Source organism: Carassius auratus, chromosome 28 (assembly GCF_003368295.1).
Source record: "Carassius auratus strain Wakin chromosome 28, ASM336829v1, whole genome shotgun sequence".
NCBI classification, from domain to species: Eukaryota; Metazoa; Chordata; class Actinopteri; order Cypriniformes; family Cyprinidae; genus Carassius; species Carassius auratus.
The window spans coordinates 11280031-11424209 of record NC_039270.1 but is presented as its reverse complement, the minus strand read 5'-3'; the positions used below and the strand labels follow the sequence as shown (position 1 = coordinate 11424209).

At 36.2% G+C, this 144179-nt stretch overlaps 4 protein-coding genes across 11 annotated transcripts in view; 2 read left to right on the top strand and 2 right to left on the bottom strand.

The window, feature by feature from the left end:
• Positions 1-21321, top strand: part of LOC113046785 (NACHT, LRR and PYD domains-containing protein 3-like) — a 33845-nt gene extending 12524 nt beyond the window's left edge. Inside the window, exons 1-8 of one of the 3 annotated variants that reach the window (XM_026207767.1) lie at positions 1206-1237; positions 1385-2069; positions 4340-4465; positions 7750-9681; positions 10874-11044; positions 15091-15240; positions 20057-20103; positions 20203-21321. In XM_026207767.1, coding sequence (XP_026063552.1) covers positions 1549-2069; positions 4340-4465; positions 7750-9681; positions 10874-11044; positions 15091-15240; positions 20057-20103; positions 20203-20747 — 3492 coding nt within the window. In that variant the 5' untranslated portion in view covers positions 1206-1237; positions 1385-1548 and the 3' untranslated portion in view covers positions 20748-21321. Of the gene's footprint in view, positions 1-1205; positions 1238-1384; positions 2070-4339; positions 4466-7749; positions 9682-10873; positions 11045-15090; positions 15241-20056; positions 20104-20202 lie in introns of those variants that run through there. The other 2 variants (XM_026207766.1, XM_026207769.1) reach the window with 2 other exon arrangements.
• A 4377-nt stretch (positions 21322-25698) lies between these two features.
• On the bottom strand, positions 25699-32756 carry LOC113046786 (SEC14-like protein 1). Its single transcript, XM_026207770.1, has 6 exons — positions 32541-32756; positions 32112-32246; positions 31543-31677; positions 26377-26628; positions 26082-26260; positions 25699-25948 (listed from the first exon to the last, which is right to left on the bottom strand). The coding sequence occupies exons 1-6, from the start codon at positions 32739-32741 to the stop codon at positions 25843-25845; spliced, it is 1008 nt and encodes a 335-aa protein (XP_026063555.1). The 5' UTR covers positions 32742-32756; the 3' UTR covers positions 25699-25842.
• An 11471-nt stretch (positions 32757-44227) lies between these two features.
• LOC113046784 (NACHT, LRR and PYD domains-containing protein 3-like) lies at positions 44228-104424 on the top strand. 5 transcript variants are annotated; one of them, XM_026207761.1, is made up of 10 exons: positions 44228-44320; positions 46943-47034; positions 66838-67524; positions 69804-69929; positions 73284-75215; positions 76410-76580; positions 78953-79123; positions 81453-81602; positions 103349-103392; positions 103476-104424. In XM_026207761.1, exons 3-10 carry the CDS (start codon positions 66923-66925, stop codon positions 104012-104014), a joined length of 3735 nt encoding a protein of 1244 aa, XP_026063546.1. In that variant the 5' UTR covers positions 44228-44320; positions 46943-47034; positions 66838-66922; the 3' UTR covers positions 104015-104424. The 5 variants fall into 5 exon arrangements, with proteins under 5 accessions (XP_026063546.1, XP_026063550.1, XP_026063547.1 ...); XM_026207765.1 differs by lacking the exon at positions 78953-79123; XM_026207762.1 differs by lacking the exon at positions 46943-47034 and having other exon boundaries at positions 44236-44320.
• A 3812-nt stretch (positions 104425-108236) lies between these two features.
• On the bottom strand, positions 108237-125354 carry sec14l1 (SEC14-like lipid binding 1). 2 transcript variants are annotated; one of them, XM_026207759.1, is made up of 16 exons: positions 125200-125354; positions 124702-124772; positions 119564-119713; positions 119186-119317; positions 118956-119084; positions 117237-117426; positions 116762-116871; positions 115600-115789; positions 115294-115382; positions 115061-115131; positions 113878-114049; positions 113457-113591; positions 112888-113022; positions 108991-109242; positions 108696-108874; positions 108237-108562 (listed from the first exon to the last, which is right to left on the bottom strand). In XM_026207759.1, exons 2-16 carry the CDS (start codon positions 124762-124764, stop codon positions 108457-108459), a joined length of 2103 nt encoding a protein of 700 aa, XP_026063544.1. In that variant the 5' UTR covers positions 124765-124772; positions 125200-125354; the 3' UTR covers positions 108237-108456. The 2 variants fall into 2 exon arrangements, with proteins under 2 accessions (XP_026063544.1, XP_026063545.1); XM_026207760.1 differs by having other exon boundaries at positions 124702-124766; positions 125200-125351.
• Between the last annotated feature and the right edge of the window lie 18825 nt (positions 125355-144179).

Below are 144179 nucleotides of genomic sequence, written 5' to 3'. Positions count from 1 at the left end.
GGGGGTATTACTGCCAATTTTCCACCACAAAAGCCAGTCGCTGTCATTGAACATTGGAAAAACATTAACATTGAAATCATTCGCACCAGACTATTCGCGTTTGGTGTGAACGCAGCATAAGAGGTCGCTTTCGACATCACTGGGTCTTATAGGCGCGTAAAATTGCTGGTATTTTCTGTCTAGCTTTCGCAAGGCATACTGCACTTTCGGAATTCTTTATTTTCTTTTTCTGCTTGTTTGTAAGTTGTGTTACATATATTTTTTAATTGTTTAATTATTTTAAAATTAACAGTGTACATATTTGGTTAAAATCGATTCCCAATTTTCATTTTCAAAACTTTTTTTGGTTGGTCCGATCGATTGTGCAATCGATTTTTGAACTAAAAGTGACAGCCCTAAAAGGGATGGACATGGTCAGAAACAATGCTCAGGTAGGCCGTGGCATTTAAACGATGCCCAATTGGCACTAAGGGGCCTAAAGTGTGCCAAGAAAACATCCCCCACACCATCACAACACCACCACCACCAGCAGCCTGCACAGTGGTAACAAGGCATGATTGATCCATGTTCTCATTCTGTTTATGCCAAATTCTGACTCTACCATCTGAATGTCTCAACAGAAATCGAGACTCATCAGACCAGGCAACATTTTTCCAGTCTTCAACTGCCCAATTTTGGTGAGCTCGTGCAAATTGTAGCCTCTTTTTCCTATTTGTAGAGAAGATGAGTGGTACCCGGTGGGGTCTTCTGCTGTTGTAGCCCATCTGCCTCAAGGTTGTGCGTGTTGTGGCTTCACAAATGCTTTGCTGCATACCTCGGTTGTAACGAGTGGTTATTTCAGTCAAAGTTGCTCTTCTATCAGCTTGAATCAGTCGCCCATTTTCCTCTGACCTCTAGCATCAACAAGGCATTTTTGCCCACAGGACTGCCGCATACTGGATGTTTTTCCCTTTTCACACCATTCTTTGTAAACCCTAGAAACGGTTGTGCGGGAAAATCCCAGTAACTGAGCAGATTGTGAAATACTCAAACTGGCCCGTCTGGCACCAACTACCATGCCACGCTCTAAATTGCTTAAATAACCTTTCTTTCCCATTCTTACATTCAGTTTGGAGTTCAGGAGATTGTCTTGACCAGGACCACACCCCTAATTGAATTAAAGCAACTGCCATGTGATTGGTTGATTAGATAATTGCATTAATGAGAAATTGAACAGGTGTTCCTAATAATCCTTTAGGTGAGTATATATGTGAGCTAGAAAAAAAAATCCTATAATCCTGAAAAAATGTTTAGATAAATGTTAATAAGTAAAACCCAAGACATTTTATTGTAACTTACTTTAGTGTATCCAAATTCATTGTATGTTATTTGACTCCACATACAGGCCTGAAATCAAGTCTCATCTAGCAGGAAAATAAACAGAAATTAGTGTGTATGAGGAGATAAAGGAGGAAAAACCTGTCTGTGAAATGAGTGTCTATGAGGAGAAAGAGCAGGAGTCTTCTGTTGACATTCAGAGAGCAGCATCTCTAGGATTCAGCTGTGTCTATGAAGAGTAATGATTCAATGCATCTGCCCCCTAAACTCAGTGATGTTGACACTCAGAGAGCAGGGTCTTCAGGATTCAGCTGTGTGTCTATGAAGAGTAATGATTCAATGCATCTGCCCCCTAAACTCTGTGATGTTGACGCTCAGAGAGCAGGGTCTCCAGGATTCAGCTGTGTGTCTATGAAGAGTAACGACTCCATGCGTCTGCCCCCTAAACTCAGAGATGTTGACGCTCAGAGAGCAGGGTCTCCAGGATTCAGCTGTGTGTCTATGAAGAGTAACGACTCCATGCGTCTGCCCCCTAAACTCAGAGATGTTGACGCTCAGAGAGCAGGGTCTCCAGGATTCAGCTGTGTGTCTATGAAGAGTAACGACTCCATGCGTCTGCCCCCTAAACTCTGTGATGTTGACGCTCAGAGAGCAGGGTCTCCAGGATTCAGCTGTGTGTCTATGAAGAGTAACGACTCCATGCGTCTGCCCCCTAAACTCAGTGATGGAGCTGCTGTGACCTCTGACCCTGGGTGAGTATCATGTAGTTCCTCAACTATCTTATCACTATGAGTTTTAAGAATATTAAAAACCTACATTTCTTACTTTTTAAGCAACCTAAAACATCCACAAGATTTAAATTTTAGCATTGAACAATAGGTTTGTGCCGATAGACAATAGTATCGTGTATCGACGAAAGTCAGAGATATCGAGGAAAGCAGATGTCTCTGTCGATAGTCAATATGATATTAGGCTCATTGTCCTATTAATGTATTAATAATAATAATAATAACTATTATTATTTAGATTTTTATTAGGTGGCCTATTGTAATTTGGGGTTCAAACTGCCCAGCTATTTCACTTCAGCACCACACACACGCGCAAAAAATGATTAGAGCCTGTAGTCGGTGGAAAAGTTGTAATGCTTTGACTCTGATAATTCGTTAAATCCATGAAATGAAAGAGAAAGAAAATGAGGAGTTGGCAATGGCTGGTACACGGCAACGCGCCCTTCTAATACATGAAAGATTAACTCTTTCTTGGCATTACAAATAAAGTAAAGACAAAATAATAACAAGGCGGCAGAGTGAACTTATCATCCATAGTGGTTCTAATGTATTCCTTCTCTTAAAGACTGATCACTTAATTTATAACACTCACTACGTGGTGATGACGCAGCAGGACTACGTGAGAACCACCATGGATGATAAGTCCGCTCTGCGGCCTTGTTATTATTTTCATGCACTTCGCACTATAATGTGATCCATGCAAAATGCATAGTTTTGGCCGTTACAGAGTCTCCATCCACAAACAGATGTACATCGTCTGCAGATGTAACATATTTCATTGCACTTTAACAAGTAATCTGAACGGCCTATATTTGTGCAATATTTCAAACAAGCCCTAACTAACTGAGTTTAATGCCACAGTAATGTTAGAAAGCATCTCATTCTTGTTTCTGTGACAGTGCGTCAGTCATGAGGCACGCGGTCCTGAGTGCTGTATGACTGATGGATCCGTTCAATTCAACTTTACTCCAAATATATGAACTTAGTTGTTTTAAATACTTAATATTTAACATGTTCGTTTATGTCCAGTATTCATGTTAAACTGTTGGACTCTACTATTGATTTTCACTGACTATATATGAACTAGTTGTTTTAAATACAGTATTTTTATATTTAATGTTAGTTTAGAAGTATGTTTGAAAGTATATTTTTTGATTAATGGTGATTCCATAGGCTCTCTCTCGCGCACCTGCTTGGTTTAAAACACCAAATAGTTCTGCTATGACAAGAACAAAGAGTCTCTCTTGCTCCACATATGCATGATAATGTTGTGTATCGTCGATCTCACGGGCTGACAATATGACGATTTAAAAATGACATATCGGCCAACACTATTGAACAAATACAATTATCTTTGAACTCCAGCTGTTCACTCAAAAAATAAATTTGTCATCATTTACTTACCCTCATGTTGTTCCAAACCCAAGACATGATCTTTAAAACACATACAGTATGAAGTTTTCTTAAAAGAAACTGACAGTTTTCTGTCCCTCCATTGAAAGTCCACTCAAACAAGACTTTACACATCTAAAAAGGTCAAAGGACTTTTGATGGAGGTGAACTGTCCTTTAAGGATTTGTGAGCAGCATTCACATAATGCACATATCATGAAGATCTTTAGAAGAGCCTGATGAGAACAGCATCTAAAAACTCACATACACCAGTAACATTTACAAGTTCTGCACTCAGACTGAGACTTGATAATGTACATTATTGTAAACCTTCATCTGTCTAGAAGTCTGAGCAGCTGTCATTATCTTTATGGCACTCAAAACAAACCGCTTTTGTCTGGAAATATAGCTCATCAATTTTAAGGTCAAACAGAACAATATCTAGCCTTTTTTGTGGATCCATTCAGTTTTTGAATGCTCATTGTTCAGCTTTCCACAAACAACACAATTATCTTCTCACATATGATTATATATTGATCAAACCCCTTACGTGTGCTGTAAATTTTACTCTAGGTCTACACACTTTCAAAGTGTACTACGGTAAAGAAAAATATGGTTAAGAAACAGATAAAGAATGACAATAATCTTAATATCCACTTCATTAATTAAACAGGTTTATAAAGGTTGAAGTGTGTATTATATTAAATAAATATTGTGTATATGACATTTGTTTTGTCTTTACAACTGTGTTATGCATATTCTAGTTTGACAAATGTTAATTTAATTTGAAAAGACAGATAAACTACAGAGAAGTAATCTGAAATATGTCTGTCTTTTTCTCAGTATCATCAACAGGAATAGAAAGAGGGACACATCTCCAGTATCCAGCTCTGTGTCTGTGAAGAGAAACAAATCCATTGGTCAGTCTCCTTATCTCAGTGATGAACCTGCTGTGACCTCTGACCCTGTGTGAGTATCATGTGTAACATGTTTTAGTCCCCAGAATTTAGTAATGACACAGTGACCTTTGACCCTGTCTGAGTATAATCATGTGAGGTGGGACATTTAACACCAAGAGTGTGCAAAAAAAAAGAGCAGTGTGTGCAAATAAATTAAAGAGAAATTATTAATTTTCATAAATATTCATCAGCTAATGTTCATTTATAACAAAAAGTGCATCAGAATAAATACAAATAATATAAATAAACTTTTAAAAAAGAATTGTGTTTTCTTTTTGTGCTTTATTTGCTTTTCTGGTTACACTTTATTTTGTCCTTGTTTCAGTGTAATTACACATTTAAGTACTGAGTAATGTTAATTAACTGCATGGACTATATGGATATGGTTGAGGATGAGGGTTTGGTTTAGGTTTGCATGTAAAAATTAAATACTTTATTGTTATTATGGGAGTAAGAACATGTAACGGGTAACAAGGACACCTTAAAATAAAGTGTTAACGATTTTCTCTATCAGATAACATTAATGTGTATAAATAAGTTGAGCCTCTATTTCACCTAACAGAGGATAAATCAGAGGTTTAGAGTTGAACAGACAAGGCTTTACATGTGTTTATTTGTAATTCACTACAACAGAGATTGATTGAATGTAAGTTATAATCACTTTAACTTCTAACACTTATCAATAAAATAATACTAATAAAAAAGTATTTAAGCAAAAAAAAAAAAAAAAAAAAAAAAAAGAATTATTACCATAATCCAGAAAAAAAAAAGTTACAAACATCATGTGCAAGGATATGAAATTTCAAATAAGTGGTTCTGTCGGTCCTCTGTGTGTATAGCAAAAGGTTAATTGATGGCATTCAATGTAGATGAGGAGCCTTGTTCTCTCTTTACCATATAAAACATATTGTTTTGCCATGTGTACAGTATTCAAATGTTCAGTAATAATTTGAATACAATGCAGGTCACTATCTGAACATATGAAACTCCATTTGTGATGTCAGAAAAAAAAAAAAAACTGGCCATAATAGACAGAAATTGTGTTACAATTACAAGGTGTCTATTAAATTAACACTCGTGATTAGAGATCGACCGATATGGGTTTTTCTATAGCCGATGCCGATGTTTAGAGGTCAGGGTCAGCCGATGGCCGATATGTGCTGCCGATTTTTAGGGCCGATATCTTGGAGTTTTCCCCTTGATTTGCATGCTAAAATGTCACACTAATAATAAGTGGATGCACAACACATTTTCTAAACCTATCATAATTTATTGAGCACTGACTTGAACCATCTCTTCATTCATCTGAATTTAGTGCACTGCACTGTATTAAAATAAAAAAAATGTATCCAAAGTTAACCAAAAAAAATAATAAACTGACCAAGTATTAAATATATAAAACAGGTAAAATATATATATGTATGTATATATGTGTGTGTGTGTGTGTGTGTGTGTCAATCATTTACATAAAAGTTTTAGAGCATTTACATGTATCAAGTAGAATTTTTCAAGTTTGTTGGAACATAAATGTAAACTTAAATATACATTTAAATACAATTTTAGAAATAAAAATCAATTAAACTGAAAAATATAAAAAAAAAAAAATATATAAAAAATAAATAACAGTAGTGCTGCAAAGACACTAGCAACCAGCAACATTTGTGTTTGGTATTAAATGACACAGAACATCTAAAGTGCATTCTAATTTCGAACTTACATCGCAGTCTGTTCATTATTAAAATAAAGTAGAGTCAACCAAACATTTAAAAGGTTACACTGGTCAGTTTAAATACACCGTATACCGGACCACTCTGCTGTTATGCCAAGGACGTTTTTGCTCATGTGAAGAGGATGATTTTTTCCGTCTAGTTTACATTAAAATAAATATTATAGTTTAACATTCAGATACCTTGCGAATATGGAAACATTTGGATATGTGCAGAACGAGACGTGAGCAATAACCTCCAAATACATCTAGTCAAACCCGCGCTCGCTCGTCCTCGTATGAACTTAGTGCACATGGCATAATATCTTCTTTTTAACATAATAATAAGGACTTCTCATCTCCCAGTCTGCTGTGATGAAGTGAGCAGTGATCGTCACATATCTCTCCGTCCCCCTGGACGTCCACCCGTCTGTCGTGAGCGCAACAGAGGATGCTCGGGATAGCTCATCCACAACTTTTTTCTTCTCCTGTTCATAAAGATCTGGCACCATCTTTTCACTCTAACCTCTTTCCTTCATCATTATATCTGACAGGGAAGCCAAAATGCGCGGGGCGTTCAAGCTCCTCCGCTCGGCATTATCACTGAGTGTGGACTGAACATGCGCAACTTTTTTTTTTTTTTTTTTTCATAAATCAATCCGCGGGTCAAGCGTATGCCGAACTGAAGATATTGATCTGAACGGATCACGGATCAATGATGATCCGTTGCACCACTACTATAGTGTCATTTGAAAACATTGCAGTTGCGTTTCAAAATACAACAACGAGCACCACGAAACAAGAGGCGCATTCAGCGGTCTCCTTGACAGAAAACATTCAGCAAAGTAAAATGATCTCAAAAGTATGGCGCGCTCTCTTCATTTTATCAAACGATCATAATCACATTTATTCATTTTACAGTCCTGCTACTAGCATTTTATTCATACTAAAACCCCTTTAATTCAGGTGAGAGCTTTTTTTCCATGTGGTTTTTGCACATAATAATAATACCGCTGCAGACGCATTTTGCAGCATTAAGGTTATTGATCGTTAATTTAAACGACGATCGATCATGGAAATTATCAAATATTGACATCCTTAAATACAAATGAATTGGATGGAAAACTGGTTATTGTCTGCATCAAACCATGCTTCCGAACACATGTGATTCACCGTTCTGGGCAGCTCCAGGACGTCTGTCTCTCCGAGCACGCTGCTGTCTGTGAGCGGGGGCGGAGTAACGGAGCCCTCAATCACGCTGCAGTGTTTGTGAGAGCTGACAACTTCTCCACCCCATTTACAGAGTGAAATTCTCTGACTACCTTTATCTCACAGGTCTGTTGTTGAATCTTCCAAAAGTTTTGGCTCGGGGTGCTTTACATGCAGTGGTAGTGCCTGACTTTAAATTGGCGCTACTAAACACGGATATCGGCCGATGCCGATATATTAAAAAATGACAAATATCGGCCGAGCAATATATCGGTCGACCTCTACTCGTGATATGTGGTTTTAAATAAGTTAAATTAATTTTGGATGCATTTAAATATTTTATACATTTTGAGTGTCTGTTCTTCTAATTTTCTTTCCAGTGCTGGGAGAGCTGACCCGAACAGATATGTGTTCTGTCAGACCTTCACATCCTCCTCCAGTCAGAACCACATCAGTCATCATGACACAGAAGCAGATCTGCAGCTCGATTCTCATCAACCAGAGCATGATGATCTTCAGAGAGTCAAAGACCAGCACAAAACCAGCATGAAGAACAAGTATGAGAGCTTATTTGAGGGAGTTAAACTACAAGAGAATCAAACCCTCCTGAACAGGATTTACACACAGCTGTACATCATAGAGGGAGAGACTGAAGGAGTGAATGAAGAACATGAAGTGCTACAGATGGAGAAAAGTTACAGGACACTCCAAGACACTCCAATCAACTGCAATGACATCTTTAATCCTTTACCTGAACCAGGAGATGAGGAGAAGAGAAGAGAGAAGAAAGACACAATAAAGACTGTTCTTACTAAAGGCATCGCTGGAATTGGAAAAACCGTCTCTGTGCAGAAGTTCATCCTGGACTGGGCCGAGGGAAAAGCCAATCAGGATGTAGATTTCATGTTTGTGCTTACATTTAGAGAAATGAACTTGATTAAAGATCATCAGTACAGTCTTCACAGACTTCTGCTTGACTTTCATCCTGAACTTCAAGATCTGGACTCAAAGATTTATGATGAATGTAAAGTTGTGTTCATCTTTGATGGTCTGGATGAAAGCAGGATTACACTGATGTTTTCAGACAGTCAGAAAGTTTCTGCTGTGACTGAGATTTCATCAGTGGGTGTGTTGATGTCAAACCTCCTGAGAGGAGATCTGCTTCCCTCTGCTCTCATCTGGATCACCACCAGACCAGCAGCAGCCAATCAGATCCCCTCCAACTACATCAACCGTGTGACAGAGATTCAGGGATTCAATGACCCTCAGAAGGAGGAATATTTCAGGAAGAGAATCAGTGACGAGCATCAAGCCAGCAGAATCATCTCACACATCAGAAGAGCAAGAAGCCTCCACATCATGTGTCACATACCCGTCTTCTGCTGGATCTCATCCACTGTGCTTCAAAACATCCTGAAACAAGATCTCAGTGCAGAAATCCCTCAAACTCTGACTGAAATGTACATCTACTTCCTGCTCATTCAAACAAAGATGAGGAACCAGAAGTATGAAGAGCGACATCCAGAGAAACTCCTGCAGTCCAACAGAGAAGTGATTGTGAAACTTGCTGAACTGGCTTTCAATCAGCTGATGAAGGGCAATGTGATGTTTTATGAGGAGGACCTGAGAGAGAGCGGTATAGACGTCACTGACGCCTCAGTGTATTCTGGGATCTGCACTGAGATCTTTAGAGAGGAATCTGTGATTTATCAGAGGAAGGTTTATAGTTTTGTACATCTGAGCTTTCAGGAGTTTTTCGCAGCACTGTATGTGTTTTTCTGCTATTTACACAAGAACAGTGAGGTTCTGAAGATGTTCCTGACAGGAAAGTCCAGAACTCAGAGTGTTTCTCTGGATGTGTTTCTGAAAGGAGCAATGAATAAAGCCTTAAAGAGTAAAACTGGACACCTGGATCTCTTCCTTCGGTTTCTTCATGGCGTCTCACTGGAGTCCAATCAGAGACTCTTACAGGATGTACTGATACACACAGAGAACAACCCAGAGAACATCAAGAAAATAACCCAAAACCTCAAACGAGGTCAGAAAAACAATGTCAGTCCTGAACGATGGATAAATCTGTCACACTGCTTGATTGAGATGAAGGATAACTCCGTTGTTGAAGAAATGCAGGCATTTTTAAATTCTGGAAATACAAGTAAAAGTCTTTCTCTTGCACAATGTTCAACTTTGGCAAACATAATCCTGATGTCAGAGGAGGCACTGGATGAGTTTGAGCTTAAAAAATTCACCACTAAATCAAAAGATGGGAGACAGAGACTGTTACCTGCTCTGAGGAACTGCAGAAAAGCTCTGTAAGTGTGAAAATACAAACATGCAGTAGTTATATTTGACAAAAATTGATGGTGGTGAATAGGATCTTCTGGGTTTGTTTACAAGCATACAATGTAAGTTATTGCAGTTAAGTGTTGTTTTTTATTCTTTACCTAATTAATACAATAAATATATTTTATAAATTATTTAAAAAAAAATGTTTTTTATAAAATATGTACATTTTGTAAACCTACAGGTAAAACTAATACTTATTGTTAGGCAGCTGTTAATGTGAATAAATAAATTATTATTTTTTTTTTTATAAACATTTATTACAGATTGGGGAGCACAATATTTTTGGCATATCATTTATGCAGATAAATGTCCAATATAAACATTTTGCTGCTATGTTTTGTCAGGAAGATGAAACAATTAATCAGTTTGCTGACAAAACTGCAGAGATGCTTATTTTTGTTTTATCCACCTGCTTTATGAGGATTAGACTATTGTCAGTTTTTTTCAGCAATACTCCATGGTTTCCTTTTTACAGTTTAAATTAGGTACATATGATATTGTTTATGAACTGATTTATTTAATATTCTGAAATCTGACAATAAGGTTGTCCAATAGCCAGACGAGTTTCAGTCCTTCCTCTCCAGCAACCTGTCACTCAAGAAAAATTCACATTAATCAGTAAATAACAATGATCCAGAATCAAATCAGTTCTCAAAGGAAAAAACCAAGTCCCACATTTTTCTCATTTAAGAAGCTGTTTAACTCTGGTGCGTCACAATAGTGAAGACAATAACAATTTGTGGTTCATGCAGACTTTGAAGTTAAAATTACAGTGTTTTTGGTCATTCTTTGTATCTTGGCCAAGTCAGCTCATTTGTTCTTTAAGTTTTTTTTTTTTCCCCAGCCTTGGCTTATTATTCTCTAAATATATATTTCAGCTGAAATTCTGAATTTCAGTGAACTTCTCAGTAAATATTTACTTTTGTTTAAAAAAAAAAATCTACCCAGTCTCTTCATTTAAAATATTAAAATAAGTAAAGACCCAGATTACGCAACTCCATAGAGAGCCAAAACAAGGGCACATTTGCACTGTCTGATGATATTATCTAAAATTGTATAACCATATAACATGTATTGACACATAAGGTTAGGTAAAATTATACAGTCTTGTGATCTCATGGATACACCTGTTCATCAGCACATCCTCTCTGTTTTCTGATTGACAGGCTGTGATCTCACTGATCAACACTGTGAAATTGTAGCTTCAGTTTTACAATCATCAAACTCTCTGAGAGAGCTGGACCTGAGTAACAATCATCTGCAGAATTCAGGAGTGAAGCTGCTCTGTGCTGGACTGAAGAGTCCAAACTGTCAACTCAACAAACTGAGGTTTGGATTTCACACTGATTCACATTTTAATAAAAAAATAATGTATGATTTATATAAATTTGAGTTTTATATATAGAGCTAGCATACTGGATGCTAACTATTATTCCCATATTGTTAAAGCTGAAATTTCCTGGCTTTTTCACGATAACTGAGGTCTAGGAACTATTTAACTTACATATACATTTCAAAACAGTCAGTCCACAGTAAAATGCACACAGCCTGCTTAAAGTAGCTGTGATTTTTCACGAACTCTTGTGACTTTTGTAAAAAGTTGACGTCAGATCTCCACAGTCACCTAACTTCAGTCAGAACCGCCCACCAACCCACTCTCCTTCTGTCAAACACTGAGACAACATCACCTCCATGCTATTGCTGAGCATTGAGCAATAACAGCACTGAAACATGTCAAAAATCGGCCGACCCTTACACTCTCACTCAAGGGATGGATGATCTGACAGGATTTTTACTAGGAGGTGGATCACATCTAACGTGTATAGTAAAGACAAACTCATTGTGTCTATCTAGCACATGTTGAAGATGTATGTACTTTTCAATTTCAGCAGGCAACTATTTTTATAGCTACATTATTGTTCCAGCCGCAATAAATTGCAACAATCGATATCCAATCATAAATGATTATATATAAATTTAAAAATTATAAGTTTGTTGTTTTACACACCTGCACAGATATTTTTTTCATACACGACATCGTGGGATGCAAGAAACATGGCTAGAAATCTGTAGACTCATCCAAAACATAAGACAATACTTTATTGAACCTTTTCAATAAGTGCATGCTGCAAACATGAGTATATTTGATGAACGTTTCTGTCCAGTCTGCTCATTTTATTGCTTTTAACCATAGCTGTCATCAGTTTGTTTGTCTGGCAGTGGCAGCAAATATGCGAACAAATTTCTCATTTGAGGATGTATTACATTGATTCATCGTTACACATGATACATCGAGGTGATGTATTACATCACCTCCTTAGGTAGCTGCCTCCAGTTTTCCCTTTGTTTTGCTGCCTCCAGCTAGCGCAGTGATGACACTCAGAAAACAACAGGCCAATCAGAAGAGGGGCTCATGAATATTAATTAGACAGGCTAATATCAACCTGTTCATTGCAGACCTCCAAAGAAAGGAGGTGAACCATGTGAAATTAAACGCAACAACTGCATAGTTCTACAGTCCAAACAACACACATTCAATAAGAAGTTTCTTAATCAGCATTCAGTATTTTAGTTTTTAAATTTGGTTTTAAATTAAAAAAAAGGTCTTTACCAGTGACAATAAATAAAAGTATGCTATATAAATACATTATTCCAAAATATTAAAATCAAATAATATTGATGCGAATAAAACAAAGATGCAAAGTGTTTCATTCATCCAATTAAAAATAAAAAAATAGCTTAATGATTCACATCTATATTTTTTTACTTGAGCCAATTAAAAATAAATAACTTATTGTCTCAAGTAAAAATATATACATGTGAATCATTACCCCTAAAAATGTTTTAATTGGATGAATGAAACACTTTTTTTTTTCAGTGTGCTACAGCAGGTGATTTTTAAGTCAAATTAAGTTATGTAATTTTAAGGTATAATAAAAATCATCTTAATGCAGAACTGACGTTTACTTCTGGCTTTTCAAACGTGTATGCAAGTTCTACTTTACAAAAAAAAAAAAAAAAAACTTTTCAGTTTTGTCACAGTTTAGTCCGTTTCGTTTCTCATCTGAAGTTGAACTGAACATCTCTTCACTGTCTACTCGTACAGTATACGCTCGTGCAGCTCTAGTGCGCGCAGGAAAGGGACTCTTATTTGTGCGCCAGTACACCAACTGATCGCTTCCTGTTATCTGTGCCTCAGATATGAAGCTCTGCACTTCCATTACTGATCGGCTGCCCATGTCCTGTGCATAGATTTCGAAATACTTCCACACAAGTATTTGACATAGCGTATGAGTTTGTTATCATTACTGTATAAGCTAACAGAGTATCACAGTGAGATGTAAACCTTTTACATTTATATATGCAGACAACTTATTATAAGAAACATGGGACATTATATTCTATTGTATATGTAATGAATTATTTAAACCGTTTAGATTGGCCAGCTGTAATCTCAGTGATGCATTAGTGAGATGCATTTAGGAATCTTTAAGATTACTTAAAACAGAACAGCAACACATTTTATAGACAACCATTTCGTGGAGAGGAGGTAATTCTGACTTTGCTACGACGATATCAGATGCTGAAAATATGGTTTGTTGTAAATTTAATTTAAATTTAGAGTAAAGAAAAATTTAAACAGACAAAAACAATCCAGAAAAATTCAAACGGAAATAAAAGGAATAAGAAAAAAAATAAACAGATTTTTTGGTAACTTCAACATTTACTATTATTACTACTTTTATTATTATTACTACTACTAGTATGATTCAGTATTGTATATATAAATATTAGTGGTGGGCTGTTATCGGCGTTAACGTGCTGTGCTAACATGAGACTCTTGTCTCTCTCTAATCGGGCAAAATATCCACCTTGGAAATGATGGTCGAAAAAACCCAGTTATTTATTAAGTTAAAGTAAACAGTTGAGGAAAAAATGGGATGTGTATTATATTGGGGTGGTGTTGGCGCAGTGGATAAGACGCACGCCATTGGTGTAAGAGACCCAGGTTCAAATCCACTGTGAGACACCAATGTGTCCCTGAGCAAGACACTTAACCCCTAGTTGCTCCAAAGGTGTGTGACCTCTGACATATATAGCAATTGTAAGTCGCTTTGGAAAAGCGTCAGCTAAATGTAAATGTAATATTGGATGCTTTCATCGTCTCTTAAAGCGACCGCGCCTAATTTAGCTACTGGCTGCTGTAATGTTAATCCAAGAAAATGAAAATGAAAATTACTCACTCACTTTGTAGTCTTAACAGTCAAACAAAAAATTATTCAGACACCAGATATAATTTTTGATATATATAGCAAAACTGTAATAATGTGTCTGAATAAATGTAGGTTTGATTGTATTTTTCATTTTTACATTGAAAACTATCCAGTGCTATTTTACATTTAATTATTTGGTTTCTGTACCTTGACACCTACAAACTTGAAAAAAATAAATAAACATTGTGTAAATAGCACAAATAAATAAAAACGAACGAACATACAAATTTATCAATTTCAAACAGGGCCCACTGGTACAAACCTTCACCGGGGCCCCGCTGACCCCAGCTACGGCCCTTCTCACGCCTGTTTCACACATACTCCATCTGCAGTGCGTATTCAGTCCGTGTGCGTTAGGTATGTGGTGCAGCACAGACTCGATGTGCTTTCACACAGGACGCGTTTGCAGTTTGCTACTTGGCACGTAAACGATCGCTGCACTGCTGCAGACGCAACACTCCAGGAAAGCAAATGGAATCCGTTAACATGGGTGCGTAAAAAAATATGCAGCGCATACGCACTGCAGACGGAGTATGTGTGAAACAGGCGTAAGGTTGTTTGCACCTTGTGCAATGTGGAATTAGTTTACAGCTTTTTCAAGCACTTTGTGATGCATTTTGGAAACAGGAGATGAGCCCCTTTTCTAATGCACCACCTAGCTTGATAAACCCCTTCTCAAAGACTTACTGTTTGTCAATTTTATTTGGGTAACACATATTCTGAATGCCTTCGGCAGAATTCGAATGAGCCATTTTAATCTAGATTAATCTAGAATAATTTCAAGATCACAGTGAGATTAATCTAGATTAAAATAAATCTATGCCCATCACCAATTTATATATATATATATATATATATATATATATATATATATATATATATATATATATATATATATATATATATATATATATATATAAAGCACTATTTTAGTTTTTGTTCAGTATCCATTTTAAAATCTATCGGTTAATTAATCTGTATCGGCCAGTGTGGTCCAACCTAGCTATCGGTTTCGGCAAAATCAACTATCTGCTGACCTCTATATTGTACTAAATTTCTTTGAGAAATGAAGCACACTAACATGAACACATTCTGTTGTAGGTTATCTCAGTGTTTGGTGACAGCAGAAGGATGTGCTGCTCTGGCATCAGCTCTGAGTTTAAACCCATCACACCTGAGAGAGCTGGATCTGAGCTACAATCACCCAGGAGAATCAGGAGTGAAGCTACTCAGCCACCTGGAAAAACTCAAGTAAGTTGAGCCGAAAAACAAACATCCTTTCTGCTGTGTGAGAGAGAATTATAAGCTGACGCGGAGGTATGTATAACTGCAATATAAAGTAATTTTGAGTATTATTGCTATTAGTATTCTTTTCTAAAATTAGGTACATGTAATATAAAAGTACATATGGCAACAGCTCCAAGTCTCATGCGCAGTGTAGGCTATACTGTCCGAATCCGTTCACTTATTTATTTGTTCACTCCTTCCTGATATAGTGAACTCAACTGCCATACACTATATAGGGATGAGTGAATGAGTGAGCGAATTCAGACACAGCAATAGTGTGACATGTGTTAACCAAAAGTGTAAACATAGATGACGTCACAGGTTTTTTTTAATTAAGGAAGATAGCCTTCGTTTGTATGTAGGCCTAGGAAATTTATATCTTTTTTTGCGAAATACTGTTTTTATTGCATTTTCTTAAACACTTACACAACAATGTACATCACATGTCTGTAACATCACATATAATGTACAAAAACAAAAAACAAAACAAAAAAAGACAAGCAAACAAACACTGGGGCTCATATTACTTGAAAAATGCAATAGCACAAACCAACATTGGATAAAGTATGTACTTTGGAAGACAGAGTTAACAGTACACTGCAATCAATAATAGCTACAGATAAGATAAATAAAATAAAATAGGATTAGTGCAAATTAAAATGTATTTTCAAATGAATATAATACTTAATCAAGCATTTTGTTCCTCCTCTATTATATTGTTCATATCCCCTTGCTCAATAAATAATAAAAAGGGACTCCAAAACCTCTTAAATTGGTCTTCTTTACCCTTAAGAATATATGTTATGCATGAAGATATTTCTCTTAACCATTGAGTTGTAGTAGGCCTTTCTATCTTTTTCCAATAAATGGCGATGAGCCGTTTAGCATGTAGAATACACATATCTATCAATACTTGAGTGTCCTTTTTAATTTTCCAGTTATCTGGATGAATACCAATAATGAAAAGCTCAGGATCCAGTGGCAATCTCACTGAGACTTTATGCCATATCATATTATTAATTTCTTTCCAAAACTCTGTGAACTTTGATCACATTCCACATACAATGAATCAACGTGCCTTTTGAAATGTATATATTTATAATACTTACTTAAATATAATTAATATTATTTTATTGCTTTTGTATTAGTTGTATGAAGAGTAAAAAAAAAATTGGTCGGTCTTAACGCAAATTTACAATCGGCAAGTCGGTCGGACTAAAAGCAGAAAAAAATAAAAAATTGAGTCAGTCCTAAATTGACAGGGTCGGTCGGGTTACGGCAAACAAGATTATTTTTAAGGATGGTCTTACAGTTTTCAAGTTCCTCTCTGAGCTCTATGTTTTCTTCCTGTAGCCCTTCTATTCTTCTTTGCATTTTTTGAATTTATTCATTTACAGGGACCTTGAAAAGATACATAAGCAACATAAACAAAACTTTTGTGTTATTTTGTTTAAAAAAAAAAGCAAAATATGAAAAACTCTGTTTCTGAAATTGATAGTGACAGTACAGTTTCATAGTATTTACAATTTTTCGCCTGTTTTCTTTTTGGCTTATGTTTAATTCGTTGCTTCGTTACATGCTGCCCAGCCTTTGTTTCTTTTCTTAATTCTTTTTTTTTTTTTTGCTGGCTTTAAAAAAAGTAATAATTAAAAAAGAAAGAAAAAAAAGAAAATACTTGCTGAGGCTGAGCTGACAGTCTTTGGAACCACATCATCTGAGCTTTTTTGGTTTTAAAATTCTTAAATTGCTGGGTACATCAGCACCACACTTCATCTTCCCAATTAATCTGTCTCTCTTTAAGCAGGTTTTCATCCAAGTGTGTGACTCTGTAATGTAAAAACATGTCAACAATAGAGTCATCAGATGATCGAACTTAGTGGCTGTGATTTTTTTTATTTATTTATTTTTTTTTTTTTTTTTTTTTTACACATTAATATCCTTTTAAATGTAAAACCAAAACAAAAGTTAACAGCCTTGAAGTTGGAACAAACGTAGATTTCTGCAGCAGAACTCTTTATTTGTTTTACTCACACAGAAACAGTATAAATAGTAAATATTGTATAACACCAAACTCAGTATAAATCTCATTAATCTATCATGAACACTGGCTATAGGCTGCTACTGTATATACTGATCCACCAATGTAAAGTTATCTTGGTTTAGTTCAAAGACCTGACACATTTGAGCTGGACCCATCTGGACAATTTCAGTGTCCAATTTATCAACAAATAACCCTTTATGAATCAATTTAAAACAAATAACCCTTTATGAACCAATTCATAAACAAATAACCCCTTATGAACCCACTGTATTAATGAAAAGCTGTATGTTATCTTTAGTGGTGTCCTCTAAATAAATCAAGTTTCATCTAAATGAACTATTAAACTGATATTAAACTGATATACAACAAACTTAGCAACATATGAACATTAAAAGTACTGCAGAAGCACTTAATAATCTTCTCACCAGCAAAGTACAAGATTCAGAGGATGCAACGTCTTCTCGCAGTGTTTGGGCCAGCTGATTAACTTACTTCGTCAGGAAACGTTAAATCCCATTCTCCATTATTTAATGTTTGGAAGTGAATGTGCATGTCTTCAATGTAACACGACAGACCTATTTTGACTATTATTATTATTTTTATTTTTTTTGTTAAAAAAATTCTAATAATCCGAAACGCAACATTGAAAATGTGTTATAGTTTAGATAAAACAGCTATAATATAATGATAACATCAATATTGTACACGCACGCACACAAACACACACACACACACACACACATATATAAATTATACTTAATTCATAAAACATATATTTTGTGGGAATGTACTATCTGTGAATATTAATTTATTGTTCATTTTCAATTCTGATTAAGTGAGACTGCTTGTTTATATTTTACAAATACTTAAGCAGTCGAACAAGCATTTTTATATATTAATTCAGATCGTAAAGTACCCTTTAAAAAATCACATTACTATTAGGGGTGGCGGAAAATTCGATTCTTAGATAAATCGCGATGCGGACGTGGACGATTCTGAATAGATTCACAAATGTCCAAAATCGATTTAAAAAAAAAAGTATATAGTTCTAATAACGTAATATTGACGGAACGCAAAAAACGGAACCCTGAAGCGCGGAAGTGCAGTGCCCGGACCGTCTGTGACGTGCACATAACAGAGAGAGACGCAACGGCTGAGCGCGATGTCCAAACACCCTTCTCGTTAAAAGCTGACGTGTGGAAATATTTTGGCTTCTGTGAAGTTGAAGGGCGAAAGGAGCTGTACAAGAGCCGCACTATTTGTAAGTTTTGTAGAGTAAAACTAAAATATTTTGGAAACACCACAAATATGAGAAGCCATATAATCCAGAGGAGGAAAAACACTCGGCTGTAACTGTTACCGGTCATTGCTGCTAAACAGAGGACATTGAGCAGACTATATTGTCGAAGCTTCCCCTCGGCTCGGAAAGGGCAAAGCGCATTACACAATCAATCTCAACTTTTATTGCGGATGATTTGCGTCCATATTACAACGTCCCATCTCTGAGATATTTCACAGACACAGCGATCCCCCCACACTACACAAGACCGAAATGATTGACATGGGAGTTTAAACGGTCACAGAATGCACGTAACTAAGCAACAGAGCATCCGTTAAAGAAGCAGCTACGTTTCCATGGCGACGCGTCAGGCTCGTCACGTGACACACCGCGGCCACAACACTGTGTGACACACAGATCGTGTTTATTACGTAAAATATTCACAAACTTGCTCATGTCCTGAACTATCTGATATTCTGATTCACAGATGTGTGTAAATGAGTGTGTTTTGTCGTTTAAAACCCTTTCTAAATGATCTTGATCGTGATCTGTAATGTGAGATGGGTGCCGTCGTGCTACACTGCAGCATTGCACTGCATCTGTCCGTGCTGACGTCCAAACTCAGGGTATTATATTACTGTTTCCATATAGAGCAAATATACATCTGAACTAATATTATATTGGACTAATCTGTTCACCTTCTTACTGATAACAGTGGAATATAGTTCCTCATAAAAAATGTCTTAAAACAAACAGCAGAAACATTTCATTTGCAGATGTTCCTCCAGTTTTCAGGTTGATGGTTATCAAAGTACTTTAAGTGATAACTTCTTTACACGGACAGGTTTTCTCACAGTAAAGTGAAGTATAGTGATACATCAAGACTTGATAATAACAAAAGTCAAGAAACTACACTTAACTGACTTAAAGCAGCTAGCACATTGACATTGTTTCCTAGTTTCAGTTTAAATCTAAAGTTTAAAAGAAGTGTTTGCTGGCCAAAATTAAAATTAGAAAAACAATCTCAGCGTGTTTCTGGATTGTACACCTGACTCTAGATGGACATTGATAAATGGGTGAATAAATCTTTCCTTTTCAACATTGCTGGGAGAAATATAAACTGATTATGTTATACATTTCTCATCTGATTATTTCTGAACATCAGGTTTAGCCGACTGTCCATCAAGCAATAGCCCGAGTGCATCTCAGTGTGTGTGTGTGTGTGTGTGTGTGTGTAAGCCTGTTGTCCACAGATGAACATCAGGTTTTGTAGCGTGCAGTGTTTTATTTTAGCGGCTAATGAAACCGAAGTTTAGAGACTCAGAAGTTACCGTGACAACATCCTGATAATATGATGCGCTTCCTGAAATATCATCTAAAGTGAAAACATTGTTTACTTCTCTCTAATAAATGATCTGTGTGTGTGTGTGTGTGTGTGTGTGTGTGTGTGTGTGTTCTAGTGTGGATCATGGAGGAGAGATCATGATCCCATCAAGACGCCACAAATGTAAGTCACACACAGAAACACAGTTTTGTTGTTTGTAGTTGAGTTGATAATGTGTGTGTTGTAAATGTGTGTGTTGTAATGTGTGTGTGTTGTGTTCAGACGCCTGTGATCTCACACTGGATCCAAACACAGCACACACTCAACTCGTTCTGTCTGAGGAGAACAGAAAGGTGACGTGGGTCTCTGAGGATCAGTCGTATCCTGATCATCCCGACAGATTTGATTATCATCCTCAGGTTGTGTGTTCAGAGAGACTGACTGGACGCTGTTACTGGGAGACTGAATGGAGCGGAGAAGGAGTTTATATATCAGTGTGTTATAAAGAAATCAAGAGGAAAGGATCGAGTCTTGACTGTGTGTTTGGACATAATGATATCTCCTGGAGTCTGTTCTGCTCTGATCAAGGATTCACTGCTCTTCACAATAATAACTCCACTGAGATCTCTGTTTCTCCAGACTCCTGTAAGAGAGTCGCAGTGTTTCTGGACGAGTCGAGCGGCTCTCTGTCCTTCTACAGCGTCTCTGACACACACACACTCACACACTTACACACATTCACACACACATTCACTCGACCTCTACTCGCTGGATTTTACCTTTATCATACAAACTCTTCAGTGTCTCTGTGTCTCATTAAACACTAAACACACACACACACTCACACTCACACACACACACACACGCACACACACACACACACTCACACACAGACTAGTACACACAGGTTGAGTGTGTAATGATGTGAAAGTGTGTGTTTTAATCTGAACTCCTGTGAATCTCATCTTCAGGAAGTTGAACATCAGTTTCCTGTTTCTGATCATCATGAAGATGTTTCAGTCACACACACAAACAGACAAATACACAAGTGTGTGTGTGGAATCAGCTCATATTTACACTGCTCTTTCATATTTCTCTGACTCTATTTTCACGAGTTCACATCATTGTAGTGTAATAGAGTTCAGAATAAAATTACTTTATCATCATCATTATTAATATTATTATTATTATCATGTGTCTGAAACCTACATTCAAAGAACTGCTGGAAAAAAGTGTTTATGCAGCTGTACATTAAAAACATTAATGTGAAGAATTTAACGCTCGGAGCCTCTTCATTTTTATCTCACACTTGATGCTTGAAATTTAAGTTTCCCTTTTTTTTTGTAAGAAAATTATTGTATACATTTTCTTATTCAGTAATATTTTTAGTTTTTTTTATCTTGAATTTTTAGGCGATTTTATGATAGTATGAAATATTGATACAGTTTTTATCATCTATTTATCTTCCATGAAAATAAATTAAACTCCTCCTTTTTTGGGTCACACTTGGTGCTTGAAATTAAGTGTTTTTTGTTGTTTGTTTGTTTGTTTTTAGGAAAATTAAAGTAATACATTTTTATTCAACAATATTTTTAGTTTTTTATTTTGAATTTTGAAGAGATTTTATAATGCTACGCAATATTTATACAGTTTTTATCATCTATTTTTCTTCCATGAAAATAAATTAAACTCCTCCTTTTTTGGGTCAATCTTGGAGCTTGAAATTAAGTGTTTTTTTTTTTTATTGTTTTTTTTTTTTTTTTTTTAGGAAAATTAAAGTAATACATTTTTATTCAATAATATATATATAATTTTTTTTTTAAGAAAATTATTGTATACATTTTCTCAATCAGTAATATTTTTAGTTTTTTTATCTTGAATTTTTAGGCGATTTTATGATAGTATGAAATATTTAAACAGTTTTTATCATCTATTTATCTTCAATGAAAATAAATTAAACTCCTTCATTTTTGGGTCACTCTTGGTGCTTGAAATTAAGTGTTTTTTTTTTTTTTTTTTAGGAAAATTAAAGTAATACACTTTTATTCAACAATATTTTTAGTTTTTTATTTTGAATTTTAAGGAGATTTTATAATTCTACTCAATATTTAAACAGTTTTTATCATCTATTTATCTTCAATGAAAATAAATTAAACTCCTTCATTTTTGGGTCACTCTTGGTGCTTGAAATTAAGTGTTTTTTGTTTTTTTAGGAAGATTAAAGTAATACACTTTTATTCAACAATATTTTTAGTTTTTTTATTTTGAATTTTGAGGAGATACTGTAATATTATGCTATATTTATACAGTTTTTATCACCTTTTTTCCATGAAAATAAATTAAACTCCTTCATTTTTGGGTCACTCTTGGTGCTTGAAATTAAGTGTTTTTTTGTTTTTTTTTAGGAAAATTAAAGTAATACACTTTTATTCAACAATATTTTTAGTTTTTTATTTTGAATTTTAAGGAGATTTTATAATTCTACTCAATATTTAAACAGTTTTTATCATCTATTTATCTTCAATGAAAATAAATTAAACTCCTCCTTTTTTGGGTCACTCTTGGTGCTTGAAATTAAGTGTTTTTTGTTTTTTTAGGAAGATTAAAGTAATACACTTTTATTCAACAATATTTTTAGTTTTTTTTATTTTGAATTTTGAGGAGATACTGTAATATTATGCTATATTTATACAGTTTTTATCACCTTTTTTCCATGAAAACAAATTTAACTAAACTTTTTGGGTCACTCTTGGTGCTTGAAATTAAGTGTTTTTTTTTGTTTTTTTAGGAAAATTAAAGTAATACATTTTTATTCAATAATATATATATATATTTTTTTTTTGAAAATTATTGTATACATTTTCTTATTCAGAAATATTTGTAGTTTTTTTTTATCTTGAATTTTTAGGCGATTTTATGATAGTATGAAATATTTATACAGTTTTTATCATCTATTTATCTTCAATGAAAATAAATTAAACTCCTTCATTTTTGGGTCACACTTGGTGCTTGAAATAAAGTGTTTTTTGTTTTTTTAGGAAGATTAAAGTAATACACTTTTATTCAACAATATTTTTAGTTTTTTTATTTTGAATTTTGAGGAGATACTGTAATATTATGCTATATTTATACAGTTTTTATCACCTTTTTTCCATGAAAACAAATTTAACTCTAAACTTTTTGGGTCACTCTTGGTGCTTGAAATAAAGTGGTTTTTTTTGTTGTTGTTTGTTTGTTTGTATTTTTTTAGGAAAATCAAAGTAATACATTTTTATTCAATAATATATATATATATATATATATATATATATATATATATATATATATATATATATATATATATATATATATATATATTTTTTTTTTTTTTTTTTTTTAGAAAATTATTGTATACATTTTCTTATTCAGAAATATTTTTAGTTTTTTATCTTGAATTTTTAGGTGAATTTATGATAGTATGAAATATTTATACAGTTTTTATCATCTATTTATCTTCAATGAAAATAAATTAAACTCCTCTTTTTTGGGTCACTCTTGGTGCTTGAAATTAAGTGTTTTTTGTTTTTTTAGGAAGATTAAAGTAATACACTTTTATTCAACAATATTTTTAGTTTTTTATTTTGAATTTTAAGGAGATTTTATAATTCTACTCAATATTTAAACAGTTTTTATCATCTATTTATCTTCAATGAAAATAAACTAAACTCTAAACTGCTTCATTTTTGGGTCACACTTGGTGCTTGAAAATTAAGTGTTTTTTATTTTTATCTATTTCCTATTTTCTTTCTTTTTAGGAAAATTAAAGTAATACATTTTTATTCAATAATATTTTTAGTTTTTTTTATTTTGAATTTTGAGGAGATTCTGTAATACTATGCTATATTTATACAGTTTTTATCACCTTTTTTTTTCCATGAAAACAAATTTAACTCTAATCTTTTTGGGTCACTCTTGGTGCTTGAAATTAAGTGTTTTTTTGTTTTTTTAGGAAAATTAAAGTAATACATTTTTATTCAACAATATTTTTAGTTTTTTTTATTTTGAATGTTAAGGAGATTTTATAATTCTACTCAATATTTATGCTGTTTTTATCATCTATTTTTCTTCCATGAAAATAAATTAAACTCCTCCATTTTTGGGTCACTCTTGGTGCTTGAAATTAAGTGTTTTTTGTTTTTTTAGGAAAATTAAAGTAATACATTTTTATTCAACAATATTTTTAGTTTTTTATTTTGAATTTTGAGGAGATTTTTATAATGCTACGCAATATTTTTACAGTTTTTATCATCTGTTTTTCTTCCATGAAAATAAACTAAACTCTAAACTCCTCCTTTTTTGGGTCACACTTGGTGCTTGAAATTAAGTGGTTTTTATTTTTATATATTTCTTATTTTCTTTCTTTTTATGAAAATTAATGTAATACATTTTTATTCAAAAATATTTTTAGGAGATTTTATAATTCTACACAATATTTAAACAGTTTTTATCACCTATTTTTCTTACATGAAAATAAATGAAACTCCTCCTTGTTTGGGTCACACTTGGTGCTTGAAATTAAGTGTTTTTTTGTTGTTGTTGTTGTTGTTGTTTGTTTGTATTGTTTTTTAGGAAAATTAAAGTAATAAATTTTTATTCAAAAATATTTTTCGGTTTTTTTTGTTAGAATTTTGAAGAGATTCCATTTTTTTTTAGAAAATTATTGTATACATTTTCTTATTCAGTAATATTTTTAGTTTTTATCTTGAATTTTTAGGCGATTTTATGATAGTATGAAATATTTATACCGTTTTAATCCGGTCACACTTGGTGCTTGAATTTAAGTTTTTTTGTTTGTTTGTTTTTTAGGAAAATTAAAGTAATACATTTTTATTCAACAATATTTTTAGTTTTTTATTTTGAATTTTGAGGAGATTTTATAATGCTACACAATATTTATACAGTTTTTATCATCTATTTTTCTTCCATGAAAATAAATTAAACTCTAAACTGCTTCATTTTTGGGTCACACTTGGTGCTTGAAATTAAGTGGTTTTTATTTTTATTTATGTATTATTTTCTTTCTTTTTATGAAAATTAATGTAATAAATTTTTATTCAAAAATATTTTTATTTTGAATTTTAAGGAGATTTTATAATTCTACGCAATATTTATGCAGTTTTTATCATCTATTTATCTTCCATGAAAATAAATGAAACTCCTTTTTTGGGTCACACTTGGTGCTTGAAATTAAGTGTTTTTTTCTTTTTTTTAGGAAGATTAAAGTAATACATTTTTATTCAGTATTTTATTTTAGTTTTTTATTTTGAATTTTGAGGAGATTTTATAATGCTACGCAATATTTAAACAGTTTTTATCATCTATTTTTCTCCCATGAAAATGAATTAAATTCCTTCATTTTTGTTTTTAGGAAGATTAAAGCAACACATTTTTATTCAATAATATTTTTAGTTTTTTTTTTTTTTTTTTTAATTTTGAGGAGATTCTGTAATACTATGCTATATTTATACAGTTGTTATCACCTTTTTTATCACCTGTGACTTTTGGGTCACACTTGATCCTTGAAAAGTACGTTTTTTTTTTTTTTTTTGTGGAAAATCAGTGTAAAACAGATTTTATGAAAATACACACTATTTACACAATACGACCTATTTTTATATAAAAATAATTTATTTCATTTTGTTTCACAATTGATGCTTGAAATGTAAGTTTTTAGTTTGTTTCTTTATTTGTTTTTTAACAACATTTACAAATGTATTTGTAACAATATACATAAACACACATAATTTCCATCAAGCCTGCAGTTTTTGATGCTAAAGATCAGCACTCATGCAGACGCTTGTTGTGTTTTGATGTTTCACTGCGTCACATGATCCTTCATCATTTCCTGCAGAGCTACAGTCACAGAAGCGTCTTGTTTTCCTGCTATCTTGAGACGCTTGACTCTGTCTGTGATTGGTTGGAGGAGCTGGTGGCGGCACTGAGCAGAGAGAAAGCGCTGTGACTCGACTCCAGGCTGCTCATGGAGCCCCTGATACAAACACACACACACACACACGCCTTTACAGAAAACATCCAGACGTCCAGATCATATTTTGAGAAGGTGTGCTATTTCAGTTAATGGTGTTTTAATGCTAAGCACTTTGCGGTGTAATGATACTGACCTGAAGTCAGTGGAGAGCAGCACCTCTGTGAAATACATGACTCTGCATTTGTGTGAGGAGACCTGCAGAGAGGCCAGAACATCATCTACACGCGGCCGACTGGAAGAAGTGCATGATGGACTGCTGTAAAGACGCCACTGCAGGATGTAGAAACCAGGCCAGCGCGTCACATGAGATCCCTGATGGGACAGAAGTGGATCAGAGCAGAAAGAAGTGTGTCTCATCTCCTGCAGTGTGTTTTGTAGTGAAATATGAGCCATGTTGATGTTGTGACAGGGTTCATGAGACTCCGCACCTGTACGCTCTCTCCCTCTCGGCAGCTCAGGGCCGTCTCCACCATGCTGTAGTCTTGTCCCAGCATCCAGGATCTGTCGATCAGCTGGACGTTGTTTCCGGCGGGACAGGCGAGGTTGTGTGCGCTCAGACCGTCTCTTTTAACTGGCTGAGGAGCTCTTCTGGAGTGATAGATGTTGAAGATCACGTCTCCTTTACACACATCAAAGTCCCACGTAATGACAGACGATACTTCTGTAATCTCGATCAGCACCTGGACACAAATTAAGTATGTTATTAAATCTGTTATTTCCTCCTCACACTGCTGATTTCCCCATTAACTCTTCACCTGAACAGTTTATGTTGCTGTGTATGCTCTCATTGTAATCATAGACCATCAAAACATACAGGTACACATCACCTTTCCTCTGATATCACGTTTGGTTCAGGAGATATGACCCAAAATTCATAATTTGGTTATGGCGGAATGTCAAATTGTCACCATGGCAACCACTAGCCGTTTTTGAGATGGCTCCATTTCTAACCTGTAATATTGGACCAAGTTTAATGCTTTTATTAAAAAGTGAACCTCACCTCAAATTTTGCATATATATCATTCAGTTACTGTTACCTACCTCTTAAAATACATTTTGTCGTTGTCTATCGACCCCTAGGACCACTAGGTAAATTTTTGGATGAATTAGATGTGTTGCTCTCAACCTTTCCTGAGGATGGTAATTCCTGAGTTATGCTTGGAGATTTCAACATCCACCTAGATAAACCTCTGTTGGCTGATTTCCACACTCTGCTTGCCTCTTTTGATCTCAACCGAGTGTCAACTACTGCTGCTCAACAATTAGGTAACTAACTGGACCTTATTTATACATGACACTTCTCCACTGATCATTTACTGGTTACTCCACTGCACACGTCGGATCACTTCCTCCTCACTCTTAACCTCAACGTGGTCCCTCACACATCACTTACCCCTCCACATGTCATCTTTCGACATAACCTACGCTCACTCTCACCCTCCCGGCTATCTGCAATGGTTTCAGCTTCACTTCCTTCCCATAAACATCTTTTGATGCTAACAGTGCGACAGATACTTTCTACTCCACTCTTACATCTTGTTTAGACACTGTTTGCCCCTTGTCTTCCAGGGCAGCCCGTAACACCCCTTCTGCCGCTTGGTCATATGATGTTATACGCGAACACCGTTCTAAGCTTAGAGCTGCCGAAAGCGTGTGGCGCAAATCCAAAAATACTACTGACCTTAATGTGCATCAGTCACTCCTCTATTCCTTCTCTGCTAATGTCTCCACTGCTAAAAGGACATACTACCATAACAACATTATCAATTTGTCTAACTGTTGCGTGCTTTTTAAAACATTTGATCTGTCAGTTGCTTTTGACACTGTTAACCACCAGAACATCCTGTCAACCCTACTGACAAAGAGCATCTCAAGAACCGCACTCCAGTGGTTTGAGTTTTCTTTATCAGATAGGTCCTTTAAAGTATCTTGGAGAAGTGAGGTGTCCAAGTCGCAACATCTAACTACTGGGGTGCCTCAGGGCTCAGTTCATGGACCCCTTCTCTTCTCTGTCTACATGGCATCATTAGGTTCTGTCATTCAGAAACATGGCTTTTCATATCACTGCTATGCTGTTGACACTCAACTCTACTTCCCATTCCATCCTGACGATCTGACGGTAGCTGCTCGCATCTCAGCTTGTCTAACAGACATTTCTTACTGGATGATCTGAAGGACCATCACCTTCAAGTCAATCTTGTACAGACAGAACTGCTTGTGGTTCTAGCAAATCCATAATTTCATCACAATTTCAACATCAAGTTAGGCACATCAACCCTGCAGATTTGCTTTATTCAACATTAAGAAGATCAAGCCCTTTCTTTCAGAACATGCTTCACAACTCCTTGTTCAAGCTCTTGTTCTGTCCAGGCTGGACTACTGCAATGCTCTCTTGGCAGGTCTTCCAGCCAATTCTATCAAACCTTTACAATTAATCCAGAACATGGCAGCAAGATTAATTTTTAATGAGCTGAAAAGAATACACGTCACACCTGTTTATCAATTTGCACAGGCAACCGATAGCTGCTCATATAAAATTCAAGGAATTGATGTTTGCCTACAAAACCACCACTGGCTCTGCACCCCTTCACCTAAATTCATTACTTCAGACTTATGTGCCCTCTAGAAGCTTGAGTTCTGCAAGTGAACGTCGCTTGATTGTGCCATCCCAAAGAAGCACAAAGTCACTTTGACGGACTCTTAAATTCAATTTTCAGTCCCTCCAGAAAAACGCAATTATGCGATAGCTTGATTTCATGCATAATCAGCCAAAGGCCGCATATTTATGCGGGGTCGCATTTTTTATAAATACGCAGCTCTTTTGCCGCATAAATTACCGATTTCAGAAAGCAAAATATGCAGGGCTAGCATGATTTCATAATCCCTGTATTTTCGTTGCAAAAAACTCACAAAAGTAAAGTGCCATTTTCCCCTATTGCCATGGGAACCTTATGAAGTGACGTAATTGAGTGACGTGAACATCATCTGCAAACCCCGCGGTGAAAATTGGCGGTATTAATTTTCTCCTCAATTGTAACTTTGATATTAATAAAATTCCCCTTAAGCTGTCTAACTTTCATAGACAAGCTCTATTATCTTGGTTGTTGGTGTACAAACACAATTTCTCTCCCCACAGGTGTTTGATTTGGAACAATAAAGATATTAAATATAAGAATAAGACACTTTTTTTCGATTATTGGATCAGAAATAATATAATATTGGTGACACAGTTGTTTCGTCCTGATGGTGTTTTACTTTCATATGGAGAATTTTTAAATAAGTTTAAACTTCCAATTTCTGCAAAGGATTATGCAGTGGTCTTTGATGCTATACCTTCTGGTCTTCTTCAGTTGATGCGAGATGCTGATGCTTTTGATTTGAACATAACTAATGACTTAAATGTAAAGTTAGATGGTATAAGTATTCTTGATAAAAAATGCAATAATAATTTTCTTAGACAGATTTGTCGGCCATTTAGAATACCCCCAGCTAAAAGTTTTTGGAATTTTCGCTTTAAGGACATTAATTGGGAGGAGGCTTTTATAATCTCCAGGAGATACTGTGTCATCAATAAGATTCGCGAGGTTTCATTTAAAATTATTCATTGTATTTATCCAGTAAATGAGGTTATTAAAAGATTTAAGAAGGATATTGATTTGAAATGTGTCTTTTGTATGAGTTTGAATGATGAAAGTATATGTCATCTTTTTTTTTTGATTGTATTTGTACTAAATTATTCTGGTATGATTTTAGGATCTTCTTTGAAGAGATTTCAGGAATTGACATTACTTTAGAAGAAAAGAATGTTTTATTTTATTATGATAAGCCTTTAGAGAATACATTCTATTTTGTTATTAATTTGTTTATTATATTAGCGAAATATCACATTCATAAATGTCGATGGTCAAAGAGTACACCTAATTTTTTACAATTTAAATTTGAGTTACGTCAGTATCTTAAAGTGATGGAATGTGTAAGGAACTCCAAAGCAAAAAAAGACTATAGATTGTTGTAAAGCCTTGAAACGTTATCCTTTTTAAGGACTTTTGTATACTTTTTTGTAGTTGGAAATATGGATTTGTTTTTAATACCCCTCTGTATATAGTTCTTATTTTTGTTTTTTGTTTGTTGATTTATTTAGTATTTACTTTTTCTTTTTTTCACAATTATTGTCAGGTTGAATATACAGTATTTATATTTTTGCTTTTATTGTTCATTTGTGTGTGAATTGTCACTAAATAAAGCATAAAAAAAAAAAAACCCTGCGGTGAAACCAGGGTGAAACTTGAAGCACGCAAATCATTCTTTGCCAACAAAAATAAGCGCAAAAGAACGCGTGAAGCAGTTTCCCGATTTGTTACATGACAGTGGAGCCAAATTATATTGCGAGAACTTGCGAAAACTGCGGTTTGATGAAATAGAGAAAAAAAGGTGATTCCCCCAACACCCCCTTCTCACTTTGCTACTAACACTGTTGTAGTTTCATTCAGAAGTTGATGCAACTTTACAGTTGTAAGATTGCACTTTTTTGTTACAGAACAGTACCAAAAATTTACAGTTGTAATTATATTAGTAGTATGTAAAATAATTTACGTTGCAGTAAGAGATTGCAACTTAAATATTCTGTGATTTAGTATGCTTGCTTATATTAGGAAGTAATAAGAAATTACTCTTTACATTAAGGTAGTAGCCTAGTGAGAAAAAGGTCTTTTTTCTCTTTTTCATCAAACTGCAGTTTTTACAAGTTCAGGCAATTTCATCGCATAAAATTGCAAAAATATCCTGCATATTCCATCGCATTTTTTAAGAAAACGTGCCGCAAAATCAAGGATTTTTGCCCGCAAAAATCACAAAAAAAATCTGTGTTTTTCTGGAGGGACTGTTAAATGTTCCCTCCTGGTGGAATGACCTCCCCAACTCAATCCGAGCAGCTGAGTCCTTAGCCATCTTCAAGAATTGGCTTAAAACACATCTCTTCCATCTTTATTTGACCCTCTAACTTTAACACTCACTATTTTAATTCTATTCTAATTCTACATAAAAAAGACCTCTCACACTATCTCGCTCTATCATTTTTCTATTTTGATTTTTTTTTTTTTATTGTATTATTTAAAATCCCTTGCTACGTGCACTGTGTTAACCTAACTGAGACTTGTTATAGCACTTATATATCATTGCTCTTTTGTTGTTTTTGATTGCTTCCATTGTCCTCCTTTGTAAGTGGCTTTGGATTAAAGCGTCTGCTAAATGACTAAATGTAAATGGGCATCTTACACTAAATGACAGATATGCTGGTTAGGTATGTTTTGACACTGGGATGCTGGTTCATGCTGGTCCTTTGCTGGTTAATGCTGGTCATGTACTGACAAAGGATCAGCATAAACCAGAATTAACCAACATCAAAAATACCTAACCTTTTTTTTTTTTTTTTTACAGGGCTAGACTAACAGTGTTTGACTTTCACGCTGCATGTCTTGTTATGACCCACAGATGGCGCCGGTCATCAAAATACAGTTTGTGTAATAAACTTCTCACAGCTGAAGTAAACAGCAGAAACTGTATATTGTTGAGTATCGTCTGTGGATGAGCTGTACCTCGTGTGGAGCTCCCTTCAACACACTCGCGCTCTTGTAGATGGTTTCGCTCCACAGTTTAAGATCCTCGTTTTCCTGCTCCTCAGCCGTACGATACAGAGACTTGGGAACCAGACCAGCCTCAGGAACATCACACTGAATTAAACAACAGAAACACAGTTAGATTCGAGTGACATCCGGTTGTTTTCATGCCTGTCTGAATAAACATACAGCTACACGTGTGCTGTAAGTGTATTCTTTTAAAATCTATAATTCAGTTCTCTTTTTAAAAGTATACAACAGTGTTGTTTTTTCACATGTGTTTAACACTGAAATGAATTAGATGAGTGTCTGTTTGACACAAACCTCTCATAATATGCACAAATAAAACAATATTTAAATATAATTATGCAAATAATTATTTGAGAATGACTTGCTGGTGTAAGAAGAGCGTGTGACGTGTCCTATCTCTTTTAAACAAATGATGCACAGATCTGTCTGACGCTCCAGTTCGGTGACCCCACTGTATCAGAAAGTGTCTCGACCGATCAGAGTTTAAACATGTCAGATCTCACCAGCAACAGACTCACCAGAGCGTCTCCTCCTAAGAAGTCAGGGATGAAGTCTCTGTTGATGTAGTCCACCAGACCTCCAGGCCCCTGGTAGTCATTCCCAGCATAGATGAGAAACTTCTTCCGTGTGTTTTCGTCGATGAATGGACTCACCTGAGCGCAGAACAGGGTGCAACAGAAATCAGCGGGTCATTTTTCATTAGCACTGCTAACAAAGGCCCAGGCAAGCATGACATTTACAGAAGCCTGGCAATTAAGAAAGACTCCATGCTAACATGACATTTTACTCTGAAGGGTCAGTGTGTAGACCGAACAATTAACAAACATTAAATAAAGACTGGGTATGTGCTTATCTCAGTCTTTCCCAGTATTGTCAACTATCTGTTAACATTCTTTCAATCTGCTAAGTGTGTCACAATGTGAAATCCTATGTTTGTGTGTGTTTACCAAAGTCCAGAGCACAGGAAACACTCTGGGTGCTCTCAGTATTAGGAGACGTCCCAGAGTCTCAGGGTAGTTGGCTCCTACAAGCTCTATCATCCTCAGCAAGGCTTTGATTCCTGGTCTCCACAGATGTCTCATATTTAACCCCTCCAGATCCACCAGACACGTCCAACAACTACACAACACAAACATAGAAGCAATCATTACTTATCAGGGTAGAGACATCACTTAAACACATAGTATGTGTGACAACCAAGAACTGATTCTGATTTCAGAGGAAATACGCAGTCTATTGGCCATTTACTGCAGACCACCTCCTAGTGGTCGGGAGCATTTCAATTTTTTTATGTCGTTGTGTGTTGTGCACTACTGGGCACTACTTCACTACATGGTGACCAGTGACTGAAATAGAAGAGCATTTTAATATGGAAGTGATTTATTCCTTTAAGATTTTGATGACAGGGATGTTCATATGTTTGGAGGTGATCGTGATTCTGCAGTGAACTGACTGGATCATTTATATCCAGAATGAAGTGATGGATAAACAAAGTGCTGCTGATATTTCCTGCTTTAAATGAAAGTGTCAAGATGCGCTTCCAGCCCAATTTCACCTTTTTCAGACTCAATTTATATTCCTCTCTCAAGTTAAATAAAGACCACCACTATTAGGTGAATACCATTTCTAATTGATGTGCTCTGTATGCAAATGCTATGGCTAATGCTTCGAGACACTGATTTTACATCGGATGCCAAGTGGCGACCCAATCCAGTACCATAACTGTTGTACAATAGTTAAAAAATGTCTTTGAAATCATTTGACACTATATGAATTTTTAGGGTGTAATTCTCCTGATAACCTGTAATTCACCATCCAAACAATGCAAAAAAACTAAATCAAATCAAATTTAGTTCATTCTCAAACTGATTTAGTTGTATTTTCCTCAGCCTTGCATAGTTTTGTTTGTAGTTTTAGACTATGAAGATATGTCAGTTTGTATATATGTTAGCATATGTCATGTTTGATTAACTATAGTCACAAATTAATTTCTGCCAAAATACCATTATGTTTTCTTGGACAAAACACCTTTCGTACAGTATGTCAATGAAAGACTGAAAGTGTTTTCTCCACCAATTTTGGGTCGTGACCCACCAGTTCTAATTTGAGACCATTTAATCGCATATAGCTGATCATTTTCTGTTTATTGACAGGATTTACAGAAATGGCTACATGATTCTAAAGTGTTTCTATTATAAGTTAATTTCAATGCTTCCCACATCTGAGTTTAATATGGCTTTAAAAGGAAATATTGAATCAGTATCCCTCCTCTGTATGTATAAATCACTGGCTTCTGATGTCAGACTTTACATTTGCTCTGCCATCATCCCCCAAATCCTAAAAATGTTTGGCTGGCTGTAAATGGGGTCAAATAAAAGGCCTTTACTCTGAATGACAACAAGCCACATAGAGTTACAGCCATTTGGTTAATGAACTCCCTTCAGAATGAGCTTCTGAGTCGATGATAGAGAGAAAGAAATCAGCCTCTTTCCTCTGAAACTTCCCATGTTTCAAGGGTGTGGAATGAAATGAGATTTTAATTGAAAAGAGGAAGAGTAGTAAATGTAAATTACTCATCCCTTGCTCTCCAAGTGCTTGTTAATATGGCTGTGAAGTGGTCGAATGATTGGAGTGACTCTTGTGACAGTTAAAGGGGGGGGGGGGGTGAAATGCTCGTTTTCACTCAATATCCTGTTAATCTTGAGTACCTATAGAGTAGTACTGCATCCTTCACAACTCCTAAAAGTCTTTAGTTTTATTATATTCATACGAGAAAATGGAAAACCCATCATTCAAAACAAACCATGGCTAACAGTCAGATTCAGTGTATATTTATGATCCAGAATCAAATCCAGAGGCTGAAACTGAACGAGAGCAGCAGCAGCAACGACTCGCTCCGAGCGGGGCTCGAACCCGGGTCTCCGGCATGGGAGACAGATGCACTAACAAGGAGGCAGAGATATTTTAAGCAGTTTTACTCACCGCATGCTGTTCCAACACACGATCGTGACCCTTTTTCGTTGGGATTGCATCATCCTTAAGAAATAAACAATGTGCAAATCCATCGTCAAACTGGGCCTTATTTGTAAAACAAGCATCTTCGAAATGCAGGGAACAAACAAAAACACTTGCACAACTCCGTTGATGCTCTGTAAAAATAAACTCCATCCACTGGTCCCTTAATGCTGTTTTTTTTTGGTAATCTGTGCAGGGTTGTCTTGCCCTGGCAACCAAAAACACACTTCTTTTGTGACATTTCGCGACGCTCTCGCTCTGATCAGTGAATGTCTGTTGTGCTCTCTCTGCTCTGCTATACGGGAATACGCGCTCTTCCAGCAGACGTGCCCTCAGGACCCATATAAGGAAATTCCGCTCCATCTAACGTCACACAGAGCCATACTCGAAAAAAAACTTTCCGAAACTTGTGACAAACCGGAAGGAGTATTTTGGGAACAAAAATACTCCTTCAAACGTACAACTTAATTTTTTAAACTTTGTCCATGTTTAGCATGGGAATCCAACTCTTTAACAGTGTAAAAAACTCAGTATTCATGAAATAGCATTTCACCCCCCCCCCACCCCACCCTTTAAGTGAAGCTGTAACATTTTATCACTTTCAAATTTATTTTGAGGTTTTTGCATCATCCCATATAAAGCCAAAATTAAGAATGACAGGAAATATATATACAGTACACACACACACACATACACACACACACATATATATATATATATATATATATATATATATATATATATATATATATATATATATATATATATATATAAACCATCATAAATAATGATTCATACGGGTGATGCACTATATTGCAAGTCTACTTACCATACACTAACTTGGAATAAAAATCAAGTTGATTATAGTTTGAAAGCATACTTTCTTGCACTTATCAGTGGTTGCTGTTTTTCATGTTTCATGAAAGCTCCCCCTTTAGACATCTTTATATGAAACATATTCTTCAGAATATTCTTCTTTTATGTTCACCTGAAGAGAGAAAAAATATGTTCTGAAATGACATGAAGTATACTCACACAATTTTCATTTTTGATCAGTAATTCCCTGATGGACAAGTCAGTTCAGTGTCCATCTTTATTTATTTATTTATTTTATTTTTTGTCCATCAATGTAAATGTTTACAGGATGTGGCTGTTGAATGCTGAATGCTGTTTGGTGGATAAATATTCTAATTATTTTTCAAGAAACACACAGCTAAAGGAGTTTCACACAGGTCTTGACCTAATTACAGTTCAAATATTTTTGTTATGTTAAAGATATTTACAGCCTAAATCAGCAATTGACCCAAAACCCAAAAAAAGATACTGAATGAGAAAACAAATCAAATCACTCAAGTGATTAGCTCAAAAAGTGTTACCAGATATTGGCACACTTTTTAGGGTTGTTTGCATGGAAATTATTTGTAATGGTAACAGCTAGCTCTCTCCAGATACTAGAGATCATCTCTGAAAGTGTTACTAAGGTTGTTTCAGGTCAGTGTTTTATTTCTCATTTTCTTCATCCAGTGCATGTCCCAAGACCCTTTAATCATTTCCACAAATAAATGGTGTAGATCAATCCCTGAAAGACTCAATAACACAAAAATGGTGTGCACATCCCAAACATCCAAATAGGATGCAGGTGCAAGACAACTGAGTAATATAATCAAATAAAGAAGTGAAGTCTGCACACTGAAAACTACTGCTCCAGAGGAATTTAAATAAGCTCAAGCAACGCTTCGACCTTCAGGTCTTCATCAGGCACAGTATCAATGTCAAGTGAAGTCGACTTTAAATAGACACAGGTGATCACCTTAATTAGGCACATCCAAGCAATCATGTGACAAATACAAATCATGTGACACATACAAGTCATGTCTATTATGTTACAAAAACATACAACAGATACAAGCTTCAAAGATATTTTGAATCTCTATAAAAATGGCTTAATATCAAAATCATCATTCAACCCTAAAGGTGACAATGTATTTAAAGTATAAATCCAGAATCTTTCCCTCTGTAATAATTTCTTTTCATAATCTCATCCTCTTAAGGGTTTTGTTACCTTTTCTATACGGATATACTGTAAAACGCTGATGTTATGGCCTGCTTGTCTAAAATGAGACGCTATAGAACTGCGCATATCTCCAGTTCGAATGTTACTGCGATGTTCACTAATACGAGTGTGTAATTGTCTGAATGTTTCACCCACGTATGCAAGACCAGAATGTCACGACCAGCGCGTGGATGACTAAACGATTCACATGTATGTGTAAAAGCACACTGGGAACACTTACCACATCTATAATTACCAGGAGGAAGAGAAGAAATACTTTGTTTGACACGTGAAGGATATTCAGATTTAACAAGTAAGTCACAAAGATTTCTGACCATTTTTGAAGACACCTGATAATTTAGGATCACTTGAAATAATATGCCAATGTTTGTTTAGGACTCTACGAAACAGAGTATTTTATCACGCACATGGGAGCATTATGATCTTGCGTTTTATTATTGTGTTTTGTTCGAAAACACTGCATTTCAGATGTCTCGTTGAATGTCTTTTTGGCATCTTCGATCCATTCTATACGATAACCACGATTCAAGAGTCTTTTAGTTAAATCATTGGCTTGATGAGTATAAGATTTATCCGTACTACAAACTCTGCGCACACGCTTAAATTGGCTGATATCTGTAGGTAAACTCTTAACTAAAGGTATAGGATGGAAACTATCGTCTCTTAAAATAGTATTGCGATCCGTTGGGATGTCGGTATATAAACTCTGAACATCAAAGGTAGCAAGAAGCACATCATCAACAGCATAGTAAATATTATAATGATTCAATAAAGTCCAGTCTTTTACATATGATGACAACATGGGTACAAATGGTTGAAGAAATATTCTCTGAGAGACTACCAATACCGCTCACAATAGGACGCCCTTTCAAAGGGGTATCTAGTCCTTTGTGAACCTTAGGCAAAGTGTATATAATAGATGTAATTGTAAAATCTGATCATGTTGGCCTGTGTGTTTATGTTTTCACCTGTCTGCACCAACATAAAAGTTCATTTAAGGACAGCAAAGCCATTTTCAGTGATGCAAGTATACTTACCCATGTAACTATCAGACAGGATTGTCTAACACATAACAAGTGCTAAACAGGATTAGAAGATCTGCACAGTTTAACGATCGCAGATCCATGGTCTTATCCTTCTCTTAGGGGCTAATGCTTGGGCCCATTTAGACAAACACTCTTACTGTTAATTGGCCGATCCATGACATTCTAAATAAAACGGTTTCACATCCAGAGCAACGTTTGTGGTTAGTGTGGTTCACCTTTAAAACACATTGACAGTGATTTATTCCCACTTGTCTGTATGTTACTATAGCAACCAATATTCAAAGGTTTTAAGAAAAGCCCATTCCCCTGCACTGTCACACAAGACCAGGGTTATGGATACCAGCTAATTTGGACAAAATAAAAGAGCTAGTCTAGCACCGTACAGAGATAATCATGTTATGATGTGTCCTTGACTTTCTGAGAATGTTTGGGTCCTATATGCAAATTAATAATGGAAGACTTAGATCATTCATGAAAAATGGATGGTGATTCTTTTTATTGGTCTCCATTAGATTCTGAATAGAAAATAAATAATAAGATAAGACAAACTATTTTCTTATTGTAAACTACTAAATTCACTGAACTGTCCATAAATGAAAATGTGCTGAATATTATTCACCTTCGGGCCTTCATCCAAGATGTAAATGAGTTCATCAGATTCTACAGATTTGGAGAAATGTAGCATTACATCACTTGGATCGTCACACATGGATCCTCTGCATTGAATGGGTGCCATAAGAATGAGTCCAAACAGCCGATAAATCATCACAATAGTCCTCAAGAAAGGAAAAAGAGTCACTCAGGTCCATGAATGAACATCTTATGAAGTGAAAAAAGCTGCATGTTTGTTACAAAACAAATCAAGCACTAAAGCATTTAACCATGTTCAGCTTTGCTTTTTTCACTAATGTTCAACTGTTTTTTTTAATAGACTTTTTTTGGATCATTAGTCATCAAAATTTGATAAACACTTCAGGAATCACAGAGATGCACCTTTATTTTAATAAAACTGACTGCTCACAAAAACCCCTCATGTTTTTAGTAATTTCAGGTTTGGATGTGATAGACATTAAATGCTTGTTTTCACTCAATCTCCTGTTAATCTTGAGTACCTATAGAGTAGTACTGCATCCTTCATAACTCCAAAAAGTCTTTAGTTTTATTATATTCATAAGAGAAAGATAGTCTGTACCGATTTTTGCCGGAAAAACACGACCGACTGGAGGCGTGACGTGTGGGCGGAGCTAAAGAATCACGAGCGCGAATAGGATTTTGAGTTGAGAGCGTGTGGAAGCTGTGACATTATCGTGAGTGAAAACCCATCATCCAAAATAAACCATGGCTAACAGTCAGATTCAGCCGTTTATTTATGATCCAGAATCAGATCCCGAGGCTGAAACTGAACGAGAGCAGCAACCGCAACAACTCGCTCCGAGCGGGGCTCGAACCCGGGTCTCGGCATAGGAGGGGACGCACTAACAAGGAGGCAGAGATATTTGAAGCAGTTTTACTCACCTCCTGCGGTTCCAACACACGATCGTGACCCTTTTTCGTTGGGATTGCATCATCCTTAAGAAATAAACGATACGCAAATCCGTCGTCAAACTGGGCCTTGTTTGTAAAACAAGCATCTTCGAAATGCAGGGAATAAACAAAAACACTTGCACAACTCCGTTGATGCTCTGTAAAAATAAACTCCATCCACTGGTCCCTTAATGCTGTTTTTTGTTTTTTTTTGTAATCTGTGCAGGGTTGTCTTTCCCTGGCAACCAAAAACACACTTCTTTTGTGACATTTCGCGACGCTCTCGCTCTGATCAGTGAATCGCTCTGATCAGTGAAATGTCTGTGCTGCTCAGCCTCGCTATACGGGAGCGCGCACTCTTCCAGCAGAAGTGTCCTTAGGACCCATATAAGGAAATTCCACTCCGTCACACAGAGCCATACTCGAAAAAAACTTTCCGAAACTTGTGACAAACCGGAAGGAGTATTTTTGGAACAGAAATACTCCTTCAAACGTACAACTTAATTTTGGAAACTTTGTCCATGTTTAGCATGGGAATCCAACTCTTTAACAGTGTAAAAAACTCAGTATGCATGAAATAGCATTTCACCCCCCCCCCCCCTTTAAGTGGTGATATCTAAGTGGGTGAGTTGTTTACTCACCTTTTAATAAGTCTTTCCATTTACATCGTTCATTAATTCAAACCAGTTTGTGATGTGGAATGTGCTCAAACATAAGAGGTGAGAATTATCACATGAACACTAATATGACAGTCATAGTACAATGAAGGCACGGCCTCATCTCACATAATTTCCCCTGTTCATTCTCAGTTACCTCCAAATAAAACCATTTCATGCTTTAGGGGGTCTGTTAAAAGTCAGTGGGCTCAGTGGAGGCTTCTACTTGAACTTCAACCACTGGTGTCACTTTAGCTTTAAAACAAGCATTTTATACACACTTTAATGTTGAAGGAGTGGATGCCGAGTTGCTATATCCTTCATATTGATATTAATTATATTATTACACAATTTCTTGTTTGACTTCTGCCATCTGATGTCCAGCATAAACGCATTCTTAGAAAGCACGGAAAGCCGTAAAGGGCAAAAGTGCAAGTGAAGCACCAAGGTAAAAGTGCATTTACGGCCAGGAGAGCCACAGGAGACAGAAAGGGTGTTTGTGTAAAGCTATAGGAAATACAGAGAAGAAAGTAAGACGCTAGACGGGGGCTCTAGTCGTAAATCACTCTTCCAACTCTCGACTACCCACCATTACTGACAGGGGTACCCCGAGCTTTAGTAAATAGGTCAGGTCAGTGGTTAGGGAACAGAAATCCCAAAAAGGAGAGTTAAAATAGATAGTGATAATCTACAGTACAGACCAAAAGTTTGGAAACATGACTATTTTTAATGTTTTTGAAAGAAGTTTCTTCTGCTCATCAAGCCTGCATTTATTTGAAAAACATTAAAAATAGTCATGTTTCCAAACTTTTGGTCTGTACTGTATATGCACATATACAGATAAATATATAAGTCAAGGGAAAGGATTGATTGATCTGGGATGCATCAGGAACAACCCTGAAAGAGCAAAGATTTTGTTTCATGACCCTATTTGGATTGGACCATATGGAAATTCTGGAATATACTTTGCAGTTTCATCACGCAGAAGTCTGGTGCTGTTGGTAAGATTGCCGCTTCAATATCTTTTTGGTTTATGATAGAAATATGACTGACAAATTAGGTAACTTGCTCAGCCCTGATAGAAATAATGAAACAGAAGAGAGCAAATGCTATAAACAGTTTGGCTCTGAAGTTCTGACTTTAAAAATATTCTCTGAATTAATTGAAAGAATGGTCGGTCTGAGCTTTGATTCTGATTGGAAAGTTAAAATAAATAAATAAATTGATTGGCATTAAACAAAGAAAGAACCAGAGATAAATAAATAAATGTATGTATGTGCCAGTTTGTTTAACCTGTTAAATGTAAATATAAATGTATATAAAAATAAAATGTGTATATATATATATATATATATATATATATATATATATATATATATATATATATATATATAGTATATATAAGTATATTCTGAAATGTATTTTGTTATCAACTGAGTACATATGAAACGCTCACCCTTCAACTTTACTGTCACAAACAGTCATGTGACCAAAATGAATAGAGGGTGGAATGTTCTTGGGTGCAGAACAGGAAAATAACAAAGAAAAAATGAAAAACAATTCAAATGAGGACTGCAGTAATATATAAACCGTATAATAATATGGATAATTCCAGTCCTCTGATTACTCCTCAAACATACACCTTTGTTTTATGTTTGTGTGTTGCTCGGCCACCACAACTGATTCTGAGGAACTACATTGTTTGGTGGAAGAATACAGTTTTTATTAATATCATTACATTTTATTCGCTTTGTTTTATTTTGTGAAATTACATACATGAAATAACCATTTTATAAAAGCAAAATGAGTGATCCTCTGCAGCCATCTTCTGGTTATAGCCATAACATCATGTGATATTCATTTTAAAAATGATTATTTATCACAAGGTGGCACAATCTTCCACTTAACCATGACACATTTTTCACAATTGTCTCCATGAACAAATAGAAAAATTTGGCTACACTTTATTTTAAGATGTCCTTGTCACAGTGTAATTATTCATTTAAGTACTCCATAATATTTATTAACATGCACTTACTATATTGTTAGGATTAGGGTTTGTCTTTTGCATGTAGTTATGTATAATTTACTGTTATTATAATAGTAAGTATATAATGTGTACCAAGGACAATAAAAATCCTGATCTTCTTTAGTGAATTTTACTCATAATGTTACTCTTTTATATACAGACATACAAAATGTGAATAATTTTGAGGCAAATAATAAATTTAAAATTTACAAATTTAAATGTATTTAAATGTAAAATGATGTTAAATGTCCCATTAAATGTATTCCAGTTTTTAACAGTATAGTAAAGGAACTTACCATTGACCAATGAACAGGTTTTTACTGTAGCATTGTCTGATACTGTTGAACATATGACATACTGTATAGTACAAACTTTAATATAATAAAATCATGATTTTACCCGCTTTTACTATTGCTAAGCTCTATAATCTTCAGCTGACAGTAATGGAGGTCTGCAGGTAACTGCTGCAAGCTTTGTGAACGGCTCAGTCCATGATTACAATTGAAACTTGGATAATTGAAATGTTTCTGAATAGCAGTTAGGGTAAAACTTATGCCCTCTTTGTTATTCAAGTGTCATGTCATGGGAATAATTTTCAATTAAACTCTGGATTGTGGCCAACAAACGGGACTTGAAGGATAACTACCGGCCTCACACCGGAGGGTGAGCCACTTCTAAAATAGTACCATAAGTCTGAGGAGGAAAGATTGATGGTGGCACTTTTAACATTTTAGAAGGGGCTCACCCTCTGTTAAAAGGAGGCACTGAGGGAAATGTCACCAAATGAAAGCAGTCAGTTTGGAAATCCTAAGTGGAAACACATCAACATCGATCCTACAAACTCAGGAAAACAATGGGCATAGTAAAGCCAAAGACAAACACAGGGGACCCTGCGTCTCTGGATTAAATCGAGGGTCAAATAATAATGCTTTTACAGCCTTAAACACAGAGCCATGAACAACATCACAGCTCTGATCCAAAACCCGCTATTGGGCAGATAATAGCCACAGTAACATACTTTCTGTCAAACTCCCTGTTCAGATACACAACAACACAAGCATCATTTAGCTGAAGAGTTTATGGAAATGACACTTGTACGTGTACATCTGCAGCTCTTATTGCTATATGAAGGGGAGAGACATGCAGAACAACACATTTGTGCACAAGTGAACTCACAGATGCCATAAGAGATGACTTCATTATCATAAACTATTACTTTTTCTTTGCACATAATTCACAGAGAGGGTAAACCAGAGTTGAAAAGAGGATATTTATAGATTCACTATAAGAAGATTACCTGAGAGATGTTTATATCTGCATCCACATTGTATATTCAGGAGGTAATTTGATTAGGTTTCATATATTTTCATGTGGCTTACAAAACTCTTGAAGCAGAAGCACAGTCCCAAGCTTTTGTGTTGAAATCTGCTGCACTCATCAGTGGTTTTATGGCTGAATTACTGACTTCTATAACTGAGCAACGTGACGATATCTAGTGAGAAACACAAATAAGAGCATTTCAGCAACTGAAGGACTAGTTTACACAAAACTGACCATTCTGCCATTATTTACACCATTGTGCTGTTACAAAACTACAATTATTATTATTAGTATTATTATTATTATCATTATTATTTATTTTTTACGTTTATGGAACACAAAACAAGAAATTGTGAAGAATCTGACGTGAAATCATCTTTGCTCTTCTCATAAGACAATGAAATCATTTAGAGATGTAAAGGGTTCGTAAAGGCCACAGTCATAGTGCATTTTACTGAGTACAATGTCTACATTTATGCATGTATATGTTTATTCATTTAGTACCAGTAGTACATGGTACAAAAATCACTGTCCAAACTGTAATTCAGAAATGTCCAATACTGTAATTTTTGGTTTCACAATGAGGATCTTCAACTTCAATTTCACTGGAGAATGATAAATAAGAAATAACCCTTCTGTCAGCAAACACAAAACAATTAACAACCATATGCCTAACAGATAAATCCTCAGCATTACTGCCAACAAAATAAATGCATATTTTTTACTGAGCTGAGTGTCACCCAGTGGTAAAGATTGCAATAACAATGCAGCCTCAAATTGATACATTAATACCTTTAAATGTGTTTCACTTCATTTTAATTATTTTCATCTCAGTTTTAAGCATCTGAAATTTTTTTTTCCTTCTCTCTCTCTCTCTCTCTCTCTCTCTCTGAATGCGTTCTCATGTTTCATACTCCAGTCCAAGTAGGAGGCAGTAATTCATCAGTTTGCTTGTAAACAGCACCAGAAGAAGAAGGTCAAAGTGAAAGTAAAAGTTTTCATATCGGAGGACCAGACGCCATCTCGCAGGATTCAAAACCAGAAAATACCTTCACACGTTACGGTAAGTTCGTTATAACGTTTCATACCTGCAATATATAATTTGCGCCTAAACAAATATGTCACATAAGGTACATGCAGAGGTAAATTAACACACAGGATTCAACGGCCTGAAGCCCAAGGGCCTACACTGAAGACGTACACGGAAATTATATTTTATATACATTTTATGTAAATTATCTTTTTAATTATACATTATTGTCGAATAATTATATGTGGGAGAGTGCATCAGTGACAGCAATATTCTACAAACACATAGTCGTAAATTTTCAGGACTCGCAATATTTTCTGCGACGCCCTGTTTTGTGAATGAAACCGGAAAACGAGTTTTCTGTAACATCATACAGTTTGAGTTCAGTAACTAACTGTACACATTCGTGGATTTCATAGAAATGTTTAAGTATAGGTATATCTATGGTACTAGGATAAGTAGCCTACCAGATATGGGTGTCATACCATAAAATATTTTTTATACGAATGACTGTGTTTTTAACTGGAATTTAATAAAAGCATTGTAACTTACTAATATAACACGTTTATTGTACAGAAAGAGGGCAAAATAACATTTACATTATCAAAGAACATTTTCATTTAGTCTTGCCAGAGTAAAAACATTCTCAAAAACTCAGATTATAATTACCTAAACTCTGTACAATGTTAAATGAATAGATATATTACTTGCATTCATAGCACACCTGTACTTTGTTGTTTCTGCTGAGAAAATTAATCAGAGAATTTAGTAAGCGAGCGTGCACAGTGACGAAACAGCAGCGTTTCAGCGATGACTCATCTGAACGCCTCTGATTGGCCATTGCATTCATAAACTCAATGGAAAAGAAACCAAATTAAATAACACAGTTGCAAATTTTGATTTTAACAATGTGTTATTAAATACTGGAATTATCTAAGATTAATTAATGTTTAGAATAATTTTTCATTGACAGTTTGTTAACTAATGAATTAACATAATGTCAAGTAATGAAGCCCTAATGTAAAGTGTGAACGAACAATAAAGAATCAAACACTGTCTAGGGTATGTTGTAGTCCAGATTAAAATGTGTGTATATATATATATATATATATATATATATATATATATATATATATATATATATATATATATATATATATAAAAAAAAGGTTACGGCCAATTAAGGCTAAATATTCAAGTACTTGCCACTGTGATTAACACCACTACAAACGCAAAAATCTGAATGGCTATTTAAACTTTTAACCTGTTAGCCAGCCCAACGATGCCCTCGTCCTGAATGCCTTTCAACTTGCACGTGTCAGTGTTTATGAATAGATTAAATTAAACGGGACAAATTTAATTTTGACAATCTATGGATCATTATAAAGATCTAAGCCTCAAGCATCGACGACAGATCACTGTTTTTCAATGGAAAGCTTATAAAGACTGTATTTGCTACATTTGTGTAAGCAGTACACATACAAACATGCTAAAAAAGCTAATGAAATTTATCAGCAACTTATTCTGTTAGTTGTGCAACCTTTCCTTTCAGAGGAGAAAACTCAGCCAGTGAGCTTTATTGAGCGTCATCTTTTTCTACCAGTCGTGGACCGCCGGCCACAGTATCACTTGTGCTCACACATGATGTGCGGGTCGGGTTTCTGTCCAACCCCAGGGTCCCGCTTTTATGAAATTATTTGGCCCGCCTCAGCCCGCAAATAAAGTCAAATTTCTTTACCCACCCCGACCTGCACATCGGGGACATCACGGAAAATACGTTGGTACTTAAACCTTCGTATTGTAACCTTACAATACTTCTATATTTCTAAATATTTCTCGTTCACTGAAGTTCCTCCCTCCACAGCAGCGCGTGAGCTTGGTGCTATTAGCAGCGCATGCTTAGCTCGTGAACAGCTCTATGAACTGTTTCATCCCGAGTTGCTCTGTCGGAGAGTGAATGTGCGCTTTATCCAGAGCATCTCTTACATGCTCGAGTGCGCATACAGCGCATCGAGTCTTTCACGCATACAGCGGTGTTGTGCATTGTCACCCGTTGATGGGAAAAATATTCCTACTATATATATATATATATATATATATATATATATATATATAATATATATAAATATGGGGGGGGGGTCCGAACCCCCCCATCTGAGGGTTGCCCCCCCCCCCTAAAATATAATTGAAATATGTGTATTGTAAATAATATAATGATATAAAGTTAAACTAATTGTGCAAGTAGTAAAACAATACAAATGCAAACGGAGCAACAACAACAACAAAAAAAAAAGTTTTAAACATCTCGAGTTCCCCCTGCTTTGACAAACATTGCTTTGGTCCACTGCACTGCCTGTATGATGGCAAATCAATGCCAACAATAACCGAGCATACAACTGATGCTTGCGTGCGCGGTAAATCACTTCCGCGAGAGGAAAACTAAATCGGGCGTGAGGAAATGTGGTGTATTTTGCCGGTTCTCCAAAGAATCGAACTCCGTCAGGGTTTTTTCTCTCAGAAGAAACAACACAAAGACGAGAGTTCCTTGCAAGGAGATCTCCCGAATGCTATTTGGTTTCTCATTATATACCCTATTCAGGGCGTTTCCAAATAGTCAGTCTTTTCCTTATGCTTGCAATTTTGATTCCTCGCTAGGGAGGAGAGGCCCCTACTTGTTTTGGTATGAAGAAAGGCCCTTTCTGTATGTCTGACCACATGTTTCTCATCAGTTCTGTACATTCCAGCACGTAAGCATATTCCTTTCTATCCATTACCTATAGGATTATAATGGAAAAACAACTAGCAACAAAAATGGCTAGCTTCACATTGATTCTATACTTGATTAATAAAAACCTTACTAATAAAAATCTTCCACATATTCTCCCCTTTGGGACTTAATAAGTCTCACATTTGATTATTCTTATCCAGAGTGCTACTCCATAATCCAGTCATATTAGTTACACTACCTAGTGACTAAATAAGTCACATTGTATTATCACCAGTGACTAGATTATGAGATTCCACTCTGAGGGATTACTGGACCAAACATCTCTCTCCTAATTTGACAAGGAGTGAGTAAAAGATCCAGTCTCCCTAACCCCTCTTTAATAGTAAACATTGTTAAAAGCATAAACATGCAATTGGCTTGGCATTTGCCTGGTTATCACAGTTATGTATAAAAGGCATACAACTACATACATCACACATTGAATATCACAAGATTATAAGAGTTGATCTTCAGCTTAGATACCGTATGTATCAATCTCCCATTATCTTGACATCTTTGAATTTAATTTGCTTAGCTGTGGCTTTGACTAGTGACCTCAATATAGGAAGTATACAGTATAAAAAATTGTAAATATCCTGTCAGTAATGCAATTCCTAAAAACATTCACAATTTAGTTATAAACTATGCTCCCCATGCTCCTAACTGTAAATCGAACCAGTCTTACATTTGATTATCTTTTCCTTTTGTTATCTTCTAAGCCTTTTCAATTTGATCATTACTTCATTAAATGCTCCCTTCTATAAATACAGCATTGTCCCCCAAACATAACACATACTTTTCCTTCTTCAATTCTCAAATCTCTAGCTTTTCTATTTTTTATCCTTTCATTCTATTTGTTGCATCCAATTGCTCTATTCTCCCTTAAATCTTCCTACATCCATATTTCCCTTCTCATAACCTTCAAATTCTTCATCTACCATTACTTAACATTCTCTTTCCACCTTTTCTTTTCTATTTGTTGGCTCATATCTGCACCCAAGTATTTTGATCTCATTAGCAGTCCCATCATTCTCTCATTCCATCTTCACCAGGGAGACTCTTTGTGAGTCGTTGCAATGGTCTTTCCATCGTTGGCAAGGGTGGGTCGTTACTAGCACGCCCTTCATCCCTCACTTCATGCTGTGTGGAGTTGTTGAAGCTGGTTGGCGTATTTTAAGGTTTAGAGATGTGAACTCAGGTGTCACTCTGTAACCGTTTTGCTGATTAATGCAAGGCTCTCTTGTGATCATATCTGCGCCCTCACTGGTTCTCTTTGATGGGGCGAAGCATTCCTTGGTCTTACTAGAACTGCTGTCACCTGTAAATGAAAAACTTCAGAGTTTTTTTGTTAGTGTTATCAAGCATGCTAATTTGTTCATCTTGCTAGTCGTCCTTCTTGGTGTGACCTGTGGAAATGTAATGTGGGTTGAGGGCTGTCTTGGCCCCTTTTTGAGATTTCTCAATTCCAGTGCTGTCTTTACTATTTTTTAATTCCTTTCAATTTTATTCTCAGCAATTTGCTTATTCAGTTATCTCTTTGTTGTGTAAACTGAGTTCCACTATATTAATGGATAATTTATCTAGGCCTATGTTGCTCACTAGCATAGGACTTTTGCCCTGGAAAACACTCAACCCACTGTATTTATTTTAACAGTCAGAAAGACAATATTTCATCCTTTTGACACAATCAGCTCCATCATGTTATGCTGAAAAGAAAGTTAAATGTGGGGTGGACAGAGCAAGCTTGCTTTGCTCTGCCTTCCCATGTTATACGCTGCGCATGTGTGGCACTGTTTTTCTTTCTGCCACAACAAAGACCTTGGTACTGACCAGGAAACTTAACCAAATTCATCCATGGTCATTATTTTACTGGGCATAAGTTTGCCCTGTGGGCCCACATTCATATTTGTATACAGCTGTTTGGGCAAATTGATTGAATTGCCTCAGTGTCTCGTCAGACACTCTCTTTCATGCCATACAACACCATCATTCATACTTTTTCACACACTTTCACTCCCCCTTTATTTGCCAAAAACTTTTCTTTCCTTCCTTCCTTTTTTTCAAAATCTCCTAGATTAATTTGTTTAGAATATTAGGCCTAGGCATTGGGCATTTGAGAGAGCCAATTATCATTTCTCAAATGTCATGTGTTTGTCTAATTTAAAGTTTAGTCAAATACTTTTTTGTTATTGCTCATGAGCAACTCTGAGAAGAGGATTGGAGATCTCTGTAAATCTAGGATCCATAACCATCAACATTTCCATATTGTTATCCCCAGTGATGACAGTATATGTGATTTCATGATTTTGGATCTTTGTAATAATCTTTTATTAATTATTATTTTATTCAGTTTTACCTTAGAAAATGACATAATGGAGTGACCAATATTTCTATTTTTTCAACCATATATATTTTTCCCATTGTGCATTTAGATACCCTTTTTTATTTATTTATTTATTCTCTTCTTTCCCAAAGCACTCAGCATTGTTGTCGAGTATTCAGTTGTGCTTTTCCCCTAGTTGTTTAATGAAACAGTCTTACTATTCAAAATCCAGCTCCATGTTTATCTGATTTGTGAGTCAAGTACTCACTTCTGTCTGTCAAAATAATTTTTTCTTTAAGACATAAGGCTGGTCTGGTACCTATTGAAAAGCAGATTGAGAGAGTTAGTTAAAACACAGAATTTAAAGAAATGCTGTGAGACCAGTGAATAATCAAGATTAAAACATAATAAATAAGATAATGAAATAAAATAATTAACATTTGAAGCAGTCTCTATAGTGTTCATTGAATCTGCAGGACCTGTGCACTGAAGGGATGGAAGTCCTTCTGGTGACATCATCAGCCTGGGCTGTTGTACTGGGTCGTCAGGCTGTGATGTCACTCAAAGACCTGATGTTGTGGTGTACGGTCTCCGTTGTTTCTCTGAATCTTCTCAGTCTGGCTTCTGGTTGCTTTCTGCCAGAGTTTTGCATTTCATAATGTTCTCTTCACCCTCAGAAAAAGTCTCAAATGAAAGATTCACCTTTTCCTGCTTTAATTTCATTCTTTCTCAATGCTGAAATGTGTTCTTCTCTTTCAGGAGGGGAGGGGAACATCCATCAGCCCCTCCCTTTCCTTCTCTCTGCAGCTGTGTTTGCTGCTTTGCCATTTCTCCAGTTCATTGCTTTCCTTTGTCAAGGCACTGTTCCAGAAGTCATCTGAAAGCTTAACACTCAGAGATTGCATAAATTCAAATGTACCTATGTAACTTCTGACCAAATTGTTTCTGAGCAGTCAGCTCTTTTTCTAATTTTCACTTTTCAACCTCTTCTTTCAGTGGTCCCTTAATAAAAACAAAATCATCTGGTTGAAAACAGCAGTTCTCTTATTCTTTGTTAGTAAAGCAAGTTCTTCATTGCAGGAAAATAGCAAGCATTTTTTCTTCTTTGCAAAATGCAGAAATCAGCTACCTTTATTTTCTAAGTATACTGCAATAAAACAAAATAAACCTTCCTTTTATAACAGCATGACATGTGTATGGTAAAATAAAGACTTCAATTATAATTGTTCTTCTATATTTGCATACATGATTCAGAATAATCTGGTATTGATGAATTAATGTTTCCTAACCAACATAAAATAATTCCTATTATTGTAAATAAAATAATTAAATTAAATTCTTTAAGCATCTAGTTCCCTTCCTATTATAAAATGCCTATGGCTTTTAAATCAAAATGTTTATTAACTTGGTCACCCAATCTTGCTTTCATTCCACATGGCACAAGTTATGTATTTTATTTTTTACATTTACACAAGCCCAATCTCTGAAACTCTGTAATGGATTAACTTTCATACTGTGTCCCAGGGATAACAAGATACAAATTTTAGATGTCTTCACTGGTTAGATATAAAGTTTTAAGCACATTCATCTTTTAAATTCATCTATTAAGACTAGTTATTAAATAATAAATGCGTATCTTATTTTAATTAATTTATTATTATTTCTATATTCCACCATATCTGCCATCTCTATATTAGTCCATTTCTTGGAACATTTGTATTTATTTTCTCTAAAACAACCTTTATACAGTTAACTTTATTGTTTTAGGGCTCCTACACTTATCCTTTCTGGGTTGCCTCTGTGTTTTCACAGCTGGCTTCTCTTCCTCATTCATCTTTATCTGCCCTTCTAACTCTAGTTCTCCCCCACAGTTCCCTTGAGTATTGGGAGATCTCCTTCTACGGCAAATAGGGGGAGGCTCTGAAAATAACTTTTCTTTTCTCATGTTATCTTTCTCTGCCCCCTTCAGGACTTTCCTAGCCTGTTTTATACTCTTCAACCTATCCTCACCTTCTTTTTAAACAGAGCAATTACTTCTTTCTCTTTTCATACTGATGCTTTTAGTTTTATAGTTTTTTATCAGAGTTTCCATTTCCTCACACAATGCTACATCAAATGTCCCTTCCTTTGGCCATGTTGTCGTCATATTTTTTGTTCTCTTCTGCCATTTTTTTTTTTGAGATTTTGTTTATTTGCTCTTTACACAGTGGATATTTTAATCCAATTATTTCCACTGGTGTGGCTGCCATATCTTTATTTATATTATTACCACCAAAAATCAACTTTTTAGTTTTATAGTCACTTGGTTACAATCTCTTCTTTTCCTTTCACTTAATTTAACAATTTTTACCCATTTCACCCTACTTTTTATTCTTTACTATGTGTCATACACTGAAAAAAATGATTATGGCCCCAATTAAATAAATCGTAATTCAATTTTGCTAGTTTAATCCATTTAAATTTAGTTTTTGATTTTAATTAATAATTATTAGTTGGTTTTAAACGAATTATGATTATGATGGTATGATTCATTGAATTTACTAAAAAAATTATGATAAGTGGTTGCAATCAATTTATTTTAGCTATATTTAATTAAATGTTTTAGTAAATTCAATGAATAATTTTTTTTTCAGTGTATTTCCCATCATGCACTGGGGCATGAATAATTAAGTTTTTGAGTTGTATTTACACAGTTTTATGGTTGCTTTTAATGTTACTTTTAGTGACATTCATTTTTGTGACACCTGAAGTTCATTTTCTACTCAAAATGACCCATTTATACTCAAACACTATTCACTGATTGTTACCATCATTGTGTGTGGTGTACCATGTATTGAGGTCTGGTGAATACTGAGTAACATACAGGCACTCTTGTTTGGGAGAGCAACAATCTCTTAGCAAAATAAAGTTAGAGTTAAAAATATTGGGTTTGCTTTATTTGTCTGAATATTAATGAAAGATACAATAGACAAAAAAAAATATTGGATTAAAATTAATTTTAATATGTAGAAATTAAACGATTAAATTGATCTGGTTGCACAATTAATTTGAGTATATTCTACTCAAAATAGTTTAGCTAAAATTATGAATATAATTAATCTGAAACTACTAAAGAGGTTAATAAACGTATAAAATATAAGTACAACCAATTTATAAAATTTAAGTAAACTCAACTTATAAAATATAAGTTCACTCAACTTAAAAAAATATATCTGGATTTAGATAAATTTATTTTGTGCAACCCCTTGACGTAATAAAATTAAGTAAATTCAACATAACATTTTTTTCAGTGGACCTTTTTGAATTTAGTTTTTTATTTTGTCTCATGCATTCATATTTTATTTATTTATATTATTTTTTGACTGTCTATTTTATTTACTCTATTTTATTATCACTTTTGTAATACAACTTTAATGTGGAAACTTCCTCCCTTGCTCTCACTCCCACTGCGCTGGGCTCACAAAATTTTCTCCCCTTTCACACAGACATCCAAAATGCAAAAATCTATTATAGATCTTGGTTCAAACATTATTGATACTATTTTCCTAACCTCATTCACACTTTCTGCACTCTTTATTGAGCCAGAGTGCTTATTCTTGCATACTTTTCCCTTTATCTAAGGGATAATCAGTCATTAATTGTCCTTTTATTATCAAGGCTCATCGTACATTCATCCCTCTCAAGTGGATACCAGCTGCGTCCAACTCCACCCAGCCACCCTGAAGTGACGGTCCAAGAATGGTGTGCAACTTTTACCCACCCAACACGGAATTTATTTGTTCACACATTCATTCGTCCGGACACAGATACATCCACACAACAAAACACAGCTCTACCTAGAGCTCGCTCTTCCTAGAGCGTCCTTAAGGGCCCACCTATTTTGACCTTCGAGAATTTTCACTTATACTTTCTCAAAGCGGTATCCGTGAGACTTTTCCTCGCAATTCCTTAACTAATCTGCTTATCCGTTTATCACTGTCCTTACCTGGCACAGCTATCCAATAAACACAGACCATTGCATACAATGTCTTTATGCCTACACCATATTTGTCTTAAATCAAGATTGCCTTCCAAGGCTTTCCTATTAATAAACCAAATATGTGCATGCAGTTATTTCTTCTGGAGTAAAACCCCTTTTTCAATTTAGATATCCTATTATTTTTCTAAATTTGGAAGAGCAGATTTTAAGTGTCCTTACCACTCAGAACTGACCAGTCAACAACACACACTAATTATATAAGCAAAAATGCTTCCCTTACTCTATGGTTGCCACCACTGTGTGTGTGTTGCTCATCAGTCAGCTCAAAAGCAGTCGTCCACTCTGCTCCTTTCCAGTCCCATCTGGGGTGCCAAATCTGTGGTGTATTTTGCCGGTTCTCCAAAGAATCGAACTCCATCAGGGATTTTTCTCTCAGAAGAAACGACACAAAGACGAGAGTTCCTTGCAAGGAGATCTCCCGAATGCTATTTGGTTTCTCATTATATACCCTATTCAGGGCGTTTCCAAATAGTCAGTCTTTTCCTTATGCTTGCAATTTTGATTCCTCCCTAGGGAGGAGAGGCCCCTACTTGTTTTGGTATGAAGAAAGGCCCTTTCTGTATGTCTGACCACATGTTTCTCATCAGTTCTGTACATTCCAGCACGTAAGCATATTCCTTTCTATCCATTACCTATAGGATTATAATGGAAAAACAACTAGCAACAGAAATGGCTAGCTTCACATTGATTATATACTTGATTAATAAAAACCTTACTAATAAAAATCTTCCACAGAAACAGGGGAGCCAGTGAGCTCATTTCAAACCAAGCCCTCGCCTGCGCATGGTCATTCCCCACATCATCGCGCTCGATCTTCTCACCTCTGCTCGCGCAAACAATTTCATTTTTGTCAGTCGTGGGGCTGGGCTTTTAGTTTTTATCTCAAATGTCATTGGTTATTCCCCTTTTCCTGAAGTCAGTATTGGATGCCTGTTAGAAGATGATTAATAATTCACTTGTCTTGACACATGACTTCATCAGTAGACCAGATGTGAGTTATCATTTCATTGTTTTATTTATTTTTGTGTTTATTTAATGTCGTTTAATGCATTGTTCATAGAGTAGATCTTTTCTAGATACTTGATTGACTGGAAGTCTTCTGATTGATAGTGATTGCAGTCTTGTGATAAGAGATACACAGATGAACCCTTTTTACAGACTGTAATGATGCACAAACACACATATATAAAGCTAAAGGAATGACAGTGAAGTGTATTTGAAGGTTAGTTTACTCTGTGTTCCTATGAAACCCAAGTTTCATGAGGTTTGTATTTGATTTAGTGTTACTAGTCATCTACTATCAAGATCAGTCCACTATGATGTTTATGAAAATCGATTCCTGTTTATTGAAAAAAAAAACTTGTAAAACATTCAATCCCAATGTATTTACTTATGTTCTTTTAGTTGCATTATTTTTTTTCCCTTAGTAATTGCAGGTCGTGTACATGAATGCAGCAAATAACGACCCGGCCTCGACATCATACCAATTATTCTCAGAAGCAGTCCAGAAATACTGCCATACTGTCAAGGCAAGTACAGTAAAGAAAAAAAAAATGAATTAGAATTTTCTTTAAATCAGGGTCAAGGGAGACCAAGGACAGGAGGATGTACAGATCGCCAGGTTCATGTTTTCTGCAAGAGGCACAACATAGTTTCATATCTAGTAAAAGTGTCCATAATCAAAGGTAAATAGATATGAGGTACGGTGACCCTGTTTTACTTACCCTTTCAGCACACTGCTGTTTATGTGTTAATCTAAGTGGATTTTTAATTATGTATTTAACTGGTTAATCTTCAGGAGATCAAAGAGCCATATCTAGACTGGGTCATAGCTGTGATTTTTTTTTAATTTTTAATTTTATTTTTTTACCCCATATTTGTAGAAAAAAACCTGACAAAGCAAATCCAGTTCTTTGACAGGAAAATTAGCACCAGTTGAATTCAGCAGGTGTTTGAGTGTCCTCAACCCATCCAAACTCATAGAGAATTAACATTCTTGAACAACTGCTCTGAAATCTAGCTTCTAGCTACTAGCTTCTCTAATCTTGTATTCTATTTTTTTATATTTATTATAGAACAAAATGCAAAAAGGCCTCTAACACTAGCTTGTTCTTGTTTTCTTTTTATTATAATATATATATATATATATATATATATATATATTAACTTGCTATGTGCACTGCGTCAACCTAACTGTGACTTGTTATACCACTTATGTATTATTGCTCTTTTGTTGATTTTAATTTCTTCCATTGCCACTTTGCATAAGTGTCTGCTAAATTACTAAATGTAAATATACATCTTCACAGGCATCATGAGAAGCTGCTATGTCAAAATCTAAATTTAGCTCTTCAATATCTTAATGATTTAGCAGTTAAATACTTAAAAATTCACTTGGACATATGCATGAACAGCAGTGTGAAGGAAAGCAGGGTCTCCATACCTCATATCTCTCAGGCTTCTGCAAATGTGCCCAAGTCTGCCTCGATGCTTGAGAGCAAAGTTTACTGTACACTAAACAGGTCCTCAATAAGTCAGCATGTCTGAGTCCTTGATTCTGACATCACACCAAATGCAGTCAATCCTATTAGAAACAGGTTTAAAAACAGATCAGTTATTTATTAATAATTGTAAGATATTTTGTTACATAAAAGTGACATTAAAAGCTACCTACAGATAACTAAAGTTAAAAAATTTAGGACTAAATAATTTCAGACAACTGTACTTTACCTTTGATTATGGACACTTTTACCAGATATGAAACTATGTTGGTCTGTGCCTCTTGAAGAAAACATGAACCTGGCGATCTGTACATCCTCCAGTCCTTGGTCTCCCTTGACCCTGGTTTAAAGAAAATGTAAATGCTTTTTTTCTTTACTGTACTTGCCTTGACAGTATGCCAAATTTCTGCAATTAGAAGAATTCCAGTTAATCAATTATCTAGAAAAGATCTACTCTATAAACAATGCATTAAATTACATTAAATACAAAAATAAATTAAACAAGCAAATGAAATGATAACTCATATGTATCTGGTCCACTGATGAAGTCATGTGTCAAGTCAAGAGAATTATTAATCATTTTCTAACAGGCGTCCAATACTGACTTTCAGGAAAAGGGGAATAACCAATGACATTTGAGATAACAACTAAAACAGCAAGCCCCGCCCCATGAGTGACAAAAATAAAATTGTTTGTGCGAGCAGAGGTGAGTAGATCGAGCGCGAGGATGTGGGGAATGACCATGCACTCGCGAGGGCTTTTATTGCGCGTGAGGGCTTGTATTGCGCGCAGAGTACGTGTGACGCGCGTGCAAGAGTTTGAAATGAGCTTGCGGGCTCCCGTTTCCTCGCGTCTGATTTAGTTTTCCTCTCGCGGAAGCGATTTAGCATGCACGCCAGCATCAGTTGTGCGCTCGGATAATATTGTCATTGATTTGACGCCATATGCATGCTCCTCTTTTACCTCACCACCACCGACACACACATTTCAGTGCGAGTAGTAACTTTTTAGGTATTTTATTATCTAAAATCAATATTTTTATTCATAAATATGCCCTCAATGGTGTACAAATACCTATGCCAATGTTTAAACTAATCCTTGTAAATGAAGAATTTATTATCTTTATATACATGGGACGGGTAGGTCGACGGAGGCTTCCATGTAGTTCTGCCATCTTGCAAAACTATAATAGCAGAGAGGGACAAAAAGTACTAAGCCAACGCGTTTCCACAGTTCGTTTTCGGTCAGAGCCAGAAACATAGGTGCAGAGCAGTGAGAAGCGCTTGAAACTGCACCGGCAAGTTTAAAAGTCTGGATTGCATTCTTATTATGGACCATACATATGCCGCGCCACAGGAGAAGAAAACATAGTCGCCAAAACAGTCAAAAATAGAACGTAAAAGGAAACGTGACCGTAGATTACAGAAAACAAGAGTTAATGTCGGGGAAGCTTTTTCTAGATGGAAAGAGCTAATGCTTGATAAAGATTTCAAAAGAGACGCTGAAGTGGCCAGTTTTCTTCTCGACAGGTAAGTCAGTGTTACAGTCTATATTATAATATTTTTTTTTATATCTAACAATGCATATAATTCAGAAAATATAACGAATAAATTAGACATAACTACTAATTACAATATTTCATGTTTTCCACAGTCAGTAATTCATACTGTAACATTCGTTTGTTAGTTGTCATGTTGCAGTTTGTTTGAAATAACACACCTGTTCACCTGAAGGAAAACTCGACGAAGTGCTATTAGAAGACATCCTGTCAAAGCTTTTTGGTACATATCGCCTACCGTAGATGCAATGCGCATTTGAAAAAGCGAGGCGCTGGAGAGCAAAATTAGTTTGAATGCAAAATACAATTTCACCACTAGATGGGAGTAATTCCTACTTAGTGTCCCTTTATATATCGATGACTTGATTATATTCTCTTTTATATCAATGATGCTGAGTCATCAAAAATCGTGTCCAAAAAATATTATTGTGTACAAGTTTACTTTTGTCACAGATGTAGTCTGTGCTGCTAGCGATTATAACGTTTACCCATGTTTTATACAGGCGTTAGTGGTGGAAACTATGATTCTTTCAAGAGATTCATTCATTTTCAGTTCGTTCACCAAAATGATTCATTCAGAATCGTTCACTCATTCGTTCAGTGATAATTTTTTCGTATTACACAAAATATGCCAGCAGGTGGCAAAAAAGAGTGTTATGTCTTAAGTCAACGAACGTATTCACTAGTTACAAAAACTGATCTGGCTTTATAAAAATGTGTGCATAATCGAATTCCTTATATAAAGTCTAATTAAGTTGTTCAGATGAATAAAGCACGAGGTTTTCTTGCCTAATTAGCATTTTAATTGTTTGGTCAGACAGTTTGTATATTACATATTCACATTCATAAATCGGCGATTAAACGTGGAGTACAGTATGCTAAATATCTAAACAAGTGTATGTGCACAGTACCTATAACTGCGCTTTGCATTTTGCGAGATTGACATTCTAAATGGCAGACTAACCCAGTTTACTCTCATTCATTTCGTTCACAAACGAGATAAGCTATACCAGTTTATTTCATTCACAAATGACGTATCCGTTCATTCAACTCATTCACGAACGACATGTGTGCCAGTTCAGTCATTTCATTCTCAAACGAGATGTACTAAATCATAAACTCGTTCACAAATGACATGGGTATCAGTTCAAGTCAGTCATTTCATTCACGTCGATAAGATCTCTAGATCTAGTTCAGACTCATATGAATCAAAATAGTTAATTGAAGTGCGTATTCGTTCACTACATTCAACAAATCACATGCTCTGTCACATCTCATAATAGAAGGCTATTGGCTCGAGGTTGAGTAACACTTTGACAGGATGAAACAGTTCCCTCTCGAGGCGGGAACGAGACATTACGTCAGCTAAGACGTATATGGGAACTCTTCCCTTCTCCACTTTCACTAAAATCTTATTGGCTAACGCCAGCTGGGGACAGCTGGTCAATTAACGCGAAGCATGCAAATACTGGCAGGTCAGCGGGCAGTATAAAATGCATGGGCGCGAAAATTATGTCAGAATCTCTTTCTTCACGCTAGAAGTCTTATCTAAGTCATCGTGGAAGTTGCAATAGAGGACTACTCACCCTGTTTTTGCAGGCCATGTTCACGCACGAGGATGGGGCAGAAACCCTCCCCCCGTCGAGGAGACCGTTACCGAACCTGTGCCCGTCTCCCTCTGCATTTGGTTCGGACCACAGCCTGCCTTCCAAGCCGTGCAGTTCACGGCCCTTAGATGAACAAAGCCTATACTTCTGAGGGAAGACCGCTTCTGTTCTTCATGCCAGGGCAATACTCAAGGTGTTTCAGGCAGATGGCGGCACAGTAGCGCTGACGTCATCAAGGATCTGCGCTCGGCAACTGATCTTGCGCTCTGCTCAGCCGTTTCATGGTCGTATCAGCCCTGGTTCGCGGACCTGAGAGAGTTAGTGATGGCTCCCCCATGGCGAATCCCCCTCAGACAGGACCTGCTGTCTCAGGTGAATGACACAATATAGCACCCCAGCCCCGAGCTGTGGAACCTTCATGTGTGGCCGCTGCAGGGACCCTAATGAGCGGGATGCTCTACACGAGTTCTAAACACCCTTACAGAGACGCGAGCACCATCAAACATTCGCTGCTACGCGCAGATGTGGGGAGTTTTCACAAAATGGTGCGAGAACATTTATATTGACCCGGGGACCTGTTCCGTGTCGGATGTTTTGCGCTTTCCACAGCACAGTATGGATAGCGGGAGTTTGAAACCATCCACGCTAAGGTGTATGTGACCGCTATTGCCACTTTCGTTCCCCGGTTGACGGGCAAACGATCGGTAAGCATGCTCTGGTAATCAGTTTTCTCAGGGGAGCGAGGAGATTGTGCACTTCATGGCCACCGTCCGTGCCGCCATGGGATTTCGCTCTAGCTTTGAGGGCTCTATCTCTTACTACCGTTTGAGCCATTAACCTCGATTGTGGTTAAGGAGCTTCCCTGAAGACTGCCTTGCTTCTTGCTCTCGCCTCGGCGAAGTGCCTTGGAGAACTTCATGAGTTTTGGGTGAATGATATTGCATTGGTTTCGGGTCTGGCGACTGTAATGTCACTCTCCGGCCGAGACCGGGTTTCGTTCCGAAGTCACTCAATACACCATTTTGTTTCCCTGCCCACCTTATCTGTTGAGCCGTCAGCCCCGCGTGACGCTGATGCTCAGAGCGCCGGGACCCTGTTAGGGTTTTACGGATGTATATGAATCGCTCGGCCGCCTTTCGTCAGTCGGACCAGCTGTTCGTGTGCTTGGTGGATGTAATAAGGGACGTGCTGTTTCTAAACAGAGACTTTCTCACTGGATCGTGGACGCTATCGAATGCCAGGGGAAGGATTATCCCCTTAATATCAGAGCTCATTCTGCGAGGTCACTATAAATGCTTCCTGATGGGCCTGGTCTAGAGGTATGTCTGTCCAGTATTTATGTTTTGCTGCTGGCTGGTCTAACCCTAACAGGTTTTACAAGCTGGATGTACCCTCTGTAGCATCACATCTACTTTCGGTGAATTATGTTTTATTCATTCTGTTATAACCAGCTATACAGTAGTTACCATGGCTGCTAACTCTGTGTTATGGAATATATATGGTTTATGCAGTAGGCACCGCAAACGCCGTCGACTCTGTTTAACTCTCATGCTTGAGTGCTTATACAGATTTTATACAGTTCCCATATACGTCTTAGCTGACGTAATGTTGAGTTACCGCCTCGAGAGGGAACGTCTCCGGTTACTATCGTAACCTCGGTTCCCTGAGAGGCAGGAACGAGACATTACGTTAGCCGCCGTGGTCGCTGTTTGATCAGCTGTGCTAGCGTTCAGTCGTGATTCTGACGTAATTTTCGCGCCCATGCATTTTATACTGCCCGCTGACCCGCCAGTATTTGCATGCTTCGTGTCAATTGGCCCGCTGTCCCCAGCTGGCGTTAGCCAATAAGATTTCAGTGAAAGTGGAGAAGGGAAGAGTTCCCATATATGTCTTAGCTGACGTAATGTCTCGTTCCCGCCTCTCAGGGAACCGAGGTTACGATAGTAACCGGAGAAGTTCACCGAGGTGCTCATGCGCTGCTAATAGCGCTGCGCTGCTGTGGAGGGAGGAACTTCAGTGAACGAGAAATACGAGTCAGTGGATTGCATGAACGATTCGTTCACTTAAAAGATTCGTTCAAAAAGAACGATTCGTTCTCGAACGACACATCACTAACAGGCGTTTACCTAGTTTGTTTAATAAAATCTTACATGCACCCATAGTGCACGCATATACAAGTCTTGTACGTTAGATTAGACTAGTGCGGGTTAGAGATGGGAAGTTCGATTCTTTTCCGCGAACCGGTTCTTTCGGACGGTTCGATTCAATAAGCCGGTTGAAAAAAACGGTTCAGCGGTTCTTTTACGCTCGACGTAATGACGTAATTGCGTCACGTCTTTCAAACATTAAAATATATAAAGTCATTAATCATAACTTTAGTCAGTTAAAAACCTCATAATCATGAAAAGTTTACATTAGAATTTTGCAACAACACCCAAATACAGTAACAGCAATAATGTGCATATGAGGATTTAAGTCTTGAAGATATAAAGTAAATAAATTAGGTGTCATCAGCGCAGAAACCACGATCCACTTACTAAACATAATCCATTGCGGTGTATTTGTTATTAAATGAACTTACGTTTCGCCAGATTGCCCTTCATCCAAGCCCTCGAAATACCCGCACTCATAACATTAATACAGAATTAGAATCAATCACCAAAAGTATCACTTCAGTTCAGACATGCTGTGAGTCAGTTGGCTTCACGCTGAATCGCGCATGTGCAGTATCATCAGTTCATCGGTTCTCAATTCGGATGCATCCGAAAGAAACGATTCTCGGTTGAGTGTACTGGTGATCCGAAAACCGAAGCAACCGGTTCTTGACTCGAGAACAAGAACTGCTCCAGCAGTGGGCGTGTTCGTTCATTATCTGGGTCGGCTCGGTGTTCATCTTCAGTTCGGTCTTCACAGCAGTTCAGTCAGTGTACTGTTTGAGTAAATGAATTACTCCAGGATATTGGTTTATTCTGACCCAGAGGGAGTGTCAGTCACGTTAAAAAAGTTAACAGCTTAAGTAATTTGTGGATTAATGCTTATTGGAGACGTGAACCGTTTCAAACGATTCAGTTCGATTTGGTGAACTGGTTCATCCGATTCACTAAGAAGAACCGGTTAAATTGAACGATTCGTTCACGAATCGGCCATCACTAGTGCGGGTGCTTATTTAGATTTTCCCGCGTTCACTATGATTTAGTCGGTTTCAGTGGCGGCTCGTCATGTGATGCAGATTTTTGAGGTGAAAAGGAGGAAGATTTAATGTAAATACAATTTACTATTCGTTTCAGTTCATGTCTCAGAATGTGTATATTTTTGTTTGTAATTTCACAGTTGTAATACCATTACATGAAAGCTCCGCTTTTCTATCGCGAATGTGCCAAATCTGCTGATGTAATTACAACCGCTAAGTGAAAGCGAAGGGGAGGCCAGGGGAACCAATCAGCATCGAGTGTTCACTTTCAGTGCTGAGGAGTGCTGAGAAAAGTAACATCATCTATTTTAAAATCCACGAGCCATTTATTTCATTTAATATAGTTAATCTAATATAACATCGTACTAAGAGTGCAGTTGTTCTCCAGATATAAGCATAACAAATGTGATTTTGATTTTTATAAAAAAATTATGAACAATAAGTTAATATTAAGTGCATTTTAGACACCGTATTGCCTGTTTTAGCTCTATTTCACCAACGAAAAAGTTGAAAACTAAGCTACAGCAGTACAGCAGTAACAAAAGGGCTTCTGGTTATCTTAAGGCACCTTTGGTACACATGATATGTAAATTTTGTCGTTACTCTCAAGATTTTTCAAGATGCAAACTCTCACAAATAAAATGGCTGAAATGGTAAATGGAGTTATTTTTGTCCTATAATTTACTTATTTATTTTAGCAATTTGACATAGTAGTTTGTTTTATTTTATTACAATTATTTACATTTAGCCATTTTTCCTCTATGTAAACTTCTATGTTCTATGTTATTTAGTCTGTATAAATGTTTGACCACAACTGTAAATTGAGCATGTTTGATGATGTCACATTAATGTTTTATAACTTTTACATATGTTTTTATTTATTATAAAGAGACGGCAGAGTTACACTCACCTAAAGGATTATTAGGAACACTATACTTATACTGTGTTTGACCCCCTTTCACCTTCAGAACTACCTCAAAGGAACACTCCGACTTTTTGGGATTTTAGCTTATTCACAGTATCCCCGAGAGTTAGATAAGTCCATACATACCTTTTTTATTTCTGTGCGTTCTGTAAGTGTTATTTGACGCACCCACCGCTAGCCTAGCTTAGCACAAAGACTGAATGTAAATGGATAATGGTAGCATAGTAATCCCAATAGGTGACAAAATAATGCAAACATTTTCCTATTTACATGTTGTGATCTGTATAGTGAAGGCTATATGAGACGTAGGAGCACAGCTAACTTACTTGGGTGGAGTGGCTACTTGGGTGGAGTGATTAGTGCAGCACCCGAGACGCGCCGTGGTGAGGAGCAGAGTGTTCACTCAGAGTTGGAGTAATAGAGTCAGCAATTACTAGATAGTAAATTGGACAAATTGGATCCCCTGTTGCTGCGGTAAGTGTTCCGTTATGTTTTGAGATGACTAACATTAGCCATACTGTAACAGTGCCATGCTAATGTAATATAACCTTAGTAGTGACACTATTACGTGAATAGGGGCTCCGTGTATCCCCTTTATTGTTATTATTGTGTTGTCATGAACACACTGCTCGTGATCATTATAACAAAATCACTTAAGTTACTTGGTGGACAGCTGACCATTAGGTTCACTCGGCATGGGCGTTCTTCCAGTTGATCTTGTCACAATGAAAAAAAAAAACGACAACTGCCGGGTGTATTAGGGCAGAGAAATCTTCCGTGGTAGTGATGCAAATATTTTGATTGGCATCAAGCCTTGACAATGATGGCAATACCCGGTCTCATTCATTACAACAAAGGCACTCGGTTTCTGTCGGCATAGGTTGGCATGTTCCACATTTACACCACCAGTTCGTGTTCGTTCTGATTCTCCCTTCGACATCTTGTCTTACAGCTTCCAAAGTTTGTAACTCCTCGTCTGTGTATTCTGGCTCAGAACTATATGGTTCTGGATCTTGGTTTTATACACAGTAAAATTCCTCTGAGTCTGACTATTCCTCAAAGTCAGCCATGATAACGAGTCACGTCTAGCTAGTTAGTCACGTTTGTTTTGTTTACGGTCTCGTGTGCTGTGCTAATCACTCCGCCCCAGTAGCCACTCCGCCCAAGTAACGTTAGCTGTGCTCCTACGCCTAGTGAGAATATAGTTCCCAGTATTTATATGATTAAAAATGGTCTCTGTCTCATATAGCCTTGTTATTTATAAACGCTGTGACTATACAGATCACAACGTGTAAATAGGAAAATGTTTGCATTATTTTGTCACTTATTGGGATTACTATGCTACCATTATCCATTTACATCCAGTCTTTGTGCTAAGCTAGGCTAGCGGTGGGTGCGTCAAATAACACTTACAGAACGCACAGAAATGAAAAAGGTATATATGGACTTATCTAACTCTCGGGGATACTGTGAATAAGCTAAAGTCCTAAAAAGTCTGAGTGTTCCTTTAATTCTACGTGGCATTGATTCAACAAGGTGCTGAAAGCATTCTTTAGAAATCTTGGCCCATATTGATAGGATAGCATCTTGCAGTTGATGGAGATTTGTGGGATGCACATCCAGGGCACGAAGCTCCCGTTCCACCACATCCCAAAGATGCTCTATTGGGTTGAGATCTGGTGATTGTGGGGGTCATTTTAGTTCAGTGAACTCATTGTCATGTTCAAGAAACCAATTTGAAATGATTCGAGCTTTGTGACATGGTGCATTATCATGCTGGAAGTAGCCATCAGAGGATGGGTACATGGTGGTCATAAAGGGATTAGGGCTGTCACTTTTGTTGAAAAAAACATCTTCGATTTTTAAAACATAAGTGTTCATTGAATCGATTGTAAAATAAATTTTCCATGTCTAAAATAAAAAGTTGTTTCCTTTTTCAATGTCAAATAATGGACAAATGTAAAGAGAGCGCTGGAAACGCACAAGTCAGCAATATTTCTTATTTATTGGCATGAAGTTTTGTGCAGAATAACATACAGCAACAGGAGTGCAACATTCTCGAAAAAATATATATGCAGAGGGGACGGCTGCCATAAAAGAAAAAAAACATCACTGCAGACTTCAACCCGGCTGCATTTATGATTTAGGCAATTCAAAAACCTCCAAGATTATTTTAAATAATGGATCAATCCATTTCAAACTACTGTTAAAAAAAAATGAAACTTTAAATGGTACAGCTGCGCAAGGTGGGGGTATTACTGCCAATTTTCCACCACAAAAGCCAGTCGCTGTCATTGAACATTGGAAAAACATTAACATTGAAATCATTCGCACCAGACTATTCGCGTTTGGTGTGAACGCAGCATAAGAGGTCGCTTTCGACATCACTGGGTCTTATAGGCACGTAAAATTGCTGGTATTTTCTGTCTAGCTTTCGCAAGGCATACTGCACTTTCGGAATTCTTTATTTTCTTTTTCTGCTTGTTTGTAAGTTGTGTTACATATATTTTTTAATTGTTTAATTATTTTAAAATTAACAGTGTACATATTTGGTTAAAATCGATTCCCAATTTTCATTTTCAAAACTTTTTTTGGTTGGTCCGATCGATTGTGCAATCGATTTTTGAACTAAAAGTGACAGCCCTAAAAGGGATGGACATGGTCAGAAACAATGCTCAGGTAGGCCGTGGCATTTAAACGATGCCCAATTGGCACTAAGGGGCACTTGGCACTAAAGTGTGCCAAGAAAACATCCCCCACACCATCACAACACCACCACCACCAGCAGCCTGCACAGTGGTAACAAGGCATGATTGATCCATGTTCTCATTCTGTTTACGCCAAATTCTGACTCTACCATCTGAATGTCTCAACAGAAATCGAGACTCATCAGACCAGGCAACATTTTTCCAGTCTTCAACTGCCCAATTTTGGTGAGCTCGTGCAAATTGTAGCCTCTTTTTCCTATTTGTAGAGAAGATGAGTGGTACCCGGTGGGGTCTTCTGCTGTTGTAGCCCATCTGCCTCAAGGTTGTGCGTGTTGTGGCTTCACAAATGCTTTGCTGCATACCTCGGTTGTAACAAGTGGTTATTTCAGTCAAAGCTGCTCTTCTATCAGCTTGAATCAGTCACCCATTTTCCTCTGACCTCTAGCATCAACAAGGCATTTTTGCCCACAGGACTGCCGCATACTGGATATTTTTCCCTTTTCACACCATTCTTTGTAAACCCTAGAAATGGTTGTGCGGGAAAATCCCAGTAACTGAGCAGATTGTGAAATACTCAAACTGGCCCGTCTGGCACCAACTACCATGCCACGCTCAAAATTGCTTAAATAACCTTTCTTTCCAATTCTTACATTCAGTTTGGAGTTCAGGAGATTGTCTTGACCAGGACCACACCCCTAATTGAATTAAAGCAACTGCCATGTGATTGGTTGATTAGATAATTGCATTAATGAAAAATTGAACAGGTGTTCCTAATAATCCTTTAGGTGAGTATATATGTGAGCTAGAAAAAAAAATCCTATAATCCTGAAAAAATGTTTAGATAAATGTTAATAAGTAAAACCCAAGACATTTTATTGTAACTTACTTTAGTGTATCCAAATTCATTGTATGTTATTTGACTCCACATACAGGCCTGAAATCAAGTCTCATCTAGCAGGAAAATAAACAGAAATTAGTGTGTATGAGGAGATAAAGGAGGAAAAACCTGTCTGTGAAATGAGTGTCTATGAGGAGAAAGAGCAGGAGTCTTCTGTTGACATTCAGAGAGCAGCATCTCCAGGATTCAGCTGTGTGTCTATGAAGAGTAATGACTCCATGCGTCTGCCCCCTAAACTCAGTGAAGTTGATGCTCAGAGAGCAGGGTCTTCAGGATTTAGCTGTGTGTCTATGAAGAGTAATGATTCAATGCGTCTGCCCCCTAAACTCAGTGATGTTGACGCTCAGAGAGCAGGGTCTCCAGGATTCAGCTGTGTGTCTATGAAGAGTAACGACTCCATGCGTCTGCCCCCTAAACTCAGAGATGTTGACGCTCAGAGAGCAGGGTCTCCAGGATTCAGCTGTGTGTCTATGAAGAGTAACGACTCCATGCGTCTGCCCCCTAAACTCTGTGATGTTGACGCTCAGAGAGCAGGGTCTCCAGGATTCAGCTGTGTGTCTATGAAGAGTAATGACTCCATGCGTCTGCCCCCTCAACTCAGTGATGTTGACGCTCAGAGAGCAGGGTCTCCAGGATTCAGCTGTGTGTCTGTGAAGAGTAACAACTCCATGCGTCTGCCCCCTAAACTCAGTGATGGAGCTGCTGTGACCTCTGACCCTGGGTGAGTATCATGTAGTTCCTCAACTATCTTATCACTATGAGTTTTAAGAATATTAAAAACCTACATTTCTTACTTTTTAAGCAACCTAAAACATCCACAAGATTTAAATTTTAGCATTGAACAATAGGGTTGTGCCGATAGACGATAGTATCGTGTATCGACGAAAGTCAGAGATATTGAGGAAAGCAGATGTCTCTGTCGATAGTCAATATGATATTAGGCTCATTGTCCTATTAATGTATTAATAATAATAATAATAATAATAATAACTATTATTATTTTGATTTTTATTAGGTGGCCTATTGTATTTTGGGGTTCAAACTGCCCAGCTATTTCACTTCAGCACCACACACACGCGCAAAAAAGGATTAGAGCCTGTAGTCGGTGGAAAAGTTGTAATGCTTTGACTGATAATTCGTTAAATCCATGAAATGAAAGAGAAAGAAAACGAGGAGTTGGCAATGGCTAGTACACGGCAACGCGCCCTTCTAATACATGAAAGATTAACTCTTTCTTGGCATTACAAATAAGGTAAAGACAAAATAATAACAAGGCGGCAGAGTGAACTTATCATCCATAGTGGTTCTAATGTATTCCTTCTCTTAAAGACTGATCACTTAATTTATAACACTCACTACGTGGTGATGACGCAGCAGGACTACGTGAGAACCACTATGGATGATAAGTCCGCTCTGCGGCCTTGTTATTATTTTCATGCACTTTGCACTATAATGTGATCCATGCAAAATACATAGTTTTGGTCGTTACAGAGTCTCCATCCACAAACAGATGTACATCGTCTGCAGATGTAACATATTTCATTGCACTTTAACAAGTAATCTGAACGGCCTATATTTGTGCAATATTTCAAACAAGCCCTAACTAACTGAGTTTAATGCCACAGTAATGTTAGAAAGCATCTCATTCTTGTTTCTGTGACAGTGCGTCAGTCATGAGGCACGCGGTCCTGAGTGCTGTATGACTGATGGATCCGTTCAATTCAACTTTACTCCAAATATATGAACTTAGTTGTTTTAAATACTTAATATTTAACATGTTCGTTTATGTCCACTATTCATGTTAAACTGTTGGACTCTACTATTGATTTTCACTGACTATATATGAACTAGTTGTTTTAAATACAGTATTTTTATATTTAATGTTAGTTTAGAAGTATGTTTGAAAGTATATTTTTTGATTAATGGTGATTCCATAGGCTCTCTCTCGCGCACCTGCTTGGTTTAAAACATCAAATAGTTCTGCTATGACAAGAACAAAGAGTCTCTCTTGCTCCACATATGCATGATAATGTTGTGTATCGTCGATCTCACGGGCTGACAATATGACGATTTAAAAATGACATATCGGCCAACACTATTGAACAAATACAATTATCTTTGAACTCCAGCTGTTCACTCAAAAAATAAATTTGTCATCATTTACTTACCCTCATGTTGTTCCAAACCCAAGACATGATCTTTAAAACACATACAGTATGAAGTTTTCTTAAAAGAAACTGACAGTTTTCTGTCCCTCCATTGAAAGTCCACTCAAACAAGACTTTACACATCTAAAAAGGTCAAAGGACTTTTAATGGAGGTGAACTGTCCTTTAAGGATTTGTGAGCAGCATTCACATAATGCACATATCATGAAGATCTTTAGAAGAGCCTGATGAGAACAGCATCTAAAAACTCACATACACCAGTAACATTTACAAGTTCTGCACTCAGACTGAGACTTGATAATGTACATTATTGTAAACCTTCATCTGTCTAGAAGTCTGAGCAGCTGTCATTATCTTTATGGCACTCAAAACAAACCGCTTTTGTCTGGAAATATAGCTCATCAATTTTAAGGTCAAACAGAACAATATCTAGCCTTTTTTGTGGATCCATTCAGTTTTTGAATGCTCATTGTTCAGCTTTCCACAAACAACACAATTATCTTCTCACATATGATTATATATTGATCAAACCCCTTACGTGTGCTGTAAATTTTACTCTAGGTCTACACACTTTCAAAGTGTACTACGGTAAAGAAAAATATGGTTAAGAAACAGATAAAGAATGACAATAATCTTAATATCCACTTCATTAATTTAACAGGTTTATAAAGGTTGAAGTGTGTATTATATTAAATAAAAATATTGTCTATGACATTTGTTTTGTCTTTACAACTATATGTTATGCATATTCTAGTTTGACAAATGTTAATTTAATTTGAGAAGACAGATAAACTACAGAGAAGTAATCTGAAATATGTCTGTCTTTTTCTCAGTATCATCAACAGGAATAGAAAGAGAGCCACATCTCCAGTATCCAGCTCTGTGTCTGTGAAGAGAAACAAATCCATTGGTCAGTCTCCTGATCTCAGTGATGAACCTGCTGTGACCTCTGACCCTGTGTGAGTATCATGTGTAACATGTTTTAGTCCCCTGAATTTAGTAATGACACAGTGACCTTTGACCCTGTCTGAGTATAATCATGTGAGGTGGGACATTTAACACCAAGAGTGTGCAAAAAAAAGAGCAGAGTGTGCAAATAAATTAAAGAGAAATTATTAATTTTCATAAATATTCATCAACTAATGTTCATTTATAACAAAAAGTGCATCAGAATAAATACAAATAATATAAATAAACTTTAAAAAAAGAATTGTGTTTTCTTTTTGTGCTTTATTTGCTTTTCTGGTTACACTTTATTTTGTCCTTGTTTCAGTGTAATTACACATTTAAGTACTGAGTAATGTTAATTAACTGCATGTACTATATGGATATGGTTGAGGGTTTGGTTTAGGTTTGCATGTAAAAATTTAATACTTTATTGTTATTATGGGAGTAAGAACATGTAACGGGTAACAAGGACACCAGTGTTAATGATTTTCTCTATCAGATAACATTAATGTGTATAAATAATAAGTTGAGCCTCTATTTCACCTAACAGAGGATAAATCAGAGGTTTAGAGTTGAACAGACAAGGCTTTACATGTGTTTATTTGTAATTCACTACAACAGAGATTGATTGAATGTAAGTTATAATCACTTTAACTTCTAACACTTATCAATAAAATAATACTAATAAAAAAGTATTTAAGCAAAAAAAAAAAAAAATTATTACCATAATCCAGAAAAAAAAAGTTACAAACATCATGTGCAAGGATATGAAATTTCAAATAAGTGGTTCTGTCGGTCCTCAGTGTGTATAGCAAAAGGTTAATTGATGGCATTCAATGTAGATGAGGAGCCTTGTTCTCTCTTTACCATATAAAACATATTGTTTTGCCATGTGTACAGTATTCAAATGTTCAGTAATAATTTGAATACAATGCAGGTCACTATCTGAACATATGAAACTCCATTTGTGATGTCAGAAAAAAAAAAAAAACTGGTTATAATAGACAGAAATTGTGTTACAATTACAAGGTGTCTATTAAATTAACACTCGTGATTAGAGATCGACCGATATGGGTTTTTCTATAGCCGATGCCGATGTTTAGAGGTCAGGGTCAGCCGATGGCCGATATGTGCTGCCGATTTTTAGGGCCGATATCTTGGAGTTTTCCCCTTGATTTGCATGCTAAAATGTCACACTAATAATAAGTGGATGCACAACACATTTTCTAAACCGATCATAATTTATTGAGCACTGACTTGAACCATCTCTTCATTCATCTGAATTTAGTGCACTGCACTGTATTAAAATAAAAAATATTGTATCCAAAGTTAACCAAAAAAATTAATAAACTGACCAAGTATTAAATATATAAAACAGGTAAAATATATATATATATATATATATATATATATATATATATATATATATATATATATATATATATATATATATATATATATATATATATATGTATGTGTGTGTGTGTGTGTGTGTGTGTGTGTGTGTGTGTGTGTGTGTGTGTGTCAATCATTTACATAAAAGTTTTAGAGCATTTACATGTATCAAGTAGAATTTTTCAAGTTTGTTGGAACATAAATGTAAACTTAAATATACATTTAAATAAATAAAATTTTAGAAATAAAAATCAATTAAACTGAAAAATATATAAAAAAATATATATATAAAAAATAAATAACAGTAGTGCTGCAAAGACACTAGCAACCAGCAACATTTGTGTTTGGTATAAATGACACAGAACATCTAAAGTGCATTCTAATTTCGAACTTACATCGCAGTCTGTTCATTATTAAAATAAAGTCCAGTCAACCAAACATTTAAAGAGTTACACTGGTCAGTTTAAATACACCGTATACCGGTCCTCTCTGCTGTTATGCCAAGGACGTTTTTGCTCATGTGAAGAGGATGATTTTTTTCCGTCTAGTTTACATTAAAATAAATATTATAGTTTAACATTCAGATACATTGCGAATATGGAAACATTTGGATATGTGCAGAACAAGACGTGAGCAATAACCTCCAAATACATCTAGTCAAACCTGCGCTCGCTCGTCCTCGTATGGACTTAGTGCACATGGCATAATATCTTCTTTTTAACATAATAATAAGGACTTCTCATCTCCCAGTCTGCTGTGATGAAGTGAGCAGTGATCGTCACATATCTCTCCGTCCCCCTGGACGTCCACCCGTCTGTCGTGAGCGCAACAGAGGATGCTCGGGATAGCTCATCCACAACTTTTTTCTTCTCCTGTTCATAAAGATCTGGCACCATCTTTTCACTCTAACCTCTTTCCTTCATCATTATATCTGACAGGGAAGCCAAAATGCGCGGGGCGTTCAAGCTCCTCCGCTGGGCATTATCACTGAGTGTGGACTGAACATGCGCAACTTTTTTTTTTTTTTTTCATAAATCAATCCGCGGGTCAAGCGTATGCCGAACTGAAGATATTGATCTGAACGGATCACGGATCAATGATGATCCGTTGCACCACTACTATAGTGTCATTTGAAAACATTGCAGTTGCGTTTCAAAATACAACAACGAGCACCACGAAACAAGAGGCGCATTCAGCGGTCTCCTTGACAGAAAACATTCAGCAAAGTAAAATGATCTCAAAAGTATGGCGCGCTCTCTTCATTTTATCAAACGATCATAATCACATTTATTCATTTTACAGTCCTGCTACTAGCATTTTATTCATACTAAAACCCCTTTAATTCAGGTGAGAGATTTTTTTCCATGTGGTTTTTGCACATAATAATAATACCGCTGCAGACGCATTTTGCAGCATTAAGGTTATTGATCGTTAATTTAAACGACGATCGATCATGGAAATTATCAAATATTGACATCCTTAAATACAAATGAATTGGATGGAAAACTGGTTATTGTCTGCATCAAACCATGCTTCCGAACACATGTGATTCACCATTCTGGGCAGCTCCAGGACGTCTGTCTCTCCGAGCACGCTGCTGTCTGTGAGCGGGGGCGGAGTAACGGAGCCCTCAATCACGCTGCAGTGTTTGTGAGAGCTGACAACTTCTCCACCCCATTTACAGAGTGAAATTCTCTGACTACCTTTATCTCGCAGGTCTGTTGTTGAATCTTCCAAAAGTTTTGGCTCGGGGTGCTTTACATGCAGTGGTAGTGCCTGACTTTAAATCGGCGCTACTAAACACGGATATCGGCCGATGCCGATATATTAAAAAATGACAAATATCGGCCGAGCAATATATCGGTCGACCTCTACTCGTGATATGTGGTTTTAAATAAGTTAAATTAATTTTGGATGCATTTAAATATTTTATACATTTTGAGTGTCTGTTCTTCTAATTTTCTTTCCAGTGCTGGGAGAGCTGACCCGAACAGATATGTGTTCTGTCAGACCTTCACATCCTCCTCCAGTCAGAACCACATCAGTCATCATGACACAGAAGCAGATCTGCAGCTCGATTCTCATCAACCAGAGCATGATGATCTTCAGAGAGTCAAAGACCAGCACAAAACCAGCATGAAGAACAAGTATGAGAGCTTATTTGAGGGAGTCAAACTACAAGAGAATCAAACCCTCCTGAACAGGATTTACACACAGCTGTACATCATAGAGGGAGAGAGTGAAGGAGTGAATGAAGAACATGAAGTGCTACAGATGGAGAAAAGTTACAGGACACTCCAAGACACTCCAATCAACTGCAATGACATCTTTAATCCTTTACCAGAACCAGGAGATGAGGAGAAGAGAAGAGAGAAGAAAGACACAATAAAGACTGTTCTTACTAAAGGCATCGCTGGAATTGGAAAAACCGTCTCTGTGCAGAAGTTCATTCTGGACTGGGCCGAGGGAAAAGCCAATCAGGATGTAGATTTCATGTTTGTGCTTACATTTAGAGAAATGAACTTGATTAAAGATCATCAGTACAGTCTTCACAGACTTCTGCTTGACTTTCATCCTGAACTTCAAGATCTGGACTCAAAGATTTATGATGAATGTAAAGTTGTGTTCATCTTTGATGGTCTGGATGAAAGCAGGATTACACTGATGTTTTCAGACAGTCAGAAAGTTTCTGCTGTGACTGAGATTTCATCAGTGGGTGTGTTGATGTCAAACCTCCTGAGAGGAGATCTGCTTCCCTCTGCTCTCATCTGGATCACCACCAGACCAGCAGCAGCCAATCAGATCCCCTCCAACTACATCAACCGTGTGACAGAGATTCAGGGATTCAATGACCCTCAGAAGGAGGAATATTTCAGGAAGAGAATCAGTGACGAGCATCAAGCCAGCAGAATCATCTCACACATCAGAAGAGCAAGAAGCCTCCACATCATGTGTCACATACCCGTCTTCTGCTGGATCTCATCCACTGTGCTTCAAAACATCCTGAAACAAGATCTCAGTGCAGAAATCCCTCAAACTCTGACTGAAATGTACATCTACTTCCTGCTCATTCAAACAAAGATGAGGAACCAGAAGTATGAAGAGCGACATCCAGAGAAACTCCTGCAGTCCAACAGAGAAGTGATTGTGAAACTTGCTGAACTGGCTTTCAATCAGCTGATGAAGGGCAATGTGATGTTTTATGAGGAGGACCTGAGAGAGAGCGGTATAGACGTCACTGACGCCTCAGTGTATTCTGGGATCTGCACTGAGATCTTTAGAGAGGAATCTGTGATTTATCAGAGGAAGGTTTATAGTTTTGTACATCTGAGCTTTCAGGAGTTTTTCGCAGCACTGTATGTGTTTTTCTGCTATTTACACAAGAACAGTGAGGTTCTGAAGATGTTCCTGACAGGAAAGTCCAGAACTCAGAGTGTTTCTCTGGATGTGTTTCTGAAAGGAGCAATGAATAAAGCCTTAAAGAGTAAAACTGGACACCTGGATCTCTTCCTTCGGTTTCTTCATGGCGTCTCACTGGAGTCCAATCAGAGACTCTTACAGGAAGTACTGATACATACAGAGAACAACCCAGAGAACATCAAGCAAATAACCCAAAACCTCAAACGAGGTCAGAAAAACAATGTCAGTCCTGAACGATGGATAAATCTGTCACACTGCTTGATTGAGATGAAGGATAACTCCGTTGTTGAAGAAATGCAGGCATTTTTAAATTCTGGAAATACAAGTAAAAGTCTTTCTCTTGCACAATGTTCAACTTTGGCAAACATAATCCTGATGTCAGAGGAGGCACTGGATGAGTTTGAGCTTAAAAAATTCACCACTAAATCAAAAGATGGGAGACAGAGACTGTTACCTGCTCTGAGGAACTGCAGAAAAGCTCTGTAAGTGTGAAAATACAAACATGCAGTAGTTATATTTGACAAAAATTGATGGTGGTGAATAGGATCTTCTGGGTTTGTTTACAAGCATACAATGTAAGTTATTGCAGTTAAGTGTTGTTTTTTATTCTTTACCTAATTAATACAATAAATATATTTTATAAATTATTTAAAAAAAATGTTTTTTATAAAATATGTACATTTTGTAAACCTACAGGTAAAACTAATACTTATTGTTAGGCAGCTGTTAATGTGAATAAATAAATGATTTTTTTTTTTTTTTTTATAAACATTTATTACAGATTGGGGAGCACAATATTTTTGGCATATCATTTATGCAGATAAATGTCCAATATAAACATTTTGCTGCTATGTTTTGTCAGGAAGATGAAACAATTAATCAGTTTGCTGACAAAACTGCAGAGATGCTTATTTTTGTTTTATCCACCTGCTTTATGAGGATTAGACTATTGTCAGTTTTTTTTCAGCAATACTCCATGGTTTCCTTTTTACAGTTTAAATTAGGTACATATGATATTGTTTATGAACTGATTTATTTAATATTCTGAAATCTGACAATAAGGTTGTCCAATAGCCAGACAAGTTTCAGTCCTTCCTCTCCAGCAACCTGTCACTCAAGAAAAATTCACATTAATCAGTAAATAACAATGATCCAGAATCAAATCAGTTCTCAAAGGAAAAAACCAAGTCCCACATTTTTCTCATTTAAGAAGCTGTTTAACTCTGGTGCGTCACAATAGTGAAGACAATAACAATTTGTGGTTCATGCAGACTTTGAAGTTAAAATTACAGTGTTTTTGGTCATTCTTTGTATCTTGGCCAAGTCAGCTCATTTGTTCTTTAAGTTTTTTTTTTTCCCCAGCCTTGGCTTATTATTCTCTAAATATATATTTCAGCTGAAATTCTGAATTTCAGTGAACTTCTCAGTAAATATTTACTTTTGTTTAAAAAAAAAAATCTACCCAGTCTCTTCATTTAAAATATTAAAATAAGTAAAGACCCAGATTACGCAACTCCATAGAGAGCCAAAACAAGGGCACATTTGCACTGTCTGATGATATTATCTAAAATTGTATAACCATATAACATGTATTGACACATAAGGTTAGGTAAAATTATACAGTCTTGTGATCTCATGGATACACCTGTTCATCAGCACATCCTCTCTGTTTTCAGATTGACAGGCTGTGATCTCACTGATCAACACTGTGAAATTGTAGCTTCAGTTTTACAATCATCAAACTCTCTGAGAGAGCTGGACCTGAGTAACAATCATCTGCAGAATTCAGGAGTGAAGCTGCTCTGTGCTGGACTGAAGAGTCCAAACTGTCAACTCAACAAACTGAGGTTTGGATTTCACACTGATTCACATTTTAATAAAAAAATAATGTATGATTTATATAAATTTGAGTTTTATATATAGAGCTAGCATACTGGATGCTAACTATTATTCCCATATTGTTAAAGCTGAAATTTCCTGGCTTTTTCACGATAACTGAGGTCTAGGAACTATTTAACTTACATATACATTTCAAAACAGTCAGTCCACAGTAAAATGCACACAGCCTGCTTAAAGTAGCTGTGATTTTTCACGAACTCTTGTGACTTTTGTAAAAAGTTGACGTCAGATCTCCACAGTCACCTAACTTCAGTCAGAACCGCCCACCAACCCACTCTCCTTCTATCAAACACCCAGACAACATCACCTCCATGCTATTGCTGAGCATTGAGCAATAACAGCACTGAAACATGTCAAAAATCGGCCGACCCTTACACTCTCACTCAAGGGATGGATGATCTGACAGGATTTTTACTAGGAGGTGGATCACATCTAACGTGTATAGTAAAGACAAACTCATCGTGTCTATCTAGCACATGTTGAAGATGTATGTACTTTTCAATTTCAGCAGGCAACTATTTTTATAGCTACATTATTGTTCCAGCCGCAATAAATTGCAACAATCGATATCCAATCATAAATGATTATATATAAATTTAAAAATTATAAGTTTGTTGTTTTACACACCTGCACAGACATTTTTTTCATACACGACATCGTGGGATGCAAGAAACATGGCTAGAAATCTGTAGACTCATCCAAAACATAAGACAATACTTTATTGAACCTTTTCAATAAGTGCATGCTGCAAACATGAGTATATTTGATGAACGTTTCTGTCCAGTCTGCTCATTTTATTGCTTTTAACCATAGCTGTCATCAGTTTGTTTGTCTGGCAGTGGCAGCAAATATGCGAACAAATTTCTCATTTGAGGATGTATTACATTGATTCATCGTTACACATGATAAATCGAGGTGATGTATTACATCACCTCCTTAGGTAGCTGCCTCCAGTTTTCCCTTTGTTTTGCTGCCTCCAGCTAGCGCAGTGATGACACTCAGAAAACAACAGGCCAATCAGAAGAGGGGCTCATGAATATTAATTAGACAGGCTAATATCAACCTGTTCATTGCAGACCTCCAAAGAAAGGAGGTGAACCATGTGAAATTAAACGCAACAACTGCATAGTTCTACAGTCCAAACAACACACATTCAATAAGAAGTTTCTTAATCAGCATTCAGTATTTTAGTTTTTAAATTTGGTTTTAAATTAAAAAAAAGGTCTTTACCAGTGACAATAAATAAAAGTATGCTATATAAATACATTATTCCAAAATATTAAAATCAAATAATATTGATGCGAATAAAACAAAGATGCAAAGTGTTTCATTCATCCAATTAAAAATAAAAAAATAGCTTAATGATTCACATCTATATTTTTTTACTTGAGCCAATTAAAAATAAATAACTTATTGTCTCAAGTAAAAATATATACATGTGAATCATTACCCCTAAAAATGTTTTAATTGGATGAATGAAACACTTTTTTTTTCAGTGTGCTACAGCAGGTGATTTTTAAGTCAAATTAAGTTATGTAATTTTAAGGTATAATAAAAATCATCTTAATGCAGAACTGACGTTTACTTCTGGCTTTTCAAACGTGTATGCAAGTTCTACTTTACAAAAAAAAAAAAAAAAAAACTTTTCAGTTTTGTCACAGTTTAGTCCGTTTCGTTTCTCATCTGAAGTTGAACTGAACATCTCTTCACTGTCTACTCGTACAGTATACGCTCGTGCAGCTCTAGTGCGCGCAGGAAAGGGACTCTTATTTGTGCGCCAGTACACCAACTGATCGCTTCCTGTTATCTGTGCCTCAGATATGAAGCTCTGCACTTCCATTACTGATCGGCTGCCCATGTCCTGTGCATAGATTTCGAAATACTTCCACACAAGTATTTGACATAGCGAACGATTCCAATGTAGTCTGTGCACGCGAGCGCACTTCTGGAAAAATCGGCTGAAAAAAAGACCAATTCGATTTATGGCCGGTCAACCAGTGCATCCCTATTCTTAGATATATTCTTTCTTGTGTTTTTGTATGTATTTACTTTAAGGATTGTTCTACATGTAACTACTCTAATTCATGTGTGCAAAAATAGGATGAGAACATGATGATCATGTGGTGATTAATAAATCATCAGTTACTCCACACAAAGTTATCATTTCTATCATGCAATATTGTGATGTAACCTTCACATTCATGTTCTATGCAGACACCTTCTTATCAGAAATATGAGACAATGCATCAAATTCTCTCAAAGATCAATATCTAGCTATGCATTGTGTATGTAATTAATTATTTCTCATTGTCCTCTTTAGATTGACTGACTGCAAACTCACTGATCAGTGCTGTAAACCTGTTGCTTCAGTTTTACAATCATCAAACTCCCTGAGAGAGCTGGACCTGAGTAACAATCATCTGCAGGATTCAGGAGTGGAGCTGCTCTCTGCTGGACTGAAGAGTCCAAACTGTCAACTCAACAAACTGAGGTTTGGCTTTCATACTGAATCCAGTTTTACTACTACTAATAATGATAATAATAATAATAATAATAATAATAATAATAATAATAATAATAATAATTGATTTATACATATATTCTAGTTTTATAAATACAGCTAGCAGATTGTTTCCTGTGTTTTTTTTATTTGTATACTTCAAGTTTTCTTCCACATGAAACTACTAACTCTAATGAGTGCTTTATGGTCAAGAGCTATTGAAAAACATTAATGATGAAAACAAAATTATAATGTGGCCATTCATTTATCCCACATATGAGTTTGTTATCATTACTGTATAAGCTAACAGAGTATCACAGTGAGATGTAAACCTTTTACATTTATATATGCAGACAACTTATTATAAGAAACATGGGACATTATATTCTATTGTATATGTAATGAATTATTTAAACCGTTTAGATTGGCCAGCTGTAATCTCAGTGATGCATTAGTGAGATGCATTTAGGAATCTTTAAGATTACTTAAAACAGAACAGCAACACATTTTATAGACAACCATTTCGTGGAGAGGAGGTAATTCTGACTTTGCTACGACGATATCAGATGCTGAAAATATGGTTTGTTGTAAATTTAATTTAAATTTAGAGTAAAGAAAAATTTAAACAGACAAAAACAATCCAGAAAAATTCAAACGGAAATAAAAGGAATAAGAAAAAAATTAAACAGATTTTTTGGTAACTTCAACATTTACTATTATTACTACTTTTATTATTATTACTACTACTAGTATGATTCAGTATTGTATATATAAATATTAGTGGTGGGCTGTTATCGGCGTTAACGTGCTGTGCTAACATGAGACTCTTGTCTCTCTCTAATCGGGCAAAATATCCACCTTGGAAATGATGGTCGAAAAAACCCAGTTATTTATTAAGTTAAAGTAAACAGTTGAGGAAAAAATGGGATGTGTATTATATTGGGGTGGTGTTGGCGCAGTGGATAAGACGCACGCCATTGGTGTAAGAGACCCAGGTTCAAATCCACTGTGAGACACCAATGTGTCCCTGAGCAAGACACTTAACCCCTAGTTGCTCCAAAGGTGTGTGACCTCTGACATATATAGCAATTGTAAGTCGCTTTGGAAAAGCGTCAGCTAAATGTAAATGTAATATTGGATGCTTTCATCGTCTCTTAAAGCGACCGCGCCTAATTTAGCTACTGGCTGCTGTAATGTTAATCCAAGAAAATGAAAATTAAAATTACTCACTCACTTTGTAGTCTTAACAGTCAAACAAAAAATTATTCAGACACCAGATATAATTTTTGATATATATAGCAAAACTGTAATAATGTGTCTGAATAAATGTAGGTTTGATTGTATTTTTCATTTTTACATTGAAAACTATCCAGTGCTATTTTACATTTAATTATTTGGTTTCTGTACCTTGACACCTACAATCTTGAAAAAAATAAATAAACATTGTGTAAATAGCACAAATAAATAAAAACGAACGAACATACAAATTTATCAATTTCAAACAGGGCCCACTGGTACAACCTTCACCGGGGCCCCGCTGACCCCAGCTACGGCCCTTCTCACGCCTGTTTCACACATACTCCGTCTGCAGTGCGTATTCAGTCCGTGTGCGTTAGGTATGTGGTGCAGCACAGACTCGATGTGCTTTCACACAGGACGCGTTTGCAGTTTGCTACTTGGCACGTAAACGATCGCTGCACTGCTGCAGACGCAACACTCCAGGAATGCAACTGGAATCCGTTAACATGGGTGCGTAAAAAAATATGCAGCGCATACGCACTGCAGACGGAGTATGTGTGAAACAGGCGTAAGGTTGTTTGCACCTTGTGCAATGTGGAATTAGTTTACAGCTTTTTCAAGCACTTTGTGATGCATTTTGGAAACAGGAGATGAGCCCCTTTTCTAATGCACCACCTAGCTTGATAAACCCCTTCTCAAAGACTTACTGTTTGTCAATTTTATTTGGGTAACACATATTCTGAATGCCTTCGGCAGAATTCGAATGAGCCATTTTAATCTAGATTAATCTAGAATAATTTCAAGATCACAGTGAGATTAATCTAGATTAAAATAAATCTATGCCCATCACCAATTTATATATATATATATATATATATATATATATATATATATATATATATATATATATATATATATATATATAAAGCACTATTTTAGTTTTTGTTCAGTATCCATTTTAAAATCTATCGGTTAATTAATCTGTATCGGTTTCGGCAAAATCAACTATCTGCTGACCTCTATATTGTACTAAATTTCTTTGAGAAATGAAGCACACTAACATGAACACATTCTGTTGTAGGTTATCTCAGTGTTTGGTGACAGCAGAAGGATGTGCTGCTCTGGCATCAGCTCTGAGTTTAAACCCATCACACCTGAGAGAGCTGGATCTGAGCTACAATCACCCAGGAGAATCAGGAGTGAAGCTACTCAGCCACCTGGAAAAACTCAAGTAAGTTGAGCCGAAAAACAAACATCCTTTCTGCTGTGTGAGAGAGAATTAGTCATTCTTTTGTGGTTTGTCAAGAGAAACTTTAGTAGCAAAAAAAATTGCATGGGAAGCTTAAAGGGTTAGTTCATCAAAAAAAAAAAAAAAAATCCAAATTATGTCATTAATAACTCACCCTCATGTTGTTCCAAACTTTCCGTTGACTCCGGTGCTTGCATTGAGTGGAGAGACCCAACCAATATGGCAGCGACGCTGTTATTTAGTCAATAACTTAGTTTAATATTTGTCAATTTACTGAGGTGGCATCTTTGTTAGCTTACAAAAATGATGATAATTTGGTGGATAATTTACATTTTCTTGTTAATAACAGGAAGTGTATTCTGATGTAAAATTAACGGTCGTCTGAGTACGCTCTACAACAATCTTATCTGAGCTCAAAACGCAGCTTGAGCTAGTGTCAAGATACTAAAAATAATAAATACATAATTATGAACGTTTTTATGTGTTTATTTTTGTTCTCAGTACTTTATTTTAATAGCATTTAATGATTATGAACATAAAAGCATTACAAAAAACAATGATTATATACCATCGATGAAACCACAAAGCTGACGCGGAGGTATGTATAACTGCAATATAAAGTAATTTTGAGTATTATTGCTATTAGTATTCTTTTCTAAAATTAGGTACATGTAATATAAAAGTACATATGGCAACAGCTCCAAGTCTCATGCGCAGTGTAGGCTATACTGTCCGAATCCGTTCACTTATTTATTTGTTCACTCCTTCCTGATATAGTGAACTCAACTGCCATACACTATATAGGGATGAGTGAATGAGTGAGCGAATTCAGACACAGCAATAGTGTGACATGTGTTAACCAAAAGTGTAAACATAGATGACGTCACAGGTTTTTTTTAATTAAGGAAGATAGCCTTCGTTTGTATGTAGGCCTAGGAAATTTATATCTTTTTTTGCGAAATACTGTTTTTATTGCATTTTCTTAAACACTTACACAACAATGTACATCACATGTCTGTAACATCACATATAATGTACAAAAACAAAAAACAAAACAAAAAAAGACAAGCAAACAAACACTGGGGCTCATATTACTTGAAAAATGCAATAGCACAAACCAACATTGGATAAAGTATGTAATTTGGAAGACAGAGTTAACAGTACACTGCAATCAATAATAGCTACAGATAAGATAAATAAAATAAAATAGGATTAGTGCAAATTAAAATGTATTTTCAAATGAATATAATACTTAATCAAGCATTTTGTTCCTCCTCTATTATATTGTTCATATCCCCTTGCTCAATAAATAATAAAAAGGGACTCCAAAACCTCTTAAATTGGTCTTCTTTACCCTTAAGAATATATGTTATGCATGAAGATATTTCTCTTAACCATTGAGTTGTAGTAGGCCTTTCTATCTTTTCCCAATAAATGGCGATGAGCCGTTTAGCATGTAGAATACACATATCTATCAATACTTGAGTGTCCTTTTTAATTTTCCAGTTATCTGGATGAATACCAATAATGAAAAGCTCAGGATCCGGTGGCAATCTCACTGAGACTTTATGCCATATCATATTATTAATTTCTTTCCAAAACTCTGTGAACTTTGATCACATTCCACATACAATGAATCAACGTGCCTTTTGAAATGTATATATTTATAATACTTACTTAAATATAATTAATATTATTTTATTGCTTTTGTATTAGTTGTATGAAGAGTAAAAAAAAAATTGGTCGGTCTTAACGCAAATTTACAATCGGCAAGTCGGTCGGACTAAAAGCAGAAAAAAATAAAAAATTGAGTCAGTCCTAAATTGACAGGGTCGGTCGGGTTACGGCAAACAAGAATATTTTTAAGGATGGTCTTACAGTTTTCAAGTTCCTCTCTGAGCTCTATGTTTTCTTCCTGTAGCCCTTCTATTCTTCTTTGCATTTTTTGAATTTATTCATTTACAGGGACCTTGAAAAGATACATAAGCAGCTTGTGCAGTGTTCATATTATTAATCATATAAGCAGCTTGTGAGTGTTTTGTCTTGTTTTCTCATCAGACTAGTGTGTGATCATCATTGCTAGGAAAGTTTTAGGGTTTAAATTGTGTGTCTTACCCTGGTTAATACGTGCTGAAAGTGGCGCTTGGTTTTGCATTTGCCTATCGCGGGACTGCCTGGTTTCGATCTGCTAAATAGCGAGGCGTGGCCAAAGCCAGTGAAAGTACTTAATTAGCTGTTTGGAAAGCACTTGTCAGAAGAAACAGTCGAGCAACATAGAAGGACAGCAGCTTGTGAGTGTTTTGTCTTGTTTTCTCATCAGACTAGTGTGTGATCATCATTGCTAGGAAAGTTTTAGGGTTTAAATTGTGTGTCTTACCCTGGTTAATACGTGCTGAAAGTGGCGCTTGGTTTTGCATTTGCCTATCGCGGGACTGCCTGGTTTCGATCTGCTAAATAGCGAGGCGTGGCCAAAGCCAGTGAAAGTACTTAATTAGCTGTTTGGAAAGCACTTGTCAGAAGAAACAGTCGAGCAACATAGAAGGACAGCAGCTTGTGAGTGTTTTGTCTTGTTTTCTCATCAGACTAGTGTGTGATCATCATTGCTAGGAAAGTTTTAGGGTTTAAATTGTGTGTCTTACCCTGGTTAATACGTGCTGAAAGTGGCGCTTGGTTTTGCATTTGCCTATCGCGGGACTGCCTGGTTTCGATCTGCTAAATAGCGAGGCGTGGCCAAAGCCAGTGAAAGTACTTAATTAGCTGTTTGGAAAGCACTTGTCAGAAGAAACAGTCGAGCAACATAGAAGGACAGCAGCTTGTGAGTGTTTTGTCTTGTTTTCTCATCAGACTAGTGTGTGATCATCATTGCTAGGAAAGTTTTAGGGTTTAAATTGTGTGTCTTACCCTGGTTAATACGTGCTGAAAGTGGCGCTTGGTTTTGCATTTGCCTATCGCGGGACTGCCTGGTTTCGATCTGCTAAATAGCGAGGCGTGGCCAAAGCCAGTGAAAGTACTTAATTAGCTGTTTGGAAAGCACTTGTCAGAAGAAACAGTCGAGCAACATAGAAGGACAGCAGCTTGTGAGTGTTTTGTCTTGTTTTCTCATCAGACTAGTGTGTGATCATCATTGCTAGGAAAGTTTTAGGGTTTAAATTGTGTGTCTTACCCTGGTTAATACGTGCTGAAAGTGGCGCTTGGTTTTGCATTTGCCTATCGCGGGACTGCCTGGTTTCGATCTGCTAAATAGCGAGGCGTGGCCAAAGCCAGTGAAAGTACTTAATTAGCTGTTTGGAAAGCACTTGTCAGAAGAAACAGTCGAGCAACATAGAAGGACAGCAGCTTGTGAGTGTTTTGTCTTGTTTTCTCATCAGACTAGTGTGTGATCATCATTGCTAGGAAAGTTTTAGGGTTTAAATTGTGTGTCTTACCCTGGTTAATACGTGCTGAAAGTGGCGCTTGGTTTTGCATTTGCCTATCGCGGGACTGCCTGGTTTCGATCTGCTAAATAGCGAGGCGTGGCCAAAGCCAGTGAAAGTACTTAATTAGCTGTTTGGAAAGCACTTGTCAGAAGAAACAGTCGAGCAACATAGAAGGACAGCAGCTTGTGAGTGTTTTGTCTTGTTTTCTCATCAGACTAGTGTGTGATCATCATTGCTAGGAAAGTTTTAGGGTTTAAATTGTGTGTCTTACCCTGGTTAATACGTGCTGAAAGTGGCGCTTGGTTTTGCATTTGCCTATCGCGGGACTGCCTGGTTTCGATCTGCTAAATAGCGAGGCGTGGCCAAAGCCAGTGAAAGTACTTAATTAGCTGTTTGGAAAGCACTTGTCAGAAGAAACAGTCGAGCAACATAGAAGGACAGCAGCTTGTGAGTGTTTTGTCTTGTTTTCTCATCAGACTAGTGTGTGATCATCATTGCTAGGAAAGTTTTAGGGTTTAAATTGTGTGTCTTACCCTGGTTAATACGTGCTGAAAGTGGCGCTTGGTTTTGCATTTGCCTATCGCGGGACTGCCTGGTTTCGATCTGCTAAATAGCGAGGCGTGGCCAAAGCCAGTGAAAGTACTTAATTAGCTGTTTGGAAAGCACTTGTCAGAAGAAACAGTCGAGCAACATAGAAGGACAGCAGCTTGTGAGTGTTTTGTCTTGTTTTCTCATCAGACTAGTGTGTGATCATCATTGCTAGGAAAGTTTTAGGGTTTAAATTGTGTGTCTTACCCTGGTTAATACGTGCTGAAAGTGGCGCTTGGTTTTGCATTTGCCTATCGCGGGACTGCCTGGTTTCGATCTGCTAAATAGCGAGGCGTGGCCAAAGCCAGTGAAAGTACTTAATTAGCTGTTTGGAAAGCACTTGTCAGAAGAAACAGTCGAGCAACATAGAAGGACAGCAGCTTGTGAGTGTTTTGTCTTGTTTTCTCATCAGACTAGTGTGTGATCATCATTGCTAGGAAAGTTTTAGGGTTTAAATTGTGTGTCTTACCCTGGTTAATACGTGCTGAAAGTGGCGCTTGGTTTTGCATTTGCCTATCGCGGGACTGCCTGGTTTCGATCTGCTAAATAGCGAGGCGTGGCCAAAGCCAGTGAAAGTACTTAATTAGCTGTTTGGAAAGCACTTGTCAGAAGAAAACAGTCGAGCAACATAGAAGGACAGCAGCTTGTGAGTGTTTTGTCTTGTTTTCTCATCAGACTAGTGTGTGATCATCATTGCTAGGAAAGTTTTAGGGTTTAAATTGTGTGTCTTACCCTGGTTAATACGTGCTGAAAGTGGCGCTTGGTTTTGCATTTGCCTATCGCGGGACTGCCTGGTTTCGATCTGCTAAATAGCGAGGCGTGGCCAAAGCCAGTGAAAGTACTTAATTAGCTGTTTGGAAAGCACTTGTCAGAAGAAACAGTCGAGCAACATAGAAGGACAGCAGCTTGTGAGTGTTTTGTCTTGTTTTCTCATCAGACTAGTGTGTGATCATCATTGCTAGGAAAGTTTTAGGGTTTAAATTGTGTGTCTTACCCTGGTTAATACGTGCTGAAAGTGGCGCTTGGTTTTGCATTTGCCTATCGCGGGACTGCCTGGTTTCGATCTGCTAAATAGCGAGGCGTGGCCAAAGCCAGTGAAAGTACTTAATTAGCTGTTTGGAAAGCACTTGTCAGAAGAAACAGTCGAGCAACATAGAAGGACAGCAGCTTGTGAGTGTTTTGTCTTGTTTTCTCATCAGACTAGTGTGTGATCATCATTGCTAGGAAAGTTTTAGGGTTTAAATTGTGTGTCTTACCCTGGTTAATACGTGCTGAAAGTGGCGCTTGGTTTTGCATTTGCCTATCGCGGGACTGCCTGGTTTCGATCTGCTAAATAGCGAGGCGTGGCCAAAGCCAGTGAAAGTACTTAATTAGCTGTTTGGAAAGCACTTGTCAGAAGAAACAGTCGAGCAACATAGAAGGACAGCAGCTTGTGAGTGTTTTGTCTTGTTTTCTCATCAGACTAGTGTGTGATCATCATTGCTAGGAAAGTTTTAGGGTTTAAATTGTGTGTCTTACCCTGGTTAATACGTGCTGAAAGTGGCGCTTGGTTTTGCATTTGCCTATCGCGGGACTGCCTGGTTTCGATCTGCTAAATAGCGAGGCGTGGCCAAAGCCAGTGAAAGTACTTAATTAGCTGTTTGGAAAGCACTTGTCAGAAGAAACAGTCGAGCAACATAGAAGGACAGCAGCTTGTGAGTGTTTTGTCTTGTTTTCTCATCAGACTAGTGTGTGATCATCATTGCTAGGAAAGTTTTAGGGTTTAAATTGTGTGTCTTACCCTGGTTAATACGTGCTGAAAGTGGCGCTTGGTTTTGCATTTGCCTATCGCGGGACTGCCTGGTTTCGATCTGCTAAATAGCGAGGCGTGGCCAAAGCCAGTGAAAGTACTTAATTAGCTGTTTGGAAAGCACTTGTCAGAAGAAACAGTCGAGCAACATAGAAGGACAGCAGCTTGTGAGTGTTTTGTCTTGTTTTCTCATCAGACTAGTGTGTGATCATCATTGCTAGGAAAGTTTTAGGGTTTAAATTGTGTGTCTTACCCTGGTTAATACGTGCTGAAAGTGGCGCTTGGTTTTGCATTTGCCTATCGCGGGACTGCCTGGTTTCGATCTGCTAAATAGCGAGGCGTGGCCAAAGCCAGTGAAAGTACTTAATTAGCTGTTTGGAAAGCACTTGTCAGAAGAAACAGTCGAGCAACATAGAAGGACAGCAGCTTGTGAGTGTTTTGTCTTGTTTTCTCATCAGACTAGTGTGTGATCATCATTGCTAGGAAAGTTTTAGGGTTTAAATTGTGTGTCTTACCCTGGTTAATACGTGCTGAAAGTGGCGCTTGGTTTTGCATTTGCCTATCGCGGGACTGCCTGGTTTCGATCTGCTAAATAGCGAGGCGTGGCCAAAGCCAGTGAAAGTACTTAATTAGCTGTTTGGAAAGCACTTGTCAGAAGAAACAGTCGAGCAACATAGAAGGACAGCAGCTTGTGAGTGTTTTGTCTTGTTTTCTCATCAGACTAGTGTGTGATCATCATTGCTAGGAAAGTTTTAGGGTTTAAATTGTGTGTCTTACCCTGGTTAATACGTGCTGAAAGTGGCGCTTGGTTTTGCATTTGCCTATCGCGGGACTGCCTGGTTTCGATCTGCTAAATAGCGAGGCGTGGCCAAAGCCAGTGAAAGTACTTAATTAGCTGTTTGGAAAGCACTTGTCAGAAGAAACAGTCGAGCAACATAGAAGGACAGCAGCTTGTGAGTGTTTTGTCTTGTTTTCTCATCAGACTAGTGTGTGATCATCATTGCTAGGAAAGTTTTAGGGTTTAAATTGTGTGTCTTACCCTGGTTAATACGTGCTGAAAGTGGCGCTTGGTTTTGCATTTGCCTATCGCGGGACTGCCTGGTTTCGATCTGCTAAATAGCGAGGCGTGGCCAAAGCCAGTGAAAGTACTTAATTAGCTGTTTGGAAAGCACTTGTCAGAAGAAACAGTCGAGCAACATAGAAGGACAGCAGCTTGTGAGTGTTTTGTCTTGTTTTCTCATCAGACTAGTGTGTGATCATCATTGCTAGGAAAGTTTTAGGGTTTAAATTGTGTGTCTTACCCTGGTTAATACGTGCTGAAAGTGGCGCTTGGTTTTGCATTTGCCTATCGCGGGACTGCCTGGTTTCGATCTGCTAAATAGCGAGGCGTGGCCAAAGCCAGTGAAAGTACTTAATTAGCTGTTTGGAAAGCACTTGTCAGAAGAAACAGTCGAGCAACATAGAAGGACAGCAGCTTGTGAGTGTTTTGTCTTGTTTTCTCATCAGACTAGTGTGTGATCATCATTGCTAGGAAAGTTTTAGGGTTTAAATTGTGTGTCTTACCCTGGTTAATACGTGCTGAAAGTGGCGCTTGGTTTTGCATTTGCCTATCGCGGGACTGCCTGGTTTCGATCTGCTAAATAGCGAGGCGTGGCCAAAGCCAGTGAAAGTACTTAATTAGCTGTTTGGAAAGCACTTGTCAGAAGAAACAGTCGAGCAACATAGAAGGACAGCAGCTTGTGAGTGTTTTGTCTTGTTTTCTCATCAGACTAGTGTGTGATCATCATTGCTAGGAAAGTTTTAGGGTTTAAATTGTGTGTCTTACCCTGGTTAATACGTGCTGAAAGTGGCGCTTGGTTTTGCATTTGCCTATCGCGGGACTGCCTGGTTTCGATCTGCTAAATAGCGAGGCGTGGCCAAAGCCAGTGAAAGTACTTAATTAGCTGTTTGGAAAGCACTTGTCAGAAGAAACAGTCGAGCAACATAGAAGGACAGCAGCTTGTGAGTGTTTTGTCTTGTTTTCTCATCAGACTAGTGTGTGATCATCATTGCTAGGAAAGTTTTAGGGTTTAAATTGTGTGTCTTACCCTGGTTAATACGTGCTGAAAGTGGCGCTTGGTTTTGCATTTGCCTATCGCGGGACTGCCTGGTTTCGATCTGCTAAATAGCGAGGCGTGGCCAAAGCCAGTGAAAGTACTTAATTAGCTGTTTGGAAAGCACTTGTCAGAAGAAACAGTCGAGCAACATAGAAGGACAGCAGCTTGTGAGTGTTTTGTCTTGTTTTCTCATCAGACTAGTGTGTGATCATCATTGCTAGGAAAGTTTTAGGGTTTAAATTGTGTGTCTTACCCTGGTTAATACGTGCTGAAAGTGGCGCTTGGTTTTGCATTTGCCTATCGCGGGACTGCCTGGTTTCGATCTGCTAAATAGCGAGGCGTGGCCAAAGCCAGTGAAAGTACTTAATTAGCTGTTTGGAAAGCACTTGTCAGAAGAAACAGTCGAGCAACATAGAAGGACAGCAGCTTGTGAGTGTTTTGTCTTGTTTTCTCATCAGACTAGTGTGTGATCATCATTGCTAGGAAAGTTTTAGGGTTTAAATTGTGTGTCTTACCCTGGTTAATACGTGCTGAAAGTGGCGCTTGGTTTTGCATTTGCCTATCGCGGGACTGCCTGGTTTCGATCTGCTAAATAGCGAGGCGTGGCCAAAGCCAGTGAAAGTACTTAATTAGCTGTTTGGAAAGCACTTGTCAGAAGAAACAGTCGAGCAACATAGAAGGACAGCAGCTTGTGAGTGTTTTGTCTTGTTTTCTCATCAGACTAGTGTGTGATCATCATTGCTAGGAAAGTTTTAGGGTTTAAATTGTGTGTCTTACCCTGGTTAATACGTGCTGAAAGTGGCGCTTGGTTTTGCATTTGCCTATCGCGGGACTGCCTGGTTTCGATCTGCTAAATAGCGAGGCGTGGCCAAAGCCAGTGAAAGTACTTAATTAGCTGTTTGGAAAGCACTTGTCAGAAGAAACAGTCGAGCAACATAGAAGGACAGCAGCTTGTGAGTGTTTTGTCTTGTTTTCTCATCAGACTAGTGTGTGATCATCATTGCTAGGAAAGTTTTAGGGTTTAAATTGTGTGTCTTACCCTGGTTAATACGTGCTGAAAGTGGCGCTTGGTTTTGCATTTGCCTATCGCGGGACTGCCTGGTTTCGATCTGCTAAATAGCGAGGCGTGGCCAAAGCCAGTGAAAGTACTTAATTAGCTGTTTGGAAAGCACTTGTCAGAAGAAACAGTCGAGCAACATAGAAGGACAGCAGCTTGTGAGTGTTTTGTCTTGTTTTCTCATCAGACTAGTGTGTGATCATCATTGCTAGGAAAGTTTTAGGGTTTAAATTGTGTGTCTTACCCTGGTTAATACGTGCTGAAAGTGGCGCTTGGTTTTGCATTTGCCTATCGCGGGACTGCCTGGTTTCGATCTGCTAAATAGCGAGGCGTGGCCAAAGCCAGTGAAAGTACTTAATTAGCTGTTTGGAAAGCACTTGTCAGAAGAAACAGTCGAGCAACATAGAAGGACAGCAGCTTGTGAGTGTTTTGTCTTGTTTTCTCATCAGACTAGTGTGTGATCATCATTGCTAGGAAAGTTTTAGGGTTTAAATTGTGTGTCTTACCCTGGTTAATACGTGCTGAAAGTGGCGCTTGGTTTTGCATTTGCCTATCGCGGGACTGCCTGGTTTCGATCTGCTAAATAGCGAGGCGTGTCCAGCTGACTTCAATCACAGGTAATCAGGCTAATACAAAGCACTAGGTTTCACCGCGGCAGCGGTCGCGGCAACCCTCGTGTGAACCCTCCTCGTGTGAAGACCGACGAGTGTAAAGACAATCGACTCTACCTGCGCGACTCCACCGAGCAAGGACACCGACGGGGCACTTGAGTATTGCTTTTCTCTTTATTTACTTTTTGTATAGCCTCTCAAATATCTTACACTTGTAGTCACTATGTGCTTTCAGATCTCTACTATCACTACTAACACTCGGAGAGCACGCTATGTACGTCGCAGGAAGGCCTGTCTGACAAACCTACGCCATGTCCCTCTGACCTCTACTACTATGCTCTCTATTCCAGTTGGTCTCTGGAACTGCCAGTCTGCAGTTAACAAAGCAGACTTCATTTCCTCTATTGCTACCCATTCCGGTCTCAACCTCATGGCACTGACAGAGACTTGGATCAAACCTGAAGATACTGCCACCCCTGCAGCACTCTCTACTAATTTCACTTGTTCCCACACTCCTCGTACCACTGGGAGGGGTGGAGGTACGGGTCTCCTTATATCCAAAGAATGGAAATTTGAACTTCAGCCATCATCTACAGGTACTGGTTCATTTGAATCACATGCCATTACTGTAACCCACCCTGTTAAAATTCACTTTGTGGTCATTTATCGGCCTCCAGGTCCACTGGGAAACTTCTTGGAGGAGTTGGATGTGCTGCTATCAAACTTTCCTGAAGATGGTACTCCTCTGGTACTGCTTGGTGACTTCAACATCCACTTAGATAAACCCCAGGCTGCTGACTTCAAAACTCTGCTCACCTCATTTGATCTCAAGCTAGTGTCCACTACAGCGACTCACAAATCGGGCAACCAACTTGACCTCATCTACACGCGCTGTTGCTCTGTGGACACCACTTCAGTTACTCCACTGCACACATCTGATCACTTCCTCATTACTGCTAACCTAGCACTTACTCCTGAAGTGGCACACACTCCAACGCAGGTCACCTTTCGACGGAACCTATGCTCACTCTCTCCATCTCACCTATCTGCTGTGGTTTCATCCTCTCTTCCACCATTCTCTCAGTTTTCTGCTCTGGACATTAACAGTGCTACGGACACTCTTTGCTCCACTTTAACATCTTGCTTGGACAACTTTTGCCCACTGTTGTCTAGACCAGCACGCACTGCCCCATCTGCCCCCTGGCTGTCCGAGGTTCTCCGAGAACATCGCTCTAAACTCAGGGCTGCAGAGAGGAAATGGCAGAAATCAAAAAACTCTATGGACCTCAATGTGTATCAATCTCTCCTCTCTTCCTTCTCTGCAAATGTCTTCACAGCTAAAACATCCTACTACCACAACAAAATTAACAGCTGCTGTGATGCTCGGACACTCTTCAAGACTTTCTCTTCTCTTCTTAATCCGCCGCCTCCACCTCCTCCATCGACTCTTACAGCGGACGACTTTGCAGCTTTCTTCACAAATAAGACAAGATCCATCAGTGACCAATTCTCCACACCGCAGACTGAGGAAAACTTCACAATGACCGATGCACACTCTTTATCCTCCTTCTCCCCACTCTCAGAGATGGACGTCTCCAAAATTCTCATGTCCAATCATCCTACTACTTGTCCACTTGATCCTATCCCCACTCACCTCCTTCAAGCGATCTCTTCTTCAGTCATACCTTCACTTACTCACATTATCAACTCTTCTCTTCAATCTGGAACATTTCCCTTAGCATTCAAGCAGGCTCGGGTAAGCCCACTGCTCAAGAAACCATCTCTAAATCCAGCGCTTCTTGAAAACTACAGACCGGTATCCCTGCTTCCATTCATTGCAAAGACACTTGAGCGGGCTGTGTTCAACCAGCTTTCTATGTTCCTTGGACAGAACAACCTCCTGGACAGCAACCAATCTGGCTTCAAAAGTGGCCACTCAACTGAGACTGCTCTGCTCTCGGTTACTGAAGCCCTGCGACTAGCAAGAGCAGCTTCAAAATCCTCGGTACTCATCTTACTGGACCTGTCTGCTGCTTTTGACACTGTTAATCACAAGATTCTCCTGTCCACCCTCAGAAAGATGGGAATCTCTGGAACTGCTCTCCTGTTGGTTAAGTCCTACCTCTCTGACAGATCATTCAGTGTGTCTTGGAGGGGTGATGTTTCAAAGTCACACCACCTTGCTACTGGGGTTCCTCAAGGCTCAGTACTTGGACCACTTCTCTTCTCCATCTACATGACATCTTTAGGATCTGTCATTCAGAAGCATGGCTTTTCTTATCACTGCTATGCTGATGACACCCAACTCTACTTCTCATTCCAGCCTGATGACCCGACGGTAGCTGCTCGCATTTCAGCCTGTCTGAGTGACATTTCTAGCTGGATGAATGACCATCACCTTCAGCTTAACCTTACAAAGACTGAACTACTGGTGATTCCAGCTAACCAATTGATTCATCACAACTTCTCTATACAGCTAGGCTCGTCAACCATAACTCCTTCGAGGACAGCCAGAAACCTAGGAGTTGTGATGGATCATCAATTAAGCTTCACTGACCACATTGCTACAACGACCCGGTCCTGCAGGTTTGCCTTATACAACATTAGGAAGATTAGACCCTTCCTGTCAGAGCAAGCAACCCAACTTCTTGTCCAAGCTCTTGTTCTCTCTAGACTGGACTATTGTAATGCTCTCTTGGCGGGCCTTCCTGCATGTACTGTCAAGCCCCTGCAAATGATCCAGAATGCAGCAGCGAGGGTTGTCTTCAATGAGCCAAAAAAAGCTCATGTTACTCCTCTCCTCATCAGATTACACTGGTTACCAGTAGCTGCTCGCATCAAATTCAAGGTACTGATGCTTGCCTACAAGACGACCACTGGCACGGCACCAACTTACCTAAACTCACTGGTTAAATCCTATGTGCCCTCAAGAAGTTTGCGTTCTGCAAGTGAACAACGCCTTGTGGTGCCATCCCAAAGAAATTCAAAATCACTCTCACGGACCTTTTCCTGGACTGTGCCCAGCTGGTGGAATGACCTCCCAATCTCAATTCGTACAGCTGAGTCTTTACTCATTTTCAAGAAACATCTAAAAACTCATCTTTTTCGCCTGCACCTAACCTACTAACACCAGTACTTTTCCTTTTCTTGTCTCTTTTTTCATTTAATAATAAAAAAAAAAAAAAAAAAAAAAAAAAAAATTATATATACCTGGCTATGCGTTCTATACTAGACTAACTGAGACTTGTCATGGCACTTGTATTCTGTTGTTGTTCTCTTGTTGACCTGACTGCTTCTATTGTTCTCATTTGTAAGTCGCTTTGGATAAAAGCGTCTGCTAAATGATTAAATGTAAATGTAAATGTAAGCAACATAAACAAAACTTTTGTGTTATTTTGTTTAAAAAAAAAAGCAAAATATGAAAAACTCTGTTTCTGAAATTGATAGTGACAGTACAGTTTCATAGTATTTACAATTTTTCGCCTGTTTTCTTTTTGGCTTATGTTTAATTCGTTGCTTCGTTACATGCTGCCCAGCCTTTGTTTCTTTTCTTAATTCTTTTTTTTTTTTTTTTTTTTTTTTTGCTGGCTTTAAAAAAAGTAATAATTAAAAAAGAAAGAAAAAAAAGAAAATACTTGCTGAGGCTGAGCTGACAGTCTTTGGAACCACATCATCTGAGCTTTTTTGGTTTTAAAATTCTTAAATTGCTGGGTACATCAGCACCACACTTCATCTTCCCAATTAATCTGTCTCTCTTTAAGCAGGTTTTCATCCAAGTGTGTGACTCTGTAATGTAAAAACATGTCAACAATAGAGTCATCAGATGATCGAACTTAGTGGCTGTGATTTTTTTTATTTATTTATTTTTATTTTTATTTTTTTTTTACACATTAATATCCTTTTAAATGTAAAACCAAAACAAAAGTTAACAGCCTCGAAGTTGGAACAAACGTAGATTTCTGCAGCAGAACTCTTTATTTGTTTTACTCACACAGAAACAGTATAAATAGTAAATATTGTATAACACCAAACTCAGTATAAATCTCATTAAACTATCATGAACACTGGCTATAGGCTGCTACTGTATATACTGATCCACCAATGTAAAGTTATCTTGGTTTAGTTCAAGGACCTGACACATTTGAGCTGGACCCATCTGGACAATTTCAGTGTCCAATTTATCAACAAATAACCCTTTATGAATCAACTTAAAACAAATAACCCTTTATGAACCAATTCATAAACAAATAACCCCTTATGAACCCTGTGTATTAATGAAAAGCTGTATGTTATCTTTAGTGGTGTCCTCTAAATAAATCAAGTTTCATCTAAATGAACTATTAAACTGATATTAAACTGATATACAACAAACTTAGCAACATATGAACATTAAAAGTACTGCAGAAGCACTTAATAATCTTCTCACCAGCAAAGTACAAGATTCAGAGGATGCAACGTCTTCTCGCAGTGTTTGGGCCAGCTGATTAACTTACTTCGTCAGGAAACGTTAAATCCCATTCTCCATTATTTAATGTTTGGAAGTGAATGTGCATGTCTTCAATGTAACACGACAGACCTATTTTGACTATTATTATTATTTTTATTTTTTTTTGTTAAAAAAATTCTAATAATCCGAAACGCAACATTGAAAATGTGTTATAGTTTAGATAAAACAGCTATAATATAATGATAACATCAATATTGTACACGCATGCACACAAACACACACACACACACACACACACACACACACACATATATAAATTATACTTAATTCATAAAACATATATTTTGTGGGAATGTACTATCTGTGAATATTAATTTATTGTTCATTTTCAATTCTGATTAAGTGAGACTGCTTGTTTATATTTTACAAATACTTAAGCAGTCGAACAAGCATTTTTATATATTAATTCAGATCGTAAAGTACCCTTTAAAAAATCACATTACTATTAAGGGGTGGCGGGAAATTCGATTCTTAGATAAATCGCGATGCGGACGTGGACGATTCTGAAGAGATTCACAAATGTCCAAAATCGATTAAAAAAAAAAAAAAGTATATAGTTCTAATAACGTAATATTGACGAAACGCAAAAAACGGAACCCTGAAGCGCGGAAGTGCAGTGCCCGGACCGTCTGTGACGTGCACATAACAGAGAGAGATGCAACGGCTGAGCGCGATGTCCAAACACCCTTCTCGTGGGGGCGTGTTAAGATGGCGGAGAGATAAGTCGAACTTTTTACAGGCTCTGATGTAATTGTGCAAAAGGCCGTCTATTCTTAGTCTACAGTTTTTCTTTATTTAAGATTATTTATTTACTCTGTTTTCTGTTATTACATTCGTGAGTTTTTTTTGTTTATACGAGTCTATTCGCTTGTCTTTTTTTGCTGCACTCGCTGAAGCGTTATGGCGGCGAAAACTGGAGAACATGCCTATGCTGGAATAGCTTCAGGTGAAGAAAGAGATGAACCTATCGATACGATGGAGATTGAAGTGTCGTCTGCTAAAGATGTTAGACAGAAGACTATGCCTCATACCCCTCTCAAAAGTCCTGGACCCAAAAGAGTGAAAGCAGTACAGGAAAAGGAAAGTGATGATATTTCCACTAGCGTTCTGTACGCCGCCATCCAAAGCCTCAGTCGTAAATTCGATGAAAATTCTGAATACATTCGTGCCTTTGAATTCCAACTGAAAGTGAACACTGATGCAATTGTCAAAATTTCCGAGTCTCTGGATGCCAATACGACGGCGTTGAAAGGTGTTAAGGAGGATGTGGTTAATTTGAAATCACAGGTAACTCACTTACAGAAGGAAAACGAAGTGTTGAAACAGAAATGTGTGGAGCATGACCGATACAAACGCAGGTGGTGTTTGAGGCTAAATGGAGTTCCAGAAAGAGAAGATGAGGATGTCAGAAGTGTCGTGATTGATATCTTGTCTCAGATTGTCCCTCACTCTCCAGAACAATTGCAGAATACTGTGGACACAGTTCATCGCCTTGGCAAAAAAGTGAAGGGTGCAAGACCGCGGCAAATCATCATTCAGTTTGGCATGAGATTTGTACGTGACATGGTTTGGAGAATGTCAAAGAATGCACCGGTCTGCATGGAGAAAAAAATTCGTTTTAGAGAGGATTTTTGCAAGGACGACCGGGAGGCTCATGCTCGTCTATGGCCTAAAGTTGAGGAGGCAAGAAAGAAAAACTTGAAAGCGTACCTTCGCGACGGATATGCAGTGATTAATGGTCAGAGAGTGACAGCTTAGTTAGTGGTGAATGAAGTGATGTGCTAGCTTTTGGGTTACTTTAAATCTGTGAGGAGAATAGGTTCAATTGTCTACTAAGGCACAGTTAGGCTATGTCGTATTCAGGATCATGCGATTGTATGGATCTAGGTATTTCATTTAGAATTCTATTCAAAGTTAATATCGAATATATTATTTGTACGTCATTCTTTAAGGCTTATTTTGAGTTCGGTTTTATCGGCCTTAAATGTGTTATTATATGCCTGTGTAAGAGGAACGATATTTGATCTTCTGCAAAATCTATAATTAGTTTTTTTTTTTTCTTTCTTCTTCTTAATTCAAGTTTATGTCTTTTTCTCTGTTCTCTCTAAATGTTCGAGGTATTAGGTGTAATGTTAAACGTAAGGCACTTTTTCTTTTTTGCAAGGAGCAAGTAAAAGTAAATTGTTTCTTTCTTCAAGAGACTCATTCAACTGATGTAGATGTAAGATTTTGGAAATCACAATGGGGTGGAGAGGCTTTATTCTCTCATGGAACTTCTCACTCAGCAGGGGTCGCTTTTTTGTTTAAACGGATGGACAGCAAAATTGTTGCAAGTTCAAGCGATAATGAGGGTCACTGGATAATGGTGGTTCTTGAATCAAATGAATGTAATTTAATTTTGATAAATGTTTATGGTTACACTAACAAGGCCGCTAATAAGTTGTTTTTTCAGAATATGGCTACAAAAATTGATGTCTGGAAGAACACATATTTTACAGATAAAATTATTATTGGAGGGGATTTTAACGCTGTTGCAGATGAATGGCAGGATAGATACCCCACTCCTTTCACCACATTTTCCTATAACCCCCTGATTTATAATATATCTCAGTTTCTTGATTTAATTGATGTTTGGCGTGTACAGAACCCACATAAGAAACAATTTACATGGGGTTCCTTTTCAGGGCGCATTCAGCGTTCCAGGTTGGATTTTTGGTTGATAACTAGTAATCTTCTTTCTTCTACATCTGAGTGTAATATTTCTCCTTCAGTTTTAACTGATCACAGTGCCATATCACTTTCTCTTAGGAGTAATGACAGCTCTACGTCTACAAGAACTCACTGGAAGTTTAATAATAATTTACTAAAATGTGAATCTTTTTGTAATTCTATTTTGTTAATGATTAATAATGTTAAAACCATGTCTGAATTAACCTCAATTGGCAAATGGGAATGGGTCAAATTTAATGTAAAAAAAATAGCGATTAAAGAAGGCAAACAAATTGCAAATGCTAGAAAATTTAGGCAGACAACAATTTTATCAAGACTAAATTATTTCAGTAATAAAGACATACTTAGTAAGAGTGAGGAAAAAGAACTTTATACTCTTCAATCAGAGTTAGATGATTTTTATACAGAAAAGGCTAAAGGAGCATTTATACGATCTAGAGCCAGGTGGATTGAGGAAGGGGAAAAAAATTCTTCATATTTCTTTAATCTAGAAAAACAAAAACAAGCTTTGAAAATTATTAATAGACTTAGTATTGATAATTGTATAAGCCAAGAAAAAACTCAAATTGATGACTACATATATTCCTTCTATAACGATTTATATAAATCTAAATTTTCAGAAAGCGATTGTGATCTCTTCTTCTCCTTTTTAAAAGATAGAGTTCCTATTATAGACTCTGATTTTAGAAATATGATGGAGGCTGACATTGAGATTTCAGAATTAGACACTGCTATAAAGCAAATGTCTAATGGAAAGTCGCCAGGTATTGATGGCATCACAGTAGAACTATATAAACATTTTTGGCACGAAATAAGATTTTTAGTTTTTGAAGCACTAAAGGAATGTATAGATAAAGCTGAATTATCTCCATCAATGAAGCACGGTTTAATTATTCTAGCTCCAAAGTCGAACAAAGATAAATTATTTTTAGACAATTGGAGACCAATAACTCTTTTATGTAATGATTTCAAACTGCTCTCTCATGTTTTTGCAAATAGATTAAAAAAGGGTATTGGTGAAATTATCAGTGAAACACAATCTGCTTTTATTAAAGGGAGAAGTATTCACAGTCATATTAGACTAGTTCTTGATATGCTTGATTATAATTTTTTAATTCCCCAGACAAGCTTACTTCTATTTCTAGATTTCTTCAAGGCTTTTGATACCCTTGAACACTCCTTTTTGTTTAGATCCTTAGAAACTTTTGGTTTTGGCCCTATGTTTTGTAAAGTAATTTCCATGTTTTATAATGATATTTTTAGTAGTGTTTCTCTTAATGTTGGTTCATCACCCAAAATCCAAATTAAACGAGGAATTCGTCAGGGATGCCCTGTCTCACCATTACTTTTTAATCTTGCAGTTGAACTTATGTCTTTATTCATTAAAAACTTTGAAGATAGTATAGGCATAGATATTCTTGGTAGAACCTTTACTATAAGTCAATTTGCAGATGACACTCTTTTATTTCTTAAAAATAAAGAGGTACTTCCATTAGTTATTGAAAAAATTTCTGTTTTCTCAAAGGCATCAGGCCTGACTCTAAACTTTAAAAAATGTGAATTAATGGCAATCCATAATTGTAATTTAGACGTTATAGAGGGCATTCCAGTAAAAAAGGAGATTAAGTATTTAGGGGTTATGATTACAAATAATGTTGTTAATAGAGAACATTCAAATTTTAACTCTAAATTAGAAAGTATGAAAAAATCCTTAAATCATTGGTTATCTCGAGACCTATCTATACTGGGTAGAATTCTCTTAACTAAAACTGAGGGAATATCCAAACTTATCTACTTATCTCAAGCCTTGTATACTGCCCCTAGAGTAATTAAATCGGTGAATTCAATCTTATTTAAATTTATTTGGAAAAATAAAACGCATTATCTACGTAAATTTCATATGGTAAAAGAGTATGAACATGGAGGTTTGAGAGCCATTGACTTTGAATCTCTTCTTGGTACATTCAGAATAAAATGGTTGAAAGAGTGTTTAACAAAGTCACACTCGATATGGTACCATATTCCTAACCACATTTTTAAAAAAATTGGCGGCCTTGATTTTGTGTTGAGATGTGATCTCGACCCTTGTAAAATTCCTCTGAAGATATCTAATTTTCATAAACAAGTACTGTTATTTTGGAAAATGATGTTTACCCATAACTTTTCACCTCACAACTCCACTCTTTGGAACAATAGGGTTGTAATTATTAATAGAAAATCTCTGTTTAAAAGTGATTGGTATAGCCAGGGTATTTTTTTTATTCATGATTTGTTAGATGATAATGGCTTTTTCTTATCTTATATTGATTTCATTAGTAAATACAAAGTTAAAATTACATTAAAAGGTTATAATAAGATATGCAATGCTATACCTACTGGATTGTTAAGAATAATCCAAAGTAGTTTTTCTGATCTTTTATCTAGACCAGTAGTTTCTCTCCCCTCTTTGAAAATATGTAATGTTGACCTCTTAGACTATAAGTGTAATAACAAACTTATTTATAAAGAACTTAAACGTATCATCACTGGTGATTATAAATGTTATTTTCTGGGAGATGTTGAAACCCCAGTAAGGGACAAAGCTTTTACCCGTTATATGGCTTACCCAGTTGCTCCAAAGGTCAAGGAGACTCATTATAAAATTATGTTTAGGATATATCCAGTTAGTGACTTTATACAAAAACGGTTTCATTTCGATGTGGATCCTTGTGGTTTCTGCTCTTCTTTTCCTGAAACACTTGATCACCTTTTCTTTTACTGTGAGGTTTCTTCTAAATTTTGGTTTGATATACATAGCTGGTTGTCAGTAAAAATGGAGACAGTTTCTCCTATAACTCAGCAAGATGTGCTCTTTTTTAAATGTGATTTAAATTCATCCTTCTCTGATGTTGTGAATTTTGTTTTGTTGATGGGTAAATATCATATACATACTTGTAAATGGAAAAAATGTAAACCTTCCTTCAATATATTCTTATGTGAGTTTGTTAAAATGTTTCAGAGCTTAAAATGCCTCAAAAAACTTAATCGAAAATCGGAAAAGTTATGCTTCTCTTTGTCAAAATATCTATTATTTTAAAAACATTTTTAACTTCATTGACTACAATTTTGGTTTCATCCTTGCTCCTTGTTATTGTGTTTGTTTTATTTTATTTATTTATTTATTTATTTTTTATTTATTTATTTTTCTCTCTCTCTTCAATGTAAACTATGTGCTGGTCTATATGAAAGTGTCTTACATTGTTGGTTCCCTGTCTTGTTATGTACATTAAGCAATAAAAAAAAAAAAAAAAAAAAAAAAAAAAAAAAAAAACACCCTTCTCGTTAAAAGCTGACGTGTGGAAATATTTTGGCTTCTGTGAAGTTGAAGGGCGAAAGGAGCTGGACAAGAGCCGCACTATTTGTAAGTTTTGTAGAGTAAAACTAAAATATTTTGGAAACACCACAAATATGAGAAGCCATATAATCCAGAGGAGGAAAAACACTCGGCTGTAACTGTTACCGGTCATTGCTGCTAAACAGAGGACATTGAGCAGACTATATTGTCGAAGCTTCCCCTCGGCTCGGAAAGGGCAAAGCGCATTACACAATCAATCTCAACTTTTATTGCGGATGATTTGCGTCCATATTACAACGTCCCATCTCTGAGATATTTTACAGACACCGCGATCCCCACACACTACACAAGACCAAAATGATTGACATGGCGGTTTAAACGGTCACAGAATGCACGTAACTAAGCAACAGAGCATCCGTTAAAGAAGCAGCTACGTTTCCATGGCGACGCGTCAGGCTCGTCACGTGACACACCGCGGCCACAACACTGTGTGACACACACAGATCGTGTTTATTACGTAAAATATTCACAAACTCGCTCATGTCCTGAACTATCTGATATTCTGATTCTCAGATGTGTGTAAATGAGTGTGTTTTGTCATTTAAACCCTTTCTAAATGATCTTGATCGTGATCTGTAATGTGAGATGGGTGCCGTCGTGCTACACTGCATCTGTCCGTGCTGACGTCCAAACTCAGGATATTATATTACTGTTTCCATATAGAGCAAATATACATCTGAACTAATATTATATTGGACTAATCTGTTCACCTTCTTACTGATAACAGTGGAATATAGTTCCTCATAAAACTCGAGGTGTTTATCCATTTGTCTTAAAACAAACAGCAGAAACATTTCATTTGCAGATGTTCCTCCAGTTTTCAGGTTGATGGTTATCAAAGTACTTTAAGTGATAACTTCTTTACACGGACAGGTTTTCTCACAGTAAAGTGAAGTATAGTGATACATCAAGACTTGATAATAACAAAAGTCAAGAAACTACACTTAACTGACTTAAAGCAGCTAGCACATTGACATTGTTTCCTAGTTTCAGTTTAAATGTTAAGTTTAAAAGAAGTGTTTGCTGGACAAAATTAAAATTAGAAAAACAATCTCAGCGTGTTTCTGGATTGTACACCTGACTCTAGATGGACATTGATAAATGGGTGAATAAATCTTTCCTTTTCAACATTGCTGTGAGAAATATAAACTGATTATGTTATACATTTCTCATCTGATTATTTCTGAACATCAGGTTTAGCCGACTGTCCATCAAGCAATAGCCCGAGTGCATCTCAGTGTGTGTGTGTGTGTGTGTGTGTGTGTGTGTGTGTGTGTGTGTGTGTAAGCCTGTTGTCCACAGATGAACATCAGGTTTTGTAGCGTGCAGTGTTTTATTTTAGCGGCTAATGAAACCGAAGTTTAGAGACTCAGAAGTTACCGTGACAACATCCTGATAATATGATGCGCTTCCTGAAATATCATTTAAAGTGAAAACATTGTTTACTTCTCTCTAATAAATGATCTGTGTGTGTGTGTGTGTGTGTGTGTGTGTGTGTGTGTGTGTGTGTGTGTGTGTGTGTGTGTGTGTGTGTTTCTAGTGTGGATCATGGAGGAGAGATCATGATCACAGGACGCCACAAATGTAAGTCACACACAGAAACACAGTTTTGTTGTTTGTAGTTGTGTTGTAATGTGTGTGTTGTAATGTGTGTGTGTTGTGTTCAGACGCCTGTGATCTCACACTGGATCCAAACACAGCACACACTCGACTCGTTCTGTCTGAGGAGAACAGAAAGGTGACGTGTGTCTCTGAGTATCAGTCGTATCCTGATCATCCCGACAGATTTGATCGTTGTCCTCAGGTTCTGTGTTCAGAGAGACTGACTGGACGCTGTTACTGGGAGACTGAACGGAGCGGAGGAGTTCATATATCAGTGTGTTATAAAGAAATCCAGAGGAAAGGATCGAGTTATGACTGTGTGTTTGGACATAATGATATCTCCTGGAGTCTGATCTGCTCTGATCAAGGATTCACTGCTCATCACAATAATAAAGAGACTCGTATCTCTGTTTCTCCAGACTCCTGTAAGAGAGTCGCAGTGTTTCTGGACGAGTCGAGCGGCTCTCTGTCCTTCTACAGCGTCTCTGACACACACACACTCACACACTTACACACATTCACACACACATTCACTCAACCTCTACACGCTGGATTTACACTTTATCACTACTCTTCAGTGTCTCTGTGTCACATTAAACACTAAACACACACACACTCACACACACTCACACACACTAGTACACACAGGTTGAGTGTGTAATGATGTGAAAGTGTGTGTTTTAATCTGAACTCCAGAGAATCTCATCTTCAGGAAGTTGAACATCAGTTTCCTGTTTCTGATCATCATGAAGATGTTTCAGTCACACACACAAACAGACAAATACACAAGTGTGTGTGTGGAATCAGCTCATATTTACACTGCTCTTTCATATTTCTCTGACTCTATTTTCACGAGTTCACGTCATTGTAGTGTAGAGTTCAGAATAAAATTACTTCATCATCATCATCATTATTAATATTATTATAATTATCATGTGTCTGAAACCTACATTCAAAGAACTGCTGGAGAAAAGTGTTTATGCAGCTGTACATTAAAAACATTAATGTGAAGAATTTAACACTCGGAGCCTCTTCATTTTTATCTCACACTTGATGCTTGAAATTTAAGTTTCCCTTTGTTTTTGTAAGAAAATTATTGTATACATTTTCTCAATCAGTAATATTTTTAGTTTTTTTATCTTGAATTTTTAGCCGATTTTATGATAGTATGAAATATTTATACAGTTTTTAATCATCTGTTTATCTTCAATGAAAATGAATTAAACTCCTCCTTTTTTGGGTCACACTTGGTGCTTGAAATTAAGTGTTTTTTGTTGTTTGTTTGTTTGTTTTTAGGAAAATTAAAGTAATACATTTTTATTCAACAATATTTTTAGTTTTTTATTTTGAATGTTAAGGAGATTTTATAATTCTACTCAATATTTAAACAGTTTTTATCATCTATTTATCTTCAATGAAAATAAATTAAACTCCTTCATTTTTGGGTCACTCTTGGTGCTTGAAATTAAGTGTTTTTTTGTTTTTTTTAGGAAAATTAAAGTAATACACTTTTATTCAACAATATTTTTAGTTTTTTATTTTGAATTTTAAGGAGATTTTATAATTCTACTCAATATTTAAACAGTTTTTATCATCTATTTATCTTCAATGAAAATAAATTAAACTCCTTCATTTTTGGTCACTCTTGGTGCTTGAAATTAAGTGTTTTTTGTTTTTTTAGGAAGATTAAAGTAATACACTTTTATTCAACAATATTTGTAGTTTTTTTATTTTGAATTTTGAGGAGATACTGTAATATTATGCTATATTTATACAGTTTTTATCACCTTTTTTCCATGAAAACAAATTTAACTCTAAACTTTTTGGGTCACTCTTGGTGCTTGAAATTAAGTGTTTTTTTGTTTTTTTAGGAAAATTAAAGTAATACATTTTTATTCAATAATATATATATATATATTTTTTTAGAAAATTATTGTATACATTTTCTTATTCAGAAATATTTTTAGTTTTTTTTTTATCTTGAATTTTTAGGCGATTTTATGATAGTATGAAATATTTATACAGTTTTTATCATCTATTTATCTTCAATGAAAATAAATTAAACTCCTTCATTTTTGGGTCACACTTGGTGCTTGAAATAAAGTGTTTTTTGTTTTTTTAGGAAGATTAAAGTAATACACTTTTATTCAACAATATTTTTAGTTTTTTTATTTTGAATTTTGAGGAGATACTGTAATATTATGCTATATTTATACAGTTTTTATCACCTTTTTTCCATGAAAACAAATTTAACTCTAAACTTTTTGGGTCACTCTTGGTGCTTGAAATAAAGTGGGTTTTTTTGTTGTTGTTTGTTTGTTTGTATTTTTTTAGGAAAATAAATCAAAGTAATACATTTTTATTCAATAATATATATATATATATATATATATATATATATATATATATATATATATATATATATATATATATATATATATATATATATTTTTTTTTTTTTTTTTTTTTTTTTTTTTTTTTTTTAGAAAATTATTGTATACATTTTCTTATTCAGAAATATTTTTAGTTTTTTATCTTGAATTTTTAGGTGAATTTATGATAGTATGAAATATTTATACAGTTTTTATCATCTATTTATCTTCAATGAAAATAAATTAAACTCCTCTTTTTTGGGTCACTCTTGGTGCTTGAAATTAAGTGTTTTTTGTTTTTTTAGGAAGATTAAAGTAATACACTTTTATTCAACAATATTTTTAGTTTTTTATTTTGAATTTTAAGGAGATTTTATAATTCTACTCAATATTTAAACAGTTTTTATCATCTATTTATCTTCAATGAAAATAAACTAAACTCTAAACTGCTTCATTTTTGGGTCACACTTGGTGCTTGAAAATTAAGTGTTTTTTATTTTTATCTATTTCCTATTTTCTTTCTTTTTAGGAAAATTAAAGTAATACATTTTTATTCAATAATATTTTTAGTTTTTTTTATTTTGAATTTTGAGGAGATTCTGTAATACTATGCTATATTTATACAGTTTTTATCACCTTTTTTTTTCCATGAAAACAAATTTAACTCTAATCTTTTTGGGTCACTCTTGGTGCTTGAAATTAAGTGTTTTTTTGTTTTTTTAGGAAAATTAAAGTAATACATTTTTATTCAACAATATTTTTAGTTTTTTTATTTTGAATGTTAAGGAGATTTTATAATTCTACTCAATATTTATGCTGTTTTTATCATCTATTTTTCTTCCATGAAAATAAATTAAACTCCTCCATTTTTGGGTCACTCTTGGTGCTTGAAATTAAGTGTTTTTTGTTTTTTTAGGAAAATTAAAGTAATACATTTTTATTCAACAATATTTTTAGTTTTTTATTTTGAATTTTGAGGAGATTTTTATAATGCTACGCAATATTTTTACAGTTTTTATCATCTGTTTTTCTTCCATGAAAATAAACTAAACTCTAAACTCCTCCTTTTTTGGGTCACACTTGGTGCTTGAAATTAAGTGGTTTTTATTTTTATATATTTCTTATTTTCTTTCTTTTTATGAAAATTAATGTAATACATTTTTATTCAAAAATATTTTTATCATGAATTTTTAGGAGATTTTATAATTCTACACAATATTTAAACAGTTTTTATCACCTATTTTTCTTACATGAAAATAAATGAAACTCCTCCTTGTTTGGGTCACACTTGGTGCTTGAAATTAAGTGTTTTTTTGTTGTTGTTGTTGTTGTTTGTTTGTTTGTATTGTTTTTTAGGAAAATTAAAGTAATACATTTTTATTCAAAAATATTTTTCGGTTTTTTTTGTTAGAATTTTGAAGAGATTCCATTTTTTTTTAGAAAATTATTGTATACATTTTCTTATTCAGTAATATTTTTAATTTTTAATAATTTTTAGGCGATTTTATGATAGTATGAAATATTTATACCGTTTTAATCCGGTCACACTTGGTGCTTGAATTTAAGTTTTTTTGTTTGTTTGTTTGTTTGTTTTTAGGAAAATTAAAGTAATACATTTTTATTCAACAATATTTTTAGTTTTTTATTTTGAATTTTGAGGAGATTTTATAATGCTACACAATATTTATACAGTTTTTATCATCTATTTTTCTTCCATGAAAATAAATTAAACTCTAAACTGCTTCATTTTTGGGTCACACTTGGTGCTTGAAATTAAGTGGTTTTTATTTTTATTTATGTATTATTTTCTTTCTTTTTATGAAAATTAATGTAATAAATTTTTATTCAAAAATATTTTTATTTTGAATTTTAAGGAGATTTTATAATTCTACGCAATATTTATGCAGTTTTTATCATCTATTTATCTTCCATGAAAATAAATGAAACTCCTTTTTTGGGTCACACTTGGTGCTTGAAATAAAGTGTTTTTTTCTTTTTTTTAGGAAGATTAAAGTAATACATTTTTATTCAGTATTTTATTTTAGTTTTTTATTTTGAATTTTGAGGAGATTTTATAATGCTACGCAATATTTAAACAGTTTTTATCATCTATTTTTCTCCCATGAAAATGAATTAAATTCCTTAATTTTTGTTTTTAGGAAGATTAAAGCAACACATTTTTATTCAATAATATTTTTAGTTTTTTTTTTTTTTTTTTTGAATTTTGAGGAGATTCTGTAATACTATGCTATATTTATACAGTTGTTATCACCTTTTTTATCACCTGTGACTTTTGGGTCACACTTGATCCTTGAAAAGTACGTTTTTTTTTTTTTTTTGTGGAAAATCAGTGTAAAACAGATTTTATGAAAATACACACTATTTACACAATACGACCTATTTTTATATAAAAATAATTTATTTCATTTTGTTTCACAATTGATGCTTGAAATGTAAGTTTTTAGTTTGTTTCTTTATTTGTTTTTTAACAACATTTACCAATGTATTTGTAACAATATACATAAACACACATAATTTCCATCAAGCCTGCAGTTTTTGATGCTAAAGATCAGCACTCATGCAGACGCTTGTTGTGTTTTGATGTTTCACTGCGTCACATGATCCTTCATCATTTCCTGCAGAGCTACAGTCACAGAAGCGTCTTGTTTTCCTGCTATCTTGAGACGCTTGACTCTGTCTGTGATTGGTTGGAGGAGCTGGTGGCGGCACTGAGCAGAGAGAAAGCGCTGTGACTCGACTCCAGGCTGCTCATGGAGCCCCTGATACAAACACACACACACACACACGCCTTTACAGAAAACATCCAGACGTCCAGATCATACTTCGAGAAGGTGTGCTATTTCAGTTAATGGTGTTTTAATGCTAAGCACTTTGCGGTGTAATGATACTGACCTGAAGTCAGTGGAGAGCAGCACCTCTGTGAAATACATGACTCTGCATTTGTGTGAGGAGACCTGCAGAGAGGCCAGAACATCATCTACACGCGGCCGACTGGAAGAAGTGCATGATGGACTGCTGTAAAGACGCCACTGCAGGATGTAGAAACCAGGCCAGCGCGTCACATGAGATCCCTGATGGGACAGAAGTGGATCAGAGCAGAAAGAAGTGTGTCTCATCTCCTGCAGTGTGTTTTGTAGTGAAATATGAGCCATGTTGATGTTGTGACAGGGTTCATGAGACTCCGCACCTGTACGCTCTCTCCCTCTCGGCAGCTCAGGGCCGTCTCCACCATGCTGTAGTCTTGTCCCAGCATCCAGGATCTGTCGATCAGCTGGACGTTGTTTCCGGCGGGACAGGCGAGGTTGTGTGCGCTCAGACCGTCTCTTTTAACTGGCTGAGGAGCTCTTCTGGAGTGATAGATGTTGAAGATCACGTCTCCTTTACACACATCAAAGTCCCACGTAATGACAGACGATACTTCTGTGATCTCGATCAGCACCTGGACACAAATTAAGTATGTTATTAAATCTGTTATTTCCTCCTCACACTGCTGATTTCACCATTAACTCTTCACCTGAACAGTTTATGTTGCTGTGTATGCTCTCATTGTAATCATAGACCATCAAAACATACAGGTACACATCACCTTTCCTCTGATATCATGTTTGGTTCAGGAGATATGACCCAAAATTCATAATTTGGTTATGGCGGAATGTCAAATTGTCACCATGGCAACCACTAGCCGTTTTTGAGATGGCTCCATTTCTAACCTGTAATATTGGACCAAGTTTAATGCTTTTATTAAAAAGTGAACCTCACCTCAAATTTTGCATATATCATTCAGTTACTGTTACCTACCTCTTAAAATACATTTTGTCGATGTCTATCGACCCCTAGGACCACTAGGACCACTAGGTAAATTTTTGGATGAATTAGATGTGTTGCTCTCAACCTTTCCTGAGGATGGTAATTCCTGAGTTATGCTTGGAGATTTCAACATCCACCTAGATAAACCTCTGTTTGCTGATTTCCACACTCTGCTTGCCTCTTTTGATCTCAACCGAGTGTCAACTACTGCTGCTCAACAATTAGGTAACTTACTGGACCTTATTTATACATGACACTTCTCCACTGATCATGTTCTGGTTACTCCACTGCACACGTCGGATCACTTCCTCCTCACTCTTAACCTCAACATGGTCCCTCACACATCACTTAACCCTCCACATGTCATCTTTCGACATAACCTACGCTCGCTCTCACCCTCCCGGCTATCTGCAATGGTTTCATCTTCACTTCACTTCACTGATACTTTCTGCTTCACTCTTACATCTTGTTTAGACACTGTTTACCCCTTGTCTTCCAGGCCAGCCCGTAACACCCCTTCTGGCGCAAATCCAAAAATACTATTGACCTTAATGTGCATCAGTCACTCCTCTATTCCTTCTCTGCTAATGTCTCCACTGCTAAAAGGACATACTACCATAACAACATTATCAATTTGTCTAACTGTTGTGTGCTTTTTAAAACATTTGATCTGTCAGTTGCTTTTGACACTGTTAACCACCAGAACATCCTGTCAACCCTACTGACAAAGAGCATCTCAAGAACCGCACTCCAGTAGTTTGAGTCTTATCTATCAGATAGGTCCTTTAAAGTATCTTGGAGAGGTGAGGTGTCCAAGTCACAACATCTAACAATTGGGGTGCCTCAGGGCTCAGTTCTTGGACCACTACTCTTCTCTGTCTACATGGCATCATTAGGTTCTGTCATTCAGAAACATAGCTTTTCATATCACTGCTATGCTGTTGACACTCAACTCTACTTCCCATTCCATCCTGACGATCTGACGGTAGCTGCTCGCATCTCAGCTTGTCTAACTGACATTTCTTACTGGATGAACTGAAGGACCATCACCTTCAAGTCAATCTTGTAAAGACAGAACTTCTTGTGGTTCTAGCAAATCCATAATTTCATCACAATTTCAACATCAATTAGGCACATCAACCATGACTCCTTCAAAAACAGCTAAAACAGAGTTATGATTGATGATCAGCTGACTTTCTCAGACCACATTGCTAAAACTGTCCAATCCTGCAGATTTGCTTTATTCAACATTAAGAAGATCAGGCCCTTTCTTTCAGAACATGCTGCACAACTCCTTGTTCAAGCTCTTGTTCTGTCCAGGCTTGACTATTGCAATGCCCTCTTAGCAGGTCTTCCAGCCAGTTCTATCAAACCTTTACAATTAATCCAGAACATGGCAGCAAGATTAATTTTTAATGAGCTGAAAAGAATACACGTCACACCTGTTTATCGATTTGCACAGGCAACCTATAGCTGCTCATATAAAATTCAAGGAATTGATGTTTGCCTACAAAACACCACTGGCTCTGCACCCCTTCACCTAAATTCATTACTTCAGACTTATGTGCCCTCTAGAAGCTTGAGTTCTGCAAGTGAACGTCGCTTGATTGTGCCATCCCAAAGAAGCACAAAGTCACTTTGACGGACTTTTAAATTAAATTTTCAGTCCCTCCAGAAAAACGCAATTATGCGATCGCTTGATTTAATGCATAATCAGCCAAAGGCCGCATATTTATGCGGGGTCGCATTTTTTTTTTAAATACGCTGCTCTTTTGCCACATAAATTACCGATTTTAGAAAGTAAAATATGCGGGGCTAGCATGATTTCATAATCCCTGTGTTTTCGTTGCAAAAAACTCACAAAAGTAAAGCGCCATTTTCCCCTATTGCCATGGGAACCTTATGAAGTGATGTAATTGAGTGACGTGAACATCATCTGCAAACCCCACGGTGAAACCAGGGTGAAACTGGAAGCACGCAAATCATTCTTTGCCAACAAAAATAAGCGCAAAAGAACGCGCGAAGCAGTTTCCCGATTTGTTACATGACAGTGGAGCCAAATCATATTGCGAGAACTTGCGAAAACTGCGGTTTGATGAAATAGAGAAAAAAAGGTGATTCCCCCAACACCCCCTTCTCACTTTGCTACTAACACTGTTGTAGTTTCATTCAGAAGTTGATGCAACTTTACAGTTGTAAGATTGCACTTTTTTGTTACAGAACAGTACAAAAAACTTACAGATGTAATTATATTAGTAGTATGTAAAATAATTTACGTTGCAGTAAGAGATTGCAACTTAAATATTCTGTGATTTAGTATGTTGCTTATATTAGGAAGTAATAAGAAATTACTCTTTACATTAAGGTAGTAGCCTAGTGAGAAAAAGGTCTTTTTTCTCTTTTTCATCAAACTGCAGTTTTTACAAGTTCACGCAATTTCATCGCATAAAATTGCAAAAATATTGCATTTTTTAAGAAAACGTGCCGCAAAATCAAGGATTTTTGCCCGCAAAAATCACAAAAAAAATCTGTGTTTTTCTGGAGGGACTGTTAAATGTTCCCTCCTGGTGGAATGACCTCCCCAACTCAATCCGAGCAGCTGAGTCCTAAGTCGTCTTCAAGAATTGGCTTAAAACACATCTCTTCCATCTTTATTTGACCCTCTAACTTTAACACTCACTATTTTAATTCTATTCTAATTCTACATAAAAAAGACCTCTCACACTATCTCGCTCTATCATTTTTCTATTTTTTTTTTTTTTTTGTATTATTTAAAATCCCTTGCTACGTGTACTGTGTTAACCTATCTGAGAATTGTTATAGCACTTATATATCATTGCTCTTTTGTTGTTTTTGATTGCTTCCAGTGTCCTCCTCTGTAAGTGGCTTTGGATTAAAGCGTCTTCTAAATGAGTAAATGTAAATGTAATGTAAATGGGCATCTTACACTAAATGACAGATATGCTGGTTAGGTATGTTTTGACACTGGGATGCTGGTTCATGCTGGCCCTTTGCCTTTTTTATGCTGGTCATGTACTGACAAAGGATCAGCATAAACCAGAATTAACCAACATCAAAAATACCTAATCAGCATACGCTGTATTTTTATTTTTTTACAGGGCTAGACTAACAGTGTTTGACTTTCACGCTGCATGTCTTGTTATGACCCACAGATGGCGCCGGTCATCAAAATACAGTTTGTGTAATAAACTTCTCACATCTGAAGTAAACAGCAGAAACTGTATATTGTTGAGTATCGTCTGTGGATGAGCTGTACCTCGTGTGGAGCTCCCTTCAACACACTCGCGCTCTTGTAGATGGTTTCACTCCACAGTTTAAGATCCTCGTTTTCCTGCTCCTCAGTCGTACGATACAGAGACTTGGGAACCAGACCAGCCTCAGGAACATCACACTGAATTAAACAACAGCAACAATGTTAGATTCGAGTGACATCCGGTTGTTTTCATGCCTGTCTGAATAAACATACAGCCACACGTGTCCTGTAAGTGTATTCTTTTAAAATCTATAATTCAGTTCTCTTTTTAAAAGTATACAACAGTGTTGTTTTTTCACATGTGTTTAACACTGAAATGCATTAGATGAGTGTCTGTTTGACACAAACCTCTCATAATATGCACAAATAAAACAATATTTAAATATAATTATGCAAATAATTATTTGAGAATGACTTGCTGGTGTAAGAAGAGCGTGTGACGTGTCCTATCTCTTTTAAACAAATGATGCACAGATCTGCCTGACGCTCCAGCTCGGTGACCCCACTGTATCAGAAAGTGTCTCGACCGATCAGAGTTTAAACATGTCAGATCTCACCAGCAACAGACTCACCAGAGCGTCTCCTCCTAAGAAGTCAGGGATGAAGTCTCTGTTGATGTAGTCCACCAGACCTCCAGGCCCCTGGTAGTCATTCCCAGCATAGATGAGAAACTTCTTCCGTGTGTTTTCATCGATGAATGGACTCACCTGAGTGCAGAACAGGGTGCAACAGAAATCAGCGGGTCGTTTTTCATTAGCACTGCTAACAAAGGCCCAGGCAAGCATGACATTTACAGAAGCCTGGCAATTAAGAAAGACTCCACGCTAACATGACATTTAACTCTGAAGGGTCAGTGTGTAGACTGAACAATTAACAAACATTAAATAAAGACTGCTTATCTCAGTCTTTCCCAGTATTGTCAACTGTCTGTTGACATTCTTTCAATCTGCTAAGTGTGTTACAATGTGAAATCTTATGTTTGTGTGTGTTTACCAAAGTCCAGAGCACAGGAAACACTCTGGGTGCTCTCAGTATTAGGAGACGTCCCAGAGTCTCAGGGTAGTTGGCTCCTACAAGCTCTATCATCCTCAGCAAGGCTTTGATTCCTGGTCTCCACAGATGTCTCATATTTAACCCCTCCAGATCCACCAGACACGTCCAACAACTACACAACACAAACACAGAAGCAATCATTACTTATCAGGGTAGAGACATCACTTAAACACATAGTATGTGTGACCACCAAGAACTGATTCTGATTCACTTCAGTTCCATTTAGAAGTTTGATGAGTGGAGTTGGAATTGGAACCAAAGTCATAAAATTCATTTTGATCTAGAGCTGCAACTAACGATTATTTTTTGTCGACTAATCTATCGATTATTTTTTCGATTAGTCAACTAATCTAACGATTATTTTTATTTAAATAAATTATTAATCTAATGTACTTTTTTTGATTAGCTTATTAATCCTTTGGATAAAAAAAATTATATATATATATAAGTACAACTTCTAATATAATATTTCAACCTTTATTCATTCAAGTTTTTACAATATACAAAAATAAAGAGGCAAAGAAAATTATTTTACTATGGCAAATATGAGTTAACGATAGCGTTTATAATTAAACCACAGTAGCCACAAATTTACAGTTGTCTGAGACGTCATGAAATGTTCTTTAGCATCACAAACCATAAAATATAGTCAGGGTTCTGCTATGGTTTATTTTCATAATAGGTAAACACAGGTTACAAGTTAACACGATCACATTTCCTTGATTAAACAGCTGTACGATGTGCTGCCGAGAGTCCTGTCTAGAATCCAGAGATCTGGAGCTAGTTCGGTGTAGATCGGTGGTTTGTGACTGTTGTCTCGCAGCGCGCCGTCTTTTAACGCATGCTCGAAACCAGCACCAACACAGACTTACTTTATTTTTTATTTTTTATTTTATCCTACTTACTTCAGCAGCTACGGGTGATCATACCAATAACTTTTTACCATTTTATTTGGCCTCTGTTTAAAGTATTCCCATACTTTTGACAGTGGTCTCTGTTTTTGTGATAGAATGCAACTTTCTCCATTCCCAGGAGGAGAAGCGGCCATTACGCGAAATGTAAACACTGTGACGCGTCCCATTCTGTACAGACATGACTGGTTTGGACGTGTATTCATAAATACCTGATTGGTTTTCCAAATATTTTGGTGTTCTCTTCACAGTGTCTGAGACCTTCCTCATTGATGGACAGCACCTGAAGTTTGGACCAAAGATGAAGGGGGTCAGTGAATATTGTCATGTCACCCTGAACTAAAACTTGCTAAGGCGTTTCAAACATAACAGTATGACCCTCTGTCAAGCTGCTTCGAAACTAGGTATATTGTGAAGAGTGATGAGAAATTAGTCGAAATCTTACATGTCTCAGAAGTGTCTCTTCTCCCAGCACTCGCACTAAACCTTTGGTGTCCATTTGTCCAAGTCGAAGGATATAAAGAGGACGTCCATCTACACAATACACACCCAAGCAAGCACATAACCACACAGATTTCTGCTTCTTTAATATTAATACATCCTCATTGAAAACACCTTGCTCAGATGCATTTTTTGATCAGTTTCAAACTCTTTTTATTCAACATTTACATCCTGGATTATGAGGCTCTCCATTAATTATGCATCACACAGCCATGTATAAAGTCAAAGTAAACATATAGTTGAGAAAGACCTTTGTCATGGTGGTGCCAGCCTCCTGTGTAGTAGTCCTGCAGGAGCTGTGGACACTGCCATGTGTCCAACAGGAAGTCTATCTGATGCTGCTTCCTCCATGTGAGCGTCTGGCACAAAGCCTCTTTGGCCTTTTCCAGATTAAAGTCCCGTGAACGCAGGAAACGCAGCACATGCTGGTCTTTAGGGATCTAAAGTGATCATAAATCAGTCTATTATGCTGATTAAGCAGCTCAAGAGGCACTTATTATTATCAGTTTTGAAAACTGTTGCGCTCAAGTTTTAAGTATTTATTTGAAATATAAATATTGTGCGACTTCTGGTCAATTTAAAGGGGTCATATGATGTTCCTTTCTCCTTGGAGTGTTACAAGCTCTTGGTACATAAAGAAGATCTTTTAAGTTGAAAAGACTAAAGTCTCTTTATACAAGTTAAGGGTCAACCACTCCTACCTAAAACGGCTTGTTCTACGTCACGATGTGGGAAGATTTGCATAATGCTGCCCAAATTTTCATGCAAAGAAGGAAGGCGTAACTTTTATTCTTGCTGTATTGTTGCTGCCTCCATGTTGTGGAGATGCTGTGTGTTTCATTGCGAAAGCGAAACTGCTTTCTTTGTCCTTTCAAAAGAGGACACAACTAGAAGTGGTTTAGTAGTATTTACACCACTGCTCCAGAACAGTTCAATCAAAATATTCAGATGTGTGCAGCGCATTTTAAGGGAAAAGGCCTACAATCCCAGTGTCTGTTTCTATAAAATGGGGCAATTCCAACTTTGCAAATACAGTCTGGTGCTTCTGACTCAAAGTCTGTAAACACATTTACATATTTAAAGAATTTATGATTCAAAAGCGAATTCTGAGCTGTGTAGAGTAGCGCTTGTTGTTTGTTATTTCTCCGATCACAAATGCAGGTTTTATGTTTATGCAGCACGATACACTATGCAACGTGAAGTGTTTCAGAAAGGCAGGGCATAGAAGAGCAACATTAACGTACAGTATGTGGAAAATAATGTGGTTTTTGAACCTTAAACATCATTAACACATTTACACCAAACACACAAAATAATGTTCTTTCTAGCAGTATCATATGACCCTCTAAATGCCTTCTTGCTGGATAAAAAAATATTAATTTCTTTTTGTTTCATTTTAATGTTGCACTCACCTTTCCTTTGTGTGTTTCCTGCAGCCACTGTCGTAGGCGAATGAGACAGCTCTCTTGGAAAGGGGTCAGTTTTCCCAGATAACGGGAGATGTAGTCTGCATCTAACTTATCTGTGAACAGCACACAACCAACAAACAGTTGAGAAGCGTGTCAGAGATCATTGGCTCTGTTCCAAAACATAGAGCATATTTTTTATGCTCTGCGTATAATGGAATTAGCTTAGCAACATGCTAACAAAAATCTATTTTGAAATCAATAGCGATTTGATTTCCCTGTGCGGTTTTTGTGAGGATTACTGTGTAGAGCTGCAAATAAATCACAAAAAACCCTAAGAGGTTTCTTTCAGTTAGGACACTTTTTTTGAAAGTACTTTGAAAGGCGGCAGACAGCAAGGCAGCTCACTAGATTTTGTTTTCTTTCCTCCTGCACATTATTATATTTATGAGCACATAGTGAGCACTATGATTCATCTCACCATCCGGAGAGCCTGGCAGGACGTCTGTGGAGCCGGGGTGAGCTCTGCTGCTGCATGCTGGGATAGCTCTGGCTGAGCTGACAGGCAGGGCGTGAGACGGGGTGGGGGCAGGAGGAGGTGCCCAGCGGGGCATGTGGGTAATGCCCTCCTCCTCCAGCTGTTTGAGGTGAAATTCAATAATCTCTTTTCCCTAGAGAGAGAGAGAGAGAGAGCGAGAGAGAGAGAGAGAGAGAGAGTTTACACAAATTAAACAAGCAAACAGTGGCTTTAGGTACACATACACATGAAAACTTATCTTGCACGCAAGTCAGCGTAACAGCAAAACAGATCCTCATAACAGATATAAAGGAAGTAGGAAGGGGGAACTTAAAAAAATAAATCAATACGAAACTTGGCAGGCCAGTCGCTATGACGGTCTGGATGTAGATAAAGTAAACATTTATTCAGTGAAAGAATTATAAAATAGAATGTTTCAGATGTTTTAGTGTTAATGTTTACTTCTTCTTGAAAAAAAAAAGGTTCAAGTGGTCCAGATCTTTTGTATAAAGAGTAAAGTTTTTTTTTTTTTTTTTTTCAATGCTTTTTCATTTTTTTTCTCCTTACTGCTATTTACGTGCAAACGTTCTACAGTGATGGAAATACTTTGAGATGGGTAGAACCAGTGTTTGAAGTGGAATGCATAAATGTATTCATTAAATTACGTACCGTATTTTTCGGACTATAAGTCGCATCAGTCCAAAACTACGTCATAACCAAGAATCTAAGAGAAAACATTACCGTCTCCAGCCGTGAGAGGCGCTCTATGTAGGCTACAGGAGCACTGAGCAGCATAGAGCGCCCTCTGTCGGCTGTAGACGGTAATGTTTTCTCTTGGTTCATTTCTCTCGGTTCATGTGAAATTAATTTTGATAAATAAGTCACACCTGACTATAAGTCGCAGGACCAGCCAAACTATGAAAAAAAAAGTGACTTATAGTCCGGAAAATACGGTATGTATATTAAATAAGTGTTTTTTTGTTTTGTTTTTTATAATTCACAATGCATGTATAGTGCCACAATCAATCAATCAATACAAGTTTTCAATACAAATTAACACAAGTCAAGCTGTGATACCAAACGGGACCACAGGGAGATGCCAAAGTCCACTGAATCGCCTGCCTTTACTACTATACGGATTCATTCAGAATCGCTAAATCTCATCATCAGCATTCAAAATAAAACACTCTTATTTTTAAGCCAAATACAAACCGAAAACAATAATTTTACTGACGGCTGGATGTAAGTCACTATTCTCTCCGTAATCGCTGATGAAATCAAGCGGGCTTTCTCTGCATTAGCACTGTTTTGAACTCACTGTTTGAATTCGTTAACTGGATCCTTGGACTTTCCAGGAGTTCACAGGGTTGAAATTATGTGTTCGCAAAAGACTGCTTCTATTTATTTTAAGATATTATTTTCGTTATAAAGTACCAATTCAAATTATTAAATCAATAATTAATTATTAGCCTATTCTACTACTCTGCACGCCTCACCTGACATGCTCTCATGCTTCATACACTCCGCTTGCATTCATTCACACAATCTGTCAAGATGAAAGGTGATCCCACCTGGGTAGTGCGATTTATACTGTGTCCTTTCTAGTCATAAATTGTATGTTTTGTCACTACTACTGAGACAACTAAACTTCTCTTCATTGGTCAAAAAAGGTCAAGCACACACCTTTTTTATACTGGTGGCGTACTGCTTCATTGCAATCTTCTCCGCTGTGCTCTCAAACCCGAAAAAGGATTTGATGTCCATGCTGGCAGACTGCTCAAAACAGGTCCAGTCTTCATTCTCCGGGTGAACCTGAAGAGGGAACGTATAAACATCAGAATCCCTCGTAAACCAGCTAACACATAAACTTGTCCATAAGAGAGTGAGAGAAAATGCAGGATGTGTCTTCAGACCGTGTAGACGCAGTGCTCATATACGTTGACTCTGCTGGAGAAGGACTCATTATAGGCCTCTATTTGCAGAGTTCTCTCTCTTCGGTTCAGAGAGTTCTTCTGGATGAAATAAATGTACTCCACTCCTGCAATCTGAACACAAGAGTCATGGGTCAGACAAACTACCTAATATTGGTAGGTTTTAATGGCTAAATGTGATAGTTCATGCAAAAATTATCATTCTGTCAACATTTCGTTTCTTCTTTGGAACAAAAACTCTCTAATTTCTGTTTATCCATTTAAAGTCTAAATAATTAAAATGTTCAAGTACATTAAATGATGGATTTTGGCCTTAATATGGCATTTTGGGCTTGTAAACAATAAATAAAAATGACATACCCTCTTTAGAAGCCGAGGTGCCTCGACGTCCACGGTACATCTGCGCTCAGTCACTTGGGACGCCCCATCCTCACTATGACACTCATTGATAATGACACTGTTCACAAACATGGGTATCAGCGGACAGTTTGGGAATCTCTTCTCATAGGCCTACGGAAGAAAAAAAAAAGATGAGACACGTGTGAGAAAAGAAAAAGGGTAAAAGAAAGTCAGTGATAAAAATGATAAAATACTGAACTGATTATAAAGCAGAAACGTAGCTGTACACATGGAGGATGTTTTGGCACACAGTGCAATGTTCTATAAAATATTATTTGTGCACTTCACCTTGTGCAAATGACCCTCGTATAGCTTATGTATGTTCTTGAAAACAGAACGCTGGTCTTGTGATATATTATTGTTTTAGGTGACTTAGTAGCTCATATGACCGGATTAACAAGTACAATATGTCACATGAAGTCTTAAGTCAACTATACAAATTAACCACAGTTGTGCCTGTCAATATTTACACCCTAATCGCTCTCGGTTCTCACTGTCATAGGACATATGCTAAATAGAGCTGGGTGATTTGAAAAGAAAATAAAAATAAACCTAGATTTCTTTTAGAAAGTATGACTGATTCTCAATTTTTTTTTAATTATTTTTACCTAGTCAACTTAAAAAAATAAAAATAAAATAAAATAAAATCTACAACATTATTCAAATAACTTTTTCTTTGTTAAACCTCTACTTGAAGAAAGTTCTATTCCATGTGCAGCACACATGAAGTTGTCAACATGATGTAAATGTTAAACAAATCACTCATATCTTTGCAGAAAAGACACAAATACTACAACCACACCCTGTACAAACTTGTCCTCGACATGTTATATGTTCAGAAATATTAGCTATAATGAAAACGCTTCAATCCTCAACAGTACATAGATTCCCAAAAAAATAACATTTATAAACTGCGCACACTTGCAAATATATCTTTACATTCATTTAAACAGTTACATTTCTCTATATTTCTACTTATATAATGCATTTTTTTATATTAGTTTTACACTCCATCCCTACTGTCTCCTGCAATAGTTTGCACTATTTACATACTTTCTTCTGCACTGGAAGGTCCTGTCATCCAATCAAATTCCTTGTCTTGCTCTTTTTTGACTTATAATGTGGTATAACACCAGTAGACTATTAATAAATGTTCTGTGAAAACATTGAACAGCAGCTTTCAGCCAGTCAAGATGCAAAGATGATATATCAGACATACAGTAGTAGTTCTTTACAGGCTTTCTTTTATTCGTTTGCGCTACTTTTCCATTGTTTTTGATATGTACACATGGACTCGACTGACTGTTGTTGTTGCGTCTCTTGCAGCGTCTCGTACATTAAAACACTCAAGTTAAGAGAAGTTCCACACCCTTCTTCTCTGAAAGTGTTTTTCCTGTTCCTCGTGCACGTGTCGCATCTTTATCAACACAAAAGCGCATTCTGTGTGAATGGCGCTTCGCGATATGAGTGCGTCACATGTGAGCAGTAAATTACATTCGCTGACATGCGGTTGGATCGTTCATTTCTCTTTACTGTTATCCCCTGCATATCGTCAAGGGTCCAGTTCGGATGTTTGGTAATATTTCTATTTAAAATCACGATTCCTCATTTAAAATAAATAAATAAATCGAATTTAATGTTTTGCCATGATTTTATCCATTAAATCAGAAAAATTACCCAGCCCTAATTCTAAGAAATATATGTACATATGATCTGCATTGAAAGGTTTGCATATTATTGTTAAATGAAAAGGATTCATACCTCGAGAACATTCTGTTGTGCTTTGTTTAGTTTAGTGTCACATTACACACTTTGAATTGCATCTACGTCAGTGCATTAGCCATCAGTGCAAATATGCCAAGCATTGAACAAGCTCTTTCCAGTATATTTGTTTAAGTAGGTGAACTCTCCTATTCCAGAGAGAGAGTCACATGGATTAAATAGCAACAAGATCCTGCTAGAAGTCAAACAGCGTTGTATACACACATGCAAAATGTAAATGATCTATATAATCTTCAGAATAGTGCCTTAATGGACTGAAATGGAAAGCATAAAACAGAATATATTATAGAATAGTAGTATGCTTTATTTTTTGTCACGTGATCTGACAAAAATGTTAATCTGTAAGTCATTTTTGCACAAACAGTTGTCATGCGGAAGATCATATCAATCGTGATCTGGATACAATATTCTATAATATATATATATATATATATATATATATATATATATATATATATATATATATATATATATATATATATACACACATACACAGAAAACCTGCAAACTGTGTACAGAACACAAATATGTGCTTTACACATTAAATATGGTAGCCTCCTTAAAATGCAGTCAATATCTCGACCTTTGTGTTAAACCAATTAAGTAAAGATGTCCATAGACGTCATCCATTAAAGCGATTGATCAAACAATGAAATGTTTCCTCCGGACTGTACATGTAAGTCTACTTTCAGGAACAGAAAAGGCTACAGCAGCAATTAAACCAAAAAGCACTTTAATATTCATATTTAATTACTGAATTTCAATAGAATTATACAGTAATGCAGCTGAACGGAGTTATAATTAAATAATTCTGCCCAATTTACAAAGTTATGGTAAAAAAAAAAAAAAAAAAATATTAGAATAAAATTTTAAAAATATACACAACTGCTTTCAGTTTGAAATACAATTTAATATAATTTATTTAATCAACTAAAGTATGTTTATATTGTATTTTATTTATTTTTCTATCCTAAAATGCCCACATTGGAGGAACAATAAACATTCACAAGCAGTAAAAACAATCAGTATATTTCACTTCATGTGATCATAAAAATCAGTGGGACCACATATTTAAATTGTGAATTTTACTCAAACCTGTTCTTTCAATCATGAAACTCTAAAACAATCCCTGAAGTTTTTTTTTGTTATACTAACATGATTATTTGTTGAAGTCGGCTTTATATTGTGTGCAACAAGCCTTTTATAAAATCCAAGCCCCTTCCACAGCGGTTTCAGAAGCACAATAACACTGTGAGCCTTTGTGACATAAACCCCAGAGGAGGATTGAATGGCAGCAGAAGCTGAGAGCACACAATGAATGATTCTTGTGAAGATCGAGCGGTGGCCCGTGCTAACTAAACTATGACGTCAAGCTGTGCACTCAGCAAATCTGAGAAAATCGATATACAATACTAATGTTGAAAAGCGAGTGATTAGTAATTTCGCCAGGGGAAATGATGTCATGAGGGGGTGGAGTGGATCAATGCATGTGAACGGTAACCTAATTACCCAGCTGATCAATCATGCCTTGAGATTTCATTGATGCTAGTGCCTGCAACAGATTCACTCAAGACACAAAATAAAATGAAAACCCAGACTATGATTATTATACGCTATTTTTAGCACTGTCTTATCATCGACGCTTGCTTTGATATTTTATTATCTAATGCAGTGACTGCACAGGTTAAACGTTAATTACAATTATGTCTCTTTCCCTTAGGAAAAGTGTGCTTAATATGCACTTGTAATGTACTTCAAATCTTAAAAGTAGATATTTTAAATTATAGTACTGTATAAGTAGATATTTACAACTATATGGGCAAAGAAATTAATATTAATAAAATAACATGCCTGTTTTAAAGAGAGTTTAGTAATGACTATTTCTAAGCACACTTAAGTAAAATGTTTAATGTTGTTAAAGTACATTTTAAAATGAGTTTTTGTCATGCTTTAAAGTAGTACACTTGATGTGAGTGTTAATTAACACACATTTTACACTAAATTGCAACTTTATTACCGATATGTAATTTCTTATTTTTTTTTTAAACACGTCACATACATTTTAATAATAAATCACATTTAAGTAAATTTTAGTTTACTAAAAAGTATTGTCAGCACTTGTTGGCAGAAGTTGCATATAAAAATGTACTCATGTCATACTGTAAGTGCATCATAAAGCATCATGCCTTTCATTTAAATGCAATTAACAGTCAGTAGATTGTCTGAAAACATTACTTTAAATTCACACTTAAGTTTATTCTTGTAAAGTATAGTATGCCTGTAATGCATACTCTTTTATATGCTAATGTATGTTCACATGGGTTCTCAGGTGATTGTAAGTGTTGATGGTTGTGTAAAGGGTGTGATAATATTAACAGGTCACAAGAGTTGTGAACGGATTTAAGTGTATCGAAGTGCTAATGGTGATGTTAACATACGCAAATATTACTAACACATACCAAAAAAAAAAAAAAAGATTAATTGTTCTCCGCAATATAGTTCATTATCCTCCAAACAAGATATCATTTACAGTAGCAATTATGCACATTAATTCGGTCACGTGTGTTTATCTGCACTTTACAACAGCTTCTAAAACAGAAATTTAATCAGAATTTTAAGCATCTCACTCTTATCAGATTTAAACCAGACACAAAAGTTAAGATACAATGTAGCAGTGAATGTTAACTGGTTTTCAGGATCCATATTTTGCACCAAAAGTGTCCCACATATAATGTAACTGGATTATGAGATTTTCTTGTAAAACAACCTTGAGCTTTCAAAGTGTGCTTTAGAAGTAGTTTTAGAAGTTGTGACGCTCTTGGCAGACAATAATCCACTATTAATGTATATTTTACTATGGCTGGACTGTAGTATTGGCCAGTGAGAAATCAGGATGTTAACTATCCATTTTGCAACGCTAAGCACAGGAAACCTCAGTTAAAACGCTATAATGCAATAAAGCAATAGAGACCCGTGCTCTGTGAGGTTAAAGATTTACCCGCATTTGAGCTGACAGCCCAACTAAAAGTTTAGTGAACTCTAGAACAAGTCACTTGTAACTCTAGAGACAGAGTACAGCTGACTGCACAAGCTTTGAGAATATTACTAAATAAAGATAATTCTACATCAACTCTTATTGTGTTTCAACTATGTGGCAGGTATCATTTACAAAACTGTAAAAAAAAAAAAAAAAAAAAGATATATATAATGATCAACCTACAATAGACAGACGTTTAAAGGATGTGATTTGGCATACATGCTCCCTTAATGTGCATAAAATAATAATAATAAAAAATAACAATATATATATAACTCACCGCCATTACGAGCTCAAAGGGGTACTTGTAAACCCTCACAGGGGACTGATATTTCTGCACCATCGCTGCACCTCAAATAAAAAAAAAAGTTTACACAAATGATGATCAGCGAAATACAACTGATCCAACAGCATAAAGGTTGAGATATTGAAACATCATCACACATTATGTATTAATGCTGTATATCTTCGTGCTGGTTACAAAGTTCTCATTATCATACAATCGTCAGCAAAAACGCTACTCTTTAATGCGGTCGCCCTCTAAGATAAACGGCCCCTGTATGAATGTTTAAAAGAGTTTCAAACTTAAAATAACGATCAGTGTGTATAACCAGTGACCCAAAAGTGTCCTGCAGTCTTTATTCGTTCTTCATGTTCATCGTTATTCACTGGCAAAGGCAATTTAAATGAAACACAAGTGAAGCAACCTGTAAACAAAGACCGACTCCAACGCAATGAAAATGTAAATGTTCAGGACAGCTGTGAAATGAACTCTTACCCCTTTTCTCTGAAGTTAAAGGCGCAGAGAATGTAGTTTAATGGAAGTCTTGATAAAACCCTGATGTGAAATACTAAGAATCCAGTCTGGGCTGCTTTAGTTATTCAACTCCATTTTACTGAGGAAGTGAAAGCCTCGCTTGTGTCAGATGAGGTTACATAACCCACGTCACACACACAAACTCCGCCTCAAAACTCCAGTCCAGGCCAGTCTAGACAAGTCCACTGGTTTAGTGAGAAGCAAGAAGTAAAAAAACAAACAACAAAAAAAAAAAAAAAAAACTGAACAAACCATTTCCCTGTATAGTTATTTTTTTGTTACATTTATATTTAGCATAAAATTATGCTTACAAGTATTTGATAATGTATGTACTGCAAATATCAACATAAATAAGAAAAGGAAGTCATGTTAAGTTATTAAATGCCCAAAGTCCAGCTTTTTGACAAAGACTATCTAAAAGGTTTTCTGTTGATTGGTGCTAAATGTAGTTAGATAGATAGATAGATAGATAGATAGATAGATAGATAGATAGATAGATAGATAGATAGATAGATAGATAGATATCTGAAACTTACTTTCTGAAACTTACTAGCAAATTTTTGAGTAAAAAGGGTTTCAATGCAATTTGGTCAGAGTATATAGACAAAATTGTCGCGTTGAACTAGGTTATCGTAAACCAAATCACCTTCAACCTAACTGCATTTAATGTTATTTACAGTTTCACAGTTTTATTATACTAAAGTAAATTTGTATAAATCTGTATCTGTGTTTGTTCAGCTTATTTCCGTATGGTTTTTAGATTTCAAATTTGGGTAACAATCACATTTAGCCTGAAGATGGCGCTGTTGACTCGAGAAAAAAACAAACAAAAAAACTGAACTAGACTGCATGCAACACTGCACTGTACTCTATCTATCTATCTATCTATCTATCTATCTATCTATCTATCTATCTATCTATCTATCTATCTATCTATCTATCTATCTATCTATCTATCTATCTATCTATCTATCTATCTATCTATCTATCTATCTATCTATCTGTAAGTCTGTCTATCTGTAAGTCTGTCTGTCTGTCTATCCACCTGCCTAATAACCACCTTATCAAACTATTTTGTTATGGTTAAGAGTAAAAGATGTAAGAGAAGTTGTTATTTAGTTAGTTCGGTCCAGTATTGTGGCTGTGGAGAGAATGATGACTGTTTATTGTGGGAGCTGCAGCAGGGAACCCGTGTCTGAACATGAGTGTGGGTGGGAAGAAGAGGAAGTGACTGAAAGAAGTGAATGTGGGAATAGGAGGAAGAGGTGGCCAGACACATGGGACAGGCATATTCCAGGGTAGGAGATTGTTTTGTAAAGAAAGTGGAGGAGGTGTTGAAGTAGACACTGGGATATTGTCCTTTCTGAAGGAAGACTTCACTGTAGATGTTATTTTCACCATGTACTGTTATTGACCAATTCACACAGCATCAACAAACACCAGCGACCAATGATCTCATTCTGGCACTTCTTAGACATTCCACAGCTCGACAAGTGCTGATTCAACATGTACAACTGGTGAAAACAAGCACCGACGAGTAGCAACAGTCACTGACAGGGTAACAAAATCTGATTCGATTAATGTGTCTGTTGCTGTTTGTCTAAATCTGTTGGTGCAGTGTGAGATATACTTACGAAAAGAAAAAATATGTATGTTATACTATGTCTAATTAAAAATAAATAAAACATCTGTGCATGGTTAATAAATTGAGCAAAATTTAACTTCTGAAGAATCATCTGAATGATCTGTTTAACTTCTGAACATCTGTAAGTCTGAAAATGTTTCCCATCTGCATACCGAGAGTTGCTATATACGACATCAAACACTTTACAGGCATGAATGAGTATGCTGGTCCAGAAAAAATGGATGGATGGACACGTGGAGAGATGGATGAATACAGAGATCTGGCATCAAACTCTAGATGGTGCAGTCCCACAGGTCTGGATGTGGGTCCTGTGGAAAATAATGATCCAGAAATGATCACAAAATCACAAAAAAAAAAAAAAAAAAAATATATATATATATATATATATATATATATGTGTATTTCATGAAAAACTTCACCTATTTTTAAGCTTATTTTTTCAACTTCTCAGGCCTAAAATGTGTGGAATTTTGGTCAATACTGACAATTAAACAATATTTAGCTAAATGTGCTTTTGTGCTGAGACCTTTTTTGGATAAATAATAATGACAACAATACCACCAGTAGGTGGCAGCAAGCCCCTGTTTTCTAAAAGATTCATATCATTTTTCAAATCAAACAATTCGTTCAAAACTCTATTAGAAACGTAACAAGCCTGTGTCCCAATGTGCATAATATCCATCCTAAATTCTATGTTTTATCAGTAATCAGTAATTTTCAATACTATTTAGATGGGCTGGATATGCACACTGGGATGCAGGGGAAGTGTTCATCTGTATGGACCATTGAATCACTGGCTAACCTGATTAGTTCAAAACCTCATGCATTCAAGAAACAAAACACAGTGTTACTATTCACTGTTGTATAAAATTAATTTGTGCTCGTCCATGTAGGCCTAATGATATTCAGAAAAAGTGCATTGCTTGTGCAATTAATATAAAAACATCAAAACTCATCCATGTAAATTTTTACTTGAATTGCTTGAACTATAAGCTTATTTTATCTGTATTCTAATAGGCTTCATCATGGAGTGAATGCTTTTGGACTCTCAAGAATTTTGCAGATGCGATAATGTCAGCTCTCTTCTCATCTCTAAGTCCCTCACAGTCAGACATACAGCACAATAACATTGTGTCAGGGGAATGTTTTTAAATCCTAATGAAGAAAAAATCATATATTTTATGTTGTCTTCTTTTAAAGATATTCAAAAGTTACGACTGAACCATTTTGCGTGAAAAATCACAAAAATCTGCTTCAGCTTGTGCACAGCTTGTCACAGAACCGAGCTCTGATTGGCCAATCACTGCTATCCATGAAATATCTTAAGTAGATTATTTAACATTTCATTTGCATGATACGTTTTACATAATACACGTTAATAACCCAAAGGGGATGGTGGTTTTACTGAGGGGATGCTTTTTGTCATATTTTCAACCAGGAGTTTTGTCAAGAGATGGTTATATGGTATCTCATTGTGTATAAATGGCACACCGTAAAATTGTATTTGGTAAATCGTTCTTTTAACATAAATGTACTACAATATCACCACTGAAAGAAAACAAATGCAATCTTGCACAGTTGCAGACAATCAATAACAACACCGTTGTAGGTGTACATTGCCTGTCTCTTCTGAATGACTATGCATTCTGATTTCATTCTCATTTATCTTACCCTCAGCTTGCTTCGTCACAGCTGAAAAAGCATATGAATATTCAGGAAGGAGATAAGTCATAGGGAACAGCTGGCTTCGGAAATGGAAAGCGATGTCTAGACCCGTGCTGTCAGTGATAAAACAAGAAAAGATGTCGTGAGCACGGAGTAATTCATCCAAAATCCGTGTTGTGTGCAAACACAGATGTTTTTGTAAACATCAGATCTATGACAGTAAGCACACTGAATCTCAGACTTTAAATACTGTTGACAGTTCAGGCTCAACAATCTGATTGGATGAGTCAAATGATTAGAAATCGTTTGTTCTACATTATCACGGCTGCAGGGACAATTTTTCCATTGGCTTTTGGAATTATTGCGGAAATAATGCTGATGACAGAAAAAATCGTACACATTTTGTTCAACATGGTAATATTTACAACACAAAATATGCTCTTTGACAAACAGAATCTTAAACATTTTGTTCAACATGGTAATATTTACAACACAAATGTATAAACTGAAAGGTAAGCTATAAGCAAACTACATAGCTACATGACTTAAAAAAAAAAAAAAAAAATCCTTAAATATTTTAGTTTGAATGGTTGGTAACCCTTATGAAAGGAAAATATATTTACCAATATATTTCTTAAAATATATTGTGATATATTGTAATATATTATTTTCCCTTTTTATTTCTAATATTTTATATATTTGAATACATTTAATAGTATATTGATGACATATATTATATAATATATTGCAAAATATACAAATGAATGCCGCTTTCAATATATTGCAATATATTGGAAAAAATAAATATATGTAAGAATATATGCCTAATATATTACATGATATGTTCCAATATACTGCAATATATTTTGTTTCATAAGAGAAGAGTATGATTATAAATACTATAGCCACATTTCCATTAATCTTCAAAATGTGAAAATTGAACATGCAAAAATGCCTAATGGAGACATTGCAATTTCACAAAACCCCCAATACATTGCAAAAAAAAAAAAAAAAAAAAAAAAAAAAAAAAATATATATATATATATGCTTGCATGGGGTGTTTTCTCGGGCAATTCACAAAAACAATTCAAATTTTTTAAAGGAACTTTTACTTTTAGCATGACATTGTTTAATGGAAACGGAGTCAATTCACAATAGTTTTTTTATTATTATTATTATTAAAATTGATAAAATATCGCAGAGGTTTTGTGTCAGTCTGAAATGGAAACTCGGCTAATTAGGCTCTAAAAGTGGACTAGTAAGTAGATAAGTTTACCTGTTTGGTGTAGTGCCTGCCTTTTAGCCACTTGTTAGCAAATGCCTTTTTAAGAAAAGTAAAAGCATTACAATATAATAACAAGGGGTTTACTGATATATTTTGTCATAGAAAGTCTTGAGCTTATGTTCATCACAGACATTATTTTAGGCATAAAAAAAAAAAAATCCTTGATTTGAGGAACAGGAAGTGTTAAAATCTAGATCACTCCTGGGTTTAGGCCTGCAAAAATACTTTATTGCTGCAGCACTCTATATATCCACACTAAAATGATCTATCAGCATAGAGATGTCATGCCTTAAAAGTCGATACTGACTCACAGCCTTGCATTCAGCAAAAAACCGTACAACTGTAAGTTCAATAATGCTTTTACACAAACAGAATACAAAAGAATGGGACAGAATAGGACCATCACAGCACAAATGACTGCAACAGAATATGGACCTGCTCGTGTCTCATGAATGGCCCATTAAACATTCATCACATCACAATAACAAGTTACAAAATCATCAGTGAGAATATCTTATGAGGACTTGAAGAAGGCAGTCCCAGACTTTTGCATTTGGTGCAAACTACTGGCTTCTTGTGAATCCTTTTTTAGGTTTAGTTACAATTGAAATCAGATATATCAAATATATTCTTAATTCACAGTTGATCTAGTCTGACCTTCTCCTCAACAGTGGCATACTAACCCATGTGCTCTTCCCATCAAATAGCAATAATACATCAGTTAGACCAGTTCTTCTCTTTTTCATGATCCTGAAGTTTCTACAGAGACCAAAGCACATTATCAAGGACAAAGCTCATCTACTTTAGCCTTTAATATGACTATATTGTTGCTATAATTCTTTCTTTGCCTCTGACATCTTTATGAATGTCACACACAGCTGCATTTTTAACCGAATAAGTGGATTTAAATATATAGGACAATCTAATGGGAACCAACAACTGTTAGCTTTAGTTTATATAGTTACGCGTGCTTGCTGGAGCAAGGATATTGCTCATTTTTAATCTAAGGAAGGACCTGAGCCATACATAGACACAATAATATCATTGAGACCTGGGGCTGACCTGTAAGTGACCACCCGGACACCTCAGCAAATGTATCAATGTTGCAAGACAACCAGCTACACCCAGACAAAGGCAAGCCCGGCTCACATGTTCTTCAGAATCTAGTTTGTATTTGTGTCCACCGGATCAGACCGGAATTTTCCCCGGTGAGCTGGTCTGAAGGGAAATATCGTGAGCTCCTTATATATTTAGAATAAAATTACATTTGGTCTTCTTTTTCATGTTCTGGAGGTCTCTCTGGGACGGGAAGATCGGATAAGTTGCCACAGGTCTATAAGCGATGAAAAGTATGAAATTAAAGCTAGGGCACTGAAGCCAACTTGACAGAAAGCCCACATTTAAGCTCTAAGGAGGAACCAGTTCAAAATCCAATTATTATGCACCAGCTCTGAAACTCCCCTCACCGTGAATTGCTGCTGCATACAGAGTTACACACAGAGGAAATGAAAATATTGCTCTCTCTCTCTCTATGTGTGTGTGTGTGTGTGTGTGTGCATGGAAGCTATTGACAGAAGGAGCTTGTGGCTTCAGTGACTTACGGTGGGCATCACGATGCAGTATCAATAACTCATTAAAACGGCCCGCACATATATTGACTAATCTGCACTAAATATTTCAGAAAATGCAGTCAGTTTACACCAAATAAAAAAAAGACAATCTTATAAAAAATTTAATACTACAATTCACCGATAAAGTTCAATTTGACTGGATTTCACATTTTTCTGAAGAAAACTAAATTGGTCTTTACCAAAAAACAACAATAATAGTGTTTTGTAAATGGTGTTTTAAAAAATGCTAAATAATTTTTAGCATGTTGCTCTGTAGCTGAAAGGATGTTCTGAGTGATTTAGTGCATAATGAGTTGGATAGAAATGTGTTTGTTATAGTATAGGACCTATGTACGATGTATGATGTAAATCTAATTTTCAGAATAGTAATTTTTTTCTAAAATCAATTTTTTAAAATGCAACTTTAAATTAAATATCATGTCAAATAAGCATAGTTGGAAGGTTTTTTTTTTTTCTATCCATATTTGTGTGGTCTATACACACATTTTTCACACATGTGATAATTAGTTAGGCCACAAGGTGGCAGCACTCGCCAGGGCAGTTGTTGTACATTAAGAAAAGAAAGGGATAAGGAGAAACAACAACAGGCTGTATACAGCAACAACAATATATGCTAGCATTATTTGAGAATGATAGTGTGAGGGTGTTAACGCTAGTTTAATCGCAACTAACGCTAGTTTAATCGCAACTAACGCTAGTTTAAATGAGCATGCATACCTTTTTTTCAGCCATAACTTCTAGAGAGAAATAGCAAAGACACTGGACAAAGATAAAACTTTGGCTGGATATGTTAAGAGTTTGCATCAAAACTGATGTAGTGTACTTAAGTAGGCTGTTAAGTAGACGTTTAAATATGAATGATACTTCAAGCCATATGGCTTATTTCAACTCTGTTGGTGGTTTTCTGCTGACTATAGAGTGAAACTGATATATGGTAGACCCAGAAAATGTAAATATAGGTAAAGATGAGGAATATAAGAAACCTCTAACATTTGTTATAGTTGAGATTGAGTCCTATTCTTACATGGACAGAGATCATTATCCATCCGATGCACCCCAGAACTCACACTGATCCATATGTATGACAGAAGGAGGGATTGTCAGCAGCTATATCCATCTGATGTGCAGCACACCTCCCCCACAGTGTCAGCATGCGATAAGAAACGCTTGCGCCTTCAAAGTTTGTTTAGCCAGTTTTTTATTTATTTAGTTTTTTTTTTTTTTTTCTACTGTACCACGGTAGGGAATGTTATTGTGTGTTTTTGGTTTACTCCAGCTGCAGTAAAGAAGCCCCAGGGGCCGCCTTATTCTTTTAGAAAAAAAAAAAGAAACATCTTATTGCTGAAGATATTATCCCTCAGTGCACATTCTGCCTTCAACCCTGAACACCTACGTGAAGCTGTTGAGCCCAGGGTTGTGCACCATTCAGAGGTGAGTTAAGAATGCCTTTGAAATCCCAGTTCAATGCTGGAATTTTGGCTGAGGCTGAGGATGACAGTATGCTTTTTAATTTGAATTAGAAAGCAGCAGAATTCAAATGGAATGGCATCCAAAGAAATTCATATACAGTATGTCATTTTCAGTACAAACTCGAAACATTTTGTCATACACACAACAAATGGATCATTTCCAGATACATTACACTAAAAAGAGATGATAGTCTATCAATCATATATATATATATATATATATATATATATATATATATATATATATATATATATATATATATATATATATATATATATATATATATATATATTAAGAGATACTGAGTGAGAATTATTTGCAAATGTATATTAGAGAGACATTATTCCATCAGATGTTGTCTCAATTAGCCTAAAGGAGAGAATTAATAAACAGATTCCCATTGAGCAGTGTTTCTGATTTGCAGGCTCCCAGCATGCACTGCAGCATGAATAACTTATGCATTTAGTGTTACAGGCTTTTTGTTTTGTTTAGCTTTATTTAGGCTGTTTCGTTGTCATTCTTAGTTATATGTTGTGTGATTTTAAGAGCCCATCTTTTTGCACTAGATGCACATATTTGCTCCACAATACAATATAATACAATGATTCTGACATCATTTACACCATTTACATGCTACCCCGACTTTATTTCTTCCAGAAAACATGCACACAAACCTAATTCTCTATGATTTTTCAAAATTGTTTCCTCAAGGAAACCAAAAAAAAATTACATAAAAGGACAAGGATTTTGGATTTTGCCATCTTTGTGGGGACATTTTGTTCCCAAAATGAACCACACACAGACAAACACAGGTCAGGTCCAGTCTTTACATAATGGTAATATTAGAGCACAATTCTGCTTTATTGCTTTCTGTGAGCAAATTTCAACTGGATGAGAGCATCCCTATGCCCTGCTGACTTTAAAAGGCAGAGGCGCTTGAACTTTGGAGGAGCAGGAAGCAGTTTGTGAGCATCACGTGTACCCTTCACTAACATACTTGTGGAAGTGCACTTCATTAAAGGATTCAGTCGTTCATCCTAGATGACTGGGGGAGTAATTTATGGGCCAATTTATCATTTTTGACAACCGCTTTGCAAATGATTTACAATTCGAAACGCTTGAAGCACTACATGCTGGTGGCACCAACTGGTCGAAATGTTGCAAATGCAACAAAGACTCAGGCTAAATGTATAGAACAACACTTCCTGCAAACCAATTACACATTTTTTAAAGAAATGAGCATACAGTACAAATTTGAACCCTCTACATTTCTAAATCTTTAGAAAGCAAAGTTTTAAAACAAAGCCCTTTTTGCCGAAGAGATCTGACTCTGAGTTTAAAACAAGCTCAGATTCAAAGCAGAAGATCCAGTGATGTTTTGAAGCTTCAGCAGTTTGAAAGCATGCATCACTAGCGTTTTGTATATTTTTAAGGGTTATTCTTCATCCGCTGTTTCCCCTCAGGTATTAATTTGCCATGATACAGCCTCATTGTTTGTTTGTCATGCCAAGTGAAAGCGTTCCAGTATCTCCACTGACTTTCATCTTCATCTTTCATCTTCAAAACATCTTCCTTTGTCTTCCACAGAAGAAAGTCATCCTACAGTAGTTGTTGTTGTGTTGAAATTCTTCTACGGTGCTACTTTTATTGCTGTGATATACTCTTCCTGCTATTAGAATTCAAATTAGAATCAGCGTCATGTGTGGCATGAGGCCAATTTAATTCATGAATTGAAGGAGACTCGTTTTTTGCATTCTACCTAACCTTGGTTCACACTCTAGATTTCTAAATTGTCCATAAATCCAACAGCGGCAAGCTGTTTCTGCGAAAGAGAAACGATCAACACATTGGTCATTTTAAATAGCACTTGCCGGCATGCATCTGTTTTATTGACATCGGGGCAGTGTTGTGAAGCCTATCTGCATTTACTGCATATTGCTCGCAAATGTTCACCGTTTTCTAATGTGAGAGATTTTCTGCTCACTGGGATAATGTGATATCAGAGGAGGCCATTAGCAGTGAAACATCACGCCACAGAATAACACAATTAAGATAATTAATACATTTAACTGCCTGACGCTTTTCTTCTGAAGTGAGTGTTGTCTTCTAATCAGTCAGCTCGATTCTGCTCAGTCAAGCAGTGTGAGCAGAAATCATTAGTGCAAATACACAGCACTGTGCATGCAGAAAACATTCAGACCCTTTCACTTTTGTTGCAGTCTTCTGCTAAAATGCTTACAATGTTGCTATTGATTATTACATGAATTCCCATAATTACATATCAAAACAGATTTGTTATAATTCATAAAAGAATATCACATTGGCATAAGTATTCACTCCCCTAAAATATAGTAGGGAGAAAACAACAACAACAACAACAGCCTTAAGCCTTGTGTATTTTGTAGCTAATTTGTTCTGAATGTACTTCTCTGTTGAAGACAAAACACAATGTTCCCATTTTAAAATATATATTTTCCTGATATATTAAATTTAATCATTTTAATTTTATAGTTCTTCACGAAATACAGAGTTTCGAAACACCTTGACATTACATATTCAGTTGAACTCAGTTGAAATGTGGATTCAGTTCAGCTCATTTCAGCAAAATACATAAAAAAATAATGCAAAAAAAAAAAATAATAATAAATAAATAAAAAAAACTTTACTATACCTAAATGAAACAAAAATGTAACCCATAAAAACATGACTTGCTAAATAAAAAAAAATGTTAACTTTATATAGAAACTTATTTTATTTCAGTTAGTTTCAATGGCAACATTTGCCGTGTTCCTTTAAGATTACCTTGAATTATATAAATCAATAAATAAATACATTTAAAACCAAAATCTAATAAAAAAAAAAAAAAATACCATAAACACAAACACACACACACACAAAACCTAAACAAATTACATTAATATTAACACGAAAGCAGAAAAAACAACAACAAATATTAACAAAAACTATCATTCTATTTCATTGATACTAAAATACACTGCTTCAAGTTTTATTCTCATTCAATAGTGGAAGTGCAATCATTTTAATAATGCTGTGTTGCCTAATATCAAGAGTCTTTTTTAATCCCCAGAAGTAGTAGCAGTGTTAATAATTTCGCCGTATGGTATTAGATAGCTTTCATTGTGTTTGTAGACCCATTAGACACAGTGGTCTGCCTGTAGAGACTAAGACATATAGGTGTGTTGAGATCGCTATCCAGAGACTTTCCATGGTTTCTAGAACTAGATTGCTCTTCCACGCAGAGAAAGCAGTATAAATATAAAACTCGAAGAACTTTCAAAGCAAATTATAATTAAGAACGGAGTTTATTTTAATTACTAGTCTTCATCTTTGTCTGGGAAAGTGTCCCAGCCTGCTCCTGTCTAATTATTGAGTGTTGACGAGGCAGCTGGAGCTGACGTCCTCGTTAAGCACTCCAAATGAGAACAATTAGTGCTGTTCAAAGCACAACATTATACATGCCTCAAGATGCTCATCTGTTTGTGCACAGGCTGACACGCAAATGTCGACGCTTGATATGGCGTCAACTTTCTGTCAACGATACCAGAGTGCCCAACTTTTCAAATGGTCTTACAGAATAACTGCCCTTGATGCCATCTACACTGGATGTTTTGCGAAGTCGTCGGATCGCTGCACTTCTCACTCTACACGAATGTCTGGGGATCCATGTAGTTGCTATTGTGTGCGCACTACATAATGGATCGCAATCCACAACAACTTGCCTTATCAACAAACTACATTTCACATTACATTTTGATACAGGAAGTAACATTAGAGTTGCCAACAGGTCCAGATATTTAGCATGCCAAATTTCTTAAGGCATCGGCAAGGTGATGGCGTTTATCGCTCATGCACTCACGCAGCGTGCGATGCAGCAATCTGATGATTTTCAAAATCATGTAGTGTCACCCATACATGTCAACACTTAGGTTTTTAGTCTCCCATATTTCAAACGAATTTGTTCATTACAAATAAATTGATCATTAAAACTACGAAAGCAGTTCAGTCAAGAGCATTGAGTGATTCCCCATTTTATTTTGTTGTCAGATTAAAATTATTGAGATAGATGGCCTATATACAGTATTATGAAATACAGTATAATGCAGGGGTCTCTCTAGTGAAAAATAAATATGCTAAATTGTATAAAAATAAAAAAAAAACATTCTTAATGTGCTTATTTCATGCCTGAATTCAAATAGCACAGACATTTTTTTTTTTTTTTAGAAATTAATTTGTAAAATACTATACTTTTTACAAAATAATTTGTTGAAGGAATACACACACACTCACGCACACACACACACACACACACACACACACACACACACACTCCAAGTGATTATGAAAGTGAAATATCAATAGGGTTTTGGTATAATAAAGATCAGATATTTGTTTGTGCGGTTTTTCACATCTTTGTAAGATAAATGATTTCAGTCTCAGACAAGCTTGGTCAATAGTTTGCCAGGTCTTCTTAGATAAAAGGAAACCCTGCTTGAAGATGTTGCTCCATATTATTAAGCAAGTCACAGTTTTAATGAAATATGATGAGGAAGAAAGATCTTTCTGAAGATGAAAAGTATGAAAAAATGCAATGTCTTGCAAAAGGCATCAACACAAACAATATTTGGTGAAAAGCAAATAGAGATTATTGAACTGTCGAAAGATTTGTGAGTGACTAAGAGCACAAAAGATCTTGGTCAGATAAAGATTTGTATCACTGCTAACCAAACCTCACAAAGAGAAACCTGCACAGTGGCTGGAGAAACACATGAAGACTTGAAAATAAAAACAGTTTTATTCAATTACAAATGCTGCAGTATAATGAATGGTAGTTCATTTCTGATAGTTGATGAATGGCCATCCTATTCCAATGAGACTGAGACATCAGCGAGGAGGCGGTGGGTGATGATTTGGGTTGGAAGTGAGATTTAAGGTCATTTTAGGACGTCAAAATGACTTCTGTAAGATATGCTGTGTTCATAACTGACCATTTCCTGCTGTGGTATAAAAATGAAGAATTGTGCTACATGCGATTGTGCGTGACAGTTTGAAAATGTGTCTCTACAGGCACTTTGCAGGTTTCTCTTTGTGAGGTTTGGTTAGCAGTGACTGAAACTAAAACGCAGCTTTTTTATACAACTGTCAGTTTGCATGGAGAGGATCTTGAGACTCCAGTAACTTCAAACACCTGTCCGCTGCTCATCAGAGGCTTTTTTACCGCTGGCATTACAATACAGTTCATTTGTTTGACAGAAACTTTCCTTGACAAATCTTTATCTGACCAAGATCTTCAGTGCTCTTAGTCACTCACAAATCTTTTGACAGTTCAATAATCTCTATTTGCTTTTCACTAAATATTGTTTGTGTTGACGCCTTTTGCAAGACATTGCATTTTTTCATACTTTTTTTTATCTTCAGAAAGATCGTTCTTCCTCATCATATTTCATTAAAACTGTCACTTGCTTTATAATCAACATCTTCAAGTAGGGTTTCCATTTAGACCTGTCAAACTATTGACCAAGTCTGTCTGAGATTGAAATCAGTTATCTACAAAAAGATTTTAAGAGATGTGAAAAACCACACAAACAAAAATCTGACACTTTATTATACCAAAACCCTATTGATATTTCACCTGCATAATAATTTGGAAAGCGGTGCACACACACACACACACACTCCCTGGTCCCTTTATTACCTTAATGAACTGCCTTAATTCTTTGTGGCATAGGTGTTGGAAACATTGCTCAGATATGTTGGTCCATATTGACATGATAGCATCAGACAGTTGCTTGCAGATTTGTCGGCTGCACATCCATGATGCGAATCTCTCGTTCCACCACATCCAAAAGCTGCTCTGTTGGATTGAGATCTGGTGACTGTGGAGTAAAATGAACTCATTGTCATGTGTAAATAACCAGTCTGAGATGATTTGAGCTTTGTTACATGGTGCATTATCCTGCTGGAAGTAGCCATCAGAAGATGCGTACACTGTAGTCATAAAGGGATGGACATGGTCAAGTAGGCTGTGGCATTTAAACAATGTTCAGTTGGTACTTAGAGGCCCAAATGTGCCAAGAAAATATCCCCCACACCATTACACCACCAGTAACCTGAACTGTTGAGACCAGACAGGATGGATCCAAATTCTGACCCTACCATCTGAATGTCCCGACAGAAATCGAGACTCAACAGACAAGACAATGTTTTTCCAATCTTCTATTGTCCAATTTTGGTGATCCAGTGTGAACTGTTTCTTCAGTTTCCTGTTCTTAGCTGACTATTACGATTATTTGGATTCCCCTATTAAAACACTGCAACTGGCGGTTATTTGAGTTACCATTGCCTATCTATCATCTCTAACCAGTCTACCTATTCTCCTCTGACATCAACAAGGCAATTTTGTCCACACAACTGCTGCTCTCTGGATATTTTCCCTTTTTCAGACCATTCTCTATAAAACCCTAGAGATGGTTGTGCGTGAAAATCCCAGTAGAGTAGCAGTTTTTGATATACTCAGACCAGCCCTTTTGGCACCAACAACCATTCCACGTTCAAAGACACTTAAATCCCCTTTCTTCCCCATTCTGATGCTTGCATTGAACTTCAGCAAGTCATCGTAACCACATCTAGTTGCCTTAATGCATTGAGTTCCTGCCGTGTGATTTACTTATTAGAAATTTGTATTGCCAAGCAATTGAACCGGTGTACCTATTATTAATACATACATACGTACATACATACATATATATATATATATATATATATATATATATATCTCTTTTAAGAAAGTATACTGGTAGGTTCTTAATTTCCTCTACAGCATGTGTTTGAAACTTGTTAAAAGTGATTCTCACACATACATACCAATATAAACTAACTGGGTAGAACCTTTGAAAGAGGACGCCACTTCATAACCTCAGTGATATGTCCATGCTCTCACTCTGCTTAACAACTAGTGTCAGTAAGGGATGAATGAAGCAACTCATCTTATGATCCTGTAGCTGTATGAAGGATATATAATGTAAGTCTGTGGGGATTATTTGTATTGTATGTTGTCATATCACTTAAGTAAACAAGGCTGCTGTGTGAGTTTTCAGCTAAGACTATGACATAAAAGACAGTATCACATTCTGTGTATTTATATTTGTTTGATCCCTCAATTTTTTTTTTTTTTTTTTGTAATTTTTTTTTTTAGTTGTATCTCACCAAATATTGCCCTATCCTAACAAAGCATACATCATTGGAAAGCTGATCATGTATAAATCTCGATTACTAAAATAGAAGTGTGTAATGTGTAAAAATGTAAAATAATAATAATAAATAAATAAAAAATTGACCATTGTGACTCGAGACTGTCTAATTGCCAAAACATTTCATTGCATTTTAAATTACCATGTGTGCAGTGCACTGCGAGTTGAAGCGTGCAGAGACAATGGGCAGAGATGTTACAGATGATTTTTATTTTTATTTTTTTCGCATGCACTGAAACATAAGCAGGTCACATTCTTCCACCAGCTAACGGAACTGTAAATGTACCCTAAATTGAGCATAGCGGACATTTGCTGACTTGGTATTTTGGAATATGTCTGAAAGTTGTATCTTATCTGAAATTCTCTTTAACCTGAGACAAAAAAAAGCAGTGAGGAATGATTGTCTCCTGCAGGTGTCCGCTAAGAGTGTTATGGTGCTGGTGCAATTGTTTCTAGCACTGCAGGCATGGAGAGACATGTTATTGATGGCCTCTGTGTTGAGCTCTGAGGCTTTTCTCGATAGAAATTTGAGAGATAATCCAGCTGGAAGGAAGTCATCATCCCTGAGCTGCAAAAATCCTCTTTTTAGACTTGAGGTGTTGTAAACATGCAGACCAGTCATATTATTCTGTTCTCATTATACACATTCCTGAAAATAAGAATATATGTCGTACTGCATATAACATACCATTTGTAAATGCAGCGTGTTTATGATGAAAATTTGTTTAACAGTTTATTTTGTATATAATAAATGTACATATAAACAGCTTGCATAAAAATAAAATCCTACCAATTAAATGTCTGTTTTAATTCAATTAAAATATTATTTGACTGTATGTGTATTTTGTTATGTTTAAGCACTGGTGAAAATGCCGATTTTGACTTTGTTTCTCACTCTCCCTTTTTTTTTTTATTCTATAAATGGAAAAAAATAATCAACTTTGAACATAAAACACTGTAAACTGAAGAAAAACCACATAATTAATCCAAGAAGGCCTTCCTCAGCGCTGCCTTTCTTCGTAAAGTTTGTATCATTTGTACAGTTTGCCCTCTTCTGCTACTACCTTATATAACACAGCAAGTCACTTTGCATTCATTCAGTCATCCTACTTTCATTATTCATTTTCATGAACAATACATTCTCTCATACTTGGCAACAGGGACATACCATGCATAATATCTTAAATGCTACTGCAGAATAATTCATAAAGTAACAACTTTAACAACTGAAAGTAATTGAACTCATGCATTAAGTATTCAACCCAAGCTACTGTACACTATATATGCTCACACACATACACATGAAATTGGGTGACACAACCATCGTTTACCACAGTACATTCATTCAATACTCTTGCAAAAGAGCTCTGGATTGATCAAACTGTAATACTGTAAGATCTTCTGTGGACAGCCTGTGCAAGTAATTCAACTGTATTTAGGTCCGGACTCTTCCTTGGGCCATTACAAAGCATTCTTCTTCTTCTGAAGTTACTGCTTTGTTGATCCAGATTTGTCTTTGAGGTTATTGTGCTGAAAGATGAAATGTATTTCCATCCTCAGTTTTTTAATGAAGGCCCGTAGGTCTTGTGCCAGAGTAGTCTGGTATTTGACATTTTTCATGATTTCTTCTATCTTGAATACTACCCCAGCCCTAGTCCCAGCTGGAGGGAAGCAGAGCTATGTATATAATGATGCCTGTACCACCATGCTTTACTGTAGATATGACGTGTTTTTCTGTTACATGTACTTTTTTAAAGTTCTGGCCCCAAAGTCCAATTTGGGCTCATTGGACCATACTAATTGGCTAAATTTAGGTAGGCTAAGATATGAAGAATAACAGGTATTGCTATCACATCCAGCAGTGTATAATACACAATAAATGCAGCTTCTTTACTGTTGCTGTCATTTTATTGGCAGCCTTGATAAGTTTCCATCTTGCTTTTACATCAGCATTTAACAGGTGTCCTGTGATTTGTAGTGTCTGATTGTCTCTTCCTTGTCCTCCACTCTTTGCTGATGATGTTCTTCATGATATGGCACATCTCATATTTTGGAAATGCTTCAGTACCTTTCTCCTGATTGGTGGCTCCTCACAATGAGATCCCACATCTTTTGAAAGCTCTTTGCTCTTTCCCATTGCTTCAGCTTTAAAATGAACGTGCTCAGAAAGTTCTCCTTTTGTTCAGGGTTAATCGCTTAAATGATGAGCGGAAGATTAAATATATATTTAAGTAAGAGTTTAATGTAATTGGTTAATTCCAAACAGAGTAACGTTATAAATGGGTGTACACAATTTAATTTAATTTTTCACTTAAAACAGTATAATTCTTTGAATTTGATTCATTATATGCTGCATTAAAGGTGGGAAAAGATCTCACATGTTTTTACTTAGACACATTTTTTTTAACATAAATTCTAGTGGGAGTGTATAGATTTTTTTTTTTTCACTATTTATCCATATGTTTCATACCTCCTGGAATAATCTATCTCCATGCTATATCTCCTAGCAACAGTCTTTCCATGGCCTGCAGTGGGTTTAGGGGACCAAGCTGAAAGAAACCTTGATTTAATGGACATGATCCACATACACATTTTATACATTATATATATTTCAATGTATAATACTATTGTGTATATGTTTTTAAATATTGTCCCTTCTATGCCAAAAGGTTTATGTGTACTTTGATTTATGTGTACTTTTGTCATTTAATTATAGAAAATGTATATTGAAGTTATTTATATAATTAATCCATTTTTAAAATGTAAATGATCTCAGCATGTATGTTGCATGAGCCTTCCTACATTTTATAGCAGTTCATATGCAGTGAGAAAGATAATGTTATAAATATGCTGACTTATTGCATAAAACACAATCAATTTGCATTTTGTTGCAGAATATTTCGATTCACGTATAGTATATTGATATTTAAAGTCGAGTATAGTGAGGCCTACTCAGTTTCTTCATTTCATTCATTTGATCTTCGGGATTATGGGTAGTGTAGTTTTTAACTGTTGGTTCAGCTCCAAACAAAACTCTATTAAAGTCACACTGACTTTTTAATGCCATTTTAATGAAATCACACAGATGTTTCTGCAGAAATATATATCACCAGCTAACAACATCAGAGCTCATGGTAGGTCTATCATGAAAGGTTTACACATACATATATTTATCTCTCTCTACAAATGTATATATATATATATATATATATATATATATATATATATATATATATATATATATATATATATATATATATATATATATATATAGATTCATAGATTCTTTTAGAACCCTTCTATTGTGTTCTATTAAGTCTTGCTGATTATCTTTCCAGGATATATGGAATATTAGACACCATGTTTTTGCAAGCCAGTTAAGGGAACTAAAATAAAGCCCACACCACATGATTGTGCTGGTAGCTGAAATCCTCCTGTGCAGTGCCTCATTATAATTGGAAGCAATCGTTCATCCATAAAGGTATTTCTGCATAACGATGAGCAGATGGTGTGCCACTTTGTGGTGAGGAAACTTAAGAATGCTCCAAGTCTAACAGGCAATTACACTCCTCCTATGCACAATTTACTCAGCCGTAAGTAGCCCAGTCATGCTCCTCTGAGAGAGGTGAACGAGCCAATTTCACTTCAGATGCTCCAGCAATTAAAGGTGGAAACACTCACAGATATGTGCTATCACACTCTCCGAGGGAGAATACAAGAAAGTAAAAGAAGCGAGGAGAGAGAGAGAAAAAAAGAGGGTCTTAGGAATCTCTCCAAAACTTTCAAGATTAAAAACACTCTGAAAGATTATGTAGTATTTACAGAAGGGTTATAAAATCTCCTTTTATAGTGACGTGAGCAAAATATGTTAATAAAGTTTTTTACTTCTGAATAGGGACTGACCACTATCCCTGTGTCTACAGCCCGGAACACAGAGGGGAATTGCAGAAATACATCCGATTCTGCTTCATTAAGGT

Bases quoted from the DNA above. Each gene is read 5' to 3' on its own strand.
- LOC113046786 (XM_026207770.1), bottom strand. From the start codon at position 32,741: ATGATTGCTTCTATGTTTGTGTTGTGTAGTTGTTGGACGTGTCTGGTG. The intron at 32,247-32,540 runs GTAAACACACAC...TTCTGCGCTCAG, and splicing joins TTCCTGTGCTCTGGACTTTG to GTGAGTCCATTCATCGACGA. The intron at 25,949-26,081 runs GTCAGTATCATT...TGTTTGTATCAG, and splicing joins CTGCTCTCCACTGACTTCAG to GGGCTCCATGAGCAGCCTGG.
- LOC113046784 (XM_026207761.1), top strand. From the start codon at position 66,923: ATGAGTGTCTATGAGGAGAAAGAGCAGGAGTCTTCTGTTGACATTCAG. The intron at 76,581-78,952 runs GTTTGGATTTCA...TGTCCTCTTTAG, and splicing joins TGTCAACTCAACAAACTGAG to ATTGACTGACTGCAAACTCA. The intron at 103,393-103,475 runs GTAAGTCACACA...TGTTGTGTTCAG, and splicing joins GATCACAGGACGCCACAAAT to ACGCCTGTGATCTCACACTG.
- sec14l1 (XM_026207759.1), bottom strand. From the start codon at position 124,764: ATGGTGCAGAAATATCAGTCCCCTGTGAGGGTTTACAAGTACCCCTTT. The intron at 113,592-113,877 runs GTAAACACACAC...TTCTGCACTCAG, and splicing joins TTCCTGTGCTCTGGACTTTG to GTGAGTCCATTCATCGATGA. The intron at 108,875-108,990 runs GTGCGGAGTCTC...CTGTCCCATCAG, and splicing joins GAGAGGGAGAGAGCGTACAG to GGATCTCATGTGACGCGCTG.